Source organism: Melanotaenia boesemani, chromosome 13, assembly GCF_017639745.1.
Source record: "Melanotaenia boesemani isolate fMelBoe1 chromosome 13, fMelBoe1.pri, whole genome shotgun sequence".
Lineage (NCBI taxonomy): Eukaryota > Metazoa > Chordata > Actinopteri > Atheriniformes > Melanotaeniidae > Melanotaenia > Melanotaenia boesemani.
This window is the reverse complement of record NC_055694.1, coordinates 30,060,282-30,204,460: the sequence shown is the minus strand read 5'-3', so window position 1 is coordinate 30,204,460 and position 144,179 is coordinate 30,060,282. Positions and strand designations below refer to the sequence as shown.

The following is a 144,179-nucleotide window of genomic DNA, read 5'->3' as shown; positions in this document are numbered from 1 at the left end:
ATTGTGTCACAGTGAGATCATATGGGATATTCTAACTTTTATGAACGAATGATAAACCTGCATTTTATCTTATCAGAGTGATCTCAAACCCCGGTCCTTTAGGTTTACATGTTTCTCTGCTTCAACACACTGGACTCTTGGGTTCATGTGCAGAACTTGACAACAAGCTGTTGGATCCATTTAATTTGAATCAGATGTGTTGGAGCAGAAAACATCCAAAATGTGATTGGTGCATTTAATTTTGGTTTTTTTTTTTTTAGAGTGTCTTTTCATGCCCTACTTAGTGGATGTGGAGGAGAAAGTTTACCCACCTGAAGCCCAGGAAAACAATTCATATCTCTGAGTCTGCTGCCGAGTCAGCCACTGAAGGAAGGCATGAAAATCAGAATTTATTTTGGTTTAATGTTGCAGCCCAGGATGCACTCAGTCTTCCTTTTTTTTTTTTTTTTTTTTGTGTGAACGACACAAAAGCAAGCTGAATGAAATGCCACAGTCATTGTGTTCTTCATTCTGATTTCATGCCGTGAATTGCAGTTACAACACAGACTGCTGAGGGGCTGTCTGAGTCATCCAGCAGGCCCGGGAGCTGGAGAAGGCCACCATGATGTCATCCCCAGAGACTTCCTGAACACAACGTTCATTCACAGAGCCCTCCTCCTCTGGACACAGGGCAGAGCACCAAACAAGCCGTCTCCAGGGCAACTGCAGCCTCCAGGCACACTGTTGTCCTTTTGTTGTTGATTTAGGGACGACTGTAAACTGTGTTCGCTCTGTCCGCCGTCATGTGTGACCATGTCAACAACACACAACATTTCAGATGTTCTCGTTCTGAAAGTAACCTCAAACAAACAAGTTTGGTCTCCCATGAGTCCATCCGCTCTGAGCTGGAGGGAAACACTCCATGACTCACTGTCTGCTGTGGATTTACTCACTTTTCCCCCGACGGAAGAGGCCTCTACTCCACAGTCTGCATCTTCAGCTCAAATCTGATTTATTTTCCATAACAGTAGCAGCAGTGAAGGAGACACGGTCAGTCAGAGGGCTTATATGGTTATTTATTTATTACTTCTTTTAAGGATACAAAAATAGCATGAGAATAGATTTTTAAAGAGCCAAATAAAATGAAACTGAGACACAGAAAATAAAATATTACAGAGTTAATATACTATCTGAAGAGTTCGAGATGACGAAATAACAACACATGAATTAAACTATTTCAGGAAAGTGTATAAAAAGGTTTACTTAATGATATAACAGACGATATATGTGTATCTTAAACAATGAACAAGTCAAATTTATGTAAAAATGAATTCTATTTAAAACAAAATAAAAGAAAAAAAACTAATATTTACACAGAGGGGAAAAGATTAGACTAAAAAAATATTAGATGTGTTTGTGCTGTACTGGCTCACTGAGAAATATCATTAAATGATTGATATTAGCTTTACAAATATTAAAACATGGTCATATTTTTTTATCAAATATGAAACAATGTCATTTAGATATATATTTGAATTGTTTTTAGCTCTTTATTCTCACATTTTTTCTTTACAGCCACATAACTGCTGTTCTGAATAAACTCCAATTGGATTATCTTTGGTGTGTTTCTGTTGTGTCTACATGACGAAGGCACACTTTTAACAAACCGGCCATTTCTGCATAGGTAGTTCATAGAATAATGATTGTCATTGCAAAGAGGTGCGAAATGCACCTACACACAGAATAATACACACACATTATACACACACTTTCAGCTTTACATTAGTCTTTGTTTCAACATTGGAAACACCCAAAACATCAGAATGATCAGTATAAAAATATGATGGAGAAACTGATTACACCAGCCAGACTTGTGACACATTTTTAGCCGATTCTCAGTGTGAAGCTAAAATTAAAAGACTTAAGTTGTGCTGGGGCAAAAAAAAAAAAAAAAAAAAAAGTAGACCCCTGCTGTCACCACGGGACCACACCCAAAAAGAAACTTCGGCACCATAATGTGATTAAATATATAATAGTAGATTATTCACATGACTCAAATATTCTATAAAAGCTAATAACGTTAACTCTTTTTTTGGAAACAGTGCATATTTGGCAGTGTGGCTGTGATTAAGGCAGTGTGTGTTCTCAGTTAGAAAACTATTCTTAACCCTTAAAACTCCACCAAATTTCCGGCACCCTCAAGCCCTATCACTTCTATCACCAGCAGTTTTTCAGGAACGCTAGTGTGTAACTCTCTGGGGTTAATTGTGATGGATGGCTTACCCTTCAGGTGACTTATGGATGTTTTCCAGGCATTTATAACCCGCCCAGGAAATTTACAACCTGCACCCTGCAAATCGTGGTGTTTATTCAGAGACTCTATATTATAAATCTATAATGAATGATCCATGATAACAATATTATTAATCACATTTTCATCATTTAAAAAGGGCAATATCACTATGTTGCTAAGAGACATCTATTTTGACCTGGAAATGATGATAAAGCCACCTCCTTTCAAACTTTCCACCAATCAGAGAGCTTAAATTGATTGTAATGGCCAATCAGGAGCAGCCAAAGATCAACCAGTGAGCAGAAAGTTCTATGTGTGTCTGAAGAGAAGAAAAATAATGCTCCTCTATGGCTGGAATAAAGTCAAGAAGATGTTTTTGATGCACGGTGGTGCAAAGAAACAGCTGAGTTGGAGTTGCTTTTGTGAGGATAGCAGGTAATTAGTAACATAAATACTGGAAATGAGGAAAAACTGTAAATATGTCAATTGTTTCTGTTTTGTTTTTGTTTCAATTCTATATGTAATATTTCTTCTCATGAAAGACTTGAGAGAATGATGTGCAGATGAGAAAAGGCTTGGTCACTGCTGATCTGTGTGTTATTTCTACAAAATTCTGTTAATAATAAATTCTGTTTTCTTGTTTTAGTTGGCCTTTATGCTGCTTTATCTATTGATACATTTATTTTAAATTATGATCAAATTCTGAAAAAAATGGTTTGGAGTTTTAAGGGTTGAAGGGTGTGAGCATGACATGAATTTACAGACAAACCTCCAACTGATGCAGATGCACGATGGGAAAATAACGGGTCTTCATCACCTTTTAAGAAGGGAGGATCAAAGTTGGCTCCAAAGCGTAAATATGTAAATTGTTTTTCTTGTGTGTTTGTTTCAATGACAATATTTTTTCTCCTGAAAACCAAGACTTGAAAGAATGATGTGCAGATGAGAAAAGGCTTGGTCACTGCTGATCTGTGTGTTATTTCTACAAAGTTCTGTTAGTAATAAATTCAGTTGTCTTCTTCTGGTCGCCCTTTATGCCACTTTATCTATTGATACATTCATTTTACATCATTTTAGCCTCATAATCTGACAACTGAGGCTGGAAACATCATGTCTGGATGCTGACTGGGATTAAAAGGGTTGAGCTTCTACTTGCAGTTTAACATTACAGAAAATCAGGTGGACCAGGTGTTTTTTTAAACAGAAAAAAACAAACGGAACAAAAATAGCAATGACAGCTTGGAGTTTTAAGGGTTAATTGAGATGATAAGGTCTCTAGCGTGATGCTCAGTTTCAGAGCATAAAGTTAGCATCAGTTTTTTGGCCAGTCAGTCAATCTAGACTGAGAAATCTGACCAGAAATTTCGCAACGTCACTTCATTGACTGACTGACAGCTTGGATCATTTTCTTCCTCTGAGTGAGAGATAAGATAAGGCACATGTTACAGATGTTTCCCAGTTATTTGTTTGGGAACAAGGTGGTTGTTGGTGTCGGATGTTTCAGGTCCGATTAATCCTTCCTGGATTAAAGCAAACAGCAGCAGGAGCTGACACTTCAATCTGCAAAGAAAACGAGGAAGCAACGCTGACTGACTGTTGGTAGGTGCGTGTCGCCCCCCCGGAAGGCTGCGGAGTGGGGGTGGTGTCACTTCCTCCGTGGGTCAGTCGTCTATGTCTGCCCTCTGGCTTGAACGCCCGTCAGGTCCTTTCGAATGATCTCATTCACTATGAAGCAGAAAAAGAAGAAGACATCCGCCAGCATTACTGTAACATCTTTAAACATATTTAACTTTCAGACAACATGAGAAATAAACAAATTTTACTCCTAAAAACATTGAATAATTCCATTAGAGACATAAAATCTGCATGAATGAGCAGCTTTAGCCTGTGGAGGCAGCGGGTTGAGACATGCTGCTGAGCCACTTACAACATGCACATCACCAAAGGAGGAAGGAGGTTGAAACGGAAACGTTCATGGTGTCATGGTTCTAAAAATAGAAAGACGATATGTAGGGGGAAATAAAACATGCATGAAGGTTTGTTCATCTGGTTTATTGGTTGAGTTATTGCCTTTCAGCAGTAAACTGAGCAGGAAGAGAAAGAACCAGCTGCTACAACTCTTCCCTCTGAAACCGGTTTGCCTGCTCAGGTACTTCTGCACGAAGCACTGGGGAATGGCAGGAATGTGGAGCAGGTCATCTTTCCAGATATTCCAGCTCTGCTGTTTGTTTGGAAGACAGTCTACAAGTCTCTGCTGCCGATGTGCCACTGAGCCTTGGCACCATCTTTAAGGTCCATGTGAAACATCAGATCTTTTTTGTTTCTGCACTTCCTCATGTTGTAACCATGGCAATCAGCAGCAGAAAAGCTGCTATTCACTTTTTACAGGTAAAGAATGGCATTTCTGATTCAGTGTAGCTTTATTTAAACATTGTCAATTCACAGCAAAGGTTAGTCTGATTTATAGTCACTGTGTTCAAAATAATAATGATTAGTTGCACCTGCAAAATAATAATAATAATAATAATAATAATAATAATAATAATAATAATAATAATGCCATGGACAGCATGGTCCTCCTGGTTCTCCAGGATGATGAAGTGTCAGTGACAATGACAGTGATGAAGAATCTGAAATCTAAGGAATATTCTAAGGAATAACTAATCTTTGTCCGTCGGTCCATCAGATCATCTGCAGCCTAACACTGGGAACATTTTCCAAGGCAGGAGCTCTGCTGTCGTCATAGCTGTTTATTTTAGTGTGTAGTGGAATTCCCTCCAACACCTAACGCCTTAAAGAAACTTTCATCTGCCCAGCAATGCCACAGGATTTTTCCTGGGTCTGAGACTGAGCTCAGCGGACCAGCAGGAGCTCTACAGAGTGGGGCTTTACTGATCCTGATGAAGGGTTGGCACCGGGCTCTCAGGGAACAGAAGGCTGTTCAATAGGTGAGCGTCTGGCTCCTGAACTCTGCACCTATTAGACGCCCTGTTTACCCACCAACGGAGGAGGGGACACACACACACACACACACTGAAACACCCTGCACAGTAGCTGACTCAGTTACTGCCTGACGTGAACTGGAATGAGTCTGTTTCCTGTAGAAAGTGTGTGTTTGTGTATGAGTGTGTACAGAATGTTCACTGGTTAAATATAACTAGATAAAATGAGTTTGACTGGGACAGGAGGAGACAGCAGGAGACAGTAGGAGACAGCAGGAGACAGTAGGAGACAGGGGGAGACAGCAGGAGGCAGGAGGAGACAGTAGGAGACAAGAGGAGACAGGAGAAGACAGGATAAGACAGCAGAAGGCAGGAGGAGACAGCAGGAGACAGGAAATAAGAGGAGACAGCATGAGGCAGGAGGAGACAGAAGGAGACAGCAGCAGACAGTATGAGACAGCAGGAGACAGGAGGACACAGCAGGAGACAGCAGGAGACAGGAGGAGACAGCATTAGGCAGGAGGAGACAGCAGGCGACACCCGGAGGCAGGAGGAGACAGGAGGAGAGTAGGAGATAGTAGGACACAGCAGGAGACAGGAGGAGACAGCAGGAAGCAGTAGGAGACAGGAAACGACAGGAGGAGACAGCAGGAGACAGCATGAGGCAGGAGGAGACAGTAGGAGACAGCATGAGGCAGGAGGAGACAGTAGGAGACAGCTGGAGGAAGGAGGAGAACAGGGGGAGAGTAGGACATAGTAGGAGAAAGGAGGAGACAGGAGGAGACAGTAGGAGATAAGAGGAGACAGGAGAAGACAGGAGAAGACAGCATGAGGCAGGAGGAGACAAGAGGAAACAGGAGAAGACAGGAGGAGACAGCAGGAGACAGGAAATAAGAGGAGACAGCATGAGGCAGGAGGAGACAGAAGGAGACAGCAGCATACAGTATGAGACAGCAGGAGACAGGAGGACACAACAGGAGACAGCAGGAGACAGGAGGAGACAGCATTAGGCAGGAGGAGACAGTAGGAGACACCCGGAGGCAGGAGGAGACAGGAGGAGAGTGGGAGATAGTAGGACACAGCAGGAGACAGGAGGAGACAGCAGGAGACAGCAGGAGGCAGGAGGAGACAGCTGGAGGCAGGAGGAGACAGTAGGAGACAACTGGAGGTAGGAGGAGACAGGAGGAGAGTAGGAGATAGTAGGACACAGCAGGAGACAGGAGGAGACAGCAGGAGACAGCAGGAGGCAGCAGGAGGCAGTAGGAGACAGGAAACGACAGGAGGAGACAGCAGGAGACAGCATGAGGCAAGAGGAGACAGCTGGCGGCAGAAGGAGACAGGAGGAGAGTAGGAGACAGCAGGAGACAGCAGGAGGCAGGAGGAGACAGGAGGCGAGTAGGAGATAGTAGGACACAGCAGGAGACAGGAAGAGACAGTAGGAGACAGCAGGAGGCAGTAGGAGACAAGAGGAGACAGGAGAAGACAACAGGAGACAGCAGGAGACGGGAAATAAGAGGAGACAGCATGAGGCAGGAGGAGACAGATGGAGACAGCAGCAGACAGTATGAGACAGCAGGAGACAGCATTAGGCAGGAGGAGACAGCAGGAGACCCCTTGGAGGCAGGAGGAGACAGGAGGAGAGTAGGAGATAGTAGGACACAGCAGGAGACAGGAGGAGACAGCAGGAGTCAGGAGGAGGCAGTAGGAGACACGAGACGACAGGAGGAGACAGAAGGAGACAGCAGAAGACAGGAGGAGGCAGCAGGAGACAGAAGGAGACAGATGGAGGCAGGAGGAGACAGTAGGAGACAGCAGGAGACAACAGAAGACAGGAGGAGACAGCAGGAGACAGGAGGAGACTTTAACTACATTCAGATAACAGAAGGTAGACTGATGTGTAGCAATTATTCCTGCACTTGTGTCCAGATCAGTCCTGGTGTTTGACATATGCTGCTAGTTGACCTCTCTGTCTTGTCCTTTTCACCCTCAACCAGTCCAGACAGATGGTCATGCTTCCTGCTTGTGGTTCTGCTGAAGGTTTTCCTTCCTGGTACTGGTTCTAATGGAGGCAGCTCTGGCAGCTCAGGATGGACGATTGAATCAAATAGAAGAGATTCTCTTCCTCAGACCATCTCTGTAAACCCTACAGATGGTTGTGTGTGAAAATCCCAGCAGATCAGCAGTTTCTGAAATACTCAGACCAACAACCATGTCCACCAAAGTTTCTTCCTCATTCTGATGCTCAGTTTGAACTTCAGCAAGTTGTCTTCACCACGTCTACATGTGCTGAGCTGCTGCCATGTGATGTGATTTTTTTCCAGTCACCTTCTTCGTGTAACAGAGTTTCTCATTATCCACATTTGATATTTTTCATTTAACATTTGATATCAAATCTAGAGAGATTTCTTCCTTCAAAACATCACTGGATCTGTGCTGTCTTCAGCGGCCTAAGCCAAAGTCAGGAGATTTTACAGAATTTAATAAATGAATGTATATTTTCATTGTGTGGAACTTGTTTGATGGGTGGATAAATCACAGGAACTTGTTTAGCACAAGGTAGATCCTTGTCTAGCAGTATCATCTCACTGGGCAGAGGACTCCTCATGGTCCATGTGGATCTGATGTTCTGTGTTTGTCTACAGTGATGATGTGTTCCTGGCGAAGCCTCTGAACTGGGCTGGAAGTGAGCTGAGACTAATGTGTGTCCACTGAGCTGCTGCTGTGTGCTTTATCTTTCCTGCTGGCTGGAACAACTTCACCTGCTCCACTGCCTCCAGGCTTTATTCCACACCCACTAAATCTGCCTTTGGAGGCTTTGCCAGTTTCCTTTTTTTCTGTTTCTGTAGTGTGGCCTGCAGCAAACTATCCCAGACATCCCTGATCCAAAGGAAAGAGGCATCTTTTGTTTGGCTAAACAGATGTAAGGAATCAATGAATTTTAAATAAACTTGGCCTCTTTTAGGAGTTATGGGAACTCATGCGAGGGTTGACGTGTAACCTCAGTGTGGGAGAAATGATGAGAAATTCTAACTTTCTTTTAGCACCTGTTTCTAAAGTTGACACAGTTCAGGCGATATGACAGTTTTCGACCACAACAGTGTGATGACGCCAGGATGTGACATCTCTGTCTGACTACAGACTCTAACACATGTCTGGATGAGCAATGTTGACAGTTTCGCTTTGATGATTGTTGTGGCGGGGATGATAACTACAGTCAGACTGGCCGGGATTTTTCTGACCTTAGTTTTCTCCTCAACCCTTCCCCCGAATAAGTTTTCGACAGAGGGAAGTCCCTTGTTCTTATATTTATTAAGTCGAAATAAGGAAGTGAGTGTGTAAATCATCACCTGCTATTGTAATAAGAAGGAAGGAAGCCATGTTTGTAATGTCTGTAATGCAACATGAGAGGAGACGGATAAATCTTAATACAGAAATATCATCAATGCATGGCTAGAAAATACTCCAACAAGTCAGTGAAACTAAAAGTATTTTCCACAAGATTAATCTTCAAAACTCCACTAGATCTCCTGCTATCGTTTATGTTGTCAACAGATTCTCAGGAACGCTAGTGTGTAACTCTGTAGCTTAAATTGTGATGGATAGCTTACCCTTTAGGTGCTCGAGGGACATTTTCCAGGCATTTATATCCTGTGCAGAAGGTTTACAATCCAGCCACAAATTGTAGTGTTTATTTAGAAACTCTATGGTAAATCCACCATGAGTAATCCATGATAAAATCATTACTTTTCACTTTTTCACCTTAAGAAAAGATCAATATCACTACTAAGTTGCTAAAAGACTTCTATAAATGCAAGGTGCATGGTAACTTTCTTGATACCTATAGATATATTTGTGCAGTAAATAGAAGAGGCCATCCTTTGTATGAAAAACAAAAACAAAAAACGATTAAATCAAAACAAAACAGACACAGAAAGACAATACAGAATGCACAAACACAAACAGTAAGTACTCCTCTGAGGCTTGGACATGAATGAGTGGATAAAAGACCATTAAAAACCATTAAATGCCAGTATAATATAAAAACTTGATCACAATATGTTAGCATAAGACAGATGTACAAAAAAAAACAGTCAAACTTTAATAAATAGAAATCAATCAATCAATAAATAGTGAAATATTAAAAAGTGCCCAAATACTTGTTTAAAACTGAAGCAGCAGCAGAAACAAAGCCGTTTCCGTAGCGTGTGGTCCGTGACCTCAGGATTCTAAGTCCCTATGGAAGTTATAATAAAGCCACTTCCTGTCAAACTTTCCACCAATCAGAGAGCTTAAACTGACTGTAATGTCCAATCAGGAGCAGCCAAAGTTTAACAAAAGAGCTGAAAGTTCTATGTGTGTCTGAAGAGAAGAAAAATAATGCTCCTCTATGGCTGGAATAAAGAAAGATGTTTTTAATCCATGGTGGTGCCAAAAAGCAGCTGAGTTGGAGTTGGTTTTGTGAGGATAGCAGGTAATTAGTAACATAAATAACTGGAAATGAGGAAAAGGTGTAAATATGTCAATTGTTTTGTTTTTGTCTCAATTCTATATGTAATATTTCTTCTCATGAAAGACTTGAGAGAATGATGTGCAGATGAGAAAAGGCTTGGTCACTGCTGATCTGTGTGTTATTTCTACAAAATTCTGTTAGTAATAAATTCTGTTTTCTTGTTTTAGTTGGCCTATATGCTGCTATATCTATTGATACATTTATTTCACATTATGACCAAATTCTGAAAAAATGGTTTGGAGTTTTAAGGGTTGAAGGGTGTGAGCATGACATGAATTTACAGACAAACCGCCAACTGATGCAGATGCATGATGGGAAAATAACGGGCCTTCATCACCTTTTAAGAAGGGAGGATCAAAGTTGGCCCCAGTTTGACCGTTTCTCTGAGTCCTTGTTAATTCAGCAGCTCACAGCCCTGTTAGTGTTTACTGTGGAGGGAAGCCCTGACAGCGCCGTCCAAAAGACACTTTTTTTACGCTTCATTTTTTCCATTAAAATACACACACTCCTTCCCTTTTCCTGCAAACATGCCCTCCACCCTGCTGCTATCTTACAGGGATCGGGGTGGTTTTCTGGAGGACTCCAGCTGCAAAGAGGAATTTCTTGTGCCAGATTGGCAGAGTCTCGTGGTTGGAAAAAAGCTAATCCTCTGGTGGGCTCCCCCACTGAATCAAAAGGCACAAGGCCAAGGAGGAATCCTGGCCAACTATAACAAACAAAGAGGCTTTCCCCAGTTCTCCCAGGCAGCACGTTCCACTGTTTGACAATGGTTGCCATGGAAGTTGTTTTTCACTTCATAACAGTGTCAACACATCCAGGCGTTCAACAGAGTGACACTTTTCTCTCCCTCAAGCCCTGAGAGATGAAAAAAAGGCTCATTTCCTGATGTGGATGGAACAAGATGCTGCTCCATCCTCACCTGGCCTCACCTGACAAGACAAGACAAACTCTCAGCAGCTGTCAGAAAAGTCACTTTATCCCTAAAGATAATACAGCGTGGAGAACCTTTAACTCCAGAGTGAGGAGGAGTTTCATCCTCCTGTCTGCTGGACATTAATTCTGTGTGGGTTATGGGGTTGACAAGGAAAAGTATAAACATATGACTCATAGGCCCCATTATTTCCACCTTGACTGGAACAGAACTGCTCCGATCTGGGATTGTTTTCACAGTTCGCTTGGCTCTGTTCAGACGATACTACGGCGCTCCGACATACTGTAAATATCCTTGAATTGTTCTTTGGTTAATTCATATCAGTGTTGGTGTTTCTTGTTATTCATTTTTTATTCATCTCCTTAATGTTTAAAACTCCAAGAGATTTTTTGCTCTTGTTGGTCCACCTGGTACCCTTTTAATCCCAGTCAGCATTCAGACATGATGTTTTCAGGAATGACTCAGTTGTCAGATTATGTGACTAAAATTATTTGAAATGAATGTATCAATAGATACAGCAGCATAAAGGCCAACCAGAAGAAGAAAACTTAATTTATTACTAACAGAATGTTGTAGAAATAACACACAGATCAACAGTGGCCCAGCCTTTTCTCATCTGCACATCATTTTCTCAAGTCTTGTTTTTTAGGAGAAAATACACTAAGTTTGGGGTCACTTCCCTATTGAATCCCATGGCAAAGTGACCCCAAACTTTTGAACGGTAGTGTATATTAGAATTAAAACAAACACACAACAGAAACTATTTACATATTTACACTTTTTCCTCATTTCCAGATATTTATGTTACTATTTACCTGCTATTCTCACTAAACCATCTCACCAACTCAGCTGTTTCTTTGCACCACCGTGCAGTAAAAACTTCTTCTTGGCTTTATTCCAGCCATAGAGGAGCATTATTTTTCTTCTTTTCAGACAGACATAGAACTTTCTACTCACTGGTTGATCTTTGACTGCTGCTGATTGGATATTATCATCAATTTAAGCTCTCTGATTGGTGGAAAGTTTGACAGGAAGTGGCTTTATCATCATACCCAGTTCAAAATAGATGTCTCTTAGCAACATAGTAGTGATATTGATCTTTTTTTTTATCATGAAAAAAAAGTTACAGTGTTATCATTGATCCCTTGTTGTGGATTTACCATATACCACATACTGTATATAAAGACTACATATTATGGCTGGATTTTAAACCTCCTGGATGGGATAAAATGCCTGGAAAACCTCTGTAGATCACCTAAGGGGTAAGTTATCCATCACAATTTACCTCACAGAGTTACACACCACCGTTCCTGAGAAACAGCTGAGTGATGATATAAGTGGTAGCGCTTGGAGGCGCTGGAAATCTTGTGGCATATTAAGGGTTAACCCCCGCCCCCACACACATCAATTTTCTTAGCTGCTAACAGCCCCATTCACACATAGAATAAAAACATGAACTTACACTCACCATCATCTAGGTAGGCCTGGTCCAAGTTCTCTTCCTTCACCGTAACCCTCCTCTGTCCGTCTCCAGGAGCCTCCATCTGACCGATCCCAGATGGGGCCCGGACCTTCTGCTGCTCTTTCTGACCGTACGGCTGCTGCTGAATCACCGTGGGACCGTGCTGAGCCTCTGGAGGCGTCGGAGCTTGTTCATGGTATCCGTCGCAATAGATGATCTGCTGGCTATCAAGCTGAGGAGGAGAAGGGAGGATGGGAGTATCTCCTGGCCGGAGCAGGTGGTGGCTGGTGGGAGAGAATTGGATGATGGGCGGGTGTTGGCCTGAACTAAGTGGACCTGCAGACTGACCCGGTGAACCTGTGTGGACCAGGACTGAGCAGTGGGGGTCAGGCATAATCCCTCCCGTTTGCCAAACACCAGAGCTGCTATTCATACTCTTCCCCCCACGGGAGTAGATGATAGCCGGGCTCTGCTGTGGGAAACGTGTGTCTTGGCTTGGAAGGCTGGAGCTGAGACGCTGACAGGAAGCCATGCTGGAGACCAGATCGTTGTCCGGGTGAAGGACACCACGTGGAGTGTGGTAGTACGGGTGAGGCGATAACCCCAGAATCTGAGGCATGGCGAAGCCCATATGGTCTGCTTCGTACTCATCTTCAGGCTCCGTCTTTATGGATGGAGCTGGAGGAAAATCAGATGATATGAAAGGAAATTTCCTTTAGAGTGACAGAAGATGAGTGTGAACAACAGGGATGGAGCTAGAGGGGTGTCAAGAGTGGTGCTGAATCCCAGGGGCCACCTCTCACTTTGTACATGAATATATAAGAATGAAGAGAAAGGGAGATATTTCTGACTTTATTAAGAGGAAGGACATAGTTCACGCCGAGGCAGACCTCAGTCTCAGTATCAGCAGCACGACAGCGCCCAAGCAACCCACAAGGATAAAAGTGTTGCATAACATGTATAAAAGTCTAGCTCCACCACTGCAGATCAGTGAGTCTGAGTCGAGTCTTACATGCCAGAGGAGTGAAGGTGAAATGCTGAGGCTGGCTGCGCTTTCGCTTGCCGTTGATGACGTAGAAGTTCACTTTGAGAGGATGGCAAACAGATGTGTCCCGGTACGGCGGCACCTCCACAAACAGCAAACTCTGGAAAAACACAAACTCATCATCACAGCTGCTGCAGATGTGACTCACAAATATAAAGAACAGTTGGATGAAGAGAACATACAGGCTGACTCTTGTCTTTATCAACGGTTGCTTCCATCTCCCAGATCTGCTGCCCATCTAGAAAGAAGCAAAGACAAGAAAGTGGAAACCATAGTTCCTTGAAACAGCGTGTTATTAGCACAGCAACGTTTGTGAGGATGCTTGTATGAAAAGTTCGAAACAGTGGTAGTCCTCAGGATTAAAATATGGAAAATGGTGAATCCAACCCAATTCCTATTCTTCCTGTGGGTAATCTTTTTGTTTTTTCCATTTCACCTAATCAAAAGCAGATCAGCTCAGAGCTTGCAGCAGCAGAAGCAGCAGCAGCATGTTTCTGTAGAGAAAAGTCTTAAACCACTTCCTGCCACAGCAGCAAACACACTTAAAGAAAAAGGTTTATCCCATACACTCATACATCTGCTCCTGGATTCAGTCCTGAATGGCTGTTCATGCCAGCTCGGATGTGATGACAACTGCAACTTTATGTCACGTCTTGTAGCAACAAAAGTTTAATAATTTTGGCCATTTTAAATGTAATAAAGCCAATAACATAATAAATTAGTAGTAATGTAATCATACCTATTTTTGATGTGCAAACTGCACAAAAACTGCAAAATAAATAGTGTATATGTGAGAATTGCATTTTTTTCTCTACTATTACATTATGTTTTTTTTTTTTTTTATGCTAGGCCAATTAACCAACCAGCAGCATTATAACTTCTTACATTGGTGGCTTAAAAATGTTACATTATTTGCAAGTTATTACATTATTGGTTGCCAGACGTCTCACTTCATCAGATCCCATTGTTCACATGTGACTACAGACGGCACATGCCCAAACATCAGGGACATGTGCAGCATGTGCAGCAGTGTTACTGTCAATGGGAAACCCTTTGCTACAAACACATGGCTGAAATGAGTCAGCAGGAGGAAGGGGGATTCCACACACACTGCCAAATTCTCTTGATTTTCATTTTCTCCACCTCTGCTTTTTCTTTTCACTCTGCTTTCTTGGCGTTTCTAACTGTTTGCATTTTGTTGCAGCTCTTCTCTCAGGGATACCCCCTCTCTTCTCCCTGTGGAGAATGGAGGTGAAAAAGGTGGAGCGATGGGGCTGGGAAAGAGCCTGAGCAGCTTGGCCATTTTTACTTCGGTCCAACTCCCCTCATTCAGAGGAATTTCGCAGAGCTCTGAGTCACATAGCAACTCTCCAAAATCCCTATACTGCTTTTTTCACTTTTTACTTTTTCCATCTTCCTCTTGCTATCCATCACTCTGACTTTGAAGAGTTTACACAGCGACAGGGAATCCCAGAGGAAAAAATAAATTAAAAAAGCAGCCGTGAAAAGCCGGTCCAAGTTGGACTTCAGGCAGACGGAGAACTGCCAGCATTTAAGAAGACAAACACTCACAAACACTCAAACGCACCAAGTCCCAACAGGCAAGACAACATGCACATCTGACCGTTGCCACGGTTACACCTCTGACTCAGCTGGTAAAAGTCAGATTAATAGAGAAAAACTTACCTTTTTATCATCTACTAAGATGCTCCCTGTGCTGCCCAGAATTAATTTAATTTATTAAGATCCCCATTAGCGACTGAAACATCAGTTGCTTCTCTTCCTGGGATTTCCTCTACATTACATTACAAGTTTAATTATTTATATATTTTTTTTTATATAAAATTCACACCCACACACAAACAGGACATATAATACAACAGCCCAATGTAATAAAAAATAGCAAAATAACAAAAAGGCCAAAAAAGAAAAAGACTGCTCCTCATTTATACTCATTCTCTAAACAATAGCTCTCTGATACAAATCATAAGATATCATTCAATATTATTCACCCTCTGTCTGTATCATGTCTATTGTGTGAACAAAAAGCATTTTAATTTCTTTTGAAAACCTTTTCTATTACCTTCCAATAACAGAAATCCTGGCAATCCATTCCATGCAAACGTGGCCCGATAAAAAACTGCTCGCTGAAACTGATTTCTTCAGCGTTCCACTGGTGTGTCTTGTGTAATAATTATGTTAATGAGCAAAAAAATAACAGTTTTCTGTAAATAATTTCAGGAAATTTTGTTACTATTATATTATGGATAAATAATAATAAAAGATATTTCAATCTGTATTTTACAGTTAACCATGCCAAGGTGTTGTGCATTGTGGTTGTATTAGTTCTGTACGGACAACTCAAAACAATCCGTTCCACTTTATTCTGTGTGACTTGTAATTTGTGTAATTATTTTTATTAGTACTTGACCAAAAAACGGATCCATAATCTAAATTAAATAATACTAATGATTGAGCTAATCACTTGGTCAACCACTGGGGAATTTATTTCTTGCAAAGTCTGATTATTCTCATACTACCCATTTTTGCAATATATTATTTATTTGACTGTTTGACAGTGTGCTATCCACAAATACACCCAATAAGTTAGCTTCTTCTACTTGTTGAATCACGTTTTGTCCTATAGTTAAATGCATTACTGGTGACGCCTTAAGGAAATATTTTGACCCAACTACCATACATTTTGTTTTACCTGCATTGATGACTAATTTATTATCAGTAATCCTTTTTTTGACTAAGTTCAACTCCATCTGTAAGATAATATTACGCTGATCTATATTTTCTGCTGATAAATATAATGTTGTGTCATCTGCATACATTGCCATGGTTGCGTGTTTAATTACACATGGAAAATCATTTGTAAAAAACTGAAAATAAAAGAGGGCCTAAACAACTGCCCTGGGGCACCCACACTTCATCTCTTCAACCTCAGAATGGCTACCATTAAAGTAGACTGTGTACTAAGATAGCTTTCAATCCATTTAACAGCAGATAGTTCAAATCTATATCAAACTAACTATTTTGGTCACACTTAGGTCTAAGAACACTGCACCTACCAAGTTCCTTTTATCATTTTTCCAATGATCAACTTAGATTACAACATGGGTGTCAACAAATGTGCATGACAGGCTTTTCATCTGACACACACACACAATAATCACACAATAAAAGGTCCCTTTGAGTGATAAGACATCATGAAAGTCAGTGAGGAAGAAAAGGGCAAAAGGAAGTCAGGCTGTATTATCATCCCCCATTTCATGCAAATAAGTCAGGAGGCTCCATCTGAACAACCGAGCTCATAAAAAGAAGTGGGACAAGCAGGAACCAGTAGACATGTTACTGTGACTCCATGTTGTGTTCACATCAGGTCACACAGATGTATGTTTTTATTAGATGATTCAGAGGGACTCACCCTGAGTTTTCTCCAGAAAAATCACTTTTGAATCAGAGCTGAAGTTCTGCCCAGTGAGGATCATCTGCTGTCCACCCAGAACGGAGCAACTGTCCATGTCCTGCTTCTCCACCATGGGAAGCTCATGAGCTGAGCGCTGGGCTGCAGGAACACAGAGAGAAAGAGGGGGGTCAACACCAACCACCTTTCTACTACACTCACTTCATCCTTTGTGACTTTCATTTTGTACATTAAGATTTTATAGTCCCACTTCAGCAGGTATTAATCCCTGAAAAGTGTAATTCTTCCCATAAAATAATTAAAATAAAAAAATAAAAATTGCAGGCATACAGCAGGTTACACCCTGAACAGGTCGCCAGTCCATCACTGGGCCAACGCAGAGAGACAAACAACCATTCACACACACTCCTAGGGAGAATTTAGAGTGACCAATAAACCTAACATGCATGTCTTTGGAAGGTGGGAGGATGCTAGAGAACCCGGAGAGAACCCACGCATACCCACGGAGAACATGCAAAATCCACACAGAAAGGCCACTGTTCAGACCTCCCCCCTGCCAAGGCTCAAACCAACGACCTTCTTGCTGTGAGACCACAGTGCTAACCACCATGCCTCTGTGCAAGCTTTCTCTCTCTCTACATACACACACACACACACACACACACATATATATTTGTATATATATATATATATATATATAGTTTCTAGAATACCCACTTGTCTCATCAAACCATCTGATCCACATCGGATGGACTTCCTCATTTTTCAAATACACCTATTCATCATCATCAATGTTTACAGCGCTACTTTGGCCTATGCTGCTCCAACAGATTTTCCATTGCTATGTTTTCCACCCCTGCTGCCTCAGCTTTAGTTAGGTTAAAGCCTCAGAGATGCCATCTTCCACAGGTACATTACTATTATGGATGGACACACCGTGATGAAGCATCACTTTCACTGTCGCTAGATGACCAATCGTTATCTTCTGGAGGCAAATATTCCCCTCCAGAAAGCGTTTGGATAAGTTGTGTGTTTTCTCTGTAATCCCCTCTGTTTCACCAACTATGAGCACTGTATATTACACACCATATGTGTAATCCTCACACATATGGTGCCTTTAAAATGCAATTTCCTCATAAACTTTGAACTGCCCCCTGACTTCATTTTTCATTTCTGACTTCACAGTTGAATTGGAGCTCTACAATAAAAGGAGGAAAACTCCAATATAGATAAAGATATAATTACAAAAAGATTTTACTTCTTACATATGAGAGAAATATTTTAAAAAAAATCAGGTGTAAATTTAGTAAGTCATTTATTAAATCATGAGACGCTGTTAAAAATAATCTGTGCATCAATAAAAGAATAATCCTCACATATATATTTAAATGACGGTTGAGAAACACTGATTTCTCAGAACTACACATCACAGTTGTGACATGAGAACGTAAAAAGAGATGCTTCAATATAAACTCATTTAAAGGAAAAAGAAAAAAAAGTCAGATGGAGTATGATCAAATAAATATAACACATGAAACCTGAGATGTAAACATTTTTCTCAAAGAAATTCAGTCAAATTTTGTGAAAATCCTTAAGCATCAATTTGCAAATGAAAATCTGTTTCTGGATGAGCTGGCTGAGGACAAACAAAGAAATATATCAGTGATTCAGCTGAAACTGTCTACAGGAAGTGAATGTACTGAAAGACAACACGTGACCTTTAAACTGGTTTGTTCCAGATGATTAAAAGTCTAACAGAGGGCTAGTTTCCTCCAACCAGCAGGCTTGCCAGCTGTCCCATTCAACATCTCATGTATTGTTTCACCCTTTAGGTGATAGGAGAGCAGATTAGAAACATTTCTAATGTGACCTTCTACTCACTGTCATGACTTTTTTCAACAACAGCAGCATATTGCAGGCAGCCAGTGTCTCAGTTAATCAGGGTGTTGATCAAGGCTAGATAAAAAGCATCCTTGTTTGAGCTGCGATTACATCTGGTGGTTTAATAACACTGTGTACACAGGCACTGATGTTCCCAACACAGACTTTACTGCTGTGCTTATACAAACAGGTACACAGACACAGAGACATGCTGTCCCACCTACTGGACAGAAGCCCTGGCTGCACAAAGAGGTCTTTCTGTGCAGCTCTGTGGACTATCAGCATTCATTTGAATGTTTCTTCCTTTTTTACTATGTTTATGTTGTATAACGTTTTGGTAACTGTTGACAAGCAGCTTGACCGCAACAGGAAGCACAAAGGAGAATTAATAAAGCTTTTTTTTTTAAATAATAATTTTTTAAGAAGAGCTGAAAAAGAAGAGAAAATGTGTTTGCTGCTTACAGCACTCGATGGGATGCGAGGCCGCCTGGAGAGAGACATGCTGTCCTCCAGGCTGAGGTATGTGCACGCGAAACACAAGACGAACTCGGGTGTTTTTCCGGCCAACATCTGTTTCACCCTTCCTCAGCTCAATATCAGCATTTCTGAGCTTCAGAATCCCGGCACAGTCGATTCTGTTAAAAGAAGAAAAAATCTAAAATATTTGAGCAAACTGGGAATAGAAGGTTTAAGTAAAAAAAGAAAAAAATGTCGGGAAAATTATCCTTGACATCTCACATTGCTTTCATGTTGTTCTTTGGCTCCAGTGGGATCTCCAGGACTTTGGTGCCATTCATAATCTTCTCAAAGCTGGTGGTGGTGACGGTCTTGCCAGTGATTCTGTGGACTTGATAAAAAGCGTGAGGCTTGAGGATTCGCTCGTCTGCCGTTCCGATGAAAATCTGCAGGCCGAGCGGCTCCTTGCCTCTGTAGCCATGTAGCTGCAGACAAACATAAAAACCACCACATTTTCAATTGTGATGACAAAAAGGGCATAAAAACATAAAATAAATTAATAAAAGCTTTATATCTGTGGTTAGGTTTGAAGTTGTTAAATGTATGTGGTAAAAGTAAAAAGAATAAAAAAGTTTTTATTACATTTTATTACACTTTTATTACACGAGGCCATTTTGAGGCCTAAAGGCAAAATTTGTAACTTTGTTTTTAAAGTGCTTCAAGGGTTAATTAAGCAACTTCTTCTGTGAAGTGATGAAACAGACACAAAGTTAAAATGTTAAACTTCCTGTGTTTATTCCTGCTCTGTATTTCCGGTTATTTTTGCTGTGCAGACAAACCCTACAGCCGTGCACTTGTTGCCTGACTGGATGAGGCATTCAGCAGGAATCCTCTACTGAAAATAGGCAGTAACAGAGTTGTTTTAGCGTCCTGCAGCTGAAATGAAAAGTAACTTGTGGGTGAAACTGAAAGAAAATATACCAACATGTCACTTTTACCCTGAAAGCACCTCCTCCAGAAACCACAAAACATCAACTTGTATCTACATGCTGTTTTTGTGCAAAACTGTAAAGTGAGAAACCTTTATCACAGAACTCGACCACAGACTGGATTTTAAATGTCACTTGCAGAACCTTGCCTTTCACTGTAGATGCACTCCAAAACCTTTTTTTTTTTATTTACATGGAGGTTTTAGAGCAACATCTGCTCCATCCAGACAAAGTCTCTTTCAGGGAAGACCTTGTAGATTTCAGCAAGACGATGCTGAACCACATCCTGCATCCATCACAGCAGCATGGCTTCACAGGAGAAGAGTCCGGCTGCTGAACTGGCCTGCCTACAGTCCAGACCTTTCACCAATACTAAACATCTGGAGCATCATGAACAAGATCCAGATACCAAGGTCCAGGACTGTAAAGCAGCTAGAATCCTGCATCAGACCAGAATGGGACAACATTCCTCTCCTAAAACTCCAGCAATGGTCTCCTCACTTCCCAGATGTTTACAGACAGCTGTTAGAAGAGGAGATGCTACACAATGCTAAACATCACACTGGAACTACTTTTTAAAGACATGTTGCTGCCATCAGATTCAAAATGAGCGAAAATTTTTCATGAAATGGTAAAATATCTCAGTTTCAACATCTTATATGTTGTTTCTATTTTGTTAAGAATAAAATATTCTATAATTGATAAGATTTGGAAATCACTGAATTCTGTTTTTATTTACATTTTCCAGAAAGACCAAATATTTTAGAAATTGGGGTTGAATAGAAAGCCAGTCTCTGTGGATAATTGTCAGACATGAAAGCAGCTGCTCAGTGTAAGCAGAAACCATGGCAACATGAATGAGCACGCATCATCTGCCATATCCAGGTAGATGATACACAGCATGAGACGCTGAGCAGGCCGTGTGAGCAGCCGGGCCGTCGTCATGGTAGCGAGGAGCAGTGAGTCATGACTCAGAGCTGTAGGAAAAGTAAAGTGGAGGACATGAGGCTCAGAGAGCAAGAGAGAGAGAAGGAGAGAGCAGGAGCGAGTGGAGTGATGGAGAGATGAAGGCCTGACCGTCTGATTGGCCCACAGAACTGACCTCAGGGCGAGGCCTTCAGGAATGTTCAGAAAATGGAAAAGGAGCAAGAGAACCCTAATTTCCACAAAGTCCTTACTGTCACCACCAAAAACAGCACTGAAATGTTGCCACGGTAACATAAAGAAAGGGAAGCTGAACTGTTCAAGGACTCCACAGTCAGCTGGAACTGGGTCACAGTGAAGGACAAGGAGTAAACTTTCTTTTTTTTTTTTTTTTAATCCAGAGGAATTCTTTGTCTTTTTTTTTTTGTTTTTGTTTGTTTGATTGTTTGTTTTCACACATGCCTCAAAAGTGTTCTAGTATGCCAGGTCAGCTTCCTCAAACAAGAGCTGCACAGTCAGCCGAGTGGTGTGGAAGAGGAACTCAGCTCTGTGTGAGTGTGGTTACAACTAACAGAAAACTCTGAGCCTGTTCTGCTTCCTGACCTTAAATGAGCCGAGTGGGTGGTTGGGGGGATGTACAGGTTTTGATGTGTCTTCTATCTGCGGTTATGAAGTCCACAATTGTCTCTTTTAGAAAGCAAGAACTAACATCATGAGAGAAACTCTAACCCTAACCCTGAAAACTGGGTCAGGTAGAATCAACCCTCTGATTCTGGTTGTGATGAACTCTTAAAGCTCTGAGATATTTTTTGCTATTCAGCTCTTTTAATCCCAGTTAACATCCAGACATTATTTTTCAGCCTCAGTTGTCAGATTATGAGGCTAAAATTATGTCAAATTAAGAAAACAGAATTTATTACTAACAGAACTTTGTAGAAATAACACACAGATCAACAGTGACCAAGCCTTTTCTCATCTGCACATCATTCTCTCAAGATTTGGCTTTCAGGAGAAAAAATATTGGCATTGAAACAAACACACAACAGAAACTGTTTACATATTTACACATTTTCTTCATTTCCAGTTATTTATGCTACTATTTACCTGCTATCCTCACAAAACCAACCACAACCCAGCTGCTTTTTTTATATTTTTTGTGCCACTGTGCATCAAACACATCGTGGCTTTATTCCAGCCAGCGAGAAGCATTAGTTTTCTTCTTTTCAGACACACAAAGAACTTTCTACTCACTTGTTGATCTTTGGCTGCTGTTGATTGGACATTGTCATCAATTTAAGCTCTCTGATTGGTGGAAAGTTTGACAGGAAGTAGCTTCATCATAACTTCCATCAGGAATCAGAATCACAAGGTCAAGGTTCTTCTGTATTATGTGAACTTATTGTGATCAGGTTTTTATATTACATTGGCATTTTAATGGGTTTTGATGGTATTTTGTCTTTTTATGGTCTGGAAACCTGTAGATCACCTAAAGGGTAAGATATCCATCAAAATTTACTCCACAGAGGAACACAACTGTTCCTGAAAACTGCTGATGACAGAATTTAAAGTACTCAGGGGCTCCGGAGATTTTTAAGGGTTATCAAAGGTTAGATGTACCTGTACAACTGGATGGCCTCCAGTGGGGGCTTTGACAGCGCCCCTGCTTCCCTCGGTTTCATAGTGAGCTCTGTGGTGCGGTTTGGGCTGCACCTCTACGCTGAGCTCATACTGGTCAGTGCGACTGGGAATGGGCCATTCCAGGGGGGGGAGTGATGCCACGGGGATGCTACGAAATATGAAGGACAAAGAAAAATCATATAATCATGAACATCATGAAAGTGATAGTTATCAGTAAAGTTCTCACCAACTTTACCTGCAGATGCTGGAGACCAGCGGTTTGGGCCAGATCGGGGGGATGACAAAGAAAGGTTCTGCAGCATGTTTGGGTTTCATGTCCTGGTCACAGGACACCAAGTAGTTCCCATCTCTGTGGTTATCTGGGTACAGAGTGTAAATTTGGTTGGATGTCTTGACTAATTTGGTCGGCACCAGGCCCGGCTGACTGGTTACGAACCCGTTCGTGCCATCGGTAAGGCTGCTGTGTGTGTATTGGGCTCCTACGTTGGGGTCCTCGCGGCCGCTGCTTGGGGAGGGACTGCGGGAGCGGTGCCTTGGGATTAACCCTGGATTCCTGTACATTTCGTAGGTGCGTTTCCCCTGTGGGGAGGTTGAGCGGGAGCCAGGTCTGGGGGAGGGCGAGCGGGGGCCTAGGCAGCTGTCCTCAGTTAGACTGGTTCGAGGGGAAGTGCCAGGGGAGGTGCGCGGGGAGCCAGTGTGGATGTTCTGCAGACGGGGGCAGAGGTCTCCGGGATTCTGGCCACCGCTGGGGGACACGCAGGGGGATGCCCAGGGGGAGTAACTCTCCGAGTGCCAACTGGTGGAGGAGTTGCTGCTGGCTGGACTCAAGCACTGTGGCTCACGGTAGGACAGGTTTTCATGACCCGGGACAGTGAGGGTGGGTCTCGGGCTGATGTTCAGGTGCTGGTTCTGAAGGGATTCCCTGCCGTGACAATAGTGCTCACGGGAGGGGGTGATCTCGATTCGAGGGCTCAGGGCTAGACCTGCAGGCCGGGCACTGTCCAGATAGGTTCTGGCCTCTTGGTTCTCATACCCAGACAGAACCTCTGTGCTGTAGGAGGGGCTGCAGGACTTGATTCTGTAAGGGGAGGTTTGACCCAGAGGGAAAGCCTGCTCAGATTCAGGACTTAGGACTTTGTTAGATGGGAGGTTGGAGTCATCTAAAAGGGAAGGAGAGAGAAGAAGATGTTAACTATAGAACACACATCACAGTCTTTATGGACCGATTTTATATTTCTGCTGAGTTGCTGCAAAGATAAATGAAGGCTTCATCTATCACATGACTTCATATCAGAACTTCCATCTAGAATCTTGTCTAACTTCCTGTTAACAGTCCGCTCATATTTTAGCGACCCAAAGAGGAACAGGGTCAACTAAGGCGGCCAAACGGAACCGGACCAACCTCGATCTCCCGCAGCAAACCGCCCGTCTGGCGTCTCATATTCAAACAAGTACTCAAACTCCAGGTCGTCATCAGGACACCCGGTTCGGCCGAACTCCTCCTCCAGCTCCTTCTGGTCGTAAAAGGAGCTCATCTCTGCGTGAAATATCCTCCGAGCTGCAGACAGACGAACCGACAGGAGAACAGGATCCGCGCAGCTGATGAGAGTTTGGGGAACCTGTTCTTGTGTGAGCTCGCGCATCGGTGAGCTGCACGCAGGTGAAGCGCACAAGTTTCCTGTTTCACTTCTCCGCGGTTATTTTCAGAGAGAGAAAGGCGGGTCCATTTAAAACTGAACACAGAATCTGTCTGAGCTGGATCACGCCCCCCACCCACCGCCACCACACCCACACTGATGCATCCAACAACACAGAAAAAAACTGAAAACTGGAAATCATCAGAAGCTCCGAAGTTGTGCTCCGTCAGCGGCCTGCTGCTGCCCCCGGGTGTCCGACGGGCCGCAGTGACGCCGCGAGGAGCTGCTGCTCACACATCGGACTGCCTTCAGTCAGGTCCGAACACCAAAGACAGAAAAACAACTTTTATCTTCTGATCACGCACACACACGCACACACACACACACACACACACACTGTTTTCTGTGGATTTCCCGTCACGCGGGCTGTTGCTGGTGCAGACACGCAGAATCTCCTCGGGGTATCCACAGATTTACGCACGACGTAATTCGCACACTCCCAGCGGTATGTGCGCTGTCAGCAAACACGGGACCAGCTGGGAGTCTGAATGTTAATCACAGTAAAAGTAAAAACAGCTTGATGGATCAGTCAGAAAAATACAAACCAGAAGCTCTTCGTGCTAAAGATTAGTATGCCTATAGATTCATCCAAGATTGTTTTTAACTTAGGAGTTCTGACAGACTTTAGAACGTCTGGAGCTCCACGCGTGAGACCGTGCCACGAAACACCGTTTCTACATGAACACACACACACACGTACACACACTTAACTGTCATTCCCATCATCCTATAGCCTCGCACGTGGAGGTTAACACTACTGAAATTCAAAAATCAAATGTTTTGATTACCAGATCATCACAACACTTCAGCAGTACCTTGATCCATCGATCTCATCGTGTGGTACTGAGTCAGCCTCCAAGTCTCTCTGAACATCTGGAGAAAGAAATACCAGTGGGGAAAAAGCACAAAAAAAGCTCAAAAAACCTCGCCTCTAACAACCATAGCAGAGAAATAAGTCTTCGGTTAAAAATAATGAAAGCAGGCGGAAAAGAAAAATTCTGTCCAGTTCTGTTCACAAACATGCGTCTAGCAGCGGTTCTGCTGTGAAGTCCGTCTCTCTCGAGCTCTAAAAGGAATAGTTGAGCATCCAGAGCGGCTTCCTTCCCCGCTCTGGGTGTTTATAATGCTCCAGCGCTGTAAAATAACGGGATTCCCTCAGTGTTTCCTCCTGTTTGTGCGCCTTTGCCATGGAAACCTGGAGCGGGTCCATGTCGGAGACTCAGGGCTTTCCTGCAAAGCCCCACACTCAGGAATCCATGACGTCTCCAGTTCCTGCGCCAAGGCATTTCTGCGGCTTCTTTCAGACAGAAGCACACAAGAACTTCATTGTAGGAGTGAAGAAATGACTGGAGGACAGGCGGAGAGAGAACTCTGATTGTAGCATTCAACAAATGAAATATAAGTTCAGTTGGTAATTCACAATAAAATCCGATTTTATTTATTCGGATAGATGTAAAGGGCTGATTCGGAAGGAAGAAAAATGAGCATTCCTTTGTTTCTTTAGAGAGAAGAACGAACTTTTCCATTACAACATGGAAATGTAGTCTGCAGCATCTTCTGCTACTGGCTGGAAACAAGACACAGTTTGACCAAAGTAATGTTCACATTCAGTACAACTTATATAACCTAGAAACACAGAAAGTATTGGTATTTTGGACTTAAAACACACACACACACACAACATACTTATACTAAAGTTTGTTTGCTGTGGAAGAAGAGTATCTGAGCTCAGAGAAGTCTGAGAAAAGAGTTGAGAACAAATAATTGAGTGTCTGTGTACAATTAATGAAGAAGCAGGGGAATAAGTTCTGCTCAGAAATCTCTGAACAAATCATGTCAACCTGCTGCAGGTCTGGCTGCTGTGCATTGCTACTCTTTGTGTTGAAACAGAACCAAGTTAATGTTGACTACAACAGCACAGTCAGGAAGCTGGGATCCAAAAGTGTATGAAGTTTATTTCAAATGAACAAATTCCCATTTTCACTGGGAGGGGAAGCTAAGCTGAGATGAACTGTTTCAGTGCCAAGAACTGGCTGATCTGGATCAACTACTAATGTTACACAGAGACATACAACCCCACTTCCAAAACAGTTGGGACTCTGTGTAAAATATAAATACAAACAGAATTCAATTATATTTTTATTCCCAATAGAACATAAACAACATATGAAACGTTGAAACTGAAACATTTTACCATTTCATGCTTTCATGATGCTCCAGATGTTGTGTGTTGGTGAAAGGTCTGGACTGCAGGCAGGCCAGTTCAGCAGCCGGACTCTTCTCCTGTGAAGCCATGCTGTTGTGATGGATGCAGGATGTGGTTCATTATCGTCTTGCTGAAATCTGCAAGGCCTTCCTGAAAGAGACGTTGTCTGGATGGAGCAGATGTTGCTCTAAAACCTCCATGTACTTTTCAGCATTAATGGAGCTTCACAGATGTGGAAGCTGCCCAAGTCATAGGCACTAATGCAGCCCCATCCCATCAGAGATGCAGCTTTTCACCTGTCCACTGATAACAAGCTGGATGCTCCCTCTCCTCTTCAGTCTGCAGGACTTCATGAGTTTTGGTCCAGAGAAGACAAGAATTTTTCTGGATCCTGTTTACATATGTCTTCTACTTTGCATGATGGAGCTTTAACCTGCATTTGTGGGTTTCAGGGTGAACTGTGTTCACAGACAGTGGTTTCTGGAAGTCTTCCTGAGTCTATGCAATGATTTCCAGTAGAGAATCATGTCTGGTTTTAATGCAGTCCTGCCCGAGGACCGCAAGATCACCAGCATCTAGCCTTGTCCCATGCACACAGAGATTCCTCCTGATTCTCTGAAACTTTTGATGATATTATACACTGTAGATGGCAGGCTCTTCTAAGTCTTCAAATTTTACATTGACAAACGTTTATCTTAAATTGTTCCACAATTTTTCATACGCAGTTTGTCTCAGATTGGTGAACCTCTGTCCATCTTTACATCTGAGAGACTCTGCCTCCTTTATATCCAGTCATGTTACTGACCTGATGCTAATTAACATAATTAGTTCTCAAATGCTCCTCAGGTTGTTCATGATTTGTACCAATTACTTTTCCAGCATTGTGTTGCTCCTGTTCCAACTTTTTTACAGATGTGTTGCTGCCATCAGATTCTAAATGAGCTCATATTCTCTATGAAATGATAAAATGTCTCATTTTCACATGTTGTTTATGTTCTATTGAGAATAAAAATATGAATTGATGAGGTTTGGAAATCATTGTATTCTGGTTTCATTTACATTTTACACAGAGACCTAATCATTGGGGGAATTTATGGTTACTGTATATAGTGTATTAAATATTATAAATAAAAACGTTATGTGATATTTACTGCATTAAAACAAGGGATATAAACAAACTATTTCCTGACAAAATGGATGTGTGACATTGATGTGGCCCTGCCTTTATCTGTAGCTTCCAGACTATGGTGACATTTGTTTGTTACAGCTGATAATGTCAGTGTCTTTCTGAGCTGAAGTAAAACCTGAATGATGGAAAATGTGTGGACTGTAGGGACATAATCAGCGTTTTGATCAGGATGTGGATTATTGTGAATGAACATTAAGGTGACTGCAGTCAGCGCTGGAGTCCAGCAGCCTCATCCACCAGATGGAAATTCCTCCACGGTTACAAAATGATTATGCAACTCAAATTATGGATGAGTAAATGAATACGGAATGGGCTTAAGAAAGGAAAACTGCTCATGTCCAGACGGCTGAGTTTGCTCTTCCGTTTTTGTTTTTTGCTTCTTCTTATTCCAGGTTCATGCAGTATTTTCCAACACCGTAAAAGAGCTCACTGGGGTGAATCTGTCTGGGTTAGAGTGCTGTCCTGATTTGATTTTCCAAATGTAACGTGTGTAATCCAGCTTTTAAATCCAAGACATGAACCTGTAATATGGAAATGAAACAATGTGTAGGATCTCATGGAAAACCGTCCAGGGAAATTCAAGGAGAAGCATGGATGTTTTAAGTGCTGGTACATCATGTTTTCTGCATCATGATGTTTAGAGTATAAAAGATCCATTCTGTGGTTAGATCAGGGACGTCAAACTCCAGTGGGTTGGACCAGTAAAATAACAGCCTAATAACCTATAAATAATTTAAAAATCCACATTTTACAAGTACATTATGAAGATATTTACATTTAACGAACTATCGTTTAGAAAACATGATGAACCTGAAATACAGATTCTTTTTCAGTGAAACCTCATGTAGAAAAATGAGGAAATACAGTTGCTTTAATTGAAATAACTCCAGTTACTCTAATTAAAATGCTACACTTGTTATCATCTTTGTTTTTTTGCTGTTTGTTTTGTTTTTTTTATTATTATTATTATTTACCAAACAAATTTTGTGGGCCAGATTGGAGCATCTGGTGGGCCGATTATGGTCCCCAGGACATATGTTTGACACCGCTGGGTTAGAAGCAGGGCACACTAATGATATCAGTCAAATCAACAGGATTATTGAATAAAAAAAAAAAAAACTAAAGAAAACAATGTTCACCACATCACCAGTTGGAAGAGCGACATGAACAAGCATCACCGTGGAAACCTTTGTCAACCCATCCTGTTGAACACCTGGGGCGTAATCTGGTCGGAATCAGCATTGTAATCTTTCGGTTATCAGATTGGATCAAATCTTGAAAATGGGTTGTTCAAAAGGATTCTGAAATGGGATAGGATTATGTAATCCAATCCTAGTTGTGATCTGGATAAAGCCTTCCGTTTGTTTTGTCCAAAGCTTTTGAGTCGGTTCTGAATAACTTTGATCCAAGATTTGATCCAGGATTACCCTTATCCCAACGGGGTAGGAGTTCAAGGTGGATTTCAAGAAGAAAATGTGGTAAAACCTCAAATTTGATCAAATAATATTTTTTTTTTTAGTCAGTGCATATGCTTATATCCATATTTTGCACTTAACTTGTGATAACGTAGACATAGGCGACATATCAAGCCTTTCAGCAAAGTACAGCAGAAATAAAATCATAACATGATCTTGTTCCCATGAAATAAACCCCCAAACAAATTTCAATAACAAACACAAATAAAATAATCCATTTCCCTGTCATTCGTCAGTGCATAATCAGAGAAGAACCCATCAAAAATAATTTCTAATCCTCCCTCACTACACGTCCAGTCAGTCCCTCATTCTGACAGAATGCCAGATGCTGGTCTGGTTCCTCACCACAGGAGCATCACTAACATCGTCACAGAGAGGGACACTGAGCCTTTTTATTTAAGACATTTCCAAAATATCCACAGTATAGTTGTTAATGAATTTGTTTTATGTTTGTTGTGGATCAGATGAGACTTCATAAAATTATAAATAGAAGTGGATGTTTATGATTTCTGTGTGTTGTCTCAAAATGAAAAACAGTTAAAGTAAACCCATACCGGCTCTTCTACCTGTTGTTCTTTACACAGCCGGTAGCCCACATTGTTTTAAGTTCTGGTAATCCGGATTTGGTAATGTTGAAATCTGTGATTTTGGATCAGGGTGATCCAATCTAATGCTGCTTTGAACAACTGGGATAAAAGTAAGATGGATCCTTCATCGTGAAAAATGGGATTCCCAAATCTGGATAGCTTTTATCCAGATTAAATCTTTTGAACAATTGGTCCCTGAAGACATGTAATCAAGAAGAATGGAAGAAAATTTCCTGGTTTTTAATTGTTGGGAGAAGGAATGGGAACATTACAAAGTAGGAATACTTATGGAACATCTGCAGTCAAATTAAAGTCTTTAGAAAAAGAAGAAAACATAATTCTGCACCATAAGTCAGAATCAACCAAAGGAAGAAACATTAGACACACACTCTGGAGAAGAGGTGGACTTTAATACTGATAGTTTCCAGAGGAGGATGCTTCGGTGGGATCATGGCATTTGTGGATTGCTTTTTAATGATGAAGACACCCAAAAATTCAGCCTTGTTTCCCAACTCTCAGTTGGTGTTAGACGGGCGATGCTGCAGTGGCAGCAGAGATTGCTCCAGAGGGGCTTTTAGACTTTCAGTCCAGGATCTGCTGGCATGTCATTGCACAAAAAGGAATGTAATTTCCTTCCTGCCACAATGGGAGACCCATGGAAAACATTTAGCTCTTTTTCCAGTTGTATAAATGAACTAATACGCCCCATCAACATGGAAACTACACACATCTTCGCTGTATGGCACCACTTCATTATGCAATCAGGTTCTGATCAATATTTGAATGTCAGTAGTAGAAGAGAAGAGTCCAGTGGAAATGTGGTAGTCTGGCAGCTTTTCCCTCTTCAGCACTGCAGTTTGACCTCCCCTTGTCAATGCAGTTTTCCAACTCAACCCCACAGCATTTCATAACTCCAACATCCTTTTTTTTATCTATAATCTGCACTGAATGGAGGCAAAGCAGCTAAATTTGGTTGTCAAAACAAACTGAGAATAATCCAATTTTGGCTGAAAGAAAAACCTACTCCTCCCATTCCAGCTGACTGGGTTTCAGTCTCCACAGTATACAATCCCTCTGATATTTACACTGCAGAAAGAAAGAGGTGTCTCTAATCCAGTCAGTCTGCAGGTGGACTGACAGGGTGGTGTTGTTACGCTGGTTTGGGGGGGCATTAGTCAGAATCATCAGGGATCAGAGGGAGAGGCAGGGAAACACATTCACAGTCCTGCTTTAAGAGTCCAGGCTGCAAAGACAAATCAAAGCATTCCAAGCCCAGAGAGCTAAAAATAGCTCCAGAGGAGGGTGTGTGTTCATGCTTTGCAATTTTTCTGTGAAGGGCTTGTCATTGCCAAAATCCAGTGTTTACACAGAGCCATAACACACAGTAGTAAACAAGTCATTTTCAGAGGCTCCCTCATTATCTGGAGTCATTCCAGCTCAGCCCTCAGTGGTTTCTGTTATTTCTAAACAGCAAACTGCATCCATGCAGACAAGCTGCAAGCTGTTATGCAAATGAGACCAAATTCCTGATACCCAAACTTTTTCCTCCGTGGGATTCCCTGGGCGGGTTCAGCCTCTGTTTTGTGTCAACAAACAGCAGATTTTTTTTTTTTTTTTTTTTTAAGTTTCCAAGTTTCTGAATTGCTAACATGGAAGGAAGTTTTTTGTTTGTTTGTTTTGTTTTTTATCTATAGATATAATTTAGACGGGGGTCCTCCTCTTCTTTTCTTAAAGGAATCCCGCAGGGCTCGGACTTAAGACTATTTTATTTTCTGTTTGTATTTATAATCTTTGTGTTAACCTGTCTAATGTACCATTTTTATGCTGAGAATACAGTAATCTATTGCCCAGATTTTAGAGTTTTAAAGAACTGCTTTTAACCTCTTAATGCCTAAATTTATTTAAATTACATTATATAAAAACAAAATAAATAGAGTAAAACAAATAAGGGATTTTTTTTTTTTAAAAGACAGTAATAACATAAAATACAAATAAATATTAAATAAATAAAACAAAGATAAAATATATAGAAATATGTGCATGAATAATAGTAAATAAAATGAATTAGATAAAAAGAAATAAAATTTTAGAAAAAAGGAAAGAGGCAGTTTGTAGCAAAGTTTGAAGAATAGACGTGAAGAAGTTCAAACAGCTCAGTCTTGTCTGGCTTTGTCTTGAAACTGGTTTTAAATGTAGATTTAACCAAACATGATATTTTCACTCAAACATGATTTACCAGAAACTGTTCAGCCAATATAAACTAAAAAATCTGATAGAATTAGTCTCCAAATTCAAGTATCTGAGCTATCTCATTAATCATCAGCTTTCTTTCCAAGCTCATGTCATAAATTTGGTCCACAAACTAAAAGTCAAGGTTGTTTCTTTTTTGTTTTGTTTTTTTCAAATCTTAGCTTCAGAGCTCCAAGCACCTCATCTAGCCAACCTTTTATTCCATTTATTTATCCTTTATTTATCACTCGAATGTTCCAGATTGACTTGGCTTAGTTGTCGCTTGCCCCACGGCTTGTAGCTCATTACAGACTAAGCTGAAAACTTCTGAACTCATTTCATTTTAAGCTTTTCGTCCATTTTTTCTTACCAGACGAGAATCTGTTGAACAGAGCTTGTCTCTTTACTTGTTGAACTCCAACTACTGCACTTTAATAACCGGTTAGATTGTAAGAATAAGCTAAATTACTGGTTTTTATGTTATTTTGTACTAGTTTTTTCAATAATGCGCGCTCCCAACCTGTTGGTCATGTCACCATTGTAAAAGATATTTTTATGTTAATGGGATTTTGATCTAGTTAAAGGTTTAATAATAATAAAATATTTAAACTAATAAAATGTGACCAAGATGTACAGTTGAGCTGAAAGTGGAAGCAGAATTCCTGTGAAGCAGACGAAGACCCAGCGTCCTCCATGATGCTGTGCCACTGCTGGAAAAGGTCCCCACATGGTTCTGTACCATCATCAGCACTTTGTTTCGGAGGCTGACAGCTTGAAGTCTGTTCTGAAGCTAATTTGTGATGTTCTGTTTGGGAAACGCATGATGTTTCCAAGGTGGAAACTAATTCCTGTCTCTGAGAGCCAAAGATAAAATCCACTGACATTGAGATAATTAGCCTGGATATGTTACGTAAAAGGAGTAAGCAGCTTTAGAAAATAAAAATTCTGAGCTTGTAAAAGACAAGTAAATCTGAGAATTTCCTTGGACTCCGTTGGGAATGTTTGGCAGTAACATTGAGGTTAGTTGGCAGCCCTGCTGCTTCTGGAGTGGAATTTCAGTTTTCATGGGGCTTTTTTAGTTCAATGGTTTTCTTTTAATGGTATAATCTAAGCATTTATCCAATGGAACAAGAAAAAAAAAAGAGCTGGATGCAGACTGCAGTTCTAATGTAAACATGCAGCTCTGAGGTGTGACTACATATTAAAATTAAGAAGTCTGATGAATCTCAGCCATCACTGCCCTTAAACACAGCTTAGAATGAAGTTTCTTTAAAAACTCAGCTTTCATCACACAAACGTGTTTTCCAGACAGTCAAGCTGAAATAAAAACTGATCAAAGTTCTGATGAAGAGTCTCCTTTGTGTGGTACAACTTTGTTTCTGATGTTCAGCTGAAGAATAAAACTTTAAAAAGTGTAAAAGTTAACACACTTAAAGATGCACTACTTAACTTTTGCCATTTTCTCAGTGACGTACCCCCTCTTGATGGCTAATTCAGCATCCATCTTGCATCCTACTTGTATTGTTAGCTCTTTCCAGTCGGTAAAAACAGTCTTTTGATGACTCTTGTCATATTTCTTGCTCTGACTCTGGATCTCTTTTGTTTCCTCTCTTTCTTCCTCCTGTAATTTTTTCTAGCATTACTTTGCTGAATGAGCCACGGTGCAGGTTCAAAACGGCCAGCTGCAGCATCACGCTGCGCTGTGCAGCGACAGCTGCAGAAATGCACTGAAAGATGTCACTGTGCCATCAAATGAGTCCAGGATGCAGTTTTAAGGTCGAACAGTTACTGTGTGGTCTTTAAAGTGTGACCAGGAAAAACAAGCATCAAAAGAAAAACTTCCTCCAGGCAGCTCAAACATCCAATTTGTTTCTTACTCACAACTTTCAAATAAAATTTGCACGTAAAATGTAACATTGGCTTTAAGAGAATATATCTGGTGGATATAACTTCATTTTATTTTAGCTGTTAGTAACACTAATCTTAAGTAAGTTATATGAACTTTGGAGGGCAAAATGTAAAAATGAATGTGCTTAAGTTGAATCAGTGTGGGAGAGTGCAGATAGCAGGGCCCTCCTTCTGGAAGACAGCAGCCATATACCGTCATTCCTTCAGGGAGAACTGAAATTTAAGGTAAAAGTCTTTTTTTAATGTTTTTTTTTTTATTATTATTATGTTTTATGGTGCATCCAAACTGTTTGCATGAAGAACTTTACGGTTATATTGTTTGAATTTGCAGTTTTTTCGCTTCTAACTGTCATAGGCATCATGTGCCAAAGCTAATGTTTTAAGCTAGCACGGCTAGTTTTAAGATGGTAGTTTGCGTGTGTGTGTGTGACTGTTGCAACCATCATGGTCACATGCCACACCACCCTCACGAGGTGAGATGAAGTCAGGGTATTGGACACCCGGGACGGTATTCTCTGAAAATCAGGAGAGTATCATTGCAGACTATCTTCATAAGGCAGCTGGTGCATTCTCCTGTTCTATGGTCTCAGCACAAAAGAGGTAAGTAAGAAGAAGGTATAAAGCAAAGTGTAACACTACATAGTGAAGAAATGGTGTGAGAGCTGGGACTGATAGGGAGAATGAGAAGAGTATGACCATAAAATAGCAATCAAATAAGAAATTAAAATGTTTAACGGGAGAAATTGAGAGAATTAAGCTTTAGATTTGAGATTTTCATTTTCATTTCTTAGGCCTACTTTACTCTCCAGTTTGCTACACACTACGAGTGCTCATTCCCTGAGTGTTGGAGAGAATCCTTCCTGGCAGGCCGCGATTGGTTCTCTCGGTTAATGAAACAAAACCCAAACATTTCTGTATGGCACCCTTAAGCTACAAGCCTCTCCTGGAACACAAGTTTCAACAGACACGTGTTTTTGTTTTTTGAGAACCTTGCCAAGGTGTAAGACAAATGCAATTTTGATGCAAAAGATGTGTGAAACATGGATGAAACTGCAAATCCATCAGAGTGGATGGTTGAGGAAAATTCCCTCCAATGAAACATTTCCAGCACCACAAAAGGCCTCAGTAAGTGAGGCCTCATTGCTTCCACAAGCTCCAGCATTTTGACAGAAGCGTTTTTGGGCCCCTGAAACATTATGTCAGCTCCTTCTGTGATTCTTGGATGAGGAACCACCCAGCCCTGACAATGTCCATCTATGACATACCTAGCATTGTTAGGTTGGCTGGAACACCAGTTAATGTCCAGGCAGGTTTTTACACCACTGGAATTTGGCCTTTTAACCTTGACAAATTCAAAGACTGACTTTGCACCATCTTTGGTAACAGACAGGCCACTGCCACCTGTTTCTCTGTGCAGGCCGGCCAGTCCTCTGCGTCTCCATCTGTGCAAGCTGGGATGCGAGGTTTGTTTCTCAATGCAGCTCCATCAGGAACATCTTGCCAACTAATGTTTTCACCTGAGACTATTCGTCCTCAGCGAAGAGCAAGGCCACGAAAAATCACCAAAGGTCTGAGAAAGCGAAACTCGGCCATTTTGACAGACACCCCTGAAAAAGAAGCTTTAAAACTTAAAGAGAAGCCAAATAATGTAAAGAGAAAGTTGACCCACAACAGAAACAACAACACAAGTCAATAAACTGGGAACAGTGGGAAGAAAATGAAAACTCATAGATCAGGACACCGACTCTGAAAAAGAAGAGGACTCATGAACTGTCTGTTTGGAAAGCTACTCCCAGCCAGGAAAGGTGTGGTTGCAGTGTAAGGCCTGGGCTCACGAAGCCTGTGCTGGTGGTACTTCCACTTACATTTGCCACTATTGTGATTCTGATGGTGATTGAGTGTTAGGATTTGTAGCTAATCTTAAATGGAAAAAACCGTTTTAATACTTTTAATGAGTAACGGCATAGTTCTGGGTTTTGCAGTTTTAAGCTGGATGTTGCAGTTTAAAACTTTAGTTTCTTGATTTTCTAAAATAATCAGTTTATGCTTGTTGGTAATGGTGTTACTGATGCTATGGACATTACTCGGTTAAATACGTTAATATAAGGTATGTTAAAACTTTGCAATTACCTAAATAAATTCAGTCAACCTTGCCTGTTTATAACTAAACTAATAATTTGAAAAAACTTATGATGAAAATGTTACTTGCTTTATATTAAACGTTTAGATGTTGCAACTGTGTAGGGAACAGATATGAGTTTAATTTGTTATACAAATAGCTTACGAGAAACAGAAATGTAAAACCTGTTGCAACCGTCCCCATTCTCCCCTAATTCAGAGGAGTACATGAGGAATGGTGACGGTGGGGGAGCACCACTTCTGTTGTGAGGAAACCAGCTCTCAGCTAAAAGGGCATCAAAACATTATTATGGTCTCTTTATTATATCAACAATAATTCACCTTTCACCATAGTTTCAGTGTCTAGACCACATGCTCTAGATATAATTACAGCTTCAGTTTACCTGTAAGAATGTTAGATTGATGGTGGAAAAAAAAAGAATTTTTAATGAATTTAGCTATTGTCATGTGACTGCTCTCCGTGACCAGTTTGTCTACCTGTGTTTAAAACCGTATCCAGGCAGCTACTGCACTGTCATAAAGACGTCTCTGGTCTGAAATTAGTTTGAGCAGAAACCTGCCCTCACCAAATTCCTGCTGCATAAGCAAGAACAATTTTCTGTTCATCAATTGCTTTAAGGGAGGTGGACTTGAAATAATAATGTGTAAAACATAAAACCAAAATTTTGTGAAGCATCACAACCTCGAGAACCTACAGCAAAATCAAGTTAATCAAGTTCTTAAAGTTTGATAAACTAAAACCATTTTAGGTAATTGCACGTAAGAACTCAAATTAACAACAATTTTAGGCAAGTTTGCATATATTTTTAAGTAAAGCCAAATGGTTTAATGGTTATTATTATCTATGTGCATGGGACAAGGCTGGATGCTGGTGATCTTACGGTCCTCAGGCAGCAATACATTAAAACCAGAAACGATTCTCTGCTGGAAATCACTGCATGGACTCAGAAAGACTTCCAGAAGTCACTGTCTGTGAACACAGTTCACCCTGAAATCCACAAATGCAGGTTAAAGCTCTATCACGCAAAGAAGAAGCCAGATGTGAACCGGATCCAGAAAAATCTTCAGAAAAGTCTTCTCTGGACCAGAGCTCATTTAAAATGGTCTGAGACAAAGTGGAAAACTGTTCTGTGGTCAGATGAATGAAAATGTGAAATTCTTTCTGGAAAGCATGGACAGCAGAGAGGGAGCATCCAGCTTGTTATCAGTGGACAGGTGAAATCTCTGATGGGATGGGGCTGCATTAGTGCCTATGACGTGGGCAGCTTCCACATCTGTGAAGCTCCATCAATGCTGAAAAGTACATGGAGGTTTTAGAGCAACAGCTGCTCCATCCAGACAACGTCTCTTTCAGGGAAGACCTTGCTGGTTTCAGCAAGATGATGCTGAACCACATCCTGCATCCATCACAACAGCATGGCTTCACAGGAGAAGAGTCCAGCTGCTGAACTGGCCTGCCTGCAGTCCAGACTTTTCACCAATACTAAACATCTGGAACATCATGGAAGCAGAAATCCAGCAACCAAGGTCCAGGACTGTAGAGCAGCTAGAATCCTGCATCAGACCAAAATAGGACAACATTCCTCTCCTAAAACTCCAGCAACTGGTCTCCTCACTTCCCAGATGTTTACAGACAGATGTTAGAAGAAGAAGAGATGCTACATGATGCTAAACATCACCCTGGAACTACTTTTTACAGATGTGTTGCTGCCATCTGATTCACGATGAGCACATGTTTCCACGAAATGATAAAATGTCTCAGTTTTAACATCTGATATGTTGTTTATGTTCTACTGGGAATAAAATATGAGTTGATGAGATTTAGAAATCACTGAATTCTGTTTTCATTTACATTTTACATGGAGTTCTGACTATTTTTGAAACTATGGTTGTAAATAGAAGCAATATTTGCTTGAAGAAAAATAAATAATGTTTCTTTAAAGAAGCAGAAAACAAACCTTTATGTTAAAAGACAAGAAAAAAAATTTAATTATCACAACATCAACAAATCTCCCTTTTTGTTCTGCTCATCAGAGTGCAAATTAACATAATTAAATAAAACAAGTTAAATAAAAAGTTATTGTAGCATAATTTACAAAACCAAACTCTGTGCAAAAAGCTGGATGTGGAATAAAAAACATTCCGGGTTAGTTTACTGAAGGAAAAGATTCCTTATGGCACCCAGTCCCATGATTAGTTCCCTTCTTTAAATAGCAGAAATAACGGTGAAATAAGTGGCACTGCTGTTAATCCGTTAGTATTTACAGTCATCACAACACCAGAGATATGACACGTGAGGAGGGGAGCCTTTTTCCCAGTGTGCAGTATTAATACTTTCAAGTCTTCTGAACGGTGATCTGATCCACCAGGAAGTGGCGAGTTCTGGATGAAAGCTTCTGGTTGCTGTTACACTACGTCATCATGCGATGGCCCGTCTGAGACCGAGCAGTCCCCGGCTGTTCTGAGCATGCTCCACCAACAAGTCCAGGTCAGTACAGAGAGACAGATTTACCATCAGGCAGCGCAGGTCACGCTAAAACAACTCTGTCTGCGCTGAGCCGAGCTGAAGAATCCACACACAAACTTTCAGACCTGTGTGTGTGTGTGTGTGTTATTTTTTTAGTCTCGGCAGTAAACCATATTTAACCCTGTAATTTAGATTTCCAGGTTTCAGGAGTTCTTTTTTTCCCTTTTCCTTTTATAAACAGAAACATCTGAATTATCTACGACTGAATTTCCAGCACACTGGTTTTCTGCCAGAATGACCGGACTTCACGTCAGAAAACATCCCAGGCCTCCAGAAATGAATGAGATACCTTCATACATCACATAAATCCAGTCAGAAAGCATCCACCAGTCAAACAAACAGCAGATAACACACACACACACACACACACACACACACACACACACACACACACACACACACACACACACACACACACACACACACACACACACACACACAGTCTCCCTCATCGGTCAGTGAAGATTTCAGGTGAAAATGCAAGGTGATGGGTCCAGATCTGATCCTCTGGTCGTGGTGCAGACTTGGACGATGAAGATGGGGAACATGAAGCCAGAGACTCTGCTCAGCCTCTACGAGGTCAGTTTGGAGTAGTTGGGCGGAGAGAAGCGTCTGCGCAGGTATTTGAGGATGTAGAGAGGCAGGCAGCTCACCAGCGTGATGGCGGTCACTTTCCACAGGAACGACACCGTGGTGATGAAGTACACGTCTGCAACAGAATAATGGAGAGCATGGAAGTCATCCCACAGCTGTACAGTCAGAAGATGTGACCAGGTCAGTCACACCGGCAGCTTTCTGAAACAACCAGATCATCACATTTTACACAAGTCCACTCATTTATCCAGTCAGCTTTCACACAGAGTTCACACATTTCTTACTGTGTCAACATGCACTTCAGATTTATGTTATTTATTTTTTAGTCAGCCAATCTTTAACCAGGAAGGTCCAACTAGGATCACAGACCTCTTTCTAACGAGAGTCCTGGTCAAGAGGAAGCAGCTCAGTTAAAAAAATTGTTATGATAAAAACTAAGAAAAAAATAAAATAAAACTAAGAATTCAACCAAAATGCAAGAGGAACTAAAAGCAGGGACAGGTCAGTGAAGGCATCTCCAGGTTTTTTAATGTGTACACCAAGGGGTTGCCAGATCAGACCAGGGTGAGTCCAGGGTTTCATTAAAAGGGAGGAGGGGTAAAATGAATCCAGCTGCAATACCCTGCAGGGACAAGCTTGTAAAAGGTCTCCATGGTCAGATGCAGAAAAAAATGGTGCAACAAGTCTCTTCTTTATGCTACATCTATTGACACATTCATTTTAAATGCTGTCTGGATGTTGACTGGAATTACAAGGGTTAAGGTTCTACATGCATTTTAATATATATATATATATTAGGAGTGGTACTTTAACGCGTTAAATAACGACTAATTAATTACAAAAAATGACCTCATTTTAAAAAAAAAACATTTCATTTCAATTTGTGTTCAACACATGTGCACGGTTTCCAGTACAGCCATTACAATGCCGCACACGACAAAGCTTGGATGCTATATTTGGTTCTTCAAAAATAACAAACATCCTATGGTGGCTGTTCATTAAAAATATATATTAAGTTGCCTTTTTGAAAAGTCTCGTAACATTTGCGTCTCTAAAGGAGTTTTATTTAGCTGGCTGAGGGAAAAATGGCTCTTCGGATTGGAAAGGCTGCAGACCCCTGCACTAAACACATAAACAGATTTTTATGATACATATATATATATATATATATATATATATATGTATATATATATGATACATATATATATATATATATATATATATATATATATATATATATATATATATATATATATATATCATATAGCAGGTGTTGATAAGGGTCATTGGGCATAAAATTACAAGGCGGTTTGCCATCTGACTGATCCCCGGCAGAGCTGACTCGGAGATGGAAGCAGTCATGTGACCACGTGACACTGATGGTGAGACCATTCTGATTTCATACCATAAATAGTTCATGATTTAATACAAAACTCTGTTAATACACTGAAGTTTAACAGATCTGATCTTTCATGAAGAGAAGATGCTAAAAGTAAATGAAAGACAGCTTCAGTTCTAGAGTAAGTCTGCACATAAGACGAGTTCACAGCTGGAACAAGAGACACATACATGTACATGAACAAACACACACACACTCACTGCAATGAAGTACCTGCTTGCTACTGACGACATGACAACATGACATGATGAGCTACTAACCCTGTCTTGTTTTGAAAACAGAGAACATGTTTAGCGAGCTGGTGGCAACAACCTTTCCTCAGTTATCCAGCACTGATCGGCTCATTTTTTTAAAAGAAAGAGAAATTAGTAAAACGAGATGAAAATAATATTTTCTTTATTTGATCCCTTCAGATGCATCCTAACGGTGACTCACACCACAGCCATCAAGCTGCAGTATAGGGCCCCAGCCATCCAACAAGGGCGATCACGGCAGCAACAACCCCAGACTGAGCAGGCAGAACCCCTGGCGTGGAGGATCCCCATGAGGAAAAAACTTTAAGTGTGTGCGTGATTTGCACAAAAACTGCTCGTGTGTCTCTGGGTCCTGATTATTTTATTTTTGCTCACAATTGGTTTAAGTTAAAGTTTTGAATATCTTGGTATCCAGAATTTATAATAAACCTGAAACACCTTCCATTTTGTTCTTAAAAAGGCTGCATAATAACTTTGACCCGTGGTCTCATGTGTGAACCATAACATGCTGCATTTAGGGGTTATTAGCAGCCACATCCAAATATACTGGGATGATTTCATTTGGTATTGATCTGTCATGGCTTATTGGTAAATTAAAATGGATAACATGGCTCTTTGAGATCAAGGTCTCAAACATATATAAAAGAAGAAAAATACATGCTATTTTACTTTTAAGAATCAACACCGAAGGCCTGATCTATATTTTAATCAAGCAAACTAAGGATCTGAAATCTGTCAGAAAGAAGAAGAAGAAGAAAAAAAAAGAGGATGGATAAATAAACAGTTTGCTTAGAGGAAAATAAATCCCTGGCACTTAGAGAAAATGGTGATTAATAAATGGGAAAAAAAAAGCAAATTAAAGGAGCTCCTCTTTTAACAGTCAGCAAATAACCAGATGGAAATTAGTTAAAGTAAAAGAAAGAAAACTTGAAAAACTAGTTCAGCAAACCCACGTTAATATAGATTAAATAGTTTTTTTTTTTTTGGTTGTTGTTATCAGCAATAACACGGGAAAGTACACTGTAAGAATTAATACAGAGGTACTGGGAGAAAATACAAACTATTTCATAATAATCTGATATCCATGGATGTTTTAAACTGATTCTCTTGTAAAATAAAAAATAAAAGATTTGTAAAAAACAAAAGAGAAAAAGCTGCTCGAGTAAAATTTGGCTGATGATGGACACGTAGTTAACAGAAATTCAAATTGGTCTAATGTCCATATCATCTTGGAGTTCAATAAATTAATGAAGAAAACTCCAGCAGACTTCATGTCTTTCCAGAACGATGCCATAATGGCCTTCAAGGATCCTCCTACATGCAGGGAAAATCTACCTGCTCTGATTTGGCTTTTCTGCAGAACGAGTGACGTAACTGACAAAGTTCTGACTGACCTGAACGAACAGGCTGACGTTTACTTGACCTTTTCCTTCCAGCAGGATTTTCTCCAGGACGCTACTCTGCTTCCACACAGGGATGGTTGCTGTGTTTCATAATGCCGCTACTCTGATGTTATTAACCAGAAACACCTCTATTTTTTCCTGATAAGCAGGACTGATGATGTGGATCTGCCTACAGGAAAAGACGTCTATACTAAATCTTCTTGAATATGTGTATGTGCATTGTGTAAATCAAACATGATATTGATCCTTGTGACATTCTGGGAAAAACAGGAAGGATATTATCACCATGGACACGGTGCTTGTGTTGTTTAATTCATCTTATCATACTGCTGATGACGGCTGATTTCACAGGGGTGATACCGGAGCAGTGGACTTCAGGATCTAGTCGTTCAATTTGGTTATTTTATAATAACTTGTTTTTCTAGATTAGAGGAACAAGCAGATTTTATAATAAATATCTGATATGTTTATGTTGGTATGTGCATGTATGACACTATCTTGTGGTTTGAGTGAATGTTGATGTGTTTTAGAATGTTTGTTTGTCCACATCTTTCTCTCATAAAGCTGGTTGCTCTGGCGACGCAGACACAGTTCTAAAAACCAGACGGTAAGCTGGTTTTGGACGTGTCTCGGGTTGCTGACCTGTCTGTCTCACTACGCCGTCTCCCGCTCGATGTCGCTCTCTCTCTCCTCTGCCCCTCAATTCACATTCTCTGCTTTGCATGCTGACGGCTCTCTACCTCCTCCTGACCTGCATGAGGATGTGTAACCGGACAAGGTTGAACCTCAGTCCATTTCAGGTTCTCTCTAACAGGCCTCCTGGTCTTGGAATTGAGCCGGCCCTACCTGGAATCATCATTGGTGAGGATTCAGTGTTGGTTTATTCCGAAACCTTTTCCTTGTGCTTTCTGAGGCTTTACAGGTGGTGACAGCAGCTCTCCCACAACCAGCTGAGGACGGGTTTCACACACACTGATGCAGAGTGGCTGGATTGTAGGTGAGGACCCCAGAGGGAGCACTGAACGGCTCAGAGGTTCACGGGCCCTTACCAGGTGCCCCTGTGGGAGGTTTTTCTGGCCAGCCACTGCAACCGTGCCCCAGCACCAGCGGGAAATCTTCAATCTTTACCGCCAACCATAGCCTTCAGATGACTACGGGAGCTTGAATGTAGATGTTGTGGAGCAATACTCATCTGCTTCATTTCTTTTCTTGTTCACATAGAGGCTGACAGCCACAGGAGCGGGTGAAACGTCACCTGATTGATCATCATGATGAGCAAACACGTGTGCTGGCTGAGCCAACCGCTCTGAAATTCACAAATTCCAGCTGTTCTGTCTGTTCCCTGATCCCATTTGCTACACCTAAGTCCCCCCCTGCTGCGACCTCGGCCAGCAGATGCTGTGCTGAGTGTCCTTTCTGTATTCACTGTTGTGGCTCACAACAGTACACACTTCCTGGATCTGAGCGTTATAAGGAGACATTTTCCTTTTTTCACTCCTTGATATCTCATTCACTTCAGCTTGTTTTCCTTCCGACTTCCCTGCAGCCACTGACAAGACTGTTTCTGGTGGAGTAATAATTTCTCCGCACTCAGCTCACACTCCACAGGCTCCAGAATGTTCCATCTTCTGGATGGAGCATCATCGTTTTATCTTAGGACTTCCTCACGCTGTAATATTATTTCCTGCAAATTGTGTTTTTATTGTGAGAACAGATTTCCATGTCACATGTCTGATGTACTTCTGCTGCTATGCTTGTATGATGTGCATTTTACTTCTTTGGGTCTTCATGGTATGAACATGCTGTTTCACACACACTTTCTCGGGGTTCTGGCTGTCCCACAGGTGTTGTGTAGGTTGTGGTCACCGTTCTTGCCTGTCTCTTCCTTTCAGGTGACTGGTGTGGTGTTTCTTACTTTGCCTTCCTTATTCTTTATGCACGTGTGGCCTCTAATTTAACTGTTGCTCTATTCCTGCAGGCGTCACTCTGGCCTCCATAAGAGGGAGAGGTCGGCTCCATGGTTTAAGTTTCTAGGTGGTATAATCCTTCTTATGGTACTGGTCGTAATGCTTTTCACATGGATCAGTTGGCTATTGAACTTGAGAATCTCTTTGTACCAGTTTCATCTGGTTTTGAGTCCCTGACCCCTGAGTTTAAGGCTCTGTGTGTCGTCCCTGGAGAATGGGATGGCTCTGGATTCCTCCTGGCTGATCTGGGTGGAGCCTGTCAGGTAAAAGGTGCTGAGTATTGTATTTGGATTCCTGATGCTTCTAATTACATTTCAGCTGTTTGACATTATTTACGGGACCTCATGCAGGTGATGTCTTGTACTTATGATGATATTGGTTTACTGGTTTTAACAGTGATGATAATGATTTCTGAACCTCAGTGTAATGTTATGGTGTGTATATTTTCTAAACTTTTGCTTTTAGTACAACCTAGGGGTGTCTATGCTCATGTAGGATCAGCAGCTCTTATCCCTCCTTAATTTCCCACTTGTGTTAATTTTGAGTTTTGTTTTGTTTTTTTTTTTTAATCTGGGTGCATTTTGACCCTTGATGTGATTATAACAGTGGCTTTCTGTTGTGTGAAGGTGTTATGGTATATTTCTTTGCGTTTTGTGTGATTAATAGTAAAATGAGGTTTTCCTTTAATCAAAATAGGTGAATTGTGAAAGAAATTTTGCTTGCAGACTGGTTTTCGCACGTGCTAGATAGCAATAGTTGTTTGGGATTTCAGCTTGTTGTGGTATGTGGGCTTTGTCTGAAAACTGGAATAAATTTTGCTGTTTGACCTTTAGCTGGGGACCAGCTGAATAAAACTGTTTCTCTCTGATGAATCATCAGAAACTCTCCTGATTTCACGCGAGTCGAGACGACTACTCTCTTTACTTGCAAGTAATTCTTTTTTTCAATACTTCTCCTGTAAATAAACCTTATATACTTTTACTCATTCCAGACTCTTGGTAATTTTTCTACAACACTGTTCCTGTCATCATCAGGTAAAAAAACAATATCAGTGGGAGTGGGCACAACTTCGGAGCCGAAGACAAAAGCCTGGAAACATCCAGCTCAGAGTAAAACTGTACAAACATCAAAGTTTATTCAAGTCTGACTTGAAATGTGGACCGAGTCCCATTTAGGCAACAGCTGACCACATGCCAGTCATGGTCGTCGGTGGTGGAGGTTGGAGGCTGAAAGTGGAGCTCCACACCCCACATAAAGCTGAAAATAAAGACCTGGAGCAGTCTCGGTCAGTGTTAGTCAATGTCATGGTCTTAATGTGGGAAAAGTAAAGTGGTTTATTTTTGTCTAACAGTCTGGAAACAAACAGACTGAAATAAAGCTGAAAACCAAAAATACACCACTTCTTCTTTCGTATCTGACACACCTTTACTGCTGTAAACACACACACACACAAATACACATGCACACACACACACACACCTTCAGAGGAAACTCCCTCCACTGTTGGTATTTCCTCTTTGATACGACAGCATGCCTGAGCCTCAGACAGACCAGGACAATTTGACAATACTCTCACCTTCTGGCTTCCTCATATGCAGCAAACCGCAGCTTATAGTACACTGGGGACGCAGTCTGAACGAGCTGACCCCCCCTCTGCTCAGCGCTGACGTATTATTTCAAGGCCGAGCGACGCACAACATCTTTCAGTGTGTGTGGCTGAAACGACCTCCTCATGTTCACCTACCGATGAATTCGTGCAGGAAGACGAGCGAGGCGACGTAGCACGCCAAGCTCAGGAGCTCGCCAACGATCATGAGCCAGTGCCACGTCTGAATGGTCAGGGCCACCATGAGCAGCTCGGTGAGGATGAGGGAGGTGAAGGAGATGGCCACGATGTGGACGAACTCTGACTCAAAGAGCAGCAGACCTCCGTACATGATGATGCTGCCTGTAGAGGAGGAGGAAAAGTTCTTCATCGTCTTAGTTTTTATTTTAGTTTAAAAACATCTGAATCTTTATTTTAAAAAAAATGATGACACGCCTGTAGTCAGGCCTGAAAGGTGAAAGCATAAAGGAGTGGTAATAACACAGAGCAGTGCTTTCCAAACAAACCCCCACAGAGTGAATACAGAGCAGCTTAAAACCCTTTAAAATGGAAAGTTGAGAAAAAGGTTTCAGGGTGTAGCTTCCAAAGGACCAGTAAACAGCCTTTCATTGCAAACGGCCCATATCAGAAACTTTCCTCAGGTTTCTGATGAAGTGTGTGTGCTGTTACAGACACACCGTGAAGCAGAGGCACCTTTCTGTCAGGGAGTTCGTCTCCATCTGGTCTGATGTTGTCTATGTTCATACAAAGCTGAGTATCACAGTCATGTGAGAAAGATCGATGGGTTTATTTATCACAACATAGTTCAACCTCAGATCAAGCTGAACAGAAAAGTCAGATCCAGCAGCTTGTAGAAGCTCCTCCAGCAGCAGGGAGGTGCAGAGACGGTTTTCTGGGTGATGTTATCAGTCTGGTTGTGGAGGAATTCTGCTCCACTCCTCTTTCCATCGTGCCTTCAGGTCATTGAGGTTTGCAATATTGGTTTCTGCAGCTTCATCTTATTCTATTCTTTTTTTAATATTATTTAAGCAATTTTCTAAAATCTGTTCTCAATGTACTTTTAAATGCTTTTATTGAGTTTTGTGAAGCACATTGAATAAAAGGAAATGTTAATAAAGTTGCCTTCCCAAAGACTTTTAAACCTTATTTTCAGAGATAAACTGTGTAAAAGCAGAATATGAAAGATTATTATTCTTTTATTTCTTTCTTAGCTACTAAATCTTAAAATTGGTTATTTTGCATGCATGCATATTAAATTAAATCATCTCATTGAGACTGTTTGAGAGCATATATTTTATCTTTCACACCTAATTTTATCTGTAAAACCTGCTTCAAGACTTTCCAGCACCAACTCACACTGTAATAATTATCTGTCTTAATACGAGGAACAAACATTTAACTAGAGAAGATTCAGACTACAGTTAAATACAGAAGATATAGTAATTAAACTTTTTAAGATTTACTGAAAAAAAGAAAACATTTCTAAACTTTAGACAAGCAAAGAAGGCAGATCTAATGGCTGATTGTAAACCAAGCAGAATGAAAGAATGTAAAAACCTATCGGTCTATTTGATGGGAGGTTGGAGTATAAAAAAAAAGAAAAAGAAAAAAGATGGAACAATCAATAAAATCACTGCCATTTGCAGACAGAGCAAAAAGGAGTTTTCATTTCATCAGAGCACCTCTAGCCTGAATTAACACCTAGCTAGCAGAAAATCCCAGCTAGGTGTTATACCTGATGTTGATGCCTCAACAAATGCATCCTTGCTTGGGGTTGTTTACATTCTGGAATGTGATTAATCATGATTTACCCATGTAATTTATCATATTAAAAATTTTAATAGTTTGACAGCCCTAATTGAGATAGATTAGATGTACAGTGTGACTGCAAGGTCTCCAGGTCCTGTAGCTGCAGAACAAGCCCAGATCATCATCCCTCCACCACCGTGCTGAACGTTGCTATGAGATGTTTGTGCTGATTTGCTGTGTTTGTATTTTTTTCCTGCATTCTGACCTAACATGTCCACTTTGGTCTGGTCTGTCTAAAGGACAATGGTCCAGAAGTCTTGTGATTTGTTTAGATGCAGCTTTACCAGCCTAAGCTGTGCTGCCATGTTGTTTTAGAGAGAAAAGACTTTCTCCTGCAACCCTTCCAAACAAGCCATGCTGGTTCAGTCTTTTTCTATCTGGACTGTCGTGAACTTTAACATTTAACATGCTAACTGAGGTCTGGAGAGTCTGACATGAAGCTCTTGGGAAAACCAGTCCAGTCCTGGGAAAACTGACAGCTTTCTCATGAATTATCTGCCTCTCTGTACAATGATGGACTTCAGACCTGATAACCCAGACTGGACAGCAGCAGCTGCTTCTCTATGATAATTGCAGATGTCTTTCCTCCTTGGCATCACGTTAACACACAGCTAATGAACCTGAACCTGTCATAGAGGAGCTCACTCTGATAATGATCAGTTAATCAGAGCATTGATCAGCAGCTCCTGGCTGATACTGACCCAGGGATTTCCTGTGAAACTGTGTGATCTGTCAGGTTGTTCATCTGAGGTTGGAGTAACTAAATAATGGTTTTTATGACACATGGAAGGTGAGAATTAATAGTGTGTACTTCCTTAATATGTGACTCTGTGTTCTTGATAATGATTGTTCAGTAGAATTCCAGTTATTTACTAATATTCTTACCTTGATAGATACTTATCAAGACCCATATTAGAAATGTCTTGAAAGAGAGCGGCCGGCCCTGTGAAAAGAGAAAGCAGATATCATATCCCCACATGTCTCTGCGTAGCAGGATGAGGCTGCAGCAGTGAGCGAACATCTATCAGATACCTTCAACAGGTCTTTATATAACTCGGGGTACAGCATGGCAACTTCTGACTTCACATCTTTGTCCAACACCAGAGAGAAGACGGGGAACATGGTGTAGGCAGTGGAGTAACTGAAGGAGTCAAAGAACAGATAAAAAATACAAACTTCAGCATCATTTCATTTTTTCCCCCTTCTTGCATTCAGAGGAAATGCCAGAGAAACGAGGTGGCCAGATTCTCTGCTGATAAGTCATCACCATTCAGAGCTCGGATCTCACCCGATAATCAGGAATCCTTGGTAGAGCGGGACAGAGGCGAAGTAGAAAACCGAGGAAAAAACTGCCTGCAGAGAGGAACAGAAGAGCAGAGAAAGTCAATGACCACATATTGAAAGGAGATAATCAGTAATAATCACCCCAACAACAGTTCCTGCTGAACCGGCGGGCGTGACTAGTCCTACAGTCAGTTCAGCTCATGGATGATTCCAACCAGCCAGTACCGACCACACGGGCCTGCAGCAGACGGGTCAGAACTCTTAATCTGAGACAAAACCACAACATCCATGATGCTCTGAGTCATGGTCGGTCCCTCGACGGCGGGGGCTGAGGTTGGACTGGGACATGGAGGTTGGGGGGTGGCCTGGTCTGAGTCATGATGCACCCCACCCTTCTGAGACTCCTCCTGTCCTGAACAATTGTTACCAACTTTAAACCCAAACTGGAAATTGAGATAAACTTCCTGTGTTTCAGACCAGCGAAGTCACCATGTTAGACTGTCTTAGTGCAATTATAGTCAGGGAAATTATCACAATTATTATTTCTTTGTTCATTTCCCAACACTATAAATGTGTAAAATCACATGAACACTACTTGCAGGTATTTAAGCAAACAAAATAATATAACAACATAAAGTGACCACAAATCCCCTCTGCTGTGTGACCTACATATTACCTGGACTTGGAAGGCTTCTTTAGGGAAATTACATTATAAAAATTATTCTGAATATTTCTTTTCAACCCGTGTAGAAAATTTAGAAACACAGGGAAAAACATCTAGCTAGCTTTGACTTCCAGCTGTCCTTTAGCACAGTGAGTACTCTTTTGGGACCTCCTCAAGGGCTTGGGGATCCCGGGTTTTAGCAGAATAGCTGCTGTTTGACACATAGATAATACTGGAAGAGCACAAATACAGAAACAAGACAACATATCTGGAAATAAATACACTTTCTTCTACAGACCATTGCATATAGAACACTAAAAGGCATGGACCTCACGCTGAGTCAGGTATGTTGCAACAGAAAAACTATCCATCAAAAAAGGAGCATCCCACTCTGTTTCACTCATTAAACCTGAAAGTGGACCAAACTGAGTAAAAAGTTGGATTTTAACGTGATGCACCAACAGGAAGCTGGATGTGTCAGTGCGGCTGTACCTGCATGGTGCTGATGCACAGACTCCGGTGGATGACGAACTGGCTGAGGGCTGCTGATCTCTTGTAGCTGTTCCGTCCGTGGACCATGAGGAGACGTCCCAGATGTTTAAACTGAGTCACGGAGAAGTCGGCAGCCAGAGAGGCTTGTTTTCCTTCCTGTTGGACATACATGTGTCTGTGAAGAAGAACTCAGACGATAATGGAGAGATGGAGCCCAGAGAACCAGCCAGATTATATCGGAAACTAATTGCACGATGAGACCAAACTCTAGACATCACAGGAAGAAAACTGTACAAAAACCAACAAAACTAATCTGTTTGTTTATCGTAGATTAATGTGCTGATTGTTTGGTCTGTGAAACATCAGGGTGAAATTGTTCTGGGTCATCTCCATGCTGGCTTTCTTTCTTTGCTCCAACATACAATTCAAAACTCTAAGTTACGTAGCTTAATATCTGAAATGACAAAGAAACAAAGGAAATATTCCGATATTCTTACATGATGGAGAAGCTGGAGCATCATTTATTCTCTGATGCTGTTAAGTTTTTAGCATGAAATCACATTGAGTCATTTTCAGGTTCAGGTCTGCAGTCGAGGACATGCTGCTCAAAAAAAGTCTGTGTAAAATTTAAACAAGAGCCGAATTCATCAACTCATATTTTATTCCCAATAGAAAATGGATACATGGAAAAAATGAGTTCATTTAGAATCTGATAGCAGCAACATTGTTCTGAAATTGTTCCACAATGTTTAGACCAAGTTTGTCTCAGATTGGTGAACCTCTTTCTATCTTTACATGAGACTCTGCCTCTCTGAAATGCTCCTTTCATACCCACTCATGTTACTGACCTGTTGCTAAGTAACATAATTAGTTGTCAAATGCAACTTTTTACTTTTCCAGCCTTCTCATGCTCCTGTTCAACTTTCTACAGATGTGTTGCTGCCATCAGATTCAAAATGAGCTCATATTTTCCATGAAATGGTAAAACCTCTCAGCTTCAAAATCTGATATGTTCTTTATGTTCTACTGGGGATAAAATATGTCGATGAGACCCAGGGTTTTGGAATTGAATTATACGTATTAATAATAGCTGTTATAATACAACCATAGGAATGAAATTAAACTAAATAAATAATTATCTAATTAGAATAATAAATAATAAGTATTGCAGGACATCTAAGAGACCTGCGAACCGTTGGGGGAAGATTTGCTTTTCTCTGGTGCAGCAGGATGTTCAGTCATGTAAAAACAGTCAGAATGAAAACTCATCTGATCCTAAACAGATAATAACTCAGTCAGGTTATATTCTATGACCCGATGAGGAGCAAAAGCTTTATTTTTTAATGCTCTGATGTATATAAAATCTTAAAAAGATGTTTTTTTGGATGAGTTCCACAGAAAGGAAAGCAGAGAGCTTCCTGGATGTGAGTTTTCTTTAACATTCCCCACAATGGAACTTTCACTTCTTGCATTTCATCTATTTTATTTGAGCTATTTATGTTTTAGTTTAATTTCTATTTATTTTTAAAGTTTGTTTTTAATACACTTGTTATTGCTTCCTGCTGTAAAGCTTTTAATGTTTTATGTAAAACCCGTTGAATTGTCTTTTAAATTGTGCTATACAAATAAACATGACCATAACATCTAGCCAGAGAATCAGGATTTAATACAAAGTTTTATGAGAAGCTTCATACTCGTTCAGTCGATAAGTCTGCAAACACGGAAACATCTAGAAGCAGCTTCGGGGATTACCACCGAGTAAAAGAGGCAAGATGATGAGAAACTCTTACTTTTAGCTCATCACAAAAACTTCCTGCCATCTTTGTTTCCTCTGGTCAGACAATAGATCCTTATTAATGGAATCATCTGCGTGCACGCCCCTTTACAACTGTCAATGTGATCTTAACAGGAAATACAAAGCAACAATCTGCCAGCATGAAGCGTTGAGATGGACAGAGTCTTACTTTCCCCTCCACTCCCACGCCACAGTCGGCTTCCTGGATCATGCTGACATCGTTTCCTCCGTCTCCTAAGAGAGAACAAAAGCCATGGAGGTGTCAGGATTCACATCAGTGACTCACCCACGCCGTTACAGGCGGTCACACACTTCATCTGGACTCATTAACACGAAATAAAGGAAATGTACTTTTTGTTTTATTTTCATATATATATTTATTTTTATTTAATATTTATTTTAAAATATAAATTTTATTCATTACATTATTTTATTTAATATCATTTGATCTTATATAATTTATTTTGACATTTCTAAATTAAATACATTCATTCCCCCCCCCCATCATAGAACTGTTGGACTGTTTCTGTTGCCTCCTCACCTACAGCACAGGTGAGCTTGCCCGTGCGCTCCTGCAGCAGTCGGACTATCTGGGCCTTCTGAGTGGGGGTGCATCTGCAGCAAACCACAGCAGGACACTGACACGCCAGCTCCATGAACTCATACTCGTAGTATTTGAGACAAACCTGGAGGAAACCAAAGAGAGCAGGCAGGTGAGGAGCCGGGGCCACCACAGGTAACTGATGTGAGCTGTGGGTTTCAAACGCCTCCACTTCACTTACAGTTTAACTCCAACTGTGGTTCACAAAGGGAATCTAACCACACACACCACTTCCACACAGGCTCCACTCAACGTCATGTTATCAGGCTTCACACAGAAAACATGTCACACTTTCATAAACACAGATAAGTTGGTGGGTGAGGATTATATGCACACACACTTACTTCAAGCGAGTCCCCCGATATCACCAGAGCACAGTCATGTTTTCTCCTGAAAGCGTTGAGCTCCAGGTGGGCTTCCCCTCGTGTTGTCACCTACAGCAATGCCAACCACATGTAGAAATGAATAAATACACGCACACAGGAAACCTATCAGTGATGAAGATCTGTCGGCCTTCTCCTGCTTCGTGCTCCAACTGTTATCAGCCTTAAAGATGGCAGCAGTCTCTCTCCAGCTGCTGGAAACAACCAAACGTCTGCTGACACACGGCAGATTCAGTGTGAGCAGGCTGCACATAAACCATGAAGTTCACTACGTTGACCTGAATATCTTCCCTCTCTGGAGTGCAAGTACTGATTTACCGGGTTCATCTGGTTTGTCCAACATTGGTCTATCTGCTAAAAGTAACTAATTAACCCTTAAAACTCCAACAGATCTCCGGCGCCCCTGAACGCCATCACTTATATCATCAGGAGTTTCCCGGGAACGGTAATGTGTAACTCTGTGGGGTAAATTGGGATGGCTAACTAATCCTTTCACATTTTCAACATAAAAAAAATACTATCTATGTTGCACTATTACACTATGTTACTAAGAAATTATTTTCAGAAATTATGATGAAGTCACTTCCTGTCAAACTTTCCACCAATCAAAGAGCTTAAATTGACGGTAATGTCCAATCAGGAGCAGCCAAAGATCAACAAGTGAGCAGAAAGTTCGATGTGTGTCTAAATAGAACAAAAATAATGCTCCTCTATGGCTGGAATAAAGCCAAAAAGGTGTTTTCGTTCCACAGTTGCACCAAAAACCAGCTAAGTTGGAGTTGGTTTGGTGAGTACTGTAGCTAAACAGTAGCATAAAGAAAACTGAAAAAAATAAACTGAACTAAAAAAATGGCATGGAGTTTTTAGGGTTACTCAGGGTATACTCAGCAGCACCTACAACAACTCCCAGGAATCGAGCCTATAACCTTGGCAATATGTAGTTTACTAGCTGTGTCGAACACAGCATATTATTTCTAACCAATCACACTGCATGACCAGATACACGGCCTTTAGAACAAACAGGACAACTGCTCATTAAAGGAAATGGAATTAAAGAATTAAAGGAAATGTCTGTTGGAAATAGGACTGGACCATATGGCCAAAACTTTTATCATGATATATTTCTTAATTTCGGTTGATACAATATAATTCAGATATTAATTTAAACATTACAAAAGCCTCAGAAAAACTGCCAAAAATGCCCGCAACAGATGCCTGTAAAACTAAAAATTATTTTGCCAAATCTATGAAATTCCTCCAGTATAACATTTTAGAAATAAAAACTGTACAATAAATTAATGTTCACCTTTTATTTGTATTTAGCAGGGCTAAATTAGCCTTCAAACAAAGAAATTTGAAATCATCATCAAAGGTCAAATAAAACTTTTACCTTTCTCAGTGTTAATATCTTTAACTTTAAACTACAACACAGGCTTATTATGTTATTCTTAGAGATTTTAACAACGGTGCTTGAACTAGGCTTGAAAATAAAAGTACTCAGAATTGCTACAATAAACAGAAAAAAAGAGCAACAACTGATGCTTCATCTTCTGACTCAGCATATTCTGAGTGGAAATGCTTCAGATGCACTGTTGCCTGATCAGCTAAACATAATAAAACTAAATTCTTCAGTCAATATTTTCTTTGTTTTTTAGTTCAATTTTATTAAGTGTTTTTTTTTAATTATTTTTTTTAATTTAAAATTGTATTTTAATTATAATTTTAATTAGTCTGGAACATGTCAACACTTTTTATTTTTTTTTATATTTTTGTCCACACTCTTCATTAATAGACATTAATATCCGATGGTAAGCCAGCGCGGGATCAGCCAGCAGCAGCTTTGTATGTTTACTTTCCAGCCTGGGGATGAAACAAAGCCGACGTCCTGCTCTGATGTAGCAGCTGCTGCGTGAGGTGAGGACCAGGTGAGGGGAGGGGGTCTGCGTAACACCGGATCCTCATTGATAAAAGTAAAACTACGTTACAGTTCCCAAAAGTCGCTTAAAAGCTCGTTGGAGCTTAACCTAGCCTAGCCATCTACCTTGCAGTGAGCACAGCCAACTGCTGCTGGGCTTGGTCAGGCTCTGTGTCTGTGGTGTAAGTCATCACTTACGTAGCCAGTGAGTTGCGGCTCTTTCTGTTCGGCTTGAATCACTGTAATCATATACTGTATATATATAGAAATATCGGAAATGTGTTTAACTTTTATCATCGTTATTGAATAAAAGTATATTGTGATATGTACTGATATGGAATTATTGTCCAGCCCTAGTTGGAAAATTTATTATAAGTTTTGTTCCTTTTTTTTATTAAGTTATTAAGTATGAACTTCGATTTCATTTATTGTAAATTGCCATTTTGTTTTTTGCTATCTTCTTTTATCAACTACTCATACGAGTTTGTTTCTGACTGTGCGACAGACGTGTTCCCACAGAGCTGTGCCGAGATGGCTCACAGATCATCATGTCATTATCTCACTGATGATAATCTGATCATTCTATGTTCTTTCTGTCCACAAGGTTGAGCCTTCATAGGAGACGTCAGGTTCTCCAGCTCTTATGCACTGGAGCACAGGGGTGGACGGCTAGCTAGCTAAACTGTTCACAGACTGATCCTTGGCTTCGGTCGCCGAGCGCTACCTAGCTTGGACTCTTGGCTCCTTTGGTCACATCAGACCATAGTGCTTCCTTGCCCCTCGCACTACCGTTGTCACCCCACCACAGCGTTTCGGGCACCGAGTGTTAGCACACCAGCTAATTTCTCGGCCTCTCCATGGTTAGCACACCAGCTAGCTGCCTCGACTCCCTGCCTGCACACCAGCTCGCGAGGAATGGATGCTAAAACCCCTCATACCAGAGGGCTCAGAGACTCTGGGGCTCATCCCTGTCGCTGTGGGAACAAAATATCAAGCAGAGACCCACACAAGCTCTGCTCGAGTTGCCTGGGGCTGGAACACTCCCAGTGTTCACCATGAAGAGTCTCCGCAGACGGCTAGCCCTCCAGGTTAGCCTGTCTGGACACGACCCCGATCTCCCCTCCGCCGGTGCTGAGGTCAAAGAGGAGGAGGAGAAGGGAGCTGCTGTGGTGGTGGTACCGAAGGCTGGCGCCAGCTGGGGCTCCCAGCTCGACGTAGCCACAGATCCCCCGCCGGAGGAAGACGTCCTGGACTTGGACTACAGGGAAGACGAAGATGTCGCCTCAAACCTCCTCATTTCAGAGGATGAAGAAGAGGCTCAGGCGGTAGAGCAGGTCGTCCAATGATCGGAAGGTCGGCGGTTCGATTCCCGCTCCCGCAGTCATCTGTCGTTGTGTCCTTGGGCAAGACACTTAACCCTCCTTGCCTCCAGTATTGGCATCGCTGGTGTATGAATGTGTGGATGAATGTTCGGTGATGGTCGGAGAGGCCGTAGGCGCAGACTGGCAGCCACGTTTCCGTCAGCTTGCCCCAGGGCAGCTGTGGCTACACACGTAGCTTACCATCACCAGGTATGAGAGAGGAGTGGATGAATAATGGATTCACACAATGTAAAGCGCTTTGGGTGCCTTGAAAAGCGCTATATAAATCTAATCCATTATTATTATTATTATCACTCCTACCCATGCTGCACAGCATGCGGCCTCCATTGCTTCTCGGGATGGAGAGTGGCACACCAGCTTCTCCCCTTCCCAGCTCAGACATGCTCGACATGTGTAAACGCGTGCCCACCCGACTGGTCGTCCCCTGGCCCGCGGTTGTAGCTGAGACCACCAGATCCCGCTACGAAGGGAAGAGATTGCCCTTGGCCAAGAGTGCAACGAAGCAACTTCTCCCCATCTTCCCAGAGCTGCTGGATGAGGTGGCACGTTCATGGAAGGACCGCCCTTACAGCAGGAGGAGCCCGATTCCCGGGGCCTCGTCCCTCGATTGTGAGGCGATGGAGAGCTTGGGCCTGCTCCGCATGCCTCCAATGGAGCCACTCACTGCAGCCCACCTCCAACCCCCGGTCATCGGCAGTGTCCTCCAGGAGTCACAGCCTGCCGTCTAAGTCGGACCGTTTTCAGTCAGCCCTGACCGAGAAGGCTTATAAGACAGCGGCGCTTTCGGCCCGGGCACTTAATGTCCTCTGTGGGAGGAGATTCCGGTCATTACCGACCTATGTCTCCGCGTCCAATGTTGTGCGATTCAGGCCACGGGCAGAGCACTGGGAACTATGGTGATGCAGGAACGGGCGTGGTGGCTGAACCTCGCCAATCTGTCAGATAGGGAGAAGGATGAGATGCTAGACATGCCTATTGTCCCGGAGGGGATTTTTGGCTCTGCACTGGCCTCAATGCAACGGCGCTGTGAAGCCAAGAAGAAGGAGGATGAAGCTCTCCAGCTCTGCCTCCCTCGGAAGCCTCCTACTCCCTCTCCGCCTGTGCAGCGCAAAACCTTCACGCCAGCTGTTTCTCAGGTTTCGTATTTCAAGATACCCAAACAGCCAAGTCCCAAGCCGTCCCCACCTCCTCTGCCCGGTCGGGCTGGCTGGTCAAAGAAGCCCTCGGCTCCTGTTGCAGCCCCACCGGCTCTGCCCGTGCAAGCTGCTACCTCCCAGGCCAGGAAGAAGAAACGGGCGGCCTGACAGCCCCACATCTCGCCAGTGCAGCTAGATTTTCCTCGATCTCTAGCTCCACCTGTTTGGCTTCCAAGCGTGCTTCCGGGGGGGTCAGCTCACGTTTTACAGGGGGAAATCAGCTCCCTGTTAAACAAGGGAGCAATTTGTGTTGTACCTCCTGAACAGATATCTCCGAAAATACAAATTCAATACAAATACATAATTTTTATGGGCCTGTCTCTGGACTTGTGGTCTTTCACAGTGCGGCTCTCAGAGGAACGCGTAAAGATTTTCAGGACGTGTCTCGGGCTTTTTCGTCCGGGGTAATCGGTCCAATTCAGTCCAATGCTCGGACTGATGGCGTCCGCTATTCTCGTTGTCCGGCTCGGTCACCTCCACATGAGGGATTTTCAGCTTTGGGTGGCCTCATGCGGACTGGACCCCGTGCGTCATGGCGCACGCAGGGTGCAGATCACTGCTGCGTGTGCCAGGACACTGCGTCACTGGCGGATCCCGGCCTAACGCAGTGAGTCCCTATGGACCCCATCCTGTCCAGGAAGGTGGTCACTACGGATGCGAGCCTGACAGGCTGGGGTGGGATAAACGAGGGCCGAATCGTGAGGGGCCGATGGAGCGTCAGTCTCCAGCGGTCTCACATAAACTTTCTGGAGCTTTCAGCGGTATTCCTCTCCCTGAAGCATTTCCTCCCGTCCCTCGTGGGCCATCATGTCCTGGTAAGGACGGACAATACAACGACAGTAGCGTACATCAACCGTCAAGGGGGGTTGTACTCCTGCCAGTTACACATGCTGGCACGCAGACTGATCCTCTGGAGCAGCGATCGCCTCCTCTCTCTGAGGGCGACGCGTGTCCCGGGAGTCCTGAATACGGGCGCGGACCTATTGTCCAGAGGAACGCCTGTATATGGCGAATGGACTCTGCATCCAGAGGTTGTGGGACGGATTTGGACCCGTTACGGTCGGGCCACATTGGATCTGTTCGCATCAAGAGAAAATGCGCACTGAGCTCTGTTTTATTCTCTGCGCAGCATGGATGCTCCCCTGGGCGTAGATACACTAGCACACACTTGGTCGCCCGGGCTTCTTTACGCATTCCCTCCCTCTGGCCAGAGGGTGGGAGCACGGCCACACACTGATATTAATAGCTCTGCTTTGGCCTGCCATGCATTGGCTGGCGGAGATATATCGGTTGCTGCGCGCTCAGCTTTGGCAGCGCAGGGACCTGTTACTTCAGGGGAGGGGGACTGTCTTCCACCCACACCCAGAATGCCTGACACTGTGGGCTTGGCCCCTGAGTGGCTCAGTCTGTCAGCTGTGGGACTCCCACAGCGGGTGATTTCCACTATACAGAGTGCTCGAGCCCCCTCCACTAGATCTCTGTATGGCTCTAAGTGGGGGGTCTTCGTGGTGTCATAGACGTACCTTTTCAGTGCCCGGTGGGGGTGATTTTGTCTTTCTTGCAGGACCTGATTAACAGGAAGAAAGCCTTCTCCACGGTAAAATGTACTTGGCAGCTATTGCTGCCTGTCACGTGGGGTTTGGGGAGGAAACAGCGAGTCAGCACCCGTTGGTCTGCTGCTTTATGAAGGGCGCATGCAGGCTTCTTCCTGTGTCTAGACCGCTGGTACCACCGTGGGATCTGGCTGTGGTTCTGGAGGGGCTTAAGGGCCATCCCTCTGAGCCGCTGGAGGGGGCAGGTTTAAAACACGTTTCCCTCAAGACAGTGTTGTTGCTAGCTCTGGCGTCAGCTAAGCGGGTCAGCGACATCCATGCGCTTTCGGTGCACCCAACATGCGGCCAGTTTTTCCCAGGCGGTGTGAGAATGGTTTTGAGGCCCAACCCGGCTTTTGTGCCTAAGGTGGTGGGCTTATGTTCTCCTATTGATGTTGCGGCTTTCCCTCCCTCGTCAGGGGAAGTGCGCGCTTACGTGGATAGGACTAGGGGTCTCAGGCAGAGCGATCAGTTGGTCGTCTCCTGGTCTGGTCCTCATAAGGGAAAACCTGTCACAAAGCAGCGCCTGTCACACTGGGTGGAGGAGGCGATTGCTTTGGCATATACTAGTCGGGGTTTGCAGCCTCCTGGGGGCTTCCGGGCACATTCGACTCAGGGCATGGCCGCTTCCTGGGCCCTATTCAGAGGGGTCTCTGTTCAGGACATCTGTGCGGCGGCGATACAGGAGCTACCACATTCCATAGTGAGATATCAAGCGGAATATTTTGAAAGCGAACTTTAGGTTATTTACATAACCCCGGTTCGCTGAGTAATATGAGTGAGATGTCTCACCAGAAAATCCCTTCTTGCTGGGGCGAGTGAGAAGAGGTGCTTATCTTGAATGAGTTGGTCCGTCCGCATGAGCTATTTAAGGCAGATGGCCCTACGTGATGTGGACGGATACGTTCACACATTCATCAGCCAATCAGGGTTGGTGTAATGAGATTAATGCTTCTGAGGGCTGAAGAGAGGCTTGCATCCCATAGTGAGACATCTCGCTCATATTACTCAGAGAACCGGGGTTATGTAAATAACCTAAAGTTCTGTACTCTCAAATATTTTGTAAACTTCCGTTATTTCTGCAGTTACTGGCTACTTAGCTAATGCTATGCTAGGTTGGGATAACAGCGATGTTATTGCTAACAAACGGGTGTTATGACTGGCCTTATTTTAGAAATAACTTAACCACACGATATATGTGAATTGCCAACATCAGCCGGTTTTTTATTGCATGCTCTTGATGTGCTACTGCCGCTACAAGTCAACGTTGAAATGCTCTAACATTTTACATGCACATCCTGTTCCGGTGCTTCACACTTCAAAATAAGAGTTTCTCTTGCAGCAGTTAGCCAAAACATCACAGGAAAACGCCTTAAGCTAATTTAGCAAAACTTCAGCAATGCAGCGTAAATAAAAAGCTCACCGACACAATGAAGCCCGCGTCGCTCGTCATTACAAATGGCAAACAGGGTTACACTGAAACTGGAGACATGCTCAGTCAATATTTTTACAGCATTATCATAAACTTACCTGTCAGGAAGCTACACTTAGACCACTGTTAATGTAACCTGCCTGTAGCTACTAGCTAACCCTGTTGAAAAGACAGGGTGATGACTGTGGGATTGAATGGAGTTAGAGCTCCATCTAGTAGACAACGCAAGGACATCATTCTGCAGACTCCCGACACTTAACAGCATTTACTGCTTTATGAGAAAGTAAAACTAAATTGGCATATAATCGGCCGATATTGGCCATTTTGAAAAGGGCTAATATCGGCAGATTTAATCGGCCTGCTGATTAATCGGTCGAGCCCTAAAAGAAATAACTGAGTCCGCAGATCTCAGGCTGAGAGGAAGGGAGTTCCAGAGGGTAGGAGCCACTGCTTGCTAAGGCTTTGTCACCTTTGGTTTTCAGCCGTGTTTGCTTAACAACCAGCAGACCATGATAATGTGATCTCAGGGACCTGCTGAGAACGTAGGACTGTAGGAGGTCTCTGGTATAATCAGGTGCTTGGTAATCTAGGGCTCAATAAGTTAACATTTTAAAATGCACATATATTAGCCTATATTTTTTTATTAGCCTTGCAGCAGCGTTCTGAACAACTTGGAGATGATCAAGAGATTTTTTGCTTAAGCATGTGAAAATGGAATTACAGTAATCAAGTCTAGATGAGATGAAGGCATGAACGATTATCTCCATCTCAGATGGTAAAACAACTGGACTCATCTTGGCAATGTTTTTGAGATGATAAGAACAAGAGCGAACAAGCGATTTTACATGAGCATCTGAAGACAGTCCAGGGTCAAGAATTACACCAAGGTTCCTAACCGAGGGCTTAATAAATGAGGCAAGTGGGCCAAGACTCTCAGCTTTCTTAGGGAAAAATCTATCAGGGGCACAAACAAGGACCTCGGTTTTTGCATCATTTAATTAAAGAAAGTTATCATTCATCCAACTCCTGACAACATCCAAACACCCAAGAAAGATCTGAATTTTAAAAATATCCTGAGGTTTAAAAGCAATAAATAGCTGAATATCATCAGCATAACAATGGTAAGAAATAGATTTAGAAAACTGTTGTTAGGAAACTAACAGAACCACATCATCTGCAAAAAGCAGGGATGATACTCATTAAACATGAACTGTGACCAAGTCTGACAAACATGGACCTGAAAGGCTGAAAATTAGAACTAGATTTAATTTTTTTTTCCCAAAATCTGTGAAATATTTGCATATAAAATGTTTAAATTATTAACAGACCTTTGATGACATGAGTCTGTTGTGATTGAACTTATATAGAGAATGTGCATGTGATGTCGCCGCAGCTTTCTCCGCCATTTTGGGGGAACATGACCAACGTTTACATCTACACTTTCAGGATTCCCACTAGTAAACTGTGATAAAAACACGCCTAAAACAAGCTGAAAAGAAATGTCCTTACTGTGATAAACTCACAAAGGAATTGAGAGTTGTTTCGATACAGAAACACTAATACATAACTTAGATCCTTACATGCTGCTGTACAATAAATAGGGTTCAGGTTTAGATGTGTTTTACCTGTTTTAGTTTTAGATGTCAGTGTTTACCTGGTGTTTGGTGGAAGTTTGAACACCTGTCATGAATTTATAAACTACCGATTATTAAATGTTTCTACAACCATTTTACAAACGGATGGATTAAAACCTGTGAGTCTACAAATTGTCAGTTACAACTACACAATCCGATCAGGCCTCCAAGATGGAAACGGATGAAGTGCTGATCACGAGGCTGCAGCTGCAGAGAAGTAAATGACTCAGTGGAAAAAAAAAAAAGATAACGATACAATTCTTATCAGAAATTCAGAACAAGACAGAGATTAAAAAGACGAGAGCCACTGCTGAAACAATGTAAACAGACTGTGGGTACACCCAAAATGGCCAATTACTCCCACAATTATGTGCGTTGATGACATTGGTGCACATTCTCTATTGTTAGATAGATGGGAATTTTATTGTTATTTTTCAACAAAAGAATTTAAAGTTCTGCAAAGATCACTATAATAATAATACGATTAGAGTCGGGACAGATCTGATCCAATATCGAAATCTGTCGGGCTGAATTTCCTGATCCATCTCATCGACACACAGAGGGACCTGTCATGGTCCTGTGTTTACAAATTATAAGTATTATCCAGGTTTAACCCAAATGTAATATGTCCTGCCTTTGCTAATTTAGCATGTCACTAATTTGGATATGTTTTAGGCTGTAAACATAAAACAGCAAGACAGTAACTTGAAATGTGCGTTTAGCCAAGGTTTCCAGGTTTCCAGGGCAAAAGGTTGTTCAGCTAAGAAGGGAAGAGAAAATAGTGCAGCAGACATTCCTGAAGAGTTCCAGCAGAGTGATAAACTTCCAGCAGACAAGGTGAAAACTGAAGAGATTAGCCCACAAAAAAGTTGCTCCAATTCATCTTTATAGCTAGTCAATCACTTTCTGTCAAAGAAAATTTCCAAATTTCCAATATTTCCAAGGTAGCAACAATTTTTATTATAAACATCATCGTTGTTGTTATAAACTGATAATGTGCATTTTTGTCTTTATATCATATATATATTTATATACATTTATATAGTGTTTCGCCTGCATTCATAGTACTTCATGTCATCATGATTTCTGTGGTCTTTAAATTACTTTGTTCAGGCAGACTGATTAATAATAATTACTGGATGAATAATTATTATATATGTTGAGACGGACCCCAGAAAGCATAGTTTTCTGCTGCTGCTACTGGAGATCCAAATAAATTAAATTAAATTAAAGCTCAAAAGTTTGATTAAAAGTCAGATATAATTGGGAGAGGGAAGCTAGAAGCAGGACATCGTGCTGCTTAAAAAAATCTTACAATTGTATCAGGTTCAAATATAGCCTGAAACTTTCTGACAGGACGTGGTGTTAATGTGTCAACAAGAGCCATGCTCCGGCATGAATATCCTTCAACTGCTGACTATTCATACGTCAATCCAGATCAGGCCACTGGTGGCCACCAGGAAGCTAATCCAGATGTATGTGCAGCAGGCCCAGTCAGCACTCCCCCCGCCCGCTGGGAGGGGGGTTTTCAAGCTGTGCCAACCATTGTTAAATTCTTCCAGTAACCGCAGTTGTACGCAAGTTGTAACCTTCCTATATGGCAGGCGCTCGAGCTGCTCTGGCACAGCTCCACAGGGGAAGCCAGAGGGACAATCAAAGCAGCTCCGCAGCCTGAAACCTGCAAAACAAATTAGGAAGCGAGACCTTTGCATGTCCCCCCTGGGAGTGGTTCAGCTGGTTTCTCCCCTCTGTTTGTTCTCTTTGACAGTGGCTTGGATGCTTTTGCTGGTGGGAGGAGATGTATTCAGCTGCAGATACTGGCCAAGGCTACATGTGCAATTTAGTTGGGCTGCATGAAGCTAACAGGCTGCGATCAGAGCGTGCACGTGGCCATCTGAGTAGAAAAAGAAATGTCCTGGTTGTGCACTTACTGGTCTGAAGATATGGATATCCTGGCTTCGGGTGATCAAATGGGCGTTCTTAGCTGTGCATGTGGCCGTTTCAAGCTTGTCTCCAGTCAGCATCCAGACCTGAATCAGAAACCAGACACAAACATGCAGCTATGATCAAGAAATTCCACCGATTAAAGACTAATTGCTGGTTTGATCTGAGATCAATAAAAATCAAATCAATAAAAATTGGTGTCATAGCAACTGAAACTCCTCCAAATTTCAGGTTTAGATTATGCTGCGTTTGTTGTACCTCAGAAGTGGGAAGTCAGAACTCTTTTAGCTTTACTAAAGATGAATCTGGAAAAAATGCCAGAAGCAGATCGTCCAACATTGCTGCGTGGCATTTCTGTTCATGTCAGAGCAGAAGAGAAGAGAATCGCACTATTTTCTTAATGATGTCAAGGAAATCTGGACGGACTTGTGTAGTACTTGACTGTTTGTACATTAGTGGAAAATTTCAGTTGTATAAAACAGATGAAAACAAAAAAAAAAAAACAGTTTTTATATTTTCTGTCGCTCCCTGTCTGCTGGTGGCAGCGTGAGCATCGCCCAAACAGGGAGCAGAGGACAAATTACATCTTGTCATGTAAATAAGATAAATAACATCAGCCTCTTTAGTTTTTTTAAATCAAAGAAACAAGTATAAACCAGTTCTAGAAGAAAAATAGCTTTAGATGAGGCGGCATGGCTCGGTGGGTAGAGTGGTCGTCTTGTAGCCGGAGGGTAGCCGGATCGATCCTCGGCCTCGGCTCATGACATGGTGTCCCTGAGCAAGACACCGTACCTTAAGGTCCTCCTGATGGGTCATGGTTGAGCGCCATGCATGGCAGCTCCCGTCATCAATGTGTGTGTGAATGGGTGAATGTGATGTATATTGTAAAGCACTCAGTAAACACAGTAAATTATGCTGACCAGTTGTCTGACATTAAATTCTATGTCAATATGTTGCCATCCAATTTAATGTGGAGCAACAGGTAACGTTTGTTATGCTATTTTATGCTAACAGGCTAAGAGACTAGATAGACAGACCATCCATCCATCCATCCATCTATCCATCCATCTATCTATCCGTCCGTCCGTCTATCTGACAAACAGATCATGTACAAGTGCCCTGCAGCGTAAAGGCTGACATAGCAAAACTATGTCACATATCTGATAAAAATAGAAAACTAACAGACTTTGTATAAGTCTGAATCTGTTTAACAACTGTTGTTAACTTATGAGCAGATTAGTGTTTTATATTCCAGAGTGGATTGTCAGTCACTGAAAGCAGTTTCTGTCAGATGAATCATAGTTTACATTCATGTACTGATGTCTAACTAATATGAAAACCATAATAACTTTAATAAAATATCCTTATCAGTAACTGGTAAGCACTGTCAGACGTGATCCAGATATCCATGCTGCTGTCCATGTTGGCAGGCGAAAGCACACACGAGGGAATAAGGACTGGCCACTGCAGCAATGGTGGTGCCACAAGATGGCGCAACACGTAAAACAGCTGTTGTCTATAAACAGCAAATTCTCATCATTTGCCTGTTTTATATCTTACTAGGAATTATGACTTTTAATAGACATTTTTTTGTTTGTTTTTCTCCCGTTTGACTTTGAATGCATCCTACAAGTGGCCTATTTCATCAACAGTTCTTCATGTTAAAAACGTCTAGCACAGGGATCACCAACTCCAGACCTTTTGAGCCAGTGTCCTGCAGGTTTTCACTGTCCCTGCAGCACACCTGCTGCAACACACCTGGTTCCAATGAAATAGTTCTTCAACAGTTTGTTTTCAAGGTCAACACCAGCCTCTGAACGACTCATTATTTGAGTCAGGTGTACAGCAGCATGGACATATTGAAAACCGGTTCAAGAGGTCCAGAATTGGTGATGCCTGAGGAACGGACCAACGGTGAAGCTCAGGCTTACGTTGGAGGAATGACACGGACCTGCCGGCTGTCCATCAGGATCTGCTGCTGCATCATTCTAACAACCTAAGTCAGTTCAAGAGGTGACCAGCAGCAAGGTGACAGCTGACGGAGAAGTCATGGTCAAACTGTGGACAAAGTATCAGAGAATAAAGCTGCCAGTCATGTTTTTCTCCATCAGAGGTGGCAATTGCTGATCCATCCTCTTTACTGTATCATTAAGTTAATATGGATCTGTTTACATTTCTCTCTGGTTGAATGTTTGCATTCACCCAGACAAGCTCTGGTTGTCTGATTATAATGAAATTTCTTTCTTCATGCAGGCAGATATAAAAACCATCTGTTCTGGTCTTGTTTTTATCTAGCCCACCGCCTGCCCACACCTTGATGCCTGCATTGCGTAGGATCTCCAGGGTGGGCCTGACATCAGTCTGGAGTTGATCCTCCACCCCAGTCAGACACAGCAGCTCCATCTCCATCTCCAGACTTTCGATGACCGTGGCAACCTTCAGCGAGCGGTCGTGCACGCTAAGCTTGGCCTGGACGTACCGCGCCTGAGGAACAGCATCATGTGGGAGGATAGAACATTAGAAATAATAGAGGATGAATCTTTGTAAGACCAAAGAAGGAGGAGAAACAGAAAATATCAATATGGCCACCAGCTGAAAAGAATAAAAACTGGCAGCAGAAAGACAAGAGTCAAATGATCTAAACTATAAATACTCCACTAACTGTTCACATGTGGCATCATCCAAAACACTTTTAAACTTAACCCGTGAAACTCCAGTTTTTGCTCTTTTCATTTTTTTTTTTTTTTAATGTTAAAAAGTCTGTAGAAGCTAAATCACAGACATTATATTTCAGGACAGCCTCAGTTGTTAGATTATCAGACTAAAATGAAAGCCTCCTCCTCCCCTCAGGTTAAGAGTCTGGGTGTCATCTTCGACAGCACATTGTCATTTCAATCTCACACCAATGACATTACACGGTACATCTTCAAACAGCACACATCACCCCCATCCGCCCCATGTTCCCTCCCGTATTGATTACTGCAACTCTACTGTTTGGCCTTCCTCAAAAGTCTCTCCATAAGCTTCAACTGGTTCAGAACGCCCTCATATCACCATAATTACACCCATCCTACAGCAACTCTACTGGCTCCCAGTATGTTATCATATCCAGCTCAAACTGCTCCTCTATGCCTTTAACGCCATCCATAACCTCAACCCTCCAAATCTGTCCAATGTCGTTATTTGTATATCGTTATTTATTCTTTACCTTATTTTTATTGCAGTTACTTTTAATGTTGTCTTTTAAAGTGTCTTTGGGGGTCTTGAAAAGTGCTTTGAAAAAAAATGTCTTATTATTATTCAAATGATGTACAATGAATGTATTAAAAGACTTGGCAGCATAAAGACCAACCAAAACAAGAAAACAGAATTTATTACTAACAGAACTTTGCAGAAATAACACACAGATCAACAATGACCAAGCCTTTTCTCATCTGCACATCATTCTTTCAAGTCTAGGTTTTCAGGAGAACAAATATTGGCACTGAAACACACAACAGAAACTATTTACATATTTACACTCTTTCCTCCAGCTGCTTTTGCCATTTGCAGTTGTTTATGCTACTATTTACCTGTTACCCTCACAAAACAAAAACTCTACCTCAACTGGTTATTGGTGCATAGTGCTTTTTAGACAGACACAGAACTTTCTGCCCACTTTCTGATCTGTGGCTGCTCCTGTTTGCACATTACCATCAGTTTAAGCTCCCTGATTGGTGGAAAGTTTGACAGGAAGAAGCTTCATGATCTTTTCCAAGTCTAAATAGAGACCTCGTTGCAACATAGTAGATAGTGATCTTATGATGAAAATGTGATAAATAACGGTGGATCTACCATATAAAGTCTCTGAATAAACACTGTGGCTGGATTGTAAACCTCCTGGACAGGATATAAATGCCTGGAAAGGGTAAACTATCACAATTTACCCCCCAGAGTTACACACTACCGTTCCCGAGAAACTGCTGATGATATAACAGATAGCACTCAGGGGAGCTGGAGCTCTAGCAGAGTTTAAAGGGTTAAACAGATAAACTTTCAATATAAACTGAACATTTCTGTAAAAGCTTTCACCTTGTTGGAACACACACGGACATATAATCAATGGGTTAACTCCCATCTTCAGCTTCAGGTTAAATCTGTGAGATAAAGTGAAAACAATGCGAGTGTGACTCATTCAGGAACACAAACCGAGTGTGTGACTCAGCTGGTGACTCACTGCTGCCCACCAGCTCCGCTCACTCACTTACACTCTTCAGAAAAAGGCCTGCAGGAGAGGCAGTCTTGCCCTGCCCCAACCATCAGAATGTGGGTGGGAGGACTTCAGGGGGGGTCAGAGGTCAGTCTGATTACCAAAGAACACACTCTGACATTTAGAAATACTTGTCAGCCCAAAATATCAGTCAGTATTTGGCTTGTTTTTTTTTTACCACCAGTGGATGTTTACCTCAAAGTCTTGATACTGTTCTTCTGTCAGGGACTTTTTGGAGACCACGAGGACCCTCAGACCTTCCCTTGCCATGTTTCCACACTGAACAAACACAACAAACAGCAGTTTTTTAGTAAAAAAAGTTTACTAGAGTGAAAGTTTTTCTCGTGAACACATCATAAAGTCAGCATCACCTCCTCCTCCAGCCAGTCGTTGTACTGGACGATGCCTGCCATCACCACATCAGCACCCTTCATGTAGAAAGTAATTTCTCCCGTAGACTCATCCTAGAAAAACCAGAGACGTGGCATACTGAATCTTTTCTCTTTCATAGCATTTCCAAAGTCCATGCGCACCACCTATGATCCTGTGTTGCCTAGGGATGCAGAATCTATTTGCTTTTTGCATGATTAAAAATGTTTTCATAAGGAAGTGCAGTCTAATTTAAAAATCCCAGACTTCCTGAGTCACATGTCAGCCAACAAAAATTCAGTTAGTCATCGGCCTTACTCACAGGTCAGAAGGTGAGGTCTTTCTCAAACAATATTCTCTCGAATACATCAGTTTTAAAGAAAGGAAAATTAAAGACAGCAGCACAAGGGAAAAACATCTTCTTGCCACTCACTCGCACTATGATACCCATCCTCTTGCTCTCGTAGGTGAAGGGAAATATCTGAAGGATGGTGAAGTTCAGTATTTGTCCAGTAGGGGTCCGCAGCTGCATGGAGGACTGGTCCCTTCCAACCAGAGTGAGCCCGACGCTCTCGGTCCACTGCACCAGGGACACCTTCCAACACCAGAACGGAGAGATTTCACAGCATCGTTTAAAGAAATCATCAACACTGCAGGAGCAGGACAATATTTCTGTTCATATTTCATGTTTTTATCATCTTTACTCTACAAGATGATGACGCTCTACTTGGATTTCTTCCATTGTTCTCATCAGGAAAGCATTAAGTCGATAAGATGTGATGTTCCTTAAATTTTACAGGAAAAAATAAATAAAATGAAGTCCACTTTGGAGAAAGAGTGGGCTGTCAGAGAATCAATAGCTGAAGCATTTTCAGCACTTAAAGATATTGATTAATAAACAGGGAGGATGTCCATTTCTGAAATGAAAACACAGTTTGTGTTCGATCCTCTCTGAAGGACACGACACACCGCATCCATTTGTACCACAGTAATGTGTGTGTGTGTGTGGAGGAAAAGAAATGATGTCTCCTAAAAACTTCCAGAAACAAACCTGAACCACCAACAAGTTTCTTCCTAAATTACTTCTGCACATCATAAAAGTCATCATTTTAACAGGTGTAATTATCTTCCCGCCCTTTCATATTATTTCACTGGATTTTCTTCTCAGATGAAGTGTTTTTCCTGAAATTAGCTTTTGCAGTGTGAGATTTGTTCTGAGTCACAGTTAAGAAATTTTCTCTTCTTGGATCTGGTGTCGGTCCAGCAGCTTCAAGGCTGCAGCTCGGTTCTAAATGGGCTGAATAAGGCTGCAGATAGCTGCCATGACTCACAACCACACCACCCCTTGGCAGGTTTTTATCATCTGAGAGAGTCAACGCTTCCTTTGGAACTGAATCATTATTTTAAATGAACACCACAAATATCTAAGGTCATTCTATAAACTAAAACATGACTTTCAGACAAAGGGGTGGTGAAGACCATGGACCGGATGAACTGTTCTGAGTCTTCCGGAATGAAGCAAACAAAATGGAAAACAAAGAACTTGAGTTCTTTTATAAGAAACTTGTACTGGGCTAAAGAAATTTGTGGACTCAAACAGGAAAATCAGGACAAGTGCAGCAAGGAAATCTGTATTTATTCTGGAGGGAAATGGAAGCAGTCTAGTTCTGCGGCCCTTTTCTTAATGTTAAAAGAATTCACACTAATCAAGTACGTGACTGTGGGATGGCATCTTTTTCCCTTCATAAAATGAAGATATAAACTCTCTGGCTTTTATCTAAAGTCTGAGTCTATGTGAATTAAAAACCAAATTACTCCACACACATTTGCTTTTTGGGTTTTTTAAACTCAGAATCAGCCTCTTTTGTTGCCGCTACATAAATCACTGATTAGTCACTGAAGGTGTTTCTGCTTCTGTGGGATCAGTTCGTACCTCATCTGGGCTGGATGCCTGGTAGACCCTGCAGGTGTCCTCATAGTGCTGCTCAGCCTCGGCCTGGTCCGTCACACCATTGGCCTCGTATACGGGGGTCACATTATGCACCAGGGCGATGGCCTTCACCGCCTCGTGGACTCTGCTGCTGATGGTCTTTCGGACCTTGGTGGCTGCTGGAGCTCTGGAGGCTGGAAGGTCGGGGTTGGGCTGAAGACAGACGGTACTGTGATCAGGAGGGTGCAGAGAACTCTAAGAATCAAACAACCGCCTAGATCAAGGCTTTCAACTCATTCTGGTTCAAGAGAAAAAGTCGGACCAGTAAAGCAACAGCATAATAACCTAAAAATAATTAAAACTTTCACAGAGCCAACATAGAGAGACAAACAACCACTTACGCTCACTCCTCGGGTGTTGCGGCGTTAACCACCACACCACTGTGCACGCAGTGTTATTCTCATATATATGAATACTAATATATTTCTATAAAAATATTCATTCATTCATGATCTTTACTGCTTAGTTCATCACGGGTTGAGGGTAAGCTGGAGCCTATCCCAGCATTTTTAACAGGTGAGAGGCAGGTACACCCTGGACAGGTCACACAGGCCAACACTGAACCATTCACACACACACACTCACGGTGGGAGGAAGCAGGAGAGCCCGGAGGAAACAGCCCCCACCACTTTTTTTTTTAAATCTATTTTATTTCTTTACACATCTTATTTATCTTATTTATTATACAGTTACATATCTATTTATTTCCATGTGCATACAACATTCTGCAAAAGCCATAAAACATTTAATTCCAAGTATCTGGACGTGAAAAATGATCAGAGTAACTTTTCCAGATCTAAAAGCTATTTTAAATGTACATACGTTTGCATTTCCAGATGTGTGTAGTAATCCTGACCACCTGAACTGACTCACCTCATAACACAAACTGAGGTCAAGAAGATAAAAAACATTTAACCCCCTGCCTTGGAAATGTTTTACATTTGCCCGGAAAAAAATTAAACCTCATGTGGACATATTAGGAATAACGGTTACTTTTATTAAAATATTTCAGTTACTTTTAAATATCGCAGGTAATATTTTCTATGTTAATTTCACATTTACCAAATTTACCCCAAGGGGCCAGAATTGGCCTCTCTGGTGGGCCAGAATTGGCCCCCTGGTCATATGTTTAACACCCCTGATGTCGATAATAAATACTGGGATTTTTCTAAAAGAAGCAATCAGAAGCAGCTGTTCAGAATTAAGATGAAGGACGTGCTTTTCAATGTGTGTCTGCTATTTTTAGCAGGCTGAGTGATCCGGGGGTTAATGGCAGCGTCATTAAAGACGTCCTGTCAGTGCTCGGCTTGTGGGTTGGTCCTGTTTCCTGTCCACTGACCTTTGGGGACTCGTGAGGTCAGGAAGCATTCGCCCAAACTGGCAATCCTCATGTCTGTTTATACCAACCTTTCTCTAGCTGTTGAAATTTCAATCCCATATTTTTTTAAGCAGATGTTGCGTGATTTTTACCTGAGTGTAGGCGCTGAACACGTGGCTCTGGACTTCATCCATAGAGTCCATCCCGTATGCCACAGTTCCAAGATGGAGGCGTCTGAACACCATCTCGTTTTGGGTCAGGGTGCCTGGTGAAAGGTGAATCAAAGGGATTTAAATAAATAAGTGAAATATCTTTTTGGGATTGTTTACAGCACCAGCATCTGCAGTAGTTTCTTTTTTATTTATTGCTAAATGACCCATTCTAACACTAATGATTGTAACAGAGCAGCTTCTGCAGGTTTAGATTAACAAACAACCAGAACATTCCTGAAGAAATGCTGATGGGTACCAAAGCTGCTGCTGCCCACTGAGATATACAAACAAGAGGGAGGAGCTGTGTAACTGGTCGCCAAGGTGACAGAGTAGATCACCAGCACACATAACTACACCTGTGCATTGGTGTTGCTTTGACGATAGATACATTCACTGTCTGCTAAGTTACTCAGAAACAGACACAACTCAGAGCTCTCGGTTGAACTATGGTCTAGTGAACCCCTCAAACAAACAATTGATCTTCAGAAATGGAAAGTTCGATCAAAAAGTTCTTGGACTGTGAGCGGCAGAAGGGTCTTCTGAATAAAGAGATTTAATTTTTGTCATGCTACTGTCTGATTCAATAATGAGTTAAAAGCACGTCTCACTGACTCTATTGGGTAAAAGACAGCAAAATGCCTGTGTTGTGTGTTTAGAGGAAAAACTGTGTGAAAACGTTTCACTAATTTTGAGGGCCAGATTTAGTGTGTTGTGACCTGTTAAGAGTGGGGAGGTTCTGACAAGGCAAGGCAAGTTTATTTGTATAGCACATTTCCTGTACAAGACAATTCAAAGTGCTTTACATAAAACATTAAAAGCATTACAGCGGGGTGCAAGAAGCAATAACAAGTGCATTAAAAACAGACTTTAAAAGAAATAAAAGAAATTGAATAAAAACAGAAAGAAAAAAAAAGATAAAGAGCACTAAATAAAGTTCCAGTGTGGGGAATTAACAATTGTTCTGATAAAAGGAAGCAAATAGAAAAGTTTTTAACCCTGATTTAGAACTGCTGAGAGTTTCAGCAGACCTGCAAGTTTCTGGGAGTTTGTTCCACATGTGAGGAGCATAAAAGCCGAATGCTGTGTCTCCACGTTCAGTTCTGACTCAGGGAACAGAAAGTAGACCTGATCCTGATGACCTGAGGGATCTAGTGGATTCATAACAAACCAGAAGATCCTGAATGTATTTTGGTCCTAAACCGTTCAGGTCTTTGTAAACTAACAGCAGGATTTTGAAGTAAAGTCTTTGACAGACAGGAAGCCAGTGTAAAGTTCTGAGAACTGGAGTTCTAGGATCTACTTTCTGGTCTTAGTGAGGACTGGAGTAGCTGCAGCTGTCTGATGGACTTTTTGAGGAGACCTGTGAGGACAGCATTACAGTAGTCCAGTCTACTAAAAATAAATGCATGGACAAGATTTTCTAAATCCTGCTGAGTCATCAGTACTTCCTCAATGTGTTCTTGAAGAGATAACTGGCCGACTTCACAACTGCCTAAATTCAGGTCTGAGTCCAGGCCAACTCACAGATTTCTGGCTTGATTGTTAGTTTTGAACTTAGATGTTTAAAGCTGAGTTCTGACTTTTAATCTTCCTTCCTTGGTTCCAAAAACTGTTATTTAAGTTTTGTTTTCGTTTAACTGAAGGAAGTTCTGGCACATCCAATCTTTAGTTTGATCAATCCAGTTGATCAGAGTTTGGATCGGACTGTAGTCTCCTGGTGAGATGGTTATGTAGATTTATGTGTCATTGGCATAACTGTGGTAACATATTTAGCTGTTTTTCATAACTTGAGCAAGTGACAGCATGTTGGTGTTGAACAGCAGCAGCCCCAGGATGAAGCCTTGGGGAACCCCACAGTTTGTTTTAAATCGCTCAGATTTATAGTTACCTATAGACACAAAATCTTTTAAATAGGACTCAAACCAACTAATTGCAGTGCCAGAAAGTCCTACCAGTTTTTCAGCTGGTCTAGTAAGATGTTGTGGTCAGTGGCAGCACTGAGATCCAGCAGTACAAGGACTGAAATGTTTCCGCTATCTGTGCTCAGGTGGATGTCATTAAGGACCTTAACTAGCATAGTCTCAGTGCTGTGGTGTGGCCGAAATCCTGACTGGTAGACATCAAAAGTTATTTAGTGTCAGGAAGTTGTGTAGCTGTTGAAAGACAGCTTGTTCTAAAATTTTACTAAGAAAGAGGTTTGATATCGGCCTGTAGCTGCTCATGAGTGATGAGTCTAGGTTTTTGACGGTTGTTTTTAGGATCTGTGGGAAGACACCTGTACAAAGGACTGTACTGTTTTACCTGGTATATTTAGTTTATTGTGTTCACATGTAGTTCTTACGTTCCACCACTAGGCGGCAGACCCCGCTGTAGTAATATATCACATCCGGCAGACAGCGTGGCTCAGAGAGGTTCGGCATCACGTTGCTATTGTTTGAGCTGTGTCAGTGATAGTGTGCGTCTATCAGAAGTAAGTAATTATATTTAGGATTTACTCTTGCCTTCTTTAAGCCCCTGTACTCAGCTTCCCTTGTGTTTGACCGAGAGTAATGGCTGTTTTAAGTTCTTTGAGAGTATTTTGGGAAGCTAACTGTTAGCCATTCAGCATAGCATATTTACCGCCTGTAGGCCCATTTGCTGCAATTCATGTTGGTGGTTCATATTACATCATTCATGTGAGATATATCATGCTGAGTGCATTAACAGTTGCTTTATTATTTATGGGCATTCATGTTATATCTTTAATAACTAATTATATATATTTATTCTGTGTGGACAGTTACATTTATCAGGGAAACATGTACTCAGAATTTGTATTTCCTTTATTCTTTTTGTAGAAAACCACACACACATGTACCACTGTACACACGCATCTCCCACTCATCAATAAAGACGGTTCAACGCTGAATCCTGGACCTGGTCATTCCATCTCACCTCACCTAAACATAACAATTGTTGTCCTAAACCGACACCCTGCAGTGATTGCTAATCCACCCACAAACTAGCTACAGTCCTCCTTACAACACCTGAAAGCAGAGACATGTTTAAAATCTGTTAGATATCTAAGGCCATGCATCCTGAAACATTCTTAAAAAAAACCCGGTTGGCAGGACGTCAAGACAACAAGTGGTAGGTTTCAGATGGTCAGTGAACTCATCCAGGTTTTTAGAACAGAATGAAGAAAAGTCTGTCATGGTGTTCATGTCTCTGAGTGGACACAGGAACATACGTCCTGCCCCTGGCATGGAAGCTCTGACTGCCTGATTTTCTGAATTTTGCCAATAAAGAAAGAAGCAAACCCAGTACAGACCAGGTTGGATAGAAGTTCTGGGGTTAGTTAGCCTGTCAACAGTAACGAACAAGGCACGAGCATTATTGCTGTTCTTAGCAATGATGTCAGAAAAGAAACATCGTCTTGCATTTCTCAGCTCCAGATTGTAAATCCTCAGTCTATCTTTATAAAATGATATATATATATCTATAGATATATATATATATATATACACATATATACATACACATATAGCTCGAATTGAAAGTTATGGTCATAAAATCTGACATTTTTTTTACAGAATGTCTCACAAACTTAAAAAAAAACTTAAAGGGTTAATATTGCTGAATCATTGCAAATATTAATCTGAGTGCCTTAGTGTCTACAACACTGACATCCATTATAAGACCCCATTATAAAACAGAGATTCTGTTACACATGGTAGAGAAAAAAAAAACTATGAAGAAAGCCAGAAGCCTCTAATTCAACAAAAGCTCTGCATCCTCACATTTACTTTAAAAGCATTTTCTACCCGTATAACAAAAAGACCTGAGGGGCCGCACTCATACATTAGCCTGACCTGCAGACCCCGCCGGACTAATCGCTCTCCGGATGGGAAATGGGCGATCATTTTATTGGGCATGAGGGCCGTAAATCTGATGTGTAACACCTCGCGCCTGAGGACGTGCAGCAGTGGAGCTGTTAGGCCCTAAATGCGAGTATGGATGAGAGACTTTGGCTTTTTATGATTTAAGGATCCAATAAGCAGCACGTTTCTGGGAGCAAAGACCCCACCACAGAACAGAGCCCCTAGGGAAGGAAACAATTAAACCCAGCTCTGTAACCTCTTATATCAGCGCTCAGCTTACTGAGAAGGCGAACACTATCACCTGTCTTGTCCGTCAGCAGGTAGGAGATTCGTCCAAGCTGCTCAGGTATGGTGCTGGCCCTCACCACCGTCCCCGGGATCTTGGAGTCTTTCTTAATCATCCAGCTGAAAACCATCTTTCCCATATCCAGATTCACACGCAAACTGCATCAAAAAACGAAAGGAAACAAGTGGTTTTCAGCTTCTTAGCCCCAAGGGTTCTTTCAGGTTTCTGCTCTAAAATAACAAACTAAAAAATGATTGACTCTACAATTCCAGACTGTGTAACTCATCGATGAGATTTCATTAGAGGTGGATGCATCACTGCAGATGCCACTGAGGATGGGACATACAGAACATTTCTCTTTGCCTTTGTTTTTTGTTGTTGCATTTTATAGAATATAAGTCCTTTGAAAATGTGCTGCAGGAGACAAAAACAGACAGAAAAGCATGACTGTGGACGTGTGGACATTATCTTTGCAAGTAAAACAGAGCAAAGTTACAGAGGTTTTAGTAAAGTGATTTAACTGCTTTTTAGTGAGGTCCTTGTCATTCGATGAGGAATCTGGGACACAAAACTCTGTCAAACTGTCATTAAAATCCTCCCCAGCACTCCTTTTCTAGTAGAGTATTTCTTTTGTGATGTTATTTTATCCTAAAATAGATTAAAAAATGGAGGAAAACAGTGCAAACAGTTGGATCTGTGCATAAACATGGAAATACAGTAAATACTTTCAATAAATCTGAATTAGGACGGGTAAATCTCCTCGTAACTCCAGCTTCAATTGACTGATTTTCACGATTGATCCTTATTTTATTTGTGTGATACAGTTGAATTACGCTGATGTCACCATGTTTACGCCCATCTCACCAATCAATGGTAAGGAGGGAAATATCTGTGACACAGAATGACTAGCCGGGTGGGCAGAGTTTTTACTACATTTAAACCGGACATTGAGCTGGGTGACCTACTCAGATCCGATGGCTTGTTCTGAGAGAACGCCCCGTTTTACCACATGGGGGGAACAAACAAATTAGAGTGGGTTTGCAGATATATTAAGGAAAAAGTTCCAACTCAAGAAATAATGTTGATGCATGGCCTTTAAGTTCAATAGATAACTGTGCATTAAAATGATTCCTCCAACGTCTGCTTGTATTATGACGGGACAGAACATTAATCCATCTCTTTTATACTGAATTGTCCTTATTTTTTAAGAGACCTCCAATGGACACTGTTGCACTTTGCAGACTACAGCCTGAAACAAATGCTTGAAAAATTATGACTTTCTTATTAACTTTTTATTATTTTTTATTATCAACTTCACTCTGAAAGACCCATGCTTCCTTTGTTTTGGTAAAACCTCTTTTCGCTGGTGTAAATGCTTCCCCTTACATTTAAGCAGAAACTTCTCCGCTGCCGCTCATCATCCCGGTTGTCATCACTGTTCGGCAGGTTATCGCCAGATGCTCTGTCAGAACATGCTTCCTTGTTAAAACGTTCTACCGTAGGCTGAATTTATAGGTAGGTCTGTCGATCTGTGCTACTAGAGCAGAATACCACACACATTATTTATACAATTCAGTTTTGTGTGATCAAAACTAGTTTAAACTTCATTCATCTGCATATTTGTGGATAAATGAACTTTAAACTAACTCAAGTACTCTATTGCCATGGTCTTAAGAAAAAATGTCAGAGATGTTAAAAAAAATCAAACTTTGAATAAATGAATGAAGGTAGGATCTCTCGACAGTATAAATTATTCCATCAAAGTATGCTACAGCTACAGCTAACGATCGTATCGCCACGAGAAAACGGAGGTCCAGCTGTTCAAACAGGGAGTTGAAAGTAGCATGAATTTATGGGAGTGTCCTCAACCCACAAAGCTGCGATGTTTTCGTGTTGCGCGCATGCACAGAACCACAGGTAGCACGTCTCTTGGGTAGGATCAAAATGTTAGAACACCAGCTCACGGAAAAGGAGTGGACCCACTGGATGTGGACAGGAAACTGCTCTGAGTTTTTCATTAAATGTGGTTTTATCCCAGTAGATAGAAATTTTGGAAAGTTAGGTGAATTCATGATGATGTTTTTCAAACGTGAAGCAGATTTAGCTTCTTCTGCTTCTGGTTCAGTGAATCTTGGTTGGATGACGAAACTTACAGTTTTCTGCTTTCAGTAGAGATATTGTTTGTTTGTGTACATGGTGTGGGATTTAATGGTATTTTAGCAGTGATACTATACTTTAAATGTTTTCCACATGTCTATATTTACATAACAGACCTGATGTTACACGCCCTGAAACCAGACGTTAAACTCATCGTCCCCGGTATCAAGGGGTTCAGGAGTTTAGAGAAAACATAAAACAGACAACATAAGAGAAGCTCTCGGGTCGTACCTGATGGGCACGATGTGGGAAAAGAGAAGCAGGAAGCGAAAGATCTGGAGGTACCAACGACCAGCGAAGTGCTGGAGGGCCACCATGACCAGCGACACCACAACCAGAGCCCCAAACAAGATCTTGGTCAAACAGTTCACCTCCAGGTCAAACAACCCCACCTGACAGGAGCAACAGAGGAAACATCATGAGCTGAACAGTCTGTCAACAAGATGAGGATCTAAAAATGATCATTCGGATCATCAAACAAGGATCAAGTCTGAAAATGATTTGATTGGTGCTGGTGCGCCGCATCTGCTCCACCTTACTGTACCTTATGTCTGGGGTTGGAGGTGTTCATGACACTGCGCAGCTCCCTTCCTGTGTAAATCACCACCCCCACCACCGTGCCTGGGGGGGGATGGAGAGAAAAACCACCTCATGTCACCGTCATAAAGCTACAGCATAAACCACAGAGAGAGGTTTCCCAGACTTCTGATCCTGACATGAAGAGACGTTTTCAGATGAACAACATCATGTTTCCAGCTGTGTAATGAACACATGCTGGTGTGTTAAAAGGGCTTTACTCTCCTGCACCACAAACACTCTTCTTCTGGTTAACTTTCCCACAGCTGTGTGAGCACTGTGTTGGTTTTTAATTATTTTTCAGAGTACATTTGGTTGGACGAGTTATCAGATGAACAGTTACAAAGGAAGCAAAGGCTGGTCCTGGTTACTTCCTGGATATTAGCTGCTTTATTGTCAGACATTTACCAGAAGCTACAACCGTGCTGGCCCACAGGGTGTTCTCGATGCTGAGGCTTTCATTAACCGGTGGGTCTCCGTCCTCCTGGAACAGTCCACAAATATACAGAAAGATTAACGATGATGGAAACCACTTAAGAAATTTCTGACTAATTTAGTCAGGAGAATCATGACGGCCCCCCAAGCCCCCCCTAAGCTCATCAGCATCCAGCTTAGACTTTTGGTATTGTCCCATGGACACAGAAATTTCTCTGTACCAGTTTGTCTCAGATTGGTGAACCTGTGTCCACCTTTACATCTGAGACACTCTGCTTCTCTGAAATGCTCCTTTTATACATGGTGAGGTTATCTTTCTAAACAGGTATTTTCAAGAGGTCTGAGGCCCAGTTCTTCTGTGATGAGCCACAACATGATGATCACAACATGAAAGCCAAGAATGTTTTCCCTGCAACATCTTCAGCAACAGAAAGAACATTCTTAGCTTCTTTCATTCAAATTCTGCAGCCTGTTTTACAAAATCTGAGTAAACAAGGACGGAAAGAAAGGAAGATGTACTGAGACCCCTTTCAGTTACACCTTTTGGTTGTCTCTGTGTTTATTAAGCTCGATACCGATTTAGTCATTTTTTGTTTGCAAAATTATTATTTTATTAAACAACTTGGTCAAAATGAGAAAGTTTTAATGGGTTGAGGTTATAATAACTAATAATAAAGAGTAAAATTTCTCTTTAATGGATTATTTATTAAGATGATTATTAATCAGCTTCCATTGTTTATTTTTTCCAGTTTTGTGGCAACAATACACAGATTTAAACATTTCACACTGCTGAGCTGCAGCATGTGCAGCTGCTGCTCTCATGACCTCAAGTGCCTGCTTACAGTAAAATATAATGTCAACACTCACCCTGGTGAAAGTGCCGATGAAGTTATGGATATCGATGTTAGGTTCTTCTGCATACACGTAGGACCTGATCTGGAGAAGTTCCTGTGAGATGATGAGAGAGAAGAAAATCCCTCATGAAGCTCATGAAGCTCTGACAAGCTGGAGGAGGTTCCACATGTTTTAAGTTTGTGGAAAACAAAGTGTAAATAAATTTGTACTTTACTCAGAGCAGAATATCTGCATGCAAACATGTAATATTTAACACAGCAGGAATGTTTTTTATTGAAAAATAGAGGCCTTTTTCTCCATGTTTGTAAAATATAATTAAACAACCCACAAAATAATCTGAGTCAGAGTTAAAAGCTAAAAGTAAAGAGCAGGAGGGACTCTTCATCGTTTTAGTTCTGATGTTGTTTGATGTGCTGATGACCTAGACTGGACCTAAATCACCACCCTGTCCTAATGAAAGACTCCTGCACACACAATGACTCCTGTTTCATCGGTTAACAAAGGGTGAGACACAACAACAGTGTAATTATTCTCCTCCATCCTCCTAGCCTGTCCATCTGCATGTGGGGACTCACAGAAGCCGTGGGCAGCCTCTGTGTGCAGGCCACAGGGAGGCGTAGTTTCCAGTCTGTCTCCCCGTCCAGCTGGTCAGTCCGCAGGAAACAGGAGCCTAAAAGAGAGAAAAAAAAACACATTCACCTCTAGAGGGCAACAATTGACAGGCTTTCACAAGGAGGAAGCACTTTGTCTTCCTCACAGATCACAGAAATCCTACCATCTATAAAATGTTGGGAAATACAGAAAATGCTAAAAGAAAAAAAAAAAAAGATTGAAACTGAACTAAACTAAACTGAACTAAAATTGTATTAGATTTTTGTTTTGATGCAGACAGAATAAACCCAGGATATTCCATGTTCTGTCTCATTAGCTTCATTTCATTTGTTGATATAAAACCATCAGCTGGGATAAAGAAGATTTAGATTTAGGGCCAGGAATGACATGAAGGTGATGATGATGATGTCAGCAAGGTGATGAGGTCCAGAAGCAGCATCAATGAAAGTTTGACGGTCAGAATTGTTCAGAGGACTCGTTTGTCTCCAAATGTGAGAAAATCAGTGAGCAGTTTAAAAACAAAAAAATCTCAAAGAACACTTGAATGATATTAATTTTTCTCTCGTTACAATCAGAATATCATTAACCTTTAAAACGGGGGGGGGGGGGGGGATAACCAGCCAGCCAGTATGACATTTGAAGCGTTGAATGTGGTAATACACACTAGTTTCTTTCTGTGGTAATACACACTAGTTTCTTTCAGTGGTAATACAGACTAGTTTCTTTCGGTGGTAATACAGACTAGTTTCTTCCCACCAGGTCCCAGTAGCTATTGTTTTCTCAGACCAGCAGTGGTGTTCTGCCCGGTGTGATCTGGGAAAAATGAGTCTAGAGACATTTTGTTTTCACGTTGAAATCTGCATCAATGAAATATAGCGAGACATTTATATACGGCTCTATGGTGCAGCTTGACCACAGGTCTGTAGCAGTGGCAAAACATTGGACTGTAGCCACGTCCTTCAAAACACCCTCATGACTCTCATCATACAGGCCAGGGAGAGACACTTGATTAAAATGGTGACGAGATGGCAGTGATACTGTTTGTAGAAAAGTGTTGATGAGTTTCTTAAATCCCGGGTTGTTCACTGTGTTAACTGAGCACTGATCTTTGGCAAAAAAAAAAAAAATATGATTGTTTATAACATTTCTTATCTCTTTGTGTCTCTGGGAGCTGTTGGATTATTTAGTCGCAACTCTTCAGTCTAACTTGAGAGGTGTTTGCAACTCGTGTTGAATAAAAGCAAAGCGGTTGGGGTTGTTGGAGAAGTCTGCAGCAGAGTGCTGCAATGCCGGTGACGCTCAATTTGCAACTGAAAACAGCACAAGAGTAAACTGCGAAGGAGCAAAAATCAGATCATTTCATTTTTAGGATCGTTGAAAAACTAGATCATTATTGAGATTAAAATTCAATTAATCGCCCAGCCCTAATCACTACTATGTTAAGAGACCTCTATATCAGGGCTATTCAATTCGGGCCGCAAAACCAGTAGGATTTCCATGTATCCCTGCTTCAACACACCTGCATCAAATTAAATGGATCTAACAGCCAATCAAGTTCTGCGCAATGATTAATTAATTTGAGTCCCTTGTAGGACCGAATTGAGTAGCCCTGCTCTAAATATAAACAAGGTGCAAGGTAACATGCAGAGAGACCTGTTTTTTTACCTTGAAATGATGATGAAGTCACTTTCTGTAAAACTTTCCACCAATCAGAATCAGCAGCAGCCAAGTGAGCAGAAAGTTCTATGTCCTAAAGGAACAAAAATAATGCTCCTCTATGGCTGGAATAAAGCCAAGAAGATGTTTTGATGAGGTGGTGCCAAAAACCTGCTGAATATGGGGTAGGATTAGGGTTCTGTGATGTTATGGGGTAGGATCAGGGTTCTGTGATGGTATGGGGTAGGATTAGGGTTCTGTGATGGTATGGGGTAGGATCAGGGTTCTGTGATGGTATGGGGTAGGATCAGGGTTCTGTGATGGTATGGGGTAGGATCAGGGTTCTGTGATGGTATGGGGTAGGATCAGGGTTCTGTGATGGTATGGGGTAGGATCAGGGTTCTGTGATGGTATGGGGTAGGATAAGGGTTCTGTGATTATATGGGGTAGGATCAGGCTTCTATGATGGTATGGGGTAGGATCAGGGTTCTGTGATGGTATGGGGTAGGATCAGGGTTCTGTGATAGTATGGGGTATGATCAAGGTTCTATGATGGTATGGGGTAGGATAAGGGTTCTGTGATTGTATGGGGTAGGATCAGGGTTCTGTGATGGTATGGGGTAGGATTAGGGTTCTGTGATGGTATGGGGTAGGATCAGGGTTCTGTGATGGTATGGGGTAGGATAAGGGTTCTGTGATAATATGGGGTAGGATCAGGCTTCTATGATGGTATGGGGTAGGATCAGGGTTCTGTGATGGTATGGGGTAGGATCAGGGTTCTGTGATAGTATGGGGTATGATCAAGGTTCTATGATGGTATGGGGTAGGATAAGGGTTCTGTGATTGTATGGGGTAGGATCAGGGTTCTGTGATGGTATGGGGTAGGATTAGGGTTCTGTGATGGTATGGGGTAGGATTAGGGTTCTGTGATGGTATGGGGTAGGATCAGGGTTCTGTGATGGTTCTGCAGCATTAATGCAGAAAGGTTCTTTGAAATTTCACATCAATGTTCCTCCAGGGACGTCGATGCAGTTTTTTAACAAGATGATAAAGAACCACATTCTGCTACATTACAGCAGCAAGGCTGAGGAAGAAGAGGGTACTGGACTGGCCTGCCTGCAGTCCTGACCTGAAACAATCACAACCCTGTAATGTTGGATACCTGAAGAGGTTTTTGCAGGAAGAATGGGACAAAATAACTGAATACCGAGTGCTGAAACTCATTGCTCGGTATCATCTATGTTGGAAAGTCTTCTTGGTTTTGGGAGAATGAATGAGAATGTTACAAAGAGGGAAAATATTCTGGAATTTTCTGGAATGTGCTGCAGGTCTGACATGATAAAATGGACAAAGCAGAAAAGACAGAACATTAAATATCTGCTGTTCAAACTGTCTGAGGTGGAATAAAAACTTTGACCTTTCTGTTTGGTTTGGGGTTGAATCTGATTCCTTCTGTTACATGTTCTTAATCATGAGTAGAATAAATTCAGACTGGAATCATTTCTGTGAGCGGGCTGAGCTGCATATTCCTGTGGCTTAAAGCCGTCCACTAAAACCCATCCCCCCCCTCAACAAGCATGCGTCATCCTGCCCAAACCTTCCAATCATGTCCTCAGTCCTTCATAATTGACCTAATGGCCTCCACATGGAAGAGAGATAACCCAGCACAATTTCCAGTAAAACAATGTTGTTTTTTTTTCTTCCCCCAACAGGAAGACACTACAACAACAAACATCTACACCCCCCTCTTTTTTAAAACACAGTCACATTTCTCAAAGTTAAAAATAAACAACTGCCTGTGATGTTTGTCTTTTCTTTTTCTTCTTTCTCTCTCGGCCACAGAGATTGTTATTTAAATGCACATTACAAGAGTTCGTCCCAGGCTGTCTGCTTCCATATTTGATTATTCAGATGAGGCATGGAGGTATCCTCCTCTCCTGTTTTCTTTTTGCATTTGATCTTGTGTGCGCCTTGGCTTTCCTTTTCATTATCTTCTAATTTGAAAAACAAAAATCTGTCACAGACAAAGATCAAGAGAGAATAATGTTTTGTCTGCACCAAGTAGCAGCTTCAGTCATCATTTACTGCTGGACCCAGATACAATTCATCCATGGGAGGGCTTCCTGTCCTGGCTCAGGGTTAATCCCTGCACCTCAGCGCCTTTTTTAAACAAGTCATTTCCCCAGACAGCCCGCCTGATGTGGATATGTGGATGAATGACCTGCACATGTTTACCATTTCTTTCAGAGGTCCTTAAAAAGATCATGTCAGCAGGAACACGCTGGTTCTATGGAGAAAGGCAGAGAGGAAAACATGAAGTCAACATCTTTTAACTGACTTCATTACCAACAGTCAGTGAGTGAAAATAATCTGAAGCCCTGCAGCTAATGATCCTGTTGTGGCCTGAACAGGACCAGACCACAAATTCCTCATTCAGCTCATCTGCACAGCTTTCTGCAAGTTTAACAATCACCTTAAATAAAGTTTCATTTAAAACCCTTCAGGCCTAAAGTCACCAAATTTACAGCAAACCACTTTTATATATATATATTTATTTCATTGCTTTAATTCATTTATTTAGTTTTATTAGTATACTTTTATGTATTTATTTTACTTCATTTATTTGACAGTATGGTTGATTTATCAATTTGTATTTATATTATTTTACTTATGCACTGTTTAAGTTTATTTATTAAATTTATTTATTTTAAAATACTTATGTATTTTTTTATTTTATTTATTTTTTTTCTTTTTATTGACAGTTGTTTAATATTTAATTTTATTTATTTTATTGTTTTTTTTTTTGTTTGTTTGTTTTGGGGGGGTGATTATTGACCATAAATTAACATGGAAACCACATGTTTATTATATCAAAGGAAAGATTTCTGAAACAAAAGGCCTTACACATCATTTACTGTGCACTCACACTTCCTTACACATCATATCGTGTGGAAGTCTGCGGATTGACGAATAAAACAACTGTTAATAAAACAGTTCTCCTACAGAAACAAACCATACAGATTATTAATAAGGCAGATTATTATGCACATACTCACCTGCTGCTTATCAAATCGCATGTTATACAATTCAATGATCTAGTGTCCTACAAAATAATGCAAATAATGTATAGAGCTAAATTAAAGTTGCTTCCAGACATTATACAAAGTTGTTGTGTTTTTATCTCAGGACACAAAGTATGATTTCAGAGACGTCTGCAAATTTACTGTACCAAACAAAATTAAAACGAGATTCAAATCTGTTGTTGGGGTTTATTAATATGAATAATAATGAAGAACTAATATGAATAAATTTAAGACCTAAAAGATATATACATGTTGACGCGTGGCTTAAATATAAGCACTATGCTTCAGCCTGTGCCTTTTCAAGTTTCTATCAAACACATTTGTTGTTTATTATGTGATTGAATAAAACTTGAATTGAATTGAATACTTTCCCTCAGCTGCAACTGAAATGAAAGATTCAGAACATTTCATATGCATGTGACAAAACTTTAAGCTGTGAAGTAAAAACTGGCATTAAACTAAAAAGAAAAACTTGCCATATCAGCACTAAACTGCATTTATGTTGAAAACCTCATTAAAGCTGCTTCAGGCTCCCGTCTGTGGTACGTGTATTGAGTCTGACAGGCTGAAGCTGAGCATTGATCACAAGATTACAAAATCTTTACTAACTCCTTCCACCTCAGTCACCAGAGGAGCACAGATGATTAACAACCCCCTCATTATCTGCTGTCATATAAATGGGAACTTGACAGTCCTTAAAAGCTAAACTATTCACAGATGTTCTTCAAACCTTTTCCACAATTATCAGATCGCCCACTTGGATTCCGCTGCTTTTAACCTTCATGGTGCCTGAAATACACAACAGAATCAAGTGTGGATTAACTTGTGGGTACACATAGTGGACAACATTTATAATCATTTTCTTTCCTCTGCCTCCTTTGACTGAACTCTTGCATGCCTAACCAGTCACCTCGGTGAATTTGGAAAAGATTTGAAAGAATGTCGGGGGAGTTAAGCCTTTTCTCTCATTCCACATGGAATGAATGGGCAAAATTGTTTGGAAGAGATCACTGACCCTTGAACTGTGCCGTGACCTCTTGGCTTTGCATATGTAAGACATTAAAGCACATTAATATTGTTATGCATTAGGACTTAACATGAATGCTGTTTCACTTATGCAGCTACATTTTCTGCATTATTTCAGAAAGCACCGTCACAGCTAAATCTAACAAATCAGGAAGACTTTAGACTTATTTGAAGCACTTTATGCAGATTCACATGTGTTTCTAAACACTTGATAAAAAAATAAGTTGACACAGAGACCTGACACCAGAAAGGCTCAATAAAAAGCCGGAATATGACGGAGGCAGGCAGTCATTGTGTTTACAGGCAGAACAGGCTGCCACATCAAAGCAGCAACGTGATGGAAACCACAAGGGGTCTCCTGCTTTTTATTGCTGCTAGCACTTTATACCGGGCCTCTTATGTACACTTTTACATCTCTGCTTTGAATTACCCACCGTTTCCCCCAGCCCCAATAAGTTTTAACAGGACCAACCTCCTACAGTTAATAGAGGCTGATCCAGAGGAATAAGTAGCAGAAATAAACCCAACGCTGTTTAAGATTCACTTCTCACCTCTTGTTGAAAGCTTGCTGTAAATCTGAGAATTGACTTCTTTATCTCGAAGGTAGCACCTTATTTCTTCCACCGCTTCTCTCATGATGGTAATAATCAAAACAAGACCCTGCAGAGGGGAGAGAATAAGAAACCTAATGCTGATACTACTGAGGTGGGGGCTTAAAGAAATATCAGAATCTAGCATTTCTATTTAAATAATGATGTGAACATTAAGAATGTCGTTTAAATGAATGTTACACACAAGTAATGGGTAAAAGTTAATGTAGCATGACATACCAAAGGGACCCAATAGGTGTAGAGGGCACCTAAACGCAACTCCTCGACAAACTGAGAGCAAGCCAACAGCAGAAAGTACAGGTTGAAGAAGTACTTGAACTGATTGAAGAGTACCTGACAACACAGAACAAAGAAGAACCCAACGTGAACACGGTCCTGGCAGCTGTCAGAGGTCGTGTCATATGGTCATCATGCTGTGGCTCATCACAACAGTTTGAAGAAGAAATAGACCACGTAAAAAAATAATAATAATAATACATTTTTGGAAAGATAAACCGGACTCTGATTGGAAACTTTAGATCAGGGAGGTTAAACTCATCTTAGTTCAGGTTCCAGATTCAGAAAAGATGTTTAAAAAAAAGAAAAAAAAGCTCAAAATTTTCAACCTAATGACAAGAAAAATAGCTAAAAAATATTACTGGTATTTTTAGTGTCATTATGTTGTGTACATTCAATTATTCCATGAAAAAAACCTGCATTTGGTATTAAATATATATATATATATATATATATATATATATATATGTATGTATATAGTAGGGCTGGGCGATATGGCCTAAAAATAAAATCTCTGATTTTTTATAATCAAATCCGATTTCCGATTTTAATAAATTTTTTCTTTATTTTCTTTTAAAAAACATAAATAACTTATTTAAAAACATTTATTTATTTATATAAATGAATGCCAGCAAAAATAAAGCATATAATGTCATAGTTTTTCCACCATATAAGCAACTTCATATCTTACATAGAAATATGCAACACAACTGCATCCGTGATCTCTTTCCATCTGGATCCTTATCATACAGGATCCACTGCAGAAATAATTCCCCTGATGAAGGTTGCCTCTTAACTAGAGTTTGTGGGTTAAGTTGACTTCTGCATCTCGTAGAGAGCAGCATTTCTCACTGCAGTTATACGCACAGCTAAATCCCAGGCGTGAGTGAAGGGGCACTTCACTGAAAATAAGTCAGACAAACACTGTTCTGGTGTGGAGGGAGGGCTAAGTCTGCTGCTAACTAACTATGGAAAAAAATCCAGATTTTCATAAAAATAAATCTCTAGAAATGGAAAATTCAATTTATCGATTTTATCGATTAATCGCCCAGCCCTTTCTGTTATATGAAGAAAATGTCACTTGTGGTTCTGGTATCACAAGTAACTCTCTGGACCTTCCACAAAGGCTCCTAATACATGGCTAAACATGCTAAAGAACTAATTAACGCTGTTCAATATCAATGTAATAACAAAGCAAGTTTTTAGCTATTTTTTTTTCATGGAATAATTACATTGAATTTCCACAACATAATGAGACTGAATGTACAAGTTATATTTATTTTTATCAATTTTTCTTGTCATCTGCTTGGAAGCTATGGCCTTTTTTTTCCACAAATATCTAGATCTCACAGAAGAAAGTACAGCAGTATATTTATATAAAATTATACGCTGTCTTTTTCAAAAGTCTCGTAACATTTGCAGCTCTGAAGGAGTTTTATTTAGCTGGCTGAGGGAAAAATGGCTCTTTGGATTGGAAAGGCTGCAGACCCCTGCACTAAACACATAAACAGAATTAGCAGCAGTTTTCTCTTTAAACAGCAACAGTTAAAATATTTCTTCATATATATTTATAAATTCAAATATTTATGACAAAGAAGGATGAAATGTTCAGGATTTACTACCTAAAATTGCTCCTGATGGGTTGTGGTTGAGCGCTTTGCATGGCAGCTTCCGCCATCAGTGTGTGAATGTGACGCTTTGAGTATCATTCCAGGTAAAGTGCTATATAAATTCAGACCATTCACCATTTTTACCATTTTAGTGCTTCATTATCCAGATTTCTTGCATATATGTGTGTGTATGTGTGCTTGTGTGTATACATGTATTTTTTTGAAAAAATATTTGTAAAACATTGGAAACAGAGCAACAAAAGGCTAGAAAAGTAAAAACTGGAGGAGCATTTGATAACTAACTAGGTTAATTAACAACAGCTCAGTAACATGACTGAGTATACAAGGAGCATTTCAAAGAGGCAGAGTGTTTTAGATGTAAAGATGGACAGAGATTCACCAATTTGAGACAAACTGGGTCTAAAAAGTGTGGAACAATTTCAGAAAAATGTTCCTAAACGTAAAATTGTGAAGACTTTAAAGATCGCACCACCTACAGTGTATAACATCATCATAAAGTTTAGAGAATCCGGGGGAATCTCTGTGTGCCTAGGACAAGGCTGGATGCTGATCTTGTGCATTACAACTAGACATGATTCTCTACTGGAAATCACTGCATGGACTCAGGGAGTCTTGCAGAAATCACTGTCTATGAATACCGTTCACCCTGAAACCCACAAATGCAGGTTAAAGCTCCGTCATGCAAAGAAGAAGTCATATGTGATCAGGATCCAGAAACACCACTGTCTTCTCTGGACCAGAGCTCATTTAAAATGGTCTGAGACAAAGTGGAAAACTGTTCTGTGGTCAGATGGATGAAAATGTCAAATTCATTCTGCAAAACATGGACACCGTGTCCTGCAGACCAAAGAGGAGAGGGAGCATCCAGCTTGTTATCAGTGGACAGGTGAAAAGCTGCATCTCTGATGGGATGGGGCTGCATTAGTGTCTATGACGTGGGCAGCTTCCACATCTGTGAAGCTCCATCAATGCTGAAAAGTACATGGAGGTTTTAAAGCAACATCTGCTCCCATCAACATCTCTTTCTGGGAAGGCCTGCAGATTTCACCAAGACGATGCTGAACCACATCCTGCATCCATCCCAGCAGCATGGCTTCACAGGAGAAGTGTCCGGCTGCTGAACTGGCCTGCCTGCACTCCAGACCTTTCACCAATACTAAACATCTGGAACATCATGAAGGCAGAAATGCAGCAACCAAGGTCCAGGACTGTAGAGCAGCTAGAATCCTGCATCAGACCAGAATAGGACAACATTCCTCTCCTAAAACTCTTGCAACTGGTCTCCTCACTTCCCAGATATTTACAGACAGATGTTAGAAGAAGATGAGATGCTACACGATGCTAAACATCACCCTGGAACTACTTTTTACAGATGTGTTGCTGCCATTTGATTCACAATGAGCTTATGTTTTCATCAAATGATAAAATGTCTCAGTTTCAACATCTGACATTCTAACTCTCCAAATTCTGTTTTTATTTATATTTTACGAAGCATCCCAACTTTTTGGGAACTGGGGATGTACACTAAACTGTAGAATTGAGAGAGGATGTACTTTCTTTTAATCCTAACTCACAAAAATGAGAAACAATTTCTGAACCAAAAGTTTATAATGTAACAGTATATTTTCATGTAATACATTTCCTCATTAAAAGGTGACTCGTTTTTATTATTTCAGAGAACCAGTAAACCCAGAACAATATGCTGCTTTTCTTCCACCACTCTCTACTTTAACACACATACTTCAGCTGCGCTCCGTTTCATTACCACCACGCTGTGAGATTACTACAGGAGAAAAGTGTGCCTTCACATTCCTGCTTTATACCAGAGTGGAGACCACATTACAACCAGCCACCCATACAGCTGCCTGTATGCTCAGGACAGAAGAACTTCTTGACATGAAGCAAAGTAAATAAAGAGCATCCCAATTTGCAATGCAAACAGTCCATGCTCTTGTCTTTTGCTTCCCAAACAAATCGGACCTACTTTCAACGTCCGGCTGCATAAACAAAAAAAAAGATCTTAAGACAACTGGAGGCACAGAAAGCAAATGGATATGTAAATCAGGGAGGGAAAATGCCATAATCAAAAACACAGCTTAGTGATGACAGTCCAACTCCTCATGTCCTAATGTAAAACTGTCACGCTTCTCCACCATCAGCATGAGACAGGAATCAGAGAGGATTTACTGACGTTTCCTCTGTAACCCAGCTGGTTGTGAACACCACATAAATAAATCTCAAGTTGACTCTTTAATGCAGGGGTGTCCAAAGTCGATCCTCGATGGCCACGGTCCTGCAGGTTTTTAAAGTGTCCCTGCTTTAACACAGCTGACTTATGAAGTTCTGCACAACGACTCATTCATTAGAGTCAGGTGTGTTCGAGCAGGGAAACATGGAAAACCTGCAGGATTGTGGCCATCAAGGACCTGAGCTGGACACCCCTGCTTTCATGGTTTTCATGCAAACAAAAACAAAACAGAGATGGAATTTCTGCATCAGTTCTTAGAAACGTCCCTGGTTCGTGAGCTCACATCCAACTGAACACTCCTTCAGCAGATCAAACTACAGATGACTAATAAAAACACTAATGCTGCTTCTACACACAAAGTCTGGAGTTTACATGGTGTTTCAGAGACAGAGACGGCTGACAAATAAGCTGACTGAAGCCTTTCCCACAGCCGGTAAGACCACTTACATGATCTGTGCTCTCCAGGGCAGAAACTGCCACAAACTCCCAGCTTGTTGCTATGACAACATGAAGAGATGGCTATACAGTGTAGTCTATAGCAGTAATCCTAATCTGGGATCTCTGGGGTTTTGGGAGCCTAAAAACTTTTAAAACCAGTTCCCAAAGTTAATAAAAGGGGGTTATTATAATTTGCAATATAACAATGTTTTAGACATATATTCTTAGTCAGAAATCTACTTATTAGGCAACAGCTTGATCATCCAACCAGTTCTGATCATGTCCTGTGAGTTAGTGAGGTCAGTGAGGTGTAGTGGAACTACATCCTGGGTTTTTTCTGCATCATTTCATTAATGAAAGATTTCTAAGAAATACCACAGTGCAGATGTTTCAACCCTATTTAAAAAATAAATAAATGCGGCTTTAAGTTGATAGTTACATTAACTTTGGAGTTTATCAAAGGTCATGACTCAGGCAGAATGAATCATTTATGGCGATAAGCTAGCTAATAAAAGCATAAAACCTGGCATAGTTCGGCCGTGGGACGGACATGACAAACACATATTTTACTTCCATCCAAGTACCTACTCATGTTATACACCACTAGAAAGCTAAGATTCTTGAGATGTGAATTATGTATACCATGCAAGCTACAATCATAACTGTAGCTTCAATAAGCACTTATTTCTGACCTGCAATTACCTCTGAAGTCATACTGTACTCCAGTAGCAGATGATACTGCAACAAAAGCAGTCCTGTTACATCAGCAAGGGTCAAGTAAAAGTAGTCCAGTAAAATAGTTGGTCCGTAACAAGTCTTTATTCATTAAAACACGCTTTAGGTAAAAATTGCAGGATTTTAAGGGGTTAACTAAACTGGTGATTCACATGCACCCCACTGGTTAGAGTGGAACTGTAACAAGACTTTGAAGCATTTACTGATCATCTATGGATTAAACAGTTATCTGTAGAGTATCTAAACTCTGAAAATAACTGTTAGTTTCAGCTCTGATTCACAGTGTTTTAACTACTCACATCACAGCAAGTCTACCGGAGAAGGTATGAAATGTTAATGAGGATAAAGAGGTTCTCAGATTTTCAGATTTTGTAACCAGCAAGCAGACAGTGGCCTGAAGGGAGGGGGGTGGGGTTGTTGGGGTTAAACAGAGGGAAGGTGAAGAGATGACTGACCCCAGGAAGGAAGGTGAAGAAGTTGTACTTCTGGTTGTTAATGACATTCTTCGGGTACCTCTGCTCCCTTTTTTCTGGGTGGCCAAGCCACACGGTGCGGGGTCGGAGGTCCCCCATACCACAGCATCTTGACCATGGGCAGCACCTGAAAGGAAGAGACAATGGGAGATGTTGATCACACTGTTTGGGTCAGAAATCTAACTAAGGAACAGATGCTTACACATCATCTGTCTATTAATGTGTTGCTTATTGTAGCCACACACTCACAGCAGTAAAGGTTCATAACCAAAAAGTCTGAACTGACCCTGTCACACAAAATAAAAATTAACCTCACCTGGAGAAGGCCAGTGACCCCATCAGCTCCACCAACAACAGACATTTCTGATTAGCAAAGAGTCCAGCTGCTGTCAGATTAATGGATAACCTTTCAAATATATATCTACATTCACCGTCCACGTCATCAGCTCCACCTGTTCAACTTCCTGTTTACACATAAATCTACTCAGCCAATCACATAGCAGCACCTCAGTGCATTTAGTCATACAGGCATGGTCAACACAACTTGCTGAAGTTCAAACTGAGCCAGATCGTAATCCAACAGAGCAGCTTTTGGATGTGGTGGAACGGGAGACTCATCATGAATGTGCAGCAACTGTGTGATACTATCATATCAATATGGAGCAAAACCTCTGAAGAATGTTTCCAACACTTTGTTGAATCTTTGACATCGGGTATTCAGGGTTTGAAGCAAAAAAGGGGTCCAACCCAGTACTAGAAGATGGACCTGATAAAGTGCAGGACAGGTGTTTATACTGACCGTGAACAAAATGTGGATTTAATGAAAGATAACTCAGACCTTTAAATGTAAACAATATTTACAGTAACAAAACTGTTTTCAAGGCCTGACACATTTTTACAAGAAAAAATAGCCAATGAAAGGCTCTTGTCTTACATCAGATGCTAGATTTGGAGTTACAGCTGACAGTCACGATGAAAATGCCGATCAGATATCACAGTGATTATTAAAACTGATTAACAATGCAGACTGGCTGTTCTCACTGGAAACTATAGCTTCAGTTATTACGATTTTTATAAATTACATTTTCAAGCTCTTCTATCAATATATAATGTAGCTCATTTTCTTCTTTTTCTTGCTGGCTTTTAGGTCTTTGTATTTTATTTAATTTTATTTTTGGGGGGCTTAAAATAATTTTTTTTTAACAATTTCTTTTTCAGCTATTGGGTCCTTGTATTTTGCTTTATTTAATTTTATTTATTTTTCGGCTCTCTGGTCTTTGCATTTTATTGTATTTATTTATTATTTATTGGGGGCTGTGGTCTTTTTTAAAAATGTATTTCTTATTTACATTTCTGGCTCAGTTATTTATTTATTTTTTTTTTTCGGGTTTGTATCTGTCCACGCTTGTTGTGTGACGTCACCGTGATGGCAGCTTCTCAGCCTTGTGTCCGTCTGTCCTGTTTCTCCATCATCCCCTCTGAGGCCTGTAACCATCGGCTGTTAGTCGGAATATGTCAGACTCTGGGTTATCGGAACCGGTTCTGCTGCTCTTAAGCGGACTATGTTCGTGAGAACAGCACAAATATTGACATGGGCGTCAGATGCACTTGTTCCGACTGCAGCCCGGAACCAGGATGTCTCCTCCTGGAGTCTGGCTAACGTTAGCTTCCTGAACAGCCTCATGACGTCTGTTAGCACCTTTATATTTTTCTAAAAACTATTTTTTTTTTTCTTTCTTTCTTTCTTTCTTTTTTTTTTCTTTTTTTTTTTAACACAAACCCAGCTAGCTAGGTTAGCTAGGTTGCTACACTGTGCACGCCCTCCTGTAAACAATGTAATGTCAGAAGGAGCCGACGCGCTAACACACGAACAAACGGCTCCATGTTAATGTCTCAGCGCTGTCTGACGGTCTTACCCGTTTCTGTGTTTACTGTCGTGTCTTTTCGGTCGCCGGACGGGTTGGAGCGGAATATTGTCGGCCATTCCTGCAGCGGCGGCGGGTGAGACAGTCAGTCAGCCCGGTTGGAGCGGCTCAGGGCGGGGCTTCCAGCTGTCACTCACCCTGGACCGTTCAGCAGCCTGCTGCTGGGTCTCAACCATCTGACGCAAAACCTCACTTCTAAAAGCTCTCCATTTTTTTAAGGAAAACCTTTTATTTCTAAATAAAGTCTGACTCTTTGAGCCCTACCTATTTTTTAGGCCCCTGCTTCAAAATTATGTCCCCATAATGAAATGAGTGTATATCTTCAACCACAAGGCCTAACATTATCTCTGCAAACACCAACTCTGATAAAGTGAAGCAGAACAAAATGAGAGAGGCTTTAGTGCAGACAGTTCAGGAGAGATAAATAAAATGGACCTTTTGTCATAGTTTTACACCATCTGTTCTCAACATCCTCAAATCTGAGACCTCATGTTTTATAAAGGTTTTATAAATGAAACTTTTCCATCCTCATCACCATACAGGCCATGGCACGCTGCAAAGCCAGACTGGCTGAAGAGTCCTGCTGAAGGTTTGTCAACACCGAACTTCATATGATATGAATAATTGGTTGTAAGTTGCAAAACTCGTCACAAAATAATACTAAGTGAAACTTTTGGTGAGTTAAACAAGTATTTCTCTGCTCTGTACTGTTTATGAATAATACACCTGTTGGTTCAGTCAAGGTTCAACTTTTTACTTTTATTCTGGTGGGACTGTTAATTTAAGATTCAAGATCTTCAATGTCATTATGCAAGCATAACAAAATTTTGAGGAGTCTCTTGGCTTAAGCACACATTATAGAAATATAATAGGCACACATAAATAAGTAAAAAATAAAGATATAAAATATATAAAAGACATAAGAACACCTCTATACAGAAAATGAGAGCATTAACAGCAGACTGTAATATTTACAGGGCGGATAAAGTAAGGATGGCAAAGTCCTTGGGGGTAAGTGTTGAACTTTGGGGAGGAAGCTGTCTCTGAGTCTTTTTGTGGTGATTTTAATATTCCTGTACAGCTTTCGGCTGCAGTGCGTCTGGCCCTCTTCTGGACTTGGGTGATGTAGATGGAGTGCAGATCCGGTAGACGACGGCCATCAATCCCCTGAGCTGGCCTTGCCACCCGGGCTAAGTTCCTCTTGTCCTATGCTCTGCAGCTGCCATACCACACTGAAGAACCGTTGTTGGGCCTTCTTCATCAGGTGTGAAGTGTTCACAGTCCAGGAGAGGTCATAGGAAATGTGGATGCCCAGGAACTTAATGTTGTCCACATGCTCCACTGCCTCTCCGTGTATGCAGAGAGGAGTGTGCTTAGTCTTCCTGAACCTCCTGTAATCTACTAGGACCTCCCTTGTCTTGTTGAGGTTAAGAACCAGATTGTTTTTGGAACAACACTTTGTGAGACTCTGGACCTCTTCTCTGTAGTGGGTCTCATCATTGTTGGACATGAGACCCACCACAGTGGTATCGTTCACAAGCTTCACAACCATGTTGGTGGATGACAAAGTAGTCCTGTGTGAAGAGGGTGAAGAGAGCAGGGCTGAGCACGCAACCCTGCGCCCCTGTTGGGGAGAAAGTCACTGATCCAGGCGCAGACTGATGCTGACAGACCCAGGTTGTGGAGCTTCAGGGCCAGCATGTCTGGGAGAACAGTGTTAAAGGCTGAGCTGAAGTCCACAAACAGCATCTTAACATACAGATGTGGACAGAATTGTTGGTACCCTTCGGTTAATGAAAGAAAAACTCACAAAAGTCACAAAAATAACTTGAATCTGACAAAAAAAATCATAAATAGAAATTCTATTAAATTTAACCAGTGAAAGTCAGACATTGCTTTTCAGCTATGTTTCAACAGAATTATTTAAAAAATAAACTCATGAAACAGGCCTGGACAAAAATGATGGTACCCTTAACTTTTTCAGACAATCACTGCAATCAAACAATTCTTGTAACTGTCAGTGAGACTTCTGCACCTCTCAGCAGGTATTTTGGTCCACTCCTCATAAGCAAACTGCTCCAGTTGACTCAGGTTTGAAGGGAGCCTTTTCCAGACGGCATGTTTCAGCTCCTTCCAAAGATGCTCAATAGGATTTAGTTCAGGGCTCATAGAAGCCACTTTAGAATAGTCCACGTTTTCCTCTTAGCCATTCTTGGGTGTTTTTTAACTGTGTGTTTTGGGTCATTGTCCTGTTGGAAGACCCTGCCACTGAGACCAAGCTTTCTGACACTGGCCAGCACATTTCTCTCTAGAATCCCTTGATAGTCTTGAGATTTCATTGTACCTGCACAGATTCAAGACACCCTGTGCCAGATGCAGCAAAGCAGCCCCAAAACATAACAGAGCCTCCTCCATGTTTCAGTGTAGGGACGGTGTTCTTTTCTTCATAAGCTTCATTTTTCGGTCTGTAAACATAGAGCTGATGTGCCTTGGTAAAACGTTCCATTTTTGTCTCATCTGTCCATAGGACATTCTCCCAGAAGCTTTGTGGCTTGTCAACATGTAGTTTGGCTTTTTATGATTTGTTTTCAACAACGGTGTCCTCCTTGGTCAAAGTCCACTTTGGCTCAAACAACGACGAATGGTGCGATCAGACACTGATGTTCCTTGAGCTTGAAGTTCACCTTTAATCTCTTTAGAAGTTTTTCTGGGCTCTTTAGTTACCGTTCGTATTATCCGTCTCTTTGATTTGTCACCAATTTTCCTCCTGCAGCCACATCCAGGGAGGTTGGCTACAGTCCCATGGATCTTACATTTCTGAATAAAATGTGCAACTGTAGTCACAGGAACATCAAGCTGCTTGGAGATGGTCTTATAGCCTTTACCTTTAACATGCTTGTCTATAACTTTCTTTCTAATCTCCTGAGACAACTCTTTCCTTTGCTTCCTCTGGTCCATGTTGAGTGTGGTACACACCATGTCACCAAACAGCACAGTGACTGCCTGTAGCCCTTTATATAGGCTGTAGGAGTTTTTTTTTTTTTAATAATTCTGTTGAAGCATGGTTGAAAAGCAAGGTGTGAATTTTATTGGTTAAATTTTATATTTTGTCAGATTCAAGTTATTTCTGTGACCATTGTGAGTTTTTCTTTTATTAACCGAAGGGTACCAACACTTTTGTCCACGTCTGTAGGTGTTGGGATGCTACAGGCGAGTCAGGGTCGTGTGAGGTGCTATTGAAAAAGCATCCTCCGTAGAACGCTTCTCTCTGCAGGCTATCCAGGCCAGCAGGGATGATGTGCGTTGATGTGCTTTAGGATGATCACTTGAAACACTTTATGATGACTGGGATGAGAGCGACAGGGAGGTAATCATTGAGGCAGGTAATGGTTGTTTTTTGATGGAGGATTTCAGGCAGAAGGAACCGTGGAAAGTTGCAACCTCTGCCAAGTGGTCTGCACAAGATTCTAGTGTCCAACCCAACTCCTTATCTAGACCTTGTTGATGTTGATCCTTCTCAGGGTGGAGACCACTTGGTGCAGCTGCAGGGTAAGAGGCTGATGCTGTGCCTCTAGTTGTGGAGGGCAAACAGTACTTCTGCTGCTTGGAGTGTTTAAAAGTGCAAAGAAGCTGGTCAAGGTGTCAGGCAGTGGGGTAATAGCTGACCTGCTGACCCTAATGTGTTTACGTTACTGTCAAAACTCTTATATAAATCCAGTTCATGAGTGAGAACCAGTCGGTCCAGTTCTAAGGAGTTAATATTCCTATTCTGCCTCCAAGTCTGAAAGAAAGGCTTTCTGTCATTTCTTTAAGTAGCTAATATATAAATAATAATCTCCAGACTTCTTGAAGGACTTTTCAAAGCTCGTTTGGATGTTTCTGCCTTTTGTTCTTTTTTTTGTCCAGATGATCCCACACTGCTTCAGTAATGTTGAGGTCAGGGCTCTGAGGAGAATCCATCCCTCCATCAAACCTGTTTCCACCAAATTTCAGTCCAGTCATGTGGCATACCGCAGCCTCTCTCTTTATTTCCCTTTCTTAAGAATGGCTTCTTGACAGCCACCCTTCCATGAAGACCATTTCTGATGAGGCTGTTTATAAATAATACACCTATTTGGATCAATCAACAGTGGATAGATCAGTTGAAGGTCCGGATGTATTTCTTTTCACATTGCTAATGAGTAGATGCTCTATAAGCTCTATCTTCTGCCCTCTGCCTACTAGAGAGGCCATTATTGGCTCTTTGAAGGAAACCTGAGGAGCTGTTCCTTTAAAGGAATATATATATATATATATATATATATATATATATATGGGTGGGTAACTCATTATAATCAAGAAAATAATCAGTGGTAACAATTATAAGATAAGATTTGGATCAGAACAATTTAAACCTACACGTCTCACCAATATCCTGTCTGTTGGTGTAAATTATTGGTCATAATTTCATTGGAATCATTCTATAAGATGGCTCTATGTCCCCATGCTTTGACAGTGAGATCATCATTTTGGATTTCCGCTCCAACAAAAAACTGTGGCACAACAGAAACTAAGCAGGCTACAATTAACTTCCATGTAAAACAATTTTACTACAAATCTTCCCCACAAGAACTTTTTAGTAAAGCAAAAAACTTACAATTATATAATAATAATAATAAATAAAAAATATGTACCCACATACACTACTGTTCAAAAGTTTGGGGTCACTTTGCCATGGGATTCAACAGGGAAGTGACCCCAAACTTTTGAACGGTAGTGTAAAATTTACTATACAAGATTTAAAAAATACATGGTAAAAATATAAATTAAAAAAAGATTAAACCTGAGCGACATCAATGCATATTTTAGTAAACGTTTAGGATTCCAAATAACATTTTCTGCCCATACTTGAATCATGTGAATGGAGTGTGTTGGACTTCAGACTCCAGTGATGGCACACATGTGAGATGAAGGCAGCATGGAAAACGTAAAGAATAGCTCACAGCTGTGATTCAGTTCCCAATGTTCATTTAAAGGAGTTGTTCAAAAGAATTGATTCACTCATGAACGCCACATCTGTACTGCCTACACTCTTCAGGTTTTCTTTTTTTATTTACTTTTACTATACTGAATAAAATCAAAAATCCCTCAGGTCCTGGTTCAGGTCTTTGCTGGATTTATTCCTATTTCTTCAGGACACTTTCAGACACTGATGAAGAGCACATAAAAGGTTACACATTCTGTCTGCTGAGAAGCTAAATATGAAGACGAGGGATGACCAGGAAAGGTCATCTCTTTCCTGGTCATCCCTGTGGCTGACTGTGCAGGATGCCTCTCAACACATGCCTCTACACATGACAGCCCTAAAACATTATTTTCTGAGCATCTGGAAACAGCTGCACTGTTTTAAGGCAAATAAAATGCACACACACACACACACACAAATGGGTGATGGTACACTACTGTAGCAAAATGCATTATTTGTATAATGAGTATTCTCAACAATAATTTAATTTGCATGCCACAACTTTGACCTCAGTCTGTGACATTGGCCGAGGCACAGCAGTCGTTATTATGATTTGTGGCAACCACCACTATGAAAATCAGTGTTAGTTTTATGATGTTCTGTCCCACGTTTCAGCTATGCATAAAACCTGCTTATTCTGAGTGGTTTTCTTTGTAGCCCAGGCCTTGTGTTTGTACTTTTGTAATAAATGCTCAACTGTGCACGTCATCCATGACACAAAATAACCAAACAAGTCATCTGAAAGTAAAGAGAAAACATTTTTAATTCATTTACAGGCTTCTCTTCTTCTCTGCCAAAGTTTGCCTGCAGGGCTACTTTAGTTCTTATAATGACAATTATGCAAATTATGACATGTCAAAATTGTGAAGGACGTAGTCAACTTAAAATGGATTGGGGACACGATGTGACAGTGCTTCGGTTGTGGATGCAAATAGTTTTACGTTGAGAATGCAAAATGCTGCAGGTTTAATGGCTCTGGTTCGGAAATGAGAGCAGAAAAAGATTTTACTGGAGTCGTCTGAAGGTGAATCAATGTCCGTTTCTGAAGAACTAGGTTTAAATGTTGATGGCATTGCAGAGCAACTGGAAACTGAAGCATAAAAGACAGGACACCTGCTGAAAAAGTCACCCTGATTTTATTTGTCAAAAATCAGAAACCATTTAGCCGAAGGAAACGTTTGAAAAAACAAAGACATTTACACTGTAAACAGATCAAATTGGCTCGACGTCTGGTGAACTGTGGAGACAACTTGAGAGCAGTTTTTGACATGGTTCGCTAAAGAAAGGCACAAATTGGCAAATGCATATTGATAAGGAATGAACAGCAGGAGCCTACACAGTCCTCGGACCAGTCTGAGTTGTGTAAAGTGTCCAGTGATACATTCATTACTGTTCAACTCAGCAGGTTGAGAATGAAACTCTTATAGCTTACTCAAAAAGAGAAAAAGAATGTACCAGAAAAATGTACAGAACATTGCATTGAGAGTAAGGGGCATGGGAGGGACAACTAAAATCTAACGAGGTAGAAGCTACCCCCCTAAACTCAAGCGTTTTGTGTATCATAAATAAATTAATGCCGCTACAAATTAAGATAACCAGGCAAACATAACAACCCCCCCCCCCCCAAAAAAAGAGCAATCTGATTGAATAGTTTAGCAGAAAGGAATAGTTGGACTCATCCTGTCTATGTTTAGAGCAGTTCTGAAATGGAAACGCAACCTAAGCTGAAATAAAGTGCAGCCTGAGAACACGAAACATGAGACAGCTCTCTAAAGTCAGCCAATGACATGCAGAAAACCGGAAGAAAAATAGGAATTTATTAACCTGACAGAACAAAGGAAAACTGAAATGAGAAAACAAACCAATTGAGCGGAAAAAAAAAAGAAGAAAAAAAAAAAAAACTAAAAACTGATAGTGCCATGAATGCAGCACAGTTCCTTCAGATCAGGAACAACTTCTCACACACAATTTTAACAAGACAGTGGAATAATCCGAATGATCAATTACTTTCAAAATGAGACAAAAAGATGACATTTAACACTACCATATACATGTACAATGTCATAAAAGCTATGGCACACAGCAGGAGGAAAAGTAGTCTTTGGACTTCTACAGTTTACTACTTGAAACCGAGTTGGAAACTGCTCAGACAGGTGCCCTGAAACATTTTCCAAGTCAAGTCAAAATCCTTCAAAGTCATCGAGTTTGAATTAACGCAGTTTCAAGTAATTTGTACATTCAAACTTCTGGATAGACAGCAAAAACAAAAAGTCACAGAAAAAAAGAAATACCCGCATATATATTCATATAAAATAAAAAATACAACTACAGTAGTTTTAACCAAGTTCAGCTAAACACAACACTTGAGAATCATTGAGCCGTTTTCTTCTGGACATGTGATTGTACCTCATCTGAAAACACCATCTGAAGAAGAGATGAAAGCGAGACCTCAGTTGACTGCGATTTTACCCTCCTCCATGAAATGTGGGAAGTGGGCTTTGGGTACCCCGTCAGACCCATTCTTCTCGCTTTCAGCCATGGTGGCAGGCAAACCCGAGTGGGATCCGTCCATCTTCATCAGGCCCCCAGTGGATCCGATCAGAGGCCCGCCGGCGGGGCTCCCGGGGAGCGGGATGCCACCTCCCTGGATGACAGAAATTTCATTGGTCTTCATAGTCAGGCCGCTGCTGAAGGCAGCAGCAGCGTACTGGTTCCATAGAGATGGGTCAAAGTTCATGGGTGGTGCAGGCAGCTCTTTGGGTGCCTGCATGATGTCTGGCACCATCTTGGCTTCAGAGTTCATGGCCATCAGCGCCATGGGGTTATCCAGAGACAGGCGCTGGCCACGGCGTGAAGAGTTGTTCCACATGTGAGTGCCTATATGAACCTATATGATAAAAAAACAAAAAAAAAAAAAAACAAACCAACACAAAACACCATCAGTTCCTGAACAGACGAACCCAAGAGGAGGATGTGAGACGCAGAGACATACCTTCAGGTTTCCCTTGGTGGTGAAAGCGCGGCCACAGATGTTGCAGGCGAAAGGCTTCTCGCCCGTGTGTGTGCGCTCGTGGATCTGCAGGGCGCTGGCGGAGGAGAAGTTCTTGCCACAGGCGTTACATGTGTGCTGTTTGGTGGACCGGCGTGGTGCGGAGGACATGGAGGAGGACATGGCCGTTCCCTGAGGCATGTGGGAGCTGAACAGACCGTGAGGACCCAAAGGATTCTCTGAAGGAATCTTCATCTCCATGCTGCCCAGACTTGATGGGATCTTCATGAAAGGGATGGTGCTGGGAGCTGCTCACACATGAGGTGAAAATAATAAAAAAATAGACTTTTATGGATTTCCTCTGACAGCCTTTAACAGATTTCTCTTATCCATTAAACTCACCGTAGTCTCCGTTAGTAAACAGCATTCCTGGTTCCTCTTTGATCACTTTGGGGATGAAGCTGCTGGAAGCTGTGAGGTCCAGAGCTCCACCCGACTCGCTGACATCTTGTGTGCCATCGGACTCCTGTTTGGACCCGCTGCAGCCAAATTCATCCCCAGCTGACTCGGGGGATTTAGTCCCAAAGTTGTTCACTGGGGAGGAGGAGTGGAATGAAATGGCCGAGTCAGAAATGGCAGGACTGCGGCCGTTGTGGTTTTCCGGTGGGGACTCCTTGGACGTCCCCTCGCTCTCTGAAGCAGTGCTACTCTGTCTTTTCAGTGCAAGAGCAGAGGTAAGATTCTTCAGGACGTCCAGGCTGGAAAACACAGGGGAGGGCACCAGCTTCTGGGGATCCTCTGAGACAGGCGGGAGGGAATTTGAGGAATCGTTGGGCTTCTGGGAGGTCAGCTCTGACTCGTGATCTTCCATGCTTGCGTCAAACCCATTCACATCCATGTTCTTGTCCTCTGATAGAGACGGCTCCAACACTTCTCCAGCTTCAAACTGGTTTTCTGGCATGGGGGTGTTGGGGATCTGCCCCCCCATGTGCATGCGGATGTGCTGCTGCAGAACCACAGCGTTGGTGAACTTCTTCTGGCAGATGGGACACGAATGCTGCATTTTCAAAGGAGTGTTGGCTCTGTGCACCCCATAATGAGCCTTGAGGTTGCCCTTGGTGGAGAACGCGCGACCACAGATTTTGCACTTGTAGGGCCGCTCTCCGGTGTGTGTGCGGTAATGCATCTTCAGCGAGCTCTGGCAGCTGAGCACCCTGTGGCAGATCACACACTCGTTGGGATCGTCGGTCCTTTTTTCCAGACCGTCCACCATCTGCTGTAGCTTAGCGGTTCCAGAGCTGGCTTCTCCTGGGAGGGCACTGCCATTCATGTGATGCAGCGCTCCAAGGAGTTCTTTAGCATCCTTCTGATTGGGATCCTGACCAGATTCTTGGCCAAATACAGAGGAGATGGACGGGGAGCCTTCACTTGTAGATGGGGAGGGCTTCTGGGAAAATGTGTCACCACCGTATGCATCAAAAGGTTTAAATCCAGACATGGGTGACGGGTTGAAGCCAGGAGCAGGATGACTGAGGATGGGCTTCATTTCAGTGAGATTGGACTCTTCTATGGGCACAGACATTCCGAAAGGAATGCCACTGCTGGTGGGAATATTGTCAAGGTGCTCCGGTACAGGATGAGGATTCATGCTTATGTTAGGATACTTGTCTTTGTGCCTCTGGAAGTGGACTTTGAGGTTTCCTTTGGTGGTGAAGCGGTTTCCACAAATGTTACACTTGAAAGGCCTCTCGCCCGTGTGGGAGCGTAGGTGAATCTGCAGGGCGCTGTCATTCCCAAACGTTTTCCCACAGTATTTACACTTGTGCTTGTACAGCGATTCTACATTCTTTGGTTCTGGTGGGAGGGACAGCATCTTGGTCTTCAGCTTCTTAGAGGACTCGATCCCCGCTTGGATCCCGTTAAAGGAGCTGGGGAAACCCAGGACGGCCGGAGACTGGGGCAGCAGAGCTGGTAGACGGCTGCTTAGATCTGGAACGCTCTTCAAAATGTCTGATTTAGAAGCCACTGATCCCAGTGAGGCGCCGATACCAGCGGGCAGAGGTAGTTTACCTTGTTTTATGGTCTCCATGGACAGGCTCTGACTCCCAGTCCTTTTTCCAATCAGAGCTGCTGCGGCAGACAGCTGCTGAGAGAGATGAGCACCGAGAGCTTTCAGAGGGTCCATGGCTGTCCCCACAGATGACTGCAGACCCTGCGGGGTCATCATGGCTACCTGGATTCTGATCTGCTCTGTGATCTGGATCTGTTGTAGCTGCTGCTGCTGCAGACACACCAGCTGCTCCAGGATGACGGGGATGGCCTGCAGCACTTCCTGTGGTGACGTCACCGAGGTATTTGAAGAATGCTGGGACACGGCCACTTTAGTGTCAGCCATAGTTTCCAGGGTGACGTTTGAATCTTGCATTTTGGGTGAAGGCTGGAAAGCCATCTCAGGACTGCCAGGCATTTCTCCCTGATCCTGGTGCACAGAGTCCTCTGCGTTCATGCTGGACTCTTCCTCCGTCCTCTCCAGCTGGTCTGTATTGGAATGATTACTGGACTGGCTATCATCATGATCGCTGTTTAAGCCATCGGGAGAACCCTGGGAATATTCCTCCAGCACTTCACCACAGTCTCCCTCCTTCATGATGACCACTTGTTGACTTTTAGTGCAATTTTTTTCATGCTCGAGAAATTCTGCTTCGTCAAAGTATTCGGCGCAACACTTGTTGCAGACTCTGGTGTCCTCCATCCTCAGCCTCTTCACGTCGTTTCCTGTCTCTTCAGCTGGATCATCTTGTAGAGTCCCTTAAACCAGAGAAAACAACATTTACACAGTTAGGACGGCATTCAGCAAACTCAAAACGGAATATCCTAATTTTCCTCCCATCTGACACCATAACACCATAAACAGACGTCATTGCAACTAAATCATTTTTGAGCATTCATGTTTGACCTAAAATACACTTTCAGGCTGCTTTTGTGAACATTAGGGTCAGAGCTTTGAGCAACAGATGAAAATAAACACCATTATCTTTTGTTGTTAGATCTAATAGTAACTGATTATGTCTGCCCTTGATAGGGGGTCAGTACAATTTTTAAACCCCTGAATTTGTCCAGCAGAGGGCAGCCATCTACCTTTGATACAACTCAGAACAAAAAGACAAAGAGTTGCACTCTGGAAATTAAATTACTAAATTTCTACATGTTAAAAATGAAAAAACAAACACCTATTTGCAAAAGAATGAATACACTTTTTTGTGTCACACAGGGGTTTGTAGCTGCTTCTGTCTAACTTTACAAAAAAAAAAATTTAAAAATGAAAATCTTTGTCTCATAAAAATTCAACTTTCTATAAAGCCCAAGAATAGGAAAAGGTCTACATTTACAATACAATTAGGTTCCCACATTTTCACAGCCTGTGAAAGGCTGAAAAGTGCTCCAAGTGTGCATTTTAAATTGTCTGCTAACCAAGAGGCCATTTCACAACTGGGTGTATTGTTAAATGCAAATGCCTGGGAGAAAAGGGGGCAGACCACCTGTTTGCATTTGGCCAGGGAAACTTTTGGCCTTGTTAATTACTCACCAGGAGGCACTGAAGCGGTGTCACAAAAGGAGAGAGAAAAAAAAAGTCACAAACTGCATTATTTTATCCAGTCCGCTTCTGCCTTTTACAGTTATCTTTTAAGGGAAGTCACACACGCGCGAGATCATATCTGAGCATATGTCTCATTCCAAAATCTTTTGATAAAACCACAACTTGTTCATTTTTAAAGAAATTCAAGACGTAGAACATTCATTTACCACTTGACGGCGCATGACCTGTATCCGATCATCTATCCACAGATATGACACGAGGTCAGACTTAACATTAAATATGTGCGCGTTACATTAACAAACACACACACCTTACCACTAGGTCACAAATACCCCCAAACAGCAGATAAATGAGAAACTATTCCAGTTTTATCCAACACTTTTGTCTACAACTTTTCGTAATGAGAAGGTGAAGTCAAACACCGCTCTCATTTGGCAACAGGACGCACGCACCCCCACCCAGTCTCACCAGCAGCCTGCTCCATCCCCCACCTCTCCACACATGTACTAAAGGAAACAGTCATGCATTAAACTGGGGGATTTATTGCCTTTAGGTCAGCTTACCCCACACTCACATTTCACACACTTTTTTGGAAACCTTTGTTTCAGACTTTCGTTTGGAGGCGAATTAACTCATAAACACCCAAATAATCCAAAAACAATACACCATATTTCAATGAAACTCTTCATGTAAAACAGACAGAATTACATCATAGATATGATTTTTTAAAAAGAAAATCAGGCAGAAGCACGCGCTCACATTTCCACCCAAATGTTTTACCAGAATTAAACCCGGTCAGCAACGCATGGATCCAAAAATAAGAAAAACGTGTTCCGTTCCCAGATTTTCAAATCGAACCGAGCTGATTTTCTGTCCCACAAACTTTCCAGGTAATTCTTCAAAAACACGGTAGGGAGGGGGAAAAGGCCCAGGAAAAGTCATCTGGATCCAGATCTGTTCACGGAACAACATCCGACACAAAAAACTGCAGCCGCTGAAGAACAGCTGAGTTTAAGGTTAAAATCAGAGAGAAAAGGAGAAATGAAGGAGTAAAGCGCTACAGTGCTGCTTTCTGAAGCGAGTCTCGCGCAGCAGCACCTGTATGAGTCCAGAATAGATTCTGAACGCGTCTAAGTTTATCCTGACCGGGTGAAAGAGGGGCAGCAACAGGAACAAACCCAACTTCCAGCTCAGATAAACAACCTGCAAACAAACTCACCAGTCTGGGCCGAACCGGGCTCGTCGGAGTTGATGTGCTGTGGTTTGGCTTGTTTGCGCCTCGACATGCTGCGACCATCCGGACACTTTTCCTCCCCTTCTTCTCCAAATTCTTCGGCTCGGAAAATTAGCCCCTCAAGTAGAAATGCGCATGTCAACGTAATTATTATTATCGATAATGCATTGCGATTTATCACAGGCCTCTGACAGCTGATTGGCTCCGGTCCAAGCGCTCACACATTATTCAAATGGCTCCCTATTGATGAGCAGAGCGGAGCGGCAGAAGGGGGCGGGAGGAGGCACGCCAGTGGCCGGCCTGCAGGATGGAGGCAGGGTCACTAACATCCACCTTCTGCCCTGTTCCTCCTTCATCAAACATGTACTGTAAAAGCTGAGAAAGAGAGAGAGAGAGAGAGAGAGAGAGAGAGAGGGAGGGAGAGAGGGATAGACTGTTCTGACGCCAGAAAGCTTTATAAACGTCACAAAACTCCACCATCATTTTATTTACACTTTCTGTCTTTATTCTCCTCAAGCAGCAGAACAGATTCAGTACTTTGAGTTTAAAGAAATTGCGGTATATAACAACACCAGTTCTTAAAAGATTGGGTCTCTGTGTAAAATGTAAATAAAACCAGAATCTCATCAACCCATAAACAAGATATCAGATGTTGAAACTGATTTCATAGAAACATGAGCTCATTTTGAATCAAATGGCAGCAACACTTCTGTAAAAAGTAGTTCCAGGGTGATGTTTAGCATCGTGTAGCATCTCCTCTTCTTCTAACATCTGTGTAAATATCTGGGAAGTGAGGAGACCAGTTGCAGGAGTTTTAGGAGAGGAATGTTGTCCCATTCTGGTCTGATGCAGGATTCTAGCTGCTCTACAGTCCTGGACCTTGGTTGCTGGAACTTTGCTTCCATGATGTTCCAGATGTTTAGTATTGGTGAAAGGTCTGGACTGCAGGCAGGCCAGTTCAGCAGCCGGACTCTTCTCCTGTGAAGCCATGCTGCTGTGATGGATACAGGATGTGGTTCAGCATTGTCTTGCTGAAATCTGCAAGACCTTCCCTGAAAGAGACGTTGTCTGGATGGAGCAGATGTTGCTCTAAAACCTTCATGTACTTTTTAGCATTGATGGAGCTTCACAGATGTGGAAGCTGCCCACGCCATAGACACTAATGCAGCCCCATCCCATCAGAGATGCAGCTTTTCACCTGTCCACTGATAACAAGCTGGATGCTCCCTCTCCACTTTAGTCTGCAGGACACGCCGTCCATGCTTTCCAGAAAGAATTTCACATTTTCATCCATCTGACCACAGAACAGTTTTCCACTTTGTCTCAGACCATTTTAAATGAGCTCTGGTCCAGAGAAGACTTTTCTGAAGATTTTTCTGGATCCGGTTCACATCTGGCTTCTTCTTTGCATGATGGAGCTTTAACCTGCATTTGTGGGTTTCAGGGTGAACGGTATTCATAGACATTGATTTCTGGAAGTCTGCCTGAGTCCATGCAATGATTTTCAGTAGAGAATCATGTTTTTAATGCAGTGCTGCCTGAGGACCGTAAGATCACCAGCATCCAGCCTTGTTTCATGCACACAGAGATTCCCCCCAGTTCTCAGAATCTTTTGTTGATATTCTACACTGTAGATGGTGGGATCTTCAAAGCCTTCACAATTTTACATCGAGGAACACTTTTCTGAAACTGTTCCACAAAGTTTAGACCCAGTTTGTTACATATTGATGAACCTCTGTCCATTTTCACATCTGGGAGACTCTGCCTCTCTGAAATGCTCCTTTTCTACCCAGTCATGTTACTGACCTGTTGCTAATTCATCTACTTAGTTGTCAAATGCTTTTCCAGTTGTTTTTTATTTGTACCAAATACTTTTCCAGCCTTTTGTTGTTCTTGTTCCAACTTTTTACAGATGTGTTGCTGCCATCAGATTGAAAAATGAGCTCATATTTTCCATGAAATAATAAAATGTCTCCATTTAAACATCTGACATGCTGTTTATGTTCTATTGAGAATAAAATAAGAGTTGATGAGATTTGGAAATCATTGAATTCTGTTTTATTTTACATTTTACACAATGTCCAACCTGTATTGTTGTGATTAAAAGCAGAGGGTTATAGCTCAGTTAAGTCAGTTAGTAAAAATCACTCAACTACTGGGAATTTATGGATTAATCCGAACACTGGAGATCCAGCAGGTTCAGACACTCAGACACTGAGAAGTCCGGCTGGACTGTTGAAGTGTGGGAAACGTACTTTGAATTCTGCAGAGGAGAAAAGAAGAGCATGTCCTGCTGGAAAACTCCTCCTGGTGTTCAGAGAAAGAAAACACGTAATCAGAAGTAAAAAAAAATGTAAAGAGTAGAAAGGGGTGAAAAAGAAGCAGAAAAATGGGTCAATTAGACAAGGAGAGGCAGATTTATTTGTCCAGGACTGTTCATTCCACAAGTATTCTACAGACTTTAACCTCTTCTTGATGAGGTCTGTTTTTCTGCCTCCTGTCTGAAATGACAAACCCAAAATAAACAAAGTATATCTTCACAACTACAAGGTCTGTATGTTTAATCTTGGACTCAAAAGAAAGCTGAAACCTGTGAGATTACTTTTGAAGTGTCAGAATCAAGATACAGAATGTGTTAGTGTGTCAGAATAAATTCACCTGGAACAGAGTTGGGAATCTCCTCCTGAAAGAAAAGCACATACTTTCAGTGGAAACCAGAGGATATAGGAGGTGTTTTAATAGGAGGTGTTATGCAGGTAAATATCTCAGGAAGCCATCGGCTGATGATGATGATGATGGACACCTCTATCAATGGTCAAAGCCAGGAGAATCCAGGGATAGCCCCCACATTCACCTTAGAAACACCATGAGGATCCAGAAAGAAGTGAAGCCCAAGATAGTCTATGATAGGAAGATGAAGGAAAACCTCCTTCATCTCCATGGAAACCAGCAGGACCTTCATGATTCATTACAAACACAGTCAGTCGTAGGAGAACACATTAGCAGAGTTTTTAGAGCTGGAATCAAACTTTTCACCACAAAACAGCAGAAGTAGGACATGATTTCTGAGTTTTTGTCCCACAGTCATGAGACAGACACCTTTGTAACCAGCAGAGTCTCTGCTTTCATACGACTGCTTGTTTGTGTGGTTTGCTTGAAGTGGAGAAATTAACAGAAGCTCTATAGTTGACGTTTTTACTATTTCCATATAATTGCTTTTGTGTTTGGTTGGGATGCCAGTGCTTAGTAGAGTCTTTTATCTGAGTTTCTTCACGTCATTTTGCTATGTTACCTGTTAGGATTGCTGCTTCCTGGTGTCTGCAAACATCTATCTTGTGCTGTACAGAGGGGCTTTAGTCAAGCAAAGGTTCAAATTCATGAAGGAACGAAGACAGAGTGCAAAGACTAGATGAAAGTGGATGGTTTTGGTCCAGTTTTACAAGGAGGATCTCCTTTGCTTCATCAGGCTGCTTTCCTGTTTCATAGCTTATGTGGCTGACTGAAAACGTTTCAAATCATCCTTTGGTTTTGGTAAACTGGTAGAGAATAACAGCTGTGCAGAATTAACACAGTTAATGAGGAAGAAAACAAAAAAAATGAATGGACAGTTTGAGGAATCCTGGTTATATTCTCCCATCAGGCTGAAATATCTCAGCATGTGTTATATAATGCCACAGCTGATAAGTAGGAGACAAAGACACGCCAATATATTCAGATAAACAAATGCCCTTTAAGGGGCTGGCTGAAGGTGAAAAAGAGGGGAGTGCTGTCTAGACACTTTATTGCCCCAATAAGAAACTATAGTTGAATACACTGTTTCTCCTGCGTTCAGTCCAAACAACACAAAATGTGCACTGCAGTCGTAAAGCTGCAGTTGTGGGAACAGAAGAGATGTCAGCTGCTCCTTTTCATAAACAAGCAACAGCACTCACAAGGAGATCAGACCCAGCAAGTGATTCCAAATGTCACTGAATTATCAAGTGAAAGAGGAATTTCTCCAGTAAGATCTGAAATCTGTCTTCAAGATTATTCTTTAACACATTTTGCTATTTTTCAAATTTTCTAGATGTCCATTTTGTCCATTTTGATTTGCTCATTAATATTTCTGTGAGAGGAAAAATCAAGTGTTTAGGAGGCAGTGAGCTCAGAGAGCACACACGCCGCTGTGTCCTTGACCAGATAATGTGTGTAAAATTGCCTCATAAATGACCTACGTGGCTGAAACCACTGCTGGATCATTGAGTCCTGCCTTCGCATGCTAGTGCTGTGAGATGGAGAGATGTCGAACTTCTCAGATGTGTGAATGTTTACAAGGAACCTGCAGCAGACAAACAATAACAGCCAAACACTTGCTGAGGAATTGTGAATTGAACATGTGCTTTTTAAGACTCCATAAAAGATGAAAGGACCGACTCAGCTCAGGGAGGATGAGCAATTTAACATCAGCGTGACAATCACTGCACTCCTAGAAACAGGGCAAATTTATTCTATCCATCCATCCGTCCGTCCGTCCGTCCATCCATCCATCCATCCATCCATCCATCCATCCATCTATCCATCCATCTATCTATCTATCTATCTATCTATCTATCTATCTATCTATCTATCTATCTATCTATCTATCTATGCTTTTTTAACTGTATTTGACATGTTCTTTTTTCTGTTTGTATCTTAGTATAACAACCCATATATACATTATTAAAATATAAATAATTAAAAAAATAAAATAACTGAATAGCTAACCAATTAACTAAATATAATAAAATAAACAATAAATAAATAAATAAATAAATAAATAAAGAAAGATAGATACAGCGTGCTTAGACATTAAATCTATTCTTACTTCAACTTATTCAGACATAAATGTTTTGATTCCCGTAGTTTCTCTGTCATTTTTGTGGGCTGTCCTGATGTTCAGCCTTCTTCATGACGACAGCTGAGCACAGATCTCAGCTTAACTGTCTGCTGGAAAGAAAAGGAAAAATAACCCTTTCCTGTGTGGAGACCTGAAACCACATCATGTCTCACTGTTTCAGACCTGCTGTCTTCAACCGGTGACTCCACAAATGGTCTTTTTATGGTTGACGGGTTTCTCGTTCACTGACATCAGGTGAATTTCCCAGATCCTGTTGTATTATTTTATCCTCTGTTGGCTTTCTTCAGGTGCCCCTTTAAAACATTTCCTCCCCTGTAGTCATAAATAACATCATTAAACTCACACAAAGGACAAAGGGATTTTTTTTCATGCAGAACTTGCTTCTCATGGAAAGGGTAAGTAATGCTGAGAAAGGAGCAACACAAATGAAAACAGCTGGGCTGACCTTTCCAGTCACTTGGACAACCAAGGTTTTTTTTTCATTCTTGTTACTCATATCACAACATAAACTTTGATCAGAGGCTAACTTTTTCTGTATGAGCATGGGTGGTACAGTAATTTCCCTCTCAACACAGAACTGTCCAGAAAGTTGGAGTAATGCAAACAGCCCTTCCAATGTCCTCCTTTTCATGAACATATGTATTTAGTGCTTATGTTTAGCATCAGTCTAAAATAAAAGTATTGGATGTTGGCCTACTGTACCAATGCTGTTTATTTTCCCCCTGCATGAAAAATATTACACACATACAGCTAGCCACATACATGTATATGTATTTACATAGATCATTTATGGTGGGGTTTCTTGAACAGGTATAATTTTTATTTATTTATTTTTATTTATTTATTTGTAATTATTTTTACATACTTTCATTTTCCTTTAAAGTAGCTGAGCTGGTTTTTAAACTCAGATACACATCATGAGCTGTTAGCCACAGCAGCATGAAGGAATGACGTCACACTGTGTCCTGCAGGCTGGACCACAGAGTTATGTAAACACAAGGTTAAAAAGCAAGAATTTTCTCAACTTAAGAATGAGCTGCTAGCTGTTTCGCAGGCAGCCAAACTCGATCAATGTCACTAGGCTCTGTGTGACTTATTATGATGGGTGTAGGTGTGTGATGAGTCCTGAAGAGTGGTCTCTTCTGAAGAAGACAGTGGTCAAACTTTCACCATAAAAAAAACAACTTAAACCATTTTATCTGTGTTTTTATGCTACATATAGTTATCTGTTCACTGTATCACTTCAGCATCAGACTGTTGTTTCCTTCGTCATTATATTTGCAACCCAAAACCGCCTGTTTTGCTACAGTTAGCTGCATGCATGACAGCTGCCAGACAAATCCCACCGCAGTTAAGGTGTAGCCAAAACAGCATCAAGACGCTGTTCATCAGGCACCACCCTAGGATTTGATCAGCAGTCACATCACCTCTACGTGGCAAAAATGCTTTTCCATTCTGGCTTGGAATTTGTTTTTTTTTTACTTATTTAAGATAATATCCTTCAAATAAAAACCCAAAGAAACTGTCATTTAAAAACAAGGAAGGATTCTGTGTCAATGGATTGGCATTGTTAACAAAGAATGGGGGAAGATTACTTTTTTCATAAGTCAAATATGTTACTTAAGCAAATAAAAGGTGTCCAGAAGAGGATCGTTGATTATGAGTGTGACAGCAGGAAATTCAGACAAAGGTCATGATAAAATTTAACAGAGCCATTAGCCATTAGACTTGAACTGGAAATGGCTGTAACACCTGGGTGAAACAGGAAATATAAAGGTAGCAAGATGATGCCTGTTTTTCTCACCCCAGCTCTGCTGGGTTGGGGGTGGTGCTGGAGTACCTCATGCTATGGTCATGAGTCCTTCAGATGCAGTTTTGAGGAGTAATTTTTGCTAAACATCTCTTCCCGTATTGTTCTTTTCTTTTGGAGTATTTTCTTGGAGGTGCTGCATGACAAAAGAAAGTTACTGATTGGTTGTGCTTTCTTTTACGCTGAGGTTTATGGCCACGGTGGCAGTCTAATATCCTGCTCAGCTCAGAGTGTGATATGCATGAATGTGTGTGTGTGTCTGGCGGGTGAGGGGAGAGATCGCAGCCCACACATGGCTGTAATTTAATGGAGAATTGCCCAGTAGTTCCTGTGCAGAGGTAAACATAGCAATAGTCGGGCTTTTGTTATTGCATGGCTTTGACAACCACCTCCATCAATGAACAATAGACAGCTGGGAAACAAGGACTCAGTGTATGAAGAGAACCCCACTGAGTCCACTTCTCACTTGTAATCAGTCTCGCACGAGGATGAGTCCGAGGAGTAATGAGCCTGGAGAGCTGCAGCCACACGTTAGAGTGAACATGACACATCACTGAAGGAGGAGCTTTTATTATATTAAACAGAAAAAGCTTCATTTCTTCTCATCTAGACACCTTCACTCTCACTAGTTGCTTCAGTTTGGGGGATGAGGAGGTCAAACTTGAAGAATTTGAGACACAATAAACAAAGAGATAGGGAGAGCTCAGCAGTCACCATCATGCTGTGAGCCAACAGGAGGCCAATCCCTCAAATCTGAGATGCAATCTGGGTCAGGGCCATAAACATTTACAGGGTGGGAAGTGCTGAGCCGAGGGGCTGCAGGATATCAGTCCTCTCTCACTTCTAATTAGCTTATGAGACATTACAGTTATACAACAGCTCACCGAAGGCTCAACAACTAATTTTAAGATTCTTTACCATCAGAAAACAGGGACATTACTCTCAAACTGATGGACTTCTTATCATACCTGCCAAAATACTTCAGTGACATCCGAAGCATAAAACAAAAAAGAAAACATTTTCTTTGTTTGTCGAGGGAAGAGGAGCCACATGGAAGTAACAGTTCAGTCCAGTTCAGCCATAAACATCTCAAGTCACTATTACAGACAGTCCAATTCAATCCAGTTCATTGCAGTTATAATCCAATAAAAAAAATCCATAATCTGATCCACATCAGTCCAGTTTATGATAACTGTGTTCATATAAACCGAGTCACAAAATAATGACCTAGCTAACAGTTCAGATCAAATCTTCTGTTTGATTCAATCTTCAATCCTGAGCCGCTCGAGGAGACAGTGCAGAGGAAAACCTCCATCAGAACCTGAACCAGGAGGGAAATCCTCCATCAGAACCAGAACCAAGAGTGAAAACTGCCATCAGAACTGGAACAAAGAGGGAAATCCTCCATCAGAACCAGAACCAGGATGAAAAAGCTCCATCATATCCAGAACCATAATAATTGCTTCCTGAAGCCAAACTGGGAGCTGATTCCACAGAGAAGGGTCCTATAAGTAAAGGTTCTGCCTCCCACTCTACTTTTAGAACCTCTAGAAACCACATCTGACTGAGACATGTGACTGATCGGGTTTTTGGCAGGACATTTGACTTTGAGTGAATGTTCTATGATCAGAAGGAACAGTAGACGTTACTGATGAGATGAATCCGTCAGATCTTCTTGGTGTAGTGAATTTATCATTCAGGTCATTTCATTACACTTAAAATCACTGATCATCAGTTCTGGGGTGTTGAAGTGGACCAGTTTTCCAAGGACAAATGAAGCCGTGGACTCACTCATGTGGACACCTGGTGTTTTTCAGTGTGAATTCAGCCGTTGACCTTCTGAAAGAAACTCCTCATCCTTCTCTGAACAAATATTCACTCACAGATCATCTAGAAACTGAGTAAATATTAGTTTTTACACTTTTCTTTCTTAAAAACATCAGTTTAATCTCAGAGTTTATGTCCTGTTACATCTGATGTAAATGACAATAATCCCAACAATCACCCTAGATCAGACAATCAGAGCAGCTTCTCTGAGCCACACAGATAAAAGTGTATTATGGTTGCTATAGCAACCACAGAAACAGCTTCTCTGCTGAACAATAGTCAGATGGGCCTTTGGGCAACCCCCTTCACACCCACATCTGCTGCTCTCTCATTCACACTTATGGGATGTTCTGCTGATTATATTCTGTCCTGCTTCCCTTTCAGAGCTGACGGATAGAGAATGAAAGCAGGAATTCTGCCAACATCTGTCCAGGAATGGAGATGCGGTCAAAAACAACAACACAAAACAGCTGTGTATGAGGGCGTGCTGCAGTTATTGAGGGTGAAAGTTTTACATGGCAGAAAAGCGTTCCTGTAACCGCACACAGGAACCAGGATGTTCACCCTTGGCTCAAACACCAGCTGGTTCTGATGCTAATGAAGACTGAGGGGGAATCTTCTCATGTGTTACATGTAAAATCTCAACATTACAGACTTTAGAGAAACATAAGAATGAGTGTGTGTGAGAGAACTCTGTAAATCACAAGCTGTGAAAGGAGAGAAGCCTGTGGTGCCTTTGTGTTTTCATCCCCCGTGGACAGCAGCGTCAGGGGGATCGGACCACCTGCATGTCTGCAGAACCAACCTTTTTTCTTCCAACTTTTCAGGGAAGTTAAAGTTTATTAATGACATTTATGAACAAATACTCCAGAGAGTTCTGTGCAGCATGTTTCAGCAGGAGCTCTTTGCTGTGAAGAGTTCAAACTTATATGACTTATTTAGAAGGACCTGATCAATAAGTTCTTGCTCTCAGGTATGCTTCTACTTTGTACTCGCACACTCAGATAAACACCAATGAAATGCTTTGACCGCTGATGCATTTGCAGGCAAGAAAGGAAGGAGGGAAAGAAAGACTTCAGACTTGAGGATATCCAAACCCCCGCATCCATATTGATTAAACAAATTTGCCACAAATCATTTTACAAATGCCCAGTGGGGGGCTATAGACGCTGGTGGAAATACCCCATTCATGTATGGTCCTCCCCCGCAGGGCTGAAGCCTCGACTCTTGGCTCGTTTAAGCGTGCTGACAACCTCTGATCTTCCGGCCATCTGCAGGGTGGGCTGGCCAGCACTCGGGGGTCTTTGTGGTCTAAACATGTGGAGGCTTAGAAGTACAACTAGAAGAGACAATATTTGAAGGTGAATGACCCCCCTCTCCCACCCACCCACCATAATTCTGGTTGTAGATAATTTGCAGAGCACACAGATGGAAGCGTGGAGCGGAGCCTGACTGTGGTTGTGTGAACTGTCCAACAGCAGCTCAAAGAGCAGCTGCCTTCTTCCAGTGACTCATCCAAATAAGGGAAACATGAGCTCCACCTCCCTCACCACGCTGGTGCTTGTGAATGAAAGTGGGTGGAGGCAGCTATGTGGAGCATGCACGTGCGCAGATCAGTATTTTTGAATGCAGGTGGGTGTGTCCATGTGTGTGTGTCCATGTGCTGAGCGGCTGCCCTGCAGGGGAAAGCAAACAGGAAGCTTGCACCATCTTCAGGATCATCTTTTTGTAAAGTTTGTGTTGTCATGTTTCAGATGGGTTTGGATTATGTTCAAGTTCTCAGAAATGCTTTGGTGGATTGTTTCTGTCTGACATTCCTCCCACATCTAATCTACAACCCCAGTTCCAAATAAGCCGAGACTCTGACTCGGTGGAAAATGTAAATAAAACAGAATACAATGATTTCCAAATCTCATCAACAACAACATATCAGATCTTGAAACTGAGACAGGCAGCAACATATCTGTGAAAACCAGTTTTTTAGGCGTGGTTCAGTGGGTAGAGTGGTCGCCTTGTGGCCTGAGGGTTGCCGGTTCGATCCTTGGACTGTTGAGCTCATATCAGGGTGTCCCTGACACCAAACCCCAAATTGCTCCGTAGTTTAGCGCCTTGCATGGCAGCTTCCGCCATCAGTGTGTGAATGTGTGTGTGAATGGGTGAATGTGATGTATGATGTAAAGCGCTTTGGGTATCATTCCAGGTGCAGTAAAGTGCTATATACATAGAGACCATTTTACCATTTAGTTCTAGGGTGATGTTTCCCATCGTGTAGCATCCCTTTTATGTTTTTTGGGGTAGTGATAACGGAAGTGAGCTTGGAAATGGAGGAACTAGATTTAAGTTCCTGGACTGGCAACAGAGGTGTCCCGCTGGGGGGCTCCTGCAGCAATGACATTTAAATAGCTACATGCAATAAAAGGTGTTTTATCATCATACATGTTCTCTGGGTTTTCATGATGAAGTAAAATGCAACAGTCTCCACTCTGGCTGCTCTGTGGAAGGAGGCAGTTCCTCCCCTTCTTTTAACCTCAAACACATGGTAAGCTCCTATTATTTTAACTGCTTATTTTTTGTGTTATGTTATGTTTTATCTGGTGGCACAATTACTTCAAAAACTTCCCTGTCCTGGTCATGTGGGACACATACCTGGGAATTATTTATTTCCTGTTCATACGGATGTTGTATGATAAGTGGGCTCAGAGGGAGCAGCTGAGCTGTTTTTGAGGAGATCAACAAGCAGCTAATGTTTGCAACAGATGTGACGTTGTTCATGTATGTATAAGGCAGCACTGAACATTCTGACATGCTACAGTTTGCCATCTTCAGCTCAGAAGACTTTCTCTTTATTCATTATTCATCTAAAAATACCAGAAACACTCGGCCTGCATCACATGCACAGCAACCATTTACCTGAGTCTGCTTCTGTACTGCACAGCTTATGAAGAGGCCCTAAACGCTTCCCCAGAAACTCAATCCAACAAAACAGACCATCGCTCATAAATATGCCACATGACTGATGTGAGCCTAGCAAGTTATAGTGACCCTGGGACACACAACTCTTCTCTTTCCCAAATGCACAAATTCCTTGGATTTGTGATCTTCAGCAACTGTCATGTCAGGTCCGGAGCAGCATTTATAAAAGCTGCTCATACTCAGCTTTTACATTAGCAGTAAAAATGGAGTTATGCTGAAAACAGAAGGGCAGCAGGAGGTCTACTTCCACAAAGACATAAAATCAATATCCTTTCTTTTTTTTCTTTTGGTGTTTGCTGATGCTATTAGCGTTGGTTGGGGATGGAGGACTGAGTCAATAATGAGTTGCCGATAATGGAGACACAACTAGAAATGTTTTAAACTGGGAAGATAAACATTGAGTCAACTCAAAGATGGCATTTGATGCAGTCATCACATTATTTTATCTGGATTAAGTCAATAAATTTTTCTCAAGAAGCTTTTCTTTGGATGAAATCATTTTAATCCAGTATAAAATAATGTGTGTTAATGTCACCAAATCTTGTCTTGGTTGTCCTGTTGGGATTTCTCAAGGGTCTATTCTTGGACCACATTCATTTACACTTGTTATTAATAATCTACCTGATATTTGTTAAAAAGGCAACGTGTTAATGTACGCTGATGATCTAGGCTGTAAACATCCAAAAATCATCTTTAATTCTTCCTGCTGCAATGAACTGGCTTTTAAAATCATGTTTCTTATTTAATATATATATATATATATATATATATATATATATATATATATACACACACACACACACACACACACACACACACACACACTTAGGAGTAAGGAGTGGCTCACCTTTCTGTACATCCCTCCTTTTGTGACCCACCCAGTCGGAAGTTACAGAGCCTCGTTCTCCACACAATGACATAAATATACTACCCTGCTCCTGCCTGCAGATTTTTCTCATAAAAAAAACCCTTTGATAGTTTAGCCATCTGGCCGGAGCCAAAAAAAGTCCTCATAAAAGAGGCCCAAATAAGGTCAGGGGTCACTCCCTCCCTGGGTCAGGGGCCCTGGAAGGTTGTTATAGTGGACTTTACTAAAGTTGTCAGCTCAGATCTCTTTGACAAATTAAAGCACATTCTTCTGTCTTTAACAAGTATTCCCTTACAGTTGGACTTCCTCTGAAGGAAATCTGTACAGAATGTGGACTAACAGCGATTGTGTAAATCAGGACTTTAATTAATTTGCTCTTTACGAAAAATTGAATAATAAAATCCTTTACTGAGTATGTCTGAGCCCTTTTCTCTCTAGTTGAAAACCATCATCCATACGTGGATGAGTAAAGAGCCTTTACTCAACACATAGTACATTAAAGGTGCAATGACAGGCTGTCATTAACCCTGACCTGTCTGCGTCTCCGTCCAAACGTCCAGAGGATGAAAGGCTCACTCTGGACTTATCTCACTGATGCATTTAGCTGACTGCTGAGAATCTGGCTGCTAATACGACACAGACATTGAGGAGTTTAGTTTGACAAACACAGCACAGAGATCTCAACCCATGCTCTCTAATTCACATTTAAAACTGGGACTGGGACATTTCGCCTGTTTGGGGACTATATTTATTAAATTCCAAACAGGAAAGCCAACATCAGCTAAAACAGCTCATCAACTTGAGATCTGTTTCCTTTCAAAAGCACGTTGTCTGTTCAGATCAAACATGATTTAATGTGATATGTTTTGCTTTAGAAGTACTGGTTTTTGTTCTATTTGGATGGAATCACTCCAGTTGTTTCCTGAGAAAAACAGAAAACTTTGATTTCATGCAGATGAACAGCAGTTCATCTTTTTTCATACCCGGCATGACGGATGGTTCATGTGTTCAGGTTGTCCAGTGTGTTAGCCGAGGGTTGGGACCCGGCAGGCGGTTATCAATGAACAGGAAAACCAACTATGTAAAACCAACTATGTAAAATCCAACATGCTATGACGCCAAAGTAACCATTTTTTTTCTTTAAACTTGTGTTAAAAACTATGAAATCCAGTCTGATGTTAAAGGTTTATGTTTCCATAAGAAGAAACTTGAAAAGTCTTTTTGACTTTCTGAAACAACTCAGAGGATCTTTCAGTCAGAAATGAGGTAAAAGAAAAAGAAAAGGACCTGAGTGAAATCTGCTCTCACATCCTATGACTTCACACATCTGAGAATGTGTTTGGCTTCATGGAAGAGACCGAGTAGATGACAGCCCCTATGCCGCTGTGGGAAGAACTGGAGCCTTCCAACACACAGCTGCTCAGCTGGAAACCTGTCCTGTGCTCATTGTCTTTCTCTTTAAAAGACGTGGTAAAGCTCTTGCTCTCCATGCTCCAGTCACTTCCCAAAAAAGGTGCTGATGATACATCGACAGCAGTGTCCAGTTTCAGAGGAAATGCTGAGAGAATTAGTGAAGGATGATGAGCTCCATTAAACACCGCTGAAGAAACGGGCCGTGCTTGGCTGTCTGGAGCAATCCACAATGTTGAATCTACAGGTGGGCTACGGGGCAGCAGGCTACGTCGTTTTACAACAAACAGGTCTTTGAGAACAAGAAGGAGTTCCTCGTGAACGTTAATGAGGATAAAAATAACCGGTAAAACTAAAATGAGCCATATTGATCAGAGACAGAAAAACAGCTGGTTTCATTTTAGACGACAGGGGGGATCTCAAACTCTACTTGGACAAGAAGGTGAAGTCTCCAACATTTCTTATAATCAGCATGACTATGACAGGTAAAAACAAACAAACAGTGCTTTTCTCACAGAAGTTTTGCCTGAGGGACCCTCGATGAGGAGGGCTTCATCACAGGACACCGTTATTAATCTTACTTAATTGTAGGCTATTCCATTCAAAGGTCCACAGCTGTATTTTTCATCATTAAGCCTGTTTATAGTAGCAGGAAACCAGCCTACAATGGAAGTGATCCATAATCAAAGCTCAGGGAATTTGACTCGGGAACAGAAAATATCTCCATGTGTTTACAAACTCGGAACAAGGAGGGAAAGCTAAAATGGATATTTATAGGTAATGCCTCGGTACCTTTGCAAACACCTGTTGTGCTGTTTTCTGACTCAGGATGTGAGTTGCCTTCAGCGCCCATAACACAGCTTGCATTCCACGTGGTGAGCAGTGATGCTATCCTCTTTGGAAAAGGAATGCATCATGGTGGAATAATTGCCCCTTACTCCTCTCTGGGCACTGTTAGTTAAAAGGGATTCAGATGGTTTGGGATCTTTCTCCCTCTCTCTACTACCCCTCCTCCCATGGGGCGAGGGGAGGAGGAGGAGAACATAAGGGGGGGATGGGTATTTGACTTGGGAGAGCAGAATTTGGAAGGGGGTGTGAGCATTTACATAAATAGCCTAAGTTTGTTATTCTTAGAAACTGGCTGTTTGACAAGCGTTTCTTCTCCTTACGGAGAAGCTGCCCTTCTGCACATATTCCCTGAATTTATCTTCCAACAGAAAATGACCTGGATCCTGGATAACAGACCTGGATGTTGGATTATAGCAACATTTTTAAAGGTCACATGATCCTCTGGGATCTTGGATCAAGTCAAGACTTTTCCAGCAGTCACCTTATGTTGGCATGGCCGCACTGCAAAAGCAATCAATCTAACCAAGTCCAACCATCTTATATCAGCCAAAAATCAACCCGATCTTATTTTCAGTGATGAACTCAGAATGTAGAAGATTATAAATTGTGTTTTCAATTTTTTAAACTTAAAACCTAAAATAGGTTAATTTATGTGCATATTAAGTTAAATCATCTCACTGAGACTCTGTCAGAGTCCTGCCAAAATCATGTATCTTAATATGAGGAAGAACACTTAACTTAAGATTCAGACTATAATCTAGTGAAATAATCTGCCAGTGCTTGAAGATAATTACACTTGGTAAGATTATTGAGTAAATAATAATAATAATAATAATAATAATAACAACAACAATAATAATAATAAACTCAAAAACTATTCTGAAAGAAGCATTGAAAGGATAGTTTTTTTCTTAATAAAGGAGTTGGAATTAGTGTTTGTTCTAATAATTCTCACTTGTTTAGGGAATATTTTCTTATTTTAGGAAATTTTACCAAGTATAATTATCTTCCTGCACTTGCAAATTATTTCTCTGGATTATCTGAATTATCTGAAGTTAAGCGTTTTTCTTCATATTCCTCATTCTTGCAGTGTGCTGGAAGGTCCAGCTGGGAGTTTGGTGGTGGGCCGGCCCCTACACATGCCTGTCCACACACATAAGTCCACACACCTAGACTGCATTTGTTAAGTAAGCAGCATAACAGGTTCCAGGGTTTTGCAGCATGCTGCTGGAAGTAACATTTCATTCTCCTGTAATGAAGAATTTATCTGCTTTTGTAAACTGACATTTATAAAAAATGATCAACTCTGCTTTATTAATTGATATCTAGAGGTCTACAGGGATTCATTACTCAGCGCTTGTCTGTCATGTCCACGCTTGTGGTATCAAGCTCATGATTTTTTCAGTCCTACTGAGTCAGTATTTTGTCTACATCCCCCACCCCCATCTGTGGGGCTAATTAAAACAATTTTAAGGACAAAGAAGGAGAGCCTATTGTATTGAACAACCAGCAGCATAGCAGATATGGTGCCGGGGGGGCAGTTGTCAAGGATTAGCACCTATTTGCAGGCGCAGATGGATTCATCTGGCTCCCACCACCACTGATAAGAAATATACAAGATAACAGGCTAGTCGGAGTGTGTTAGCAGAAAAAAGGTCAGTTTCTGAAGTACCTGTTGCTCCACAGGTTTCTGACTTAACCTGTTGTTCTAGACATACATAAAGCATTGTTAAGCACTGAGCAACAAGTTTGTCAGAAATTACAGTTATGGGAAAAAAAAAGGAAGCACACCCTCTTGCATTTCTGAGGCGGTGTGTGTCCTTATGTCCTTAAACATTTTTAAAATGATATAAATGCAGACGGCTTCCAATCTTCCCACAACTTCAGCAAGTGCAGTCCAAGATAAGAACGTATAAAAAACACAAAACAAACAAAAAAAAACAACAACAAAAAAAAGAAAAGCAAGAGCTCACCTCAGGCTCTCCAGGCCTCACTTTGCATGTTAAATGTTAAAGTTCATGACAGCCCAGTCAAAAGACTGAAGGAGACTGGTTGGCAGAGCTGCATCTGTCTGGACGTCTGGAACAATGTCCTTCAGACAGACCAGACCAACGCGGAAATGTTTGACCAGAACGAATGAAAGACCAAACACAGCGTATCAGGACAAACACCTCATACACTGTAAAATCTAACATTGGCCGCAATAGAAAATATTTTGTGGAAATAATTCATTTTTAATCCAATTGTTATTAATACTCATCTTCAATCAGTCAGCTGTACAAAAGGTTGAATAATGCTGTAGATTTATATTTAAAAACAACAAATTAGAGCTAATTCGTGACATGCAACTTCACACCTTTATTTGGGGAGTTTCATAGCTTCAGTTTTTGAAAAACCTATTTTAAGTACCACTTTGCCACATCACAAAGAAATGTTTCCAAGGATTTCAGTAAAAGATAAAAACTGAAACGATCTATAACATCCAATTTCCAAACAAAAAAGTCTCAATGTTTTCCTTCTTTAATTTTCTTGCTTCATTCTTTTATTTTTTAATGAATTGAACTGAGTTATTTAGGAAGAATAAACTAAAAATTCATCCTATGATGATCTCTAGCGCCAAACCTCCTGATGTGAGGAAACAGACAGTAAAACATGTTCTGGTCTCCTTACTGAGCTCAGATCAGCAACAATCCACCTTTCACCAGCGTTTCAGTGTATGGACAAAATTTTCAGCTAAAACACGGTTTAGCTGTTCAAATGATGATGAAGATGAAGGATTTATAAGCATGGTGGTGGAGGAATGATGCACTTCCTCAGGAACCAGACAGGCTAGAAGGGGAGGCAGAGGAGGTCTCAGTGTGGTCCAGTTACAGTCCAGACCTCATCCTGACCGAGACGCTGTGGTGGGATCTTCAGAAAGCTGCAGAAACCAAAGCTGCAAACCTCAATAACCTGAAGCAACGATGCAAAGACCAGTGGAGCAAAACGTCCTCCACAATACCTTTTGTTCTTTTGGATAAGAAGGAGAATAAATGTTTATTTTATTGGTACATATCTTATGAAACGCACCAAATTAGTCCTTTAACCCATCACTAGTTACACTAGGAGCATTGTGACCTCACCTCTGTAGCCAGCTAATATTTATTAAGTCTTTTTATGTAAAACTTTGGTGTTTTCCTTTTCATGACTGGTGGTTTTTAGTTAAAAGGGAAATATTTGCATCACAGTTGAGGTAAAATATTTAACATTACAAAGCAACTTAATGATAAATATATACCACTCACAAAAAGTCAGGAATATTCAACTTTTGGGTAAAACTGGCAGAAAAAGTAAAACCTTGATGTTCATCTGATAAATCATGAATGTAGGACATTAAAGCAATGATAATCCCTTCTTCTACACAATTCATAGAAACAACAGCTAACAACATAAATTAAAATGTCAATGTGTCAATAACTTTTCATGTGTTAGGTGTGATGATGATGATGTCTAAATGTGAACAGGATGATGAAGAGGACTGTTTAGACACAAGCTGCCATCGAACCGGAACATTCAGATACTTCTTTTGGGTCGTTTGTGGTTTATCATCACGACAGAACAGCATGTTATGAAATAAAAACTTTTTATTTTCATGATATTATAACAGTGTGGATGTGATGGAGCTTCAGTTTCTCTAAGGGAACCTCCCAAAGGGATTAGTAAAGTTTCTAAAATGTGTTCTAAAGAAACACTCACTTTGTTCAAATCCAAATTAAAGACCCACCTGTTATCTGCTGCATTTCAATAGTTTTTATTTACAAGTCCAAATAAGCTTGAATTTTTAAACTTGGTTGTGTTTTAATAGTGTTTTTCCCCACACTAGAGCTTTATTTAATTTATTTTATTTCTTTTAATGTTTTTAATGCACTTGTTTTTGCTTCCTGCACTCTGCTGTAATTATTTTAATGTTTTATGTAAAGCACTTTGAATTGTCTTGTACATGAAATGTGCTATACAAATAAATTTGCATTGCTTTGCCTAAAGTCTGAATAGTTTACCTGTAAAGGCTCTAGTGCATGTTAGGTTAATTCTGACATCATATAAAAAGATGAATATCATGAACTTCTCATGAGTAGTGTATATTTAACTGGGTGTCATTTGGCAACCAAATTATTTGCAGCATTTTTCACACACTGAATGTGGTGATTATATGAGCAAAGAAATTCCCATCCCATCACCCAGGTCTTAGCTCACATTCCTTTGCGGTAAAGAGTCCCCCCCCCCTTTTCTGAAGCAGAGATCTGATGCTGACAAATCTTCAAACCAACTTCCTCCTCTTCCTTTCAACTGGAGTAATGGCCCAGTGAACGGGATTCTCCGTGTCCTGACTCACATCCTCGCTGCCAACATTTTCAAGCAGCTTTTTCAGAAGCTGCGTGAGTCAAATCCCACCGTTTCCGCCCGACCGTTAGTCCAGACAGAAAGCAGGAGTCGAGCCGCTCCGAGCTGGGTGCAACATGAATCTGGGTGGGAGGCTCACAAACCCAGGTGTTGACACTTCATGTTTCATTCTGGCTTTTAAGGCATTGTTGTTATCACTGTGGCCAGGCCAGACTTATCTCACACAGGGAACTGTATGTGAGCAGAAACAATAGGCCTGATTGAGTGCATTCCCTCAAAGGTGTTGGGTTACATGAGCCTGCTCTATTTAATAGAGGATATCTGTCTCAGAAGGACTTTGCCACTTGATTTTTATCTCATGGCTTTTGAGAAATGCTGCATCATTCACAGCCTAATTAATCTGACATGAAGATGTGATAAGAGGAAGCAACCAGAGTGTGTGTGTCACGGATCATCTCTGCAAAGTTTACATCTGCTGTAACCAAGAAAACTTCCTGAGAAAGACTTCCAAGTCAATTTACATCTGAAGAAAACAAATCTCATCCATAAGTGATTGCACATTCATTCATCGGCTCACGTGCTCCCCAGCTGATTTAAAAAAAAGAAGAAGAAGCCACAATAATGCAGTTAGCCTAACAAAGAAAATGTTAATCCACCGGCCAGTATGAGTGCACGGGTGGGATGCATCTGTAATGACCTCAGAATGACTTGGTATTTTCACACCAATAAGCTCCAGGAGAGCCAGACTATAAAACAGCAACTTCTCATCTCTAAATTGTCCCACTGAAAAAACGAAAACATGCACTTCACAAGGCCCACTTCCTGAGCTGCACTCTGCACCACAGCTATGTTAACATGAGAAAAAAAGACACACTCAACTAGAGAAGATTCAGACTGTAATCCAGTGAAATAGGAAGATAATTACACCTGGTAACATTTAATGAAATAAAGAAACAAGTCTGGACTTTAGAGAAGTGGGAAAAATCATTCTGGGTCCTTCATTAAGTAAAAACTCCAAACCATCCTGTCAAAGCTTCTTTCTGTGTTTCTTTCACTGTGAATGCACATATGGTAAATATGGAACATTCTTTTAATTATAGATAAATACATAATATATATAATTCTTTTAAATAATTTATAAGATAAGATACTTGTTCCCTAGTGGAAAAATTTCAGTGCAACAGCAGCAAAACATTAAGGGATCAGAAACACTAAAGTCATAAAAATGTTTGACTAAAATAAAAACAAAAACTGCAAAAAAAAATAAATAAAAATAAAATAATATATATATATATATAATAAAGAATCAGATTTTTTAAAGTATTAACTAAATGTGCAATAATAATATATACTGGCTTTTTATTTTATTATGATAAAATCCTCGATATGCTGCATTCAGACGAATCATCTTGTTTTATCCAGTTCAATTCAGCTTTATCTCAGAGCACTTTACAGGCTTAATCAGTTAAAATAAATCCACACATTATAAACCAGGCTGATACAATTAATAAAAAATAAAAGCCTGTCTCTGGAAACCAACAGGTTGCATCAAATCTTGTCTTCGATTCAATCCTCCATTTAGATTCTTTAGATTGTTTTTTTATCTTTTCTCTCAAAGTGAGAAAGAAACAACACTGTAAGAAGCTCTGACAGGATAGTTTTAGTTTAAATTAATAATAAAGGACTCAGAATAATAGTTTCCTTAAGATATGAAGTCTAGAAATGTTTTCTTGTTTTAGGGAATCTTCCCAGCTGTAATTAACTTCCTGTACTAGCAGATTATTTCATCAGATTATATTCAGAATCTTGTCAAGTTAAGTGTTTTTTCCTCATATATTACTGTCATCATTTATTAAATCTAAACCACAGTGGGCTCAGAAGATGGTATATCAGTATGAGTATGATACCCTATCAGACCACCAGCAGATTCATAGCTGGGGGTGGATTCACATATGCTAATGAGGCAGATGTCCACACTCCTCAACACATTCCAGGCAGCCTATAAAAACAAAGCGTCTTTCTTCCTGGAGGAGCGGCGGCCTGTCTCCGACTGTCTCCCCCAGCCACAGAGCTGCTTCATAGAAACATGTCGCGTTATAACCTGGTGGTAACGGCACGGCCCCGTCCCTCCCCGACACTGTCCCTACAACAACCACTGCAACCCGATCTCTCATTTTTGGAGCGCTCCGTATTGTTTGGCCAAGGCGTGGGTCTTGGTCTTAAAAACTTTCCATGACAGTGGAAGTTTCGGGCCGTGTCTCTGCTGTCCACTGTGCCCAACTCCCACTAAATTCATCAGCCATTGTTGTCTCTGCGCCGGCATTTATGATGTCACAGCAAACATAAGCTTTGTCCTCAGATGAAGGATCAGCCAGGGTTCATGCCCTTATGGGGTCAAACAAACAGCAAATATGGACAGGCTATGACTTGGATCATGAGGTTGAGTGGACATTATGGTGGCAGCACCAGGTCCAATCTAAAGAGGAATGGAGGCACAATTCCTTTAGTTTTCCCACTCATAGAAACAGAGGTGGCTTCTTTAGTTCTGCTTCAAGCCCAGCTAAAAAACACTATTTAAATCTCTGAACCACAACTTCATCGCATCAACATGAGAGTTTCTGGGAAAACTGACAGATTCCTGTTGTGGAGTGAATCATCAACAGCTGGAAAAATGAATATGTAGAGAAAGAAACAGAAACAAATGATCATTTAAAAAAGTGATTCTGCTTTATCTTCCCCATCATACAAGATCTAATGTGGGAGCTATGTGTGTGCATTAAGCAGTCTGAAAGCAGGCAAGGTAAACACAGACTTAAGCTCATACTCATGCATGTGCACACACACACACACACACACACACACACACACACACACACACACACACACACACACACACACAGACAACAGCTTGTATGTGTAAAGATCAGATTTCCATCGTGTTTGTTGTTTTAGGATAAGGCATGTGTGAACAAAGAAAATATTTAGCTTGCTCGTAGCCATCTGTTGAAACCAGAGGAATCTCTAAAATTGTAAGCAGCTCTATGTGTTCTAATGCAACCATCTTTATGCACAAGTATGGATGTAAAAGTCATCCTCACCAGTATGCCAGGTTTTCACAAGGTGACAGGAATTATGGGAAGTTTAAAAAGATCTGATCTCCCTTCAACAGCAGCCTGATGGAAACAAAACACAAAACCTGACGGTGTGCAGAAAAGACACAAAGCAACATGCTGACGTGTCAGAACCATCAGTTTGCCACAAAACTGAGCATAAAAAAACAAGTCCTGCATCCACACCGTTGAGCCTGATGACCAGCACTCAGCCAGAGCTCCAACTTAAACCTGCATCCCACTAAATATGGAAATAACCTTTTCTTGATGAGGCCTGTTATCTCTGCCTCCTGTCTGAAACGACATACTTTAAATATATGAAGTGTATCTTCACAACTACAAAGAACTGTATGTAAAGAAGCGGAGGTATGTGAGATTCTTAAGACGTGTCAGAATCAACATTTGTGTTACTGTGTCAGTGTAAATACCCTGGAACATGGGAGAAAATGTAAATGGTTATCTCCTCCTAAAAGAAAAGCAAATTACTTTCAGTGAAACCCAACGATAGTGGTTCAGTTCGTCTCAGAATAAGTAAAGTCATGTCTGCTGAGGAACTGTGCTGCAGCAGAAGGTGAGACAGTGAACCGGAGCAGTTCTCCAGGTGTTTTAACCCTTCAAAGCCAGACTCAAGAAAAATGGGTGGGAGGCTCGATTGTGTTTTGATCCTTTAACAAAATGTAAAAAAAAAAAAAAAAAAAAAAAAAAAAAAAAAAAATTTGGATACAAATATATAAAAAATATTTTTGTATACCATTTATTACCATGTGATTTCAAAATGATTGTAATACAGTCAGGTATCAGATTGTGTGCAACAGGGTTTGAACAAAGAGATGCAAGAGATCTCAGTAACTGTATGAGTCAAATATGACACATATGGCATTATAGGGTTAATACAGGTGTTACACAGGTAAATATCTCAGGAAGCCATCGACCGATGATGATGATAGACACCTCTATCAATGGTCAGAGTCAGGAGGATCCAGGGATAGCCCCACATTCACCTTAGAACCACCATAAGGGTCCAGAAAGATGTGAAGCCCAAGATAGTCTATGATAGGAAGAGAGAATCCTTCACTATAAAACCTCCTTCATCTCCACGGAAACCAGCAGGACCTTCATGTTTCATTTCAAACTAAGGCCTCGTAGGAGAACACATAAGCAGAGTTTTTAGAGCTGGAATCAAACGTTTCATTACAAGTAAAACATGATTTCGAATTCTGGCTGCTAGCTCCCAGTTTTTGCCCCACAGTGATGAGACAGACATCTTTGTAACCAGCAGAGTTTCTGCTTTCATACGACAGCTTGTTTGTGTGGTTTGTTTGAAGTGGAGAAATTAGCAGAAGCTCAAACGCTGACATGTTGTTCTTACATCCCCATTTATTTGCTTTTGCACTGTGTTTGGTTTGGATGCTGGTGCTTATAACCGAGTTTCTCGGCATCATGTTGCTATGCTACATGTTAGGATTGCTGCTTCCTGGTGTCTGCAAACATCTTCTGTACTGTAGTATGTCATGCTGTCCGCTGTACAGGTGGGTCTAGTCAGGAAGAGGTTAATGAAAACAAGTGAGGGATTGTTCTCCCTTCAATACATGGCCAAAGCCATGCAAACATTCATTTGTTTAGGATTACTGTCACAGAAACAAGACAAGGAAAACAATGGCCAAAATGTTTTTGTTTTTGAATCACAAAAGATGATGGCTGCTTACTTGCATTCACCAGGTCACACTCGCTGCTAAACGCTGCAGCCCACATTGTCATAAAGGAATAAAAGGACTGTGTGCAGAGGGTCAGGACATACTGTAGCATTCTTGTGTCCACTGAAGAATTTTTATGGGTTTTGGAGCTCTGGCTGCAGCCGTGTCCTTCTGGTTGAAAATTATACTTATTTTTCTGCCCCCTGAGGACTGGTTGTAAACTGCTTTCAGCCTGAAAGAAACAATAACAAAAGGCCTGTCAGAGATGCTTCCTGACAAAGAAACAACACCCTCAAATTCCACCAAACAAAGATGCAAAAGAATTTAAGAGTTTCAGTAGCTTCAAATAAGCCTGCTCTTAAAAATGAATAAATAAAAAAGGGGGCATAAAGGATGCATCCACTCTTAAAACCAGAGTTTGCCGTAAAGCGATTCGATTGATCCGCCTGTAAACGCCACAATGCCCTAATAACGTCTCACCAAATAATCACATTGCCTTCAGAAAGTCAAATTAAGGAGTCTTTTTGTGAGCGGCCTGTAAACTGCTGATCAAATAGCTCTATCATCTTGAATTTCTATCACACAGACAAAAAGAATTGACTAGAGAAAAGATAAAAGGCCTCCAGAGCTCTGAGAAATCAAAACTCACTTAAGACATCAATAGAGTCACACCGAAAAAAGATGCCTGCATCGGAAAAACAAATCCATATCAATACTTTACCAATCACTTAATTTCATTAAGGCTTTCAATCCCATTTACTGATCAGATAGCACATTGTGTGCAAACAAAGCAAAGGTCAGAAATGTCTTGTTGATTGTAGCTGGAGGAATTTTTCTTTCTTACTGATTTATTCCCACCTCTGTTTAAAAGATAATCTGATCTCAGTCTTTTAAAACTCAGCTGCTCTTTGCTGGAAGGGGGAACGCATCACAACTTACGATTTCTTTAAGCAGCTGGGAGTGGAAATTGCTTTTTGGGGAGCGTTTATGACCCCATTCAAAGGCCAACATCTCAAACACAGGAAGGAAGGAACTGAGAGGTGCCATACGGTATAAAGAGGTTTGTTTAAAACTCCTGCTGCTTTTCTCAAGACTCAATCTGAAGCAAAGCTGAAGCATTACTCAGAATTTTCTGATGCTGTTAGAGCTACACGTGTCAAACACCATCGCCTTTCTGCTAATGAAGACAATCAGACACAAAATAAGCAGCAGCCCAGAAAGTCTGCAGAAAAGGCACTTAAAGCAGGTCTGATGTCACATGTGGGAAACAGGAGAGGGCTCGGGGTGGGTGTGGTGGTGGGATGGGCTCTCAGGATTATGGCCTGGAAGTCTGGTAGATAATAGATCAAAGAGATACACCAGAAAGCACTCATTTTCCCTCCATACACGCATCTTAAAGTATTATTTTATTTCTTTTCAGCTACATTTGAGGATGGGGAGATTTTTTTTAAAAAAAAAGAAGAAAAAAAAAATCACATTCATCATCCAGAGCTGTCCCCACAGATCACCAGGTGAATCCTCCGGTTAACCGGCTCTGGTTTGGCCAACATCAGATTAAGTTCTGCACAATGACTCACTGATTTGAGTCAGCTGTGTTGGAGCAGGGATACACGGAAAAGCTGCTGGATTGCGGCCCTCGTACGACCGAATTCAGTAGCCCTGAACTGCATGAATCAGGGTCATCGTTCAGACCGAGCTCCGCCATGTTGGCCCTGGGCCACAAGGACAAACCATGTCAGCTTCCTTTAGCTCCTGAAAACAACTCCCTCATGTCCACAGCCGAATTCTGGCTTAATGTGCCTGAAGCGGTTCACCCACAGCTCGCAAAACCTACACACCAGCTTCTGTTTGAGCTAACTCACCACAAGCTAGCTGCTCGCATGTACTTTGAACAAAATAACTAAACTGTGCTAACTAGGTGTAGCTTTAGTTTCTTGGCTGAAAATGTCAAAGCAGTCCTGATGGGAACTTACACAAGTTTCTGGTAAAAGCATCAGTGTTTAAACCTGCGTACGTCGATCTACATGGACGTGCATACACAGGAATATTCTGAAAGGCATCCTTAATTAATATATTGAAAAGGTCAAAGGGCTCCTTATCTAATATAGAAGCTGTCGCAATTCTCTTTTTGAAAGGTAAACCAACTCTGTACGAACAAACATCTTCATCATCAAACAGCTTCATCTTCACTGGGGTCCCGCTGAGCCTGAAAATGCAGCTGGCTGCATGAGAGGAGCCATTAGTGCCAAGAGGGAAATCAATGGAGACTCCTATTCAGGTGCAGCATCCACTCAACGCAGATGCTAAGTGCTGAGGTCTGTGTGGAGAAAGTCCCAAAGAAAGAAAACAGCCACTTTATTGGAAAATCTATGAGGAGAGCAGCCTGGCTTTTAGGAAGCAAGACCTTGATATGTGACCCAATGTTTCCTATGATTGACAAGATTCAGAGTGAGGACCAGGCCATATTCTTTTGAAAGAAGCGACACACACACAGATTTGGACCGAGCGGACGCAGCATTATGACATTTTCTGCCGTCACTCTGCTGCCACCTAATGGACAAATTACTACACTGCAGAGGACCAACAACTCCACTTTATTAAGAGAATTTATTTGGATTATTTTAAGATAAAGTTGCCTGAAAATGAAGCTTCATTTCCACTAAATAGCTCACTTTATTTATTTAAAACAAGATCAATATGACTGATGTTGGGGTAAAACTTAATCATTAAAAAAAGGACAACATTGTTCTACATCCTGGAACTTAGGCTACATTCACACTGCAGATCTTAACCCTTAAGCTCTGGTCGTTCGCCTGAGCGCTATCACTTATATCATCAGTGTCTCAGGAACGGTAGTGTGTAACTCTGTGGGGTAGATTGTGATGGATAGTTTACCCTTTAGGTGATCTACAGAAGTTTTCCAGGCATTTATATCCAGGAGGTTTACAACCCAGCCACAAAAATGTTGTGTTTATTTAGAGACTATATGGTAAATCCACAATGAGTGATCCATGACAAAACCATTATTTATCACATTTTTAACATAAAAAAGATCACTATCACTACTATATTGCTAAGAGACCTCTGTTTAGACCTGGAAATGAAGATGAAGCCACTTCCTGTCAAACTTTCCATCTATCAGTCCGATCAGGAGCAGCCAAAGATCAAGAAGTAAACAGAAAGTTCTATGTGTGCCCGAAAAGAAGAAAAATAATGCTCCTCTATGGATGGAATAAAGCCAAGAAGATGTTTTTGATGCATGGTGGCACCAAAAAGCAGCTGAGTTAGAGTTGGTTTTGTGAGGATAGTAGATCAAGAGTAGCAGAAATAACTGGAAATAGCAAAAACATCTCGTGGAAAAAGTGTAAATGTCTGATGTCGAATATGTAAATAGTAAATATGTAAATAGTTTCTGTTGTGTGTTTGTTTCAGTGCTAATATTTTTTCTCATGAAAGCCAAGACTTAAGAGAATGATGCAGATGAGAAAAGGCTTGGTCACTGTTGATCTGTGTTATTTCTACAAAGTTCTGTTAGTAATAATAATATTTTGTTGTTCTGGTAGGTCTTTATGCTGCTATATCTACATTTATTTTACATTTCAGCCTCATGATCTGACAACTGGCTGTCCTGAAAACATCATGTATGGATGTTGACTGGGATTGAAAGGGTTGAGCTTCTACAGTCATTCTTTACACCTCCCTCCCTGCCTGTCTGTCTCCTGAAGAAGGAACTTGGGAAACTGAACCAGAACAAGGCTGCAGATCCAGATGGTTTCAGGGTTCTGAAAACCTGCTCAGAACAACTATGCTGGATTCTTCAGCACCTTTTCAACACTAGCCCGAGTCAGAAAAGAGCTCCAGCGTTGTAGAAAACATCCTGCTTTGCTCCAGTACCTAAAAAGTCCCAACCACCTGAATCAGATGACAACAGACGACTAACATCTCACATCATGAAAGTCCTGCAGAGACTGTTATTGGCTTATCCAGAACGCTGCTGCTAGAGTTTTAACCAGGACTAAGAGATCTGAACACATCACACCAGTTTTGAAATCTTTACACTGGCTTCCAGTCAGTCACAGAACAGATTTTAAAACCTTCTGCTTGTTTACAAATCCCAGAATGGTTTAGGCCCAGAATACATCTGTGATATGTTCAGAGAATATAAACCTAGCAGAGCTCTTAGATCCAAAGACTCTGGTCAACTAGTCCAGACCAGAGTCCAGACTAAACATGGAGAAGCAGCATTTAGCTGTTATGCTGCAAACAAGTGGAACAAACTGCCAGTGGAGATGAAACTTTCCCCAAACGTAGACATTTTTAAATCCAGGTTAAAAACATTTCTTTTCTCATGCACCTATGCATGAAATCTGCACGGAAACTTTAACTTATCTTGCTTTTAATCATTTTAATGTAATTTATTATTTTATTGTGATTATGTGTTGATTATGTGTTGATGCCTTTTACTATTCTAAATATCTGTAATGTCTTTGTTTTATGTAAAGCACTTTGAATTGTCCTGTACATGAAATGTGCTATACAAATAAACTGCCTTGCCTTACCTCAATAAGCAGGCAAACACCTGTCATCAGAAATACTCTGATTATTCTGGAGTAGTGGAGAGTATCAGTGATGGACAAGGAGCTGGGAGAAGAGGTGGAGGAATAAAAGTATCTTGGAGTTCTGCTAGACAACATACTGGACTGGAAACGCAACACAGAAGCATCTGTAAGATGGGACAGAGCAGACTCTACTTCTTAAGGAAGCTGAGATCCTTCCATGTCTGCACCAAGATGTTGCGTATTTTCTATAAGTCTGTTGTGGAAAGGTCAATCAGCCCTGCAGCATCTGCTGGTGCAGCAGGACCAGAACCAGAGACTGAACAAAGACGTTCTGGTACTGTGCTGAGGGATAACTCTGGAACCGCTGGAGCTGAGCGTCCAGAAAAAAAATGCTGCACAAGCTGCTGAACATGATGGATGATTCCTCTACACCAGTACTTCCCAAACTTTTTTACTCAGGGTCCCCCTTCATGCATATACTAAAATGCCATGGACCCCCTGCTACACCCTGTGCTGAAACCATGCTTGGTTTTAGGCTTACAAAAGTCATTTTCTCACCATAAATAATGTTTATAAATAATATTCTGGTTGAGTCCTGTCCTTTAATAAAGCCAAAGCTAAATTAACAACATACAGCCTTACTTTTATTCATTAAAATAGGGACAATTTCTGGACATTAATCACAATGGCTCTAATATTCAAAGCCTCAGGGACCCCCTGTGCTCTTTGGGAACCCCCATGGGGGGTCCCAGACCCCAGGTTGGGAACCACTACTCTACACAACACAGTGAGGAAACAACAGTGTTCAGTGTGAGGCTTCGTCAAGTTTAATGCAGGACAGAAAGATAAAGAAGGTCTTTCCTGCCAACAGTCATCATCCTCCAGGACAAAGCAAGATCTTCTTCATCTTTTAATCAATTACTATTGTTTTTATTGAAAAACAACAAAAACTACAACATTGCAATTTCCCTCTGGGATTAATAAAGTATTTTTTATTTCATTCAGACAGATCAGATATGGATGAAACCGTCAGATTTGAGTCTGTTGCCTGCAGCGTAAACGTAGCATAAGTCGTCATGTAGACAGCATTGTAATTTCAGTGGTAAAGAAATAGCTTATAATGCCGTGAAAGTCAAACACTCGTGTCACTGCAGGGTGTGTAAGTCTGTGTGTGGAGAGCTCTGCTGAGGCTGAGCGGATACGATCAGTGGAACTCCGTGGATCACCACGTTCTGGCTGCCCAGGCTGACGTCCGGAACCAGTAACGTGCTTTCCTGACAGGGTAAGGCGCTCTCCTCCACCTTCAAAGACCCCACCGGCTCAGTCAAGCCCACATCCGGTGGAGCTGTGGTCCCGACTGTGACTACGGTCACTTCAGTGCCACCCTCCTGGATTAAGGTATTAAAGCCCTCCAGCTCGGAGCAGGCGGTGATCAACGTCTGGGTGCTGCCGGAGTCCGGAGCGCTGATGGCCGTCTGCAGGAGGGCCTGGTGGAGGGGCCCGCTTGAGTCCTCTGAGCTGAGCTGGGTCAGGAGGACCGTCTGGGGTTCCACGGTGGCCCCTGCAGTCTGGGATGAGCCCAAGGACTGTATCGGTGCCAGCAGGTTGACCTGTTGGATCATAGAGCTGACCACCATGTCCTGGTGTTCTGGACTAAGCAGCACCATGTTGCTCTTGCTCTGTCTGTCCCCAGTCACCGGGATCAGGGGGTTCTGATGACCCAAATTGTGAGGGAGGATGATTTTGAGCTGTGCGTTGCTGTAAGGCGGCACCGAGCCAGAAGGGACGGGAACTTCTAGGCTGCCCGGATCAGCCGACAGCTGCATGGTCTTCTCAGCTTCTCGGTGCTGCTTCTTGTGGCTGCGCAGAGAGTCCTCCCTCACAAACGAAGCGTCGCAAGAGTCGCAGCAGAAGGCCCGAGCTGCATCCAGCTTGGCTCGGTACCGAGAGCCGAGTGGTTTTGGAGGGTCGGTGGCAGAACTCTTCCCTCCCCCTCGGCCCGCCTTCCCCCCGCCGCCCCTCTCCGGCTGATCTGAGTGACACTTCTTCTTGTGGATGATGAGGTTGCTGAGCTGCTTGGAGGCAAAAGTGCAGAAGTCACATTTAAAGGGCCGCTCCTCAGAGTGGATCCGCTCGTGGACTTTGAGCGCCCCCTTGCTGGAGCAGGAGTAAGTACACTTGGAGCACTGGATGGGCTGGGTGGGCTGATGCTGTCTGGCGTGCTGGCGCAGGGCGGTCTTACTGGCACATTTGAAGTCACACTGCAGACACTGAAAGGAGTTCTCCATGCTGTGTTTGATCTGAACGTGAGACTTCAGGTTGCCTTTCATGGCGCAGCGGTACTCACAGAAGTCACATTTGTAAGGCTTTTCCCCGGAGTGGATCCTGACGTGCCGCTTCAGGTCCGAGTTGATCTTGAACTTTGCATCACATTGTTGGCACTGGAAAGGTGCATCGCCTTAGAAAACAAACACAAACAAGTTAAGAAAAGCAGACATTCCCACAGCCGGGGAGAGGTCTGGATCTGAGTTACCGGTGTGGGAGCGGAGGTGCACGGTGAGCTGGCTGGAGTTGCGGCTGGCGTATGGACAGATCTGGCATTTGAACGGCCGCTCGTCGTAGTGGATTCTGAGGTGCTTCTTCAGGCTGCTGCTGTCTGCCGCCGCGTACGGACAGTGTTTACATTTGTGCGGCCTCTCGCCGGTGTGCGAGCGGCTGTGCATGTTGAGCTTGTCCCGCCGACTGAAGCGCTTGTGGCACAGCTCACATTCAAACGGCTTTTCACCTGGTGAAAAAAACTCTGTTAACAGCTGAAGGATGGCGGGTGGGAAGAGGAGATGCCCGCAGTCTGTTCACATGTAAGAGGTGTCACCATACCGGTGTGTGTTTTCAGATGCCGCTCCATGTCTTTTTGGCCATACTGGGTTTTAAAAGTGCAACCTGTAGATGAAGAAAAAACATTTTTATGTTTTTGGAGAGCCGCCTTTATTAAAATAAATAAATAAATAAAAAATACACTACTCTGCAAAAGTCTTTAACCACCCCTCATTTCTCGATGTACCATCAAGGAAACAGCAAACTACTGCAGTGATTTAAATCCTGTCAGAACCAGAGTGAGTCCATTTTAAGGAACCTGAGAATGAATATTTATTTTTCAACACAGTCTGAACTGTCTCTTTCTTTAAGCAGTCTTCAGGAATAGTTTTCCAGGCTTGTTGGAAGACTTTCCAAAGCTCCTCTTTGGCAAATTTGGACTGGTAAAAACTAACAGACATTTAAGATTGATACCAACGTTTAGTCATTAGTTTCCCTCAGTGGTATGTCTTTCAGTAATACTTTTATTTGAATTTTAACCCTAAACACAAGCCATTTTTTATGTAAAACAGCATGTAGAAGCTCAAGCCTTTTAACCCCAGTCAACATCCAGACAGGATGTTTTCAGGACAGTCTCAGCTGTCCGGTTTTGAGGCTAAAATGATGTAAAATGAACATATTAATAGATATAAGAGCATAAAAGCCGAACAGAACAACGATCAAGAACTTAATACTAAAGGCCCGCTTGACGCAGAAGACGGATGCACAGACTGACGGACAATTTTGTCCATCTTTTGTGTTGGTTATGCGAGAAATTTGGTCCATTTTCGGGGAGCTTGATGCTTGATGGAGAAGAAAGAGCAATACAACCAGAAATTGGGGAGGCAGTGTGGAGCTAGTACGCAACCAGCGAAAGGACAGTCTCTGAATAAACACCACATTTTACGGAAATTGCGCCAGAGATCGAGCGGAGTTTTAAGGGTTAATAGGCATCAACATAGTCTTCAGGAATAGTTATCCAGGCTTCGTGAAGGAATTTCTAAAGCTCTTCTTTGGATGTTTCTGCCTTTTGTTCCGTTCTCTGTCCAGATGATCCCACACTGCTTCAATAATGTTGAAGTCGGGGTTCTGGGGAGGATTCGTTCCTCCATCAGACTTGTTGCCGCTGACCTTCAGTCCAGTTTATGTGTCATGTGACATACCTCAACCTTTTCTCCCTGTTTTCCTTTCTTAAATACGGCTTCTTGACAGCCATGTTTCCATGGAGACCATTTCCAATGAGGCTTCACCAACAGTAGATGGATCAGATGATGGTCCAGATGTATCTCTCAGGTCCTGGTTCAGGTCTTTGCTGGATTTGTTCCTATTTCTTCAGGACATCACTTTCAGATCCTGTTCATTTGCTGTAGATAGCTTTTTAGTCCTGACTCCTCTTCCTTTGTCCTCCACTTGTCCAGTTTTTGCCATCATGATGAGATAAGTTTCCATCTAACAGCTTTTTAGGAATCACCTTGTTGCTGCTGAAATCCTATTTTCTGTCTGTAAAACTGTCTGATCTATGCTGTTTTTCAAGGACGAAACTATATAATGGGAAAAAAACATCTTTGTAACAAATAGCCTAATGATCCAGTTTAAACAGCTTCTTTGATAAGTTGTCTGTTACGTGTTGACACAACTCTGGATCATCCCTTGAGTAAGGAGCCTTTTTTGCCTTAAGGATTTACAGTTCAGTGGTTGAACAAAGAAAAACATATTCCTCTGAAATGGTCAGGTAGAAGTACTGGAAAAACTTCAAAAGACCCTCTGAAAGATGCAGGACTTTTTGATCAAGACCACTTTTAGAAGATTACACTGATGGCTGCTGGGAGGAGAATTGTGAGGAGATAAGCGGTGGCTCCGGGCTTGTGTAGAGGAGTGTAAATGAATGAAATGGATGAATGAAGGAATCACGGTACAACCTGAAAAACAGCAGGAGTGTTTCTTTGACGTCGGAGCAGGTTTGAGCTTCTTGGAGGGTGTTTTCTGTGCTTTGGTCAGACTCTTTTTGATGCCTCTCATCACACAGGTCTGGTAGGTCTCCTCAAAAACCAGCTCAGAGCTGGAATCTACAGAGACAAGAACATGAGACAGACAGCTGATTTCCAAATAAATAATCTGCATTAGAAGCATAAACAAGGTCCTTACCTGTGAGGGAGGTTGTCACGGGGGTGCCCGGTGTGTCACAGGTGGGAAGGGAACACCCGTTTTGTTTATGGGCGAGAAAAACCTCAAAGTTATTGTACTGCTGTTTACAGAAACCACAGATGTGGATGTCTGGGCTCACCTCCACCACAACACAATGCCCTGCATCGACTGAAGAGGAGAGAGGACATTATGAGCTCATATTTTAGTTAAGCTGACAGTAAGAAGCGACAACAACAAAAGCAGGTCTGGTTAGAAGTCACAGTTTTGGTCTGGTGGGAATTTGGCTGTTTCCTTACCTTCGGCGTTGTATGCTGCCATTTTGGAGCTTGTTTTTCACTATATCAGCTCATTTTCCGGCCTGGTTAAGTCAGTGGGAGGCCTTTCAAGTTAAAGTGCAGCGTTTCAGGTTAAATTTATGCCACAGTCACATCATGTAAAAGACAGACAGCTTAAAAAAAATAACACACTTCACTTCTCCCAACGCATAGATCGCCTTTACGACACTACGTCTGAGGTTTGCGGCAAGCGTTTCCAAGCCACCCTGCGTGTTGCGTTTGATAGCATAGGAAAATACAGCTTCTACTACTATGCGTTAACCCCTTGATGCCTGTTGTGACAAACTGCTTCTGGCTTTTGTTTATTTTATGTATGTTCATTGTTTATTTTATGTATGTTCATCAAGCTAATTTATTTGATATAATTTGACTCTATACATTATTTTTTCTGTATTTATTTTGTATTATTTATATATTGTCTATCTTCATTTATTAATTGTTAGTTATTTATCTGTCATTTAATTATGTTTACTTTATCGTATTGTTCCCCCCCCCCCCCCCCCCACCCCAAATAAATGCAAGTGTTAAGGGGTTAATGACAAACATTTTTTAAATTTATTTCTAATTTACTCCTTCATCTGAAACAATATATTGAAAGAAATTTAAATATCAGTGGTGGGTATACCACAACAAACAGAACAGTATGATGAAAAGGACGGTTTAAATACAAGCAGACACAGAAGCAGATGTATGTATGTGTTAAGCAAACAATTATTATTCCTTTCACAAATATACAATTCACTGTTTTCCAAAAAAAAAAAAAAAAAGCCCAGAAAAAAATCTTAAAATACATCATCATTTCTTGATTAGCACATCAAATTATTCTTAATTTGCTTGCATTCCTAACCAGAAATATTAGTTTTATTGGTTGAATGCTGTGCTTGAAAAATTTCTGACTCCTCAGAACGGCCTGGTAAGCCAACTCAAATGTGGTTATAAAACGATTTAGTCTTTAAATTTGTCATTTTAAAAAGGGAAAACATCAAAATCTAAAAAATAGACCACAATGATGGGTAAAATAATATAAACGATGCAGACAATAACCAAATGGAACAATAAACAAATATAAAGAGATGCAAAATGACCACAAAAATAATGCAAAATAATGCAAATAAGACTGAAAACCACCACAAATGGTTTGTTTATGTGTCCCTGTCCTCAACAACTATGAGACCTTTTACATAGTCTGACACCAACAAAGAAAACGAGGTTTTATTTATTGACATTAGGCATTTACAAGCACCTGAAAGCAGCATTTTGTAGGGAGTTGTAATCATGCAGTGGAACTTAAGTAAAGCTATAGCGCTTCTCATGGTTGCTTCGACGACTGAAGAAAAGAGGTTTTTCTCACGTGAGAGAAAGTTTTCAGATGCAGCAGTTGTTGTTATCGGGCATGTAAATGTACAAACTCAACCATTTGCGAGTAAGGGCAATTTACTGGGTGGTTGGGGTGAGCGAATTAGAAAGCCTGTATTTATACCAGAGCAGCTGTGGTGGTGTGAATAAGCCATGAAAGTGACTGACATGCAGCTCCATTTTCAGTGGCAGCTCCTTAACTGCCTGATTGCCACTGTGAAGCTCAGGAATTTCCTTACGCTGACTTTCTTGCATGGCAAAGGCACACGACTGATTCCTTCCCTGCTGAAACAGCAAATCCTCCAGACAGACAGGAGGTACACACACACAGCTGCAGGGCCTTCCATGGACTGTCTGTGTGACGAGTTGATTATTGCTGTCTTTGAAGCAGATTTAGTCCGTCCACATGCTCTATATTCACATACTTTAATGGTGACTGTTTAGGTATTTTTTAAACAAGACCGTCCAGCTTTCTTTGCCTTTTCAAATGTGATGACACAGAAGAGGAGTTAAATAAATAAATAAATAAATAAATAAATAATTCTGACCAAAAGAATTTTTTAATCCTCCTCAGCCTCAGGACATGTCAGTCCCTCATCCCCCAGAGATGAAGGCCAGTGTGCTTTTTGCTTTCATTTTGACTTAATTATTAAGCCTTATTTATGAGAAAATCTGGCACCAAAAATAAAACATGTCACTGAAAATTTTCCCTTCAAGGCTTCAACTACCAGATACATTCACTGATTCTTCACGCAGATTATACTTTTTTATTAGTCAGACTATTCATTTGGTCTTTGGAATATTGCAGATTGTTGACTCATCATAGATACCATAAACATGATTTCCATATTTATCATTCTTTTCTTTGTCTGATCAAGAATTCAAAGCTCACTAATATTGAATTAACTGTGAAATCTAACGATGAAAAACAGCATATAAAAACAGAAGAAAGTGCAAAATGTTTGCAGTTTCTACTCAAAAAATGAGCAATATTCAGAATTACTGCCATTTCCTCTGTTAGGCATGTCTTGACTGAGCATCTCATAGCTGTCTGCTTTTCTGAGACAGGATTTATTTACGGAGAGTTTTCAAACAAAAGGAGTATAAGCCACACACAAAACTCCATGCTTCACCTGCCCTCTTGAGGGCGGTTGTCCTTCCTTTTTACAGTCTGTCCATCTTCTACTGGAGGTCAGAGATCTTGATGGTTCTCTGCAGTATCGCTGATGTTCCTGTTTTCTTCTGAACAGAGATCTCTGATGGTGTTCCTGGGATCTGTTGGAGCCACAGTTTGGAGTCATGGCCTCCATTACGGAAGACACCACTGTTGACTTCACTCCCCACATCTTGTCAACTTTCTCATTCAGGTCTTGTATTTTTCAGCTTCTAATGTTCCTTCTTCTCGATGTTTCTGTCACACAGGATCTCTACACACATTCTAACTCTGCAGCCATCAGTCTGGATCTGGAAGTCCCACAGGATCTTAGTCCAGTCATTCTTT

General features: G+C 41.4%; 4 protein-coding genes and 2 long non-coding RNA genes across 8 annotated transcripts; 1 reads left to right on the top strand and 5 right to left on the bottom strand.

Moving 5' to 3' along the window:
• Positions 1 to 2,789: 2,789 nt before the first annotated feature.
• On the bottom strand, positions 2,790 to 25,236 carry nfatc2a (nuclear factor of activated T cells 2a). Of its 3 annotated transcripts, none has more exons than XM_042004380.1 (10): positions 24,996 to 25,236; positions 22,719 to 23,643; positions 22,463 to 22,631; positions 19,215 to 19,417; positions 18,939 to 19,111; positions 16,596 to 16,736; positions 13,345 to 13,400; positions 13,130 to 13,262; positions 12,118 to 12,795; positions 2,790 to 3,997 (listed from the first exon to the last, which is right to left on the bottom strand). In XM_042004380.1, exons 1-10 carry the CDS (start codon positions 25,051 to 25,053, stop codon positions 3,942 to 3,944), a joined length of 2,592 nt encoding a protein of 863 aa, XP_041860314.1. In that variant the 5' UTR covers positions 25,054 to 25,236; the 3' UTR covers positions 2,790 to 3,941. The 3 variants fall into 3 exon arrangements, with proteins under 3 accessions (XP_041860314.1, XP_041860312.1, XP_041860313.1); XM_042004378.1 differs by lacking the exon at positions 24,996 to 25,236 and adding an exon at positions 23,886 to 24,212; XM_042004379.1 differs by lacking the exon at positions 24,996 to 25,236 and adding an exon at positions 23,886 to 24,212 and having other exon boundaries at positions 12,124 to 12,795.
• Positions 25,237 to 38,839: 13,603 nt separating this feature from the next.
• Positions 38,840 to 95,142, bottom strand: LOC121651921 (probable phospholipid-transporting ATPase IIA). The gene is made up of 28 exons (XM_042004377.1): positions 94,799 to 95,142; positions 92,865 to 93,009; positions 87,301 to 87,414; positions 87,022 to 87,130; positions 86,175 to 86,233; positions 84,597 to 84,648; positions 80,669 to 80,763; positions 80,106 to 80,186; positions 79,212 to 79,287; positions 78,772 to 78,848; positions 78,459 to 78,619; positions 76,086 to 76,228; positions 71,865 to 71,977; positions 70,338 to 70,547; positions 68,838 to 68,999; positions 68,407 to 68,499; positions 68,231 to 68,314; positions 66,100 to 66,270; positions 63,774 to 63,872; positions 52,653 to 52,742; positions 52,249 to 52,393; positions 51,877 to 51,941; positions 49,913 to 50,068; positions 48,761 to 48,825; positions 48,505 to 48,613; positions 48,358 to 48,415; positions 45,802 to 46,005; positions 38,840 to 39,149 (listed from the first exon to the last, which is right to left on the bottom strand). The coding sequence occupies exons 1-28, from the start codon at positions 94,864 to 94,866 to the stop codon at positions 39,013 to 39,015; spliced, it is 3,141 nt and encodes a 1,046-aa protein (XP_041860311.1). The 5' UTR covers positions 94,867 to 95,142; the 3' UTR covers positions 38,840 to 39,012.
• LOC121651957 lies at positions 54,742 to 74,102 on the top strand. The gene is made up of 3 exons (XR_006012545.1): positions 54,742 to 54,811; positions 71,231 to 71,236; positions 74,092 to 74,102. It is a non-coding gene; the product is annotated as an uncharacterized LOC121651957 (long non-coding RNA).
• On the bottom strand, positions 85,123 to 86,158 carry LOC121651958. The gene is made up of 2 exons (XR_006012546.1): positions 85,469 to 86,158; positions 85,123 to 85,292 (listed from the first exon to the last, which is right to left on the bottom strand). It is a non-coding gene; the product is annotated as an uncharacterized LOC121651958 (long non-coding RNA).
• Positions 95,143 to 101,703: 6,561 nt separating the features above from the next.
• Positions 101,704 to 107,824, bottom strand: sall4 (spalt-like transcription factor 4). Its single transcript, XM_042004376.1, has 4 exons — positions 107,619 to 107,824; positions 103,204 to 105,609; positions 102,805 to 103,109; positions 101,704 to 102,699 (listed from the first exon to the last, which is right to left on the bottom strand). The coding sequence occupies exons 1-4, from the start codon at positions 107,683 to 107,685 to the stop codon at positions 102,262 to 102,264; spliced, it is 3,216 nt and encodes a 1,071-aa protein (XP_041860310.1). The 5' UTR covers positions 107,686 to 107,824; the 3' UTR covers positions 101,704 to 102,261.
• Positions 107,825 to 136,961: 29,137 nt separating this feature from the next.
• On the bottom strand, positions 136,962 to 141,533 carry zfp64 (zinc finger protein 64 homolog (mouse)). Its single transcript, XM_042005051.1, has 7 exons — positions 141,455 to 141,533; positions 141,284 to 141,366; positions 140,988 to 141,155; positions 140,762 to 140,908; positions 138,867 to 138,929; positions 138,523 to 138,774; positions 136,962 to 138,447 (listed from the first exon to the last, which is right to left on the bottom strand). The coding sequence occupies exons 2-7, from the start codon at positions 141,303 to 141,305 to the stop codon at positions 137,135 to 137,137; spliced, it is 1,965 nt and encodes a 654-aa protein (XP_041860985.1). The 5' UTR covers positions 141,306 to 141,366; positions 141,455 to 141,533; the 3' UTR covers positions 136,962 to 137,134.
• Between the last annotated feature and the right edge of the window lie 2,646 nt (positions 141,534 to 144,179).

Bases quoted from the DNA above. Each gene is read 5' to 3' on its own strand.
- nfatc2a (XM_042004378.1), bottom strand. From the start codon at position 24,126: ATGCGCGAGCTCACACAAGAACAGGTTCCCCAAACTCTCATCAGCTGC. The intron at 13,401-16,595 runs GTGAGTCCCTCT...GCTTCTTTCTAG, and splicing joins TTTTCTGGAGAAAACTCAGG to ATGGGCAGCAGATCTGGGAG. The intron at 3,998-12,117 runs GTAAGTTCATGT...TCTGCTTCATAG, and splicing joins CTACCTAGATGATGGTGAGT to TGAATGAGATCATTCGAAAG.
- sall4 (XM_042004376.1), bottom strand. From the start codon at position 107,685: ATGTCGAGGCGCAAACAAGCCAAACCACAGCACATCAACTCCGACGAG. The intron at 105,610-107,618 runs GTGAGTTTGTTT...CTCTGGTTTAAG, and splicing joins GCCCGGTTCGGCCCAGACTG to GGACTCTACAAGATGATCCA. The intron at 102,700-102,804 runs GTATGTCTCTGC...TTTATCATATAG, and splicing joins CCACCAAGGGAAACCTGAAG to GTTCATATAGGCACTCACAT.
- LOC121651921 (XM_042004377.1), bottom strand. From the start codon at position 94,866: ATGGCCGACAATATTCCGCTCCAACCCGTCCGGCGACCGAAAAGACAC. The intron at 68,500-68,837 runs GTGAGTGGCAAG...TGGTTTTTCTAG, and splicing joins GGATGGGTATCATAGTGCGA to GATGAGTCTACGGGAGAAAT. The intron at 39,150-45,801 runs GTAGGTGAACAT...ATTCTGTTGCAG, and splicing joins CTTCCTGCACGAATTCATCG to ACGTGTACTTCATCACCACG.
- zfp64 (XM_042005051.1), bottom strand. From the start codon at position 141,305: ATGGCAGCATACAACGCCGAAG. The intron at 141,156-141,283 runs GTAAGGAAACAG...TCTCCTCTTCAG, and splicing joins GGCAGCATACAACGCCGAAG to TCGATGCAGGGCATTGTGTT. The intron at 138,930-140,761 runs GTTGTACCGTGA...CTTCATCTACAG, and splicing joins ACACTCCTGCTGTTTTTCAG to GTTGCACTTTTAAAACCCAG.